The sequence below is a fragment of the Chelonia mydas genome, chromosome 7 (genome assembly GCF_015237465.2).
Source record: "Chelonia mydas isolate rCheMyd1 chromosome 7, rCheMyd1.pri.v2, whole genome shotgun sequence".
In the NCBI taxonomy this organism is placed as follows: domain Eukaryota; kingdom Metazoa; phylum Chordata; order Testudines; family Cheloniidae; genus Chelonia; species Chelonia mydas.
Window position 1 is genome coordinate 64205642 of NC_057853.1, and position 144179 is coordinate 64349820.

General features: G+C 42.4%; 2 protein-coding genes across 4 annotated transcripts; one reads left to right on the plus strand and one right to left on the minus strand.

Annotated features, from left to right (window-relative positions):
- Nucleotides 1-680: 680 nt before the first annotated feature.
- POLR3A (RNA polymerase III subunit A) lies at nucleotides 681-51609 on the minus strand. 2 transcript variants are annotated; one of them, XM_007067264.4, is made up of 31 exons: nucleotides 51402-51609; nucleotides 49654-49789; nucleotides 48591-48728; nucleotides 45806-45977; nucleotides 43163-43317; nucleotides 41684-41923; nucleotides 40025-40187; nucleotides 39643-39779; nucleotides 36994-37097; nucleotides 36175-36316; nucleotides 35465-35605; nucleotides 33702-33771; nucleotides 32957-33084; nucleotides 30922-31060; nucleotides 28209-28373; nucleotides 27740-27912; nucleotides 26229-26340; nucleotides 24954-25072; nucleotides 23281-23418; nucleotides 20331-20501; nucleotides 19553-19666; nucleotides 14790-14876; nucleotides 14613-14695; nucleotides 12336-12506; nucleotides 11586-11679; nucleotides 11360-11452; nucleotides 9490-9654; nucleotides 8588-8752; nucleotides 8072-8203; nucleotides 6500-6632; nucleotides 681-3961 (listed from the first exon to the last, which is right to left on the minus strand). In XM_007067264.4, exons 1-31 carry the CDS (start codon nucleotides 51443-51445, stop codon nucleotides 3816-3818), a joined length of 4170 nt encoding a protein of 1389 aa, XP_007067326.1. In that variant the 5' UTR covers nucleotides 51446-51609; the 3' UTR covers nucleotides 681-3815. The 2 variants fall into 2 exon arrangements, with proteins under 2 accessions (XP_007067326.1, XP_037759873.1); XM_037903945.2 differs by lacking the exon at nucleotides 19553-19666 and having other exon boundaries at nucleotides 51402-51576.
- A 1395-nt stretch (nucleotides 51610-53004) lies between these two features.
- On the plus strand, nucleotides 53005-63261 carry RPS24 (ribosomal protein S24). 2 transcript variants are annotated; one of them, XM_037904316.2, is made up of 7 exons: nucleotides 53005-53098; nucleotides 54174-54239; nucleotides 54904-55113; nucleotides 55645-55755; nucleotides 57009-57026; nucleotides 62050-62073; nucleotides 63109-63261. In XM_037904316.2, the coding sequence occupies exons 1-5, from the start codon at nucleotides 53096-53098 to the stop codon at nucleotides 57012-57014; spliced, it is 396 nt and encodes a 131-aa protein (XP_037760244.1). In that variant the 5' UTR covers nucleotides 53005-53095; the 3' UTR covers nucleotides 57015-57026; nucleotides 62050-62073; nucleotides 63109-63261. The 2 variants fall into 2 exon arrangements, with proteins under 2 accessions (XP_037760244.1, XP_007067325.2); XM_007067263.4 differs by lacking the exon at nucleotides 57009-57026 and having other exon boundaries at nucleotides 53006-53098.
- The last annotated feature ends 80918 nt before the right edge of the window (nucleotides 63262-144179 follow it).

A 144179-nucleotide genomic window follows, 5' to 3' on the forward strand; every position in this document is an offset into this window, starting at 1 on the left:
AGATTCTTCTCCCCATACAGCAATCAGATATAGTGTCTCCCGTTTGCTCCATGCTGGAGCTCATTTGCGACTCTGGGGGGACTGCATGGTCACCTGTGCTGCTGAGCTTGCGATGCTGACTAAACAAGAAATGAAATTCAAAAGTTCCCAGGGATTTTCCTGTGTACCTGGCTAGTGCAAAGAAAGTGCTGTCCAGAGCGGTCACATTGGAGCACTCTGGGATAGCTCCTGGAGGCCAATTCCATCAAATTGCACAATGCTGTGTCTGCACTACCCCAAATTGGACCCAGCAAGGTCGACTTTGGCACTACTCCCCTCGCCAGGGAGGAGTACAGCAGTCAATTTTAAGAGTCCTTTATGTCGACGGAACAGGGTTGGTTGTGTAGACGCACTGCTTATAAAATTGACCTAAAGCGGCTAAATTTGATCTAACCTTGTAGTGTAGACCAGGGCTAAGATGCCTGAATTACTTTAAATAAATGAAGGAGAAAGAGGCCAGGTCATCATCAGTAATTTGCTCCCAAATTCATTTGAACGTAACAACCAATGCATCAGCAAGCAGACCTAAAATTTCTACTTTTCCTTTGTTCCTTTTTCCTCTTGTCAGGATAAGCAACTAATAGATTTAATTTAGTGAAGACCATTAAAGCATGCTTAGAACAGAGCAGAACAGAGAAAAGTTTTTGTTAAATGTTTTATTATGTATATTTACAAAAAACTGAAGCAGTCACTTGCTCCAATACAAGGCCCACCAAAATTACATCTTTAGAAAAATCTTTATACATAGCAACATAGTACAGTACTAAAAGAATCTTCCATGCTACACTCAAGTATTTATCTGTAGCAAGGAGAAGTTTATTATCCCTCAATTTGTGTCTTAATCACATCCTTAAAATAATACCCCTCCCCCCGAAATAATTTGATATAGATCTACTGGTCTGCAAGAGGGCCATCCAACTGCAGTATGTAAGTTTACTCTGCAGGTTGCATTTTGCTACTGGTTCCCAAAAATATTTAAGAGTGGCTTGTAATGAGTTTAGTACCAATTTCCACACTAGTGATTTGTAGGCCTCCAAATCTGTCCTCTTTTTACCTTGCCTGAACCTACATTAGATATGTCTCAGTAGCTCACTCAAAAACCACAGATTCATATTTTAGGGTAGCAATATATAACATTTCATCTAGGTCTTCTCTTTTTTTAATACATCCTCCTCCAAATACAGAAATCACTGCTTCATCTCAGACTCTACAGACAAAAGGCCTTATCTTCTCTTAACACAGCATTGTATCTTTCTATTGGCCATGAAATGTAATAAAAATCCAAGTGCACATGCACCCCATCCCAGAGACCAAGTCACATCTGGATGCACCCAGGCACGCGGCAGGTTAGACATTGAGCTGGCTTCAGTTCATGATTGTACAATCTTAACCTTAGAAGTTAAGGAGACTGCTCTGAATGCTATCCTGTTCCTTTCCATTCTGACCCAAGTTATGAAGCTATTTGAAGCAAATTTGCTGTGCTTGCTTCCAGGCAATATTGCTTACCAAACAAACAAAAACCAAACAAAAAACAGTTCTTAAAAGTTAATTTTTCCCCTGTATCACTGGTGTACATTCAGGAATATTGTATTTATATTGAACGGTTTTCGTGTATTTTCAGACTGACGATTACTCCAATGAGTTAAAGGGAGAGTAAGGCATTGTTCTAACTAGTATTAAACAATAATATTTCAGTTTTCATTACCAAACAAGAAAGATGACTTTTCTACTTCACTCATTAAAAAAAAAGTTCAAAGAACCTTGGCTGACTTATGAGACATTTACAAAAATAAGGCTGCCACATGCTTACAATTTCAGCACTATAACACTTGCTATACCATGAAAAAAGTTAGCTGTGTATCATCCTTGTACACAAAAGCCTTCTCTCAAACTTTAATGCCAGCTTTGCTTCACATTTTGTAACCTCCATTAAATCTCACTGGAACAGAATCTTTAGGAGGAAAATACAGCACCAAATAATAATGTAGTATAAGGAGAGTTTATTGAAATGATAATACAAAAGGCACAGTTTTGCGCAGAAATCTGACAGCATTGTTTTTCTATTAACAATGGCAATATTCAGTCACTGACATTACACAAGCAAAATATAAGTGAGTTGGTCTTCTGGTATATGCCTCCCAAAGTCTGGTCCTCTTATACTTTTACTAATACGTATCCCTGCGTTTGGGTGAGGAACAAGGTGGTGTGAATTGGGCATTCAATGCAACCTTGGAGTGCTCATTCCTCATCTTTAGGAACTGCAGATGTGACTTCTGCAGCTCCCATTAAAAGGCCATTTCCACATACACCCTGCCCATCTTCAGAGATCAGTGTGTTGAACAAATTTTTGTCAAATCTGTAGAGAAAACAGCTCAGTCGTACTGATAAAAGCAAACTAAAACCTTAGACAGCACTGCGAGAACATTCAAGGTACAATAGCCTGCCACACTGCAAGAATCCGAATGGTTATTCATATACTACAAAGCATCAGATTTCTAAGATGCACACTGTATAACTTTTCTAGATCTAGTACTACAACCTCACACACAGTGCATGTTTTTTATACACCCCTCTCTCATGTTCAGCTGCCCCCACTTTCGAAAGTTTAGTGTAAATCCAGAGAAGTTATTCAGTTTATATTAATTTTTCTGACTACTCAGTGGTGTTACCAGGATTTTGCTTACAGGAAGTCTTCATGTCTACAGACCAGCAGACCATAGATATACAGCAATAATCACCCGCTCTTTGGGGGAAAAAAATCCCTGATAAAAGTAGTACCTTCTACTATCCCGCACTGCAATCAACATCTACTGACAAACCATCACATGCTACTTGACTTTTCTTTAGCCTTGTCATGAGAACACCTGAAACAAGGTTACATCTCTTGTCAAGCTCCGTAATGCAGCGATAAACCTTAAGGGAAAGAGACTGCAGAGATGATTTTCAGGCAAAAAGGCAGTATATTTCTGCCACTATTTAATAATGTCTTACTTCAGCATTTTGCCAATCTCAGTTAGTAGGTTCAGCACAAAGGACATATTGTCTCCTTGAGCAAAAAGCTCTTTTCTTGTAAATTGCTTACACTGCTTTTTCATGTTGCATGGACCAACACATCTTGTAAAACCTAATAGCAATTATATTTCTTTTGTAAAGAAATTATTAAATTGAAAGCTTGCCTTCCTCTGGTATCCTAATGCTTTAACATCTAATTCTTAGCTGTAACCGCCTTATATGCGTCTTTTGTAGTCATTTAACCAGTTCTACTAGTGACCCCTCTAGTGGTAGCAGTCCAAAAACGTCCAGTTCTGAAGGCACCAATGTCACTGCACCTGTGCTTTGTATTCAAAACACCTCAACTCCCAACACCAAGAAGTTGAGTGTATCTGTCAGAAAACAGATGTTTTTATTTGAGATGACATAGGAAATAGAAAGTCAATTCCTACTACACCGCATCCACCAAGCTTTGGGAGTATTTATTTTAAGTAATGTAACAATTCCTCCAGTTGTCTTCCAGCCAGTGTGTTGCATCTTTTCATATTTGTAGCATGGAAAATCCTTGCATATTAGCAACTAAGCATAGTCAACAGACATTCATTTTAGACCAATTTCTACTTCAATGTATAGACGAGTATCTCCTTTAAAAGTCTGTATCAACAACTAGTGAACAACTGCCCAACTCCTGTGACAATATTTCACTTACCAAGTCACAGCTCACACTTATTTTGAGATGAGTGTAGTAAAAACACTAAGCTTTATACCATTGGTGCGCCTAGCTCCTATGTGATAAGTGGAATATGAAATTCATTATCAAAAATAAGGGGCCTCCTAGGAGGGGTCGACTCCTTGTCTGCTTTGTGCAGCAGTTTGAAGAGTCCTGTTCCAATGTTCATCGGAATTCCCATGATGATACACTCAGAAACACCTAGAAGAGAAAAAAAACAGGGTTAAGTGACTAAAAGGTTTCCAAAATTACTTGTTCTGCTGATTCCCCTCTGTAGAAGTCCCCACAGCAAAACCATGTTTGAACCTTACATATAAAGCCAAACATATCAAAAGCTCTCTCCACCAGACACAGTTAAGCAAGATACTCATCACAACCAATGCATTTTTTTCCCCCTTGCTAAACACGTTTGCCAACCATCAGCAGTGAAGGAGCTTCAGTTATAAAATGGATTTATAGCTTTCTGTCTGACACTGGAATTTACAGTGGACAAGGCACTGCCTATTGTTAGGTATGAACCAAACTCTGCTGGGAATATATCCTGCATGTTGACTTGTCACAGCGGCAAGGCTTTTGTGCAGTCTGGTAAAGTTCTCTTTGGCTGACAGATTTTCAAATGAAATGAAGTCTGGAGTTTCTCACCACTTTAGCTGTTTTGATTAATTTTTTTTGCATTTTGATGACTCAGAAGTGCATGTGTTGAAAGTTATCAATCTTGCCATGGATTTAGCCCTCAAGTGAGCCCCAGTGCCTTTGATGTGTCAGTTAATATTTGGTTTGGAAGTCCATGCAATGCATGTGTACGTGCAAAAGGTTATTTCCTACCTTTTCAGCAATGTGCTGTATTACTGTGTTTTAGATATGTACTCCTAGAACACTGCTCTTCAATTACCATATGTTCAAAGATTTCAGCTACTACACATGAAAATAAAAAGTGTTTTGTCTCTACTTGGATTGTTGGCTCCTTGGAGCAGGGACTGTATTTTTGTTCTGAGTTTCTACAGCCTAACACTATGGGATCCTGGCTTATGACTGGAGACCCAACACACTACAATAATTCAAGTAAGTAATGAAGAGCAATAACGTGTGCCCTTCGAACCAAAATGACGATGTACCTATATTTCCTACTCTTATGGACATGTGATTGTGCACAGCCTGCCTGTAAGAAAAACTGACAATACTTCCTCTTTACATTTGGAAATAAGACAATTCTGTGTTTGTCCATCCCATTTCCTTATTTGAACTAAACTGTTACATGAAGAGGGTAGCGTGAAAAGGACCTTAGTACAGTCTTGATTGAGGGAGAGGGCAACCAACTCAGTCACAGAGGGGACTTGGAGCAAACATTTCCTTTTCCATATCATTCAGGACGGAGCAAGTTCATCTTAAGACCTTTGCTTTAACCACAATCACAGCAAAGAAAAACAAACATTAATAAAAGTCAATCACAAGGGAGGCACAGATGGCTAGAAAGAGACACAGATCTTAAAATATGGACTACCCATGCCAAGCTTTCCAAACGATCTCTATCTATTCACAAGCATTTCTATCCACAAAGCAGTCAATGGATTCAGCTCTATATTTTCAACACATCCCAAATGAAGCCTCTGTTATATTAGTATTTTTATATTTCAGTAGCACCCAGAAACCCCAATGAAGGATAACAGCTCCACTATGCTAGGCTCTGAACTAACATGTAGTCCAGATAACTAGAGTTGTAATGAAATCTGCCTGCCTCCCCAACTCCTCAGCTTAACTGAGTAGATAACTGTCCATTAAAAAAAATTTTTTTTTTTTTTAATATGAACTAAAATTGGATGGGGAAAACGAATGGGAATAAACAGATTTCTAATCATGTACAGAGTATGCATGAGAATTTAAAATGTAGGGATGAAAAGGATATACAATCAAATGACAAAACTCAAATATTTAACTACCAAGATACAGTTGATCTAGAGAACTGCATCAGCTTTTTTACATTTTAGTTTTAGTCAGTTTGTGCCTTTCATCTGTTCAGTGGAATAAGAGAAAGCTGCAACTGATATTAGTTCAGTAATTTATAAGCCTAGAAATATGCATGTACATTTTGAAGGTGAACTAAAAAGCTTTTATCAGTTTGAACAACAGTTCTCGCTAGAATTTTATACCTTGTTTATCCCCATGGCCTAAGAGTTCAAGCCCCTTGGCCTTCTGGGTTTTCTTGTTGCAGTTGATAAAACCCATCATAATTATTCATTATTCTAAGTACCACAGATATGTTCAGCACTTTAAAGTACAAACAAAAAGCGAGCCTAAAAAGAAAACAGGGAACTATTTCCCTTAATCTGCTTTAGGTCTTAGTAATAGTGAACAAATCTTGTAGAGTGAATACAAAAACACTGCTCTTGATAGGTAATTAAGGAGAGGGACTAATTTCCTGCTATTTCATTTAGTTAAGGGGAAAAAAATCCCAAGGGACAAATTTAATCCCCAGCAGCACAGGCAGGGCTCCAACTGATTAACACCTTTGGATGGGAACTGGATGTGGTCCCCAGGGTAGTGTCTGTCAGACTTCTGGGAACAAGTTGTTTTATCCAGCCCCATTTCTGAAGCATCTAGCATATGACCTAGATTCATTTTAGTATTTTGGGAGGCACACTGAAAGCTTTGGCAGGCGGGCAACATACACACACACACACTTTAAGGGTGTTTTGCAGATAAGTGAATACTGCATGCTTCAGTCTAACCGACAATACCTACCACACACAGAATCCTTCTGCCCAAAGTAGGCAGCATCAAACAGATGGTCTGCAGTCTTTTCAAAAGAAGCCAGCATTAACACACTTTCCTTCATTTTTGCCAGCCCAAACCTAGTAATGCCCAGGACTTCACCCTAGATCAATGCAGAAACATAAAAAGACAGTAATGGTTCCAGGGGTTCAGTTAAATTTACTGAAGAATCAAAGAAAGTGGATACGACAAAATATATAGTTTATTTTAACAGTATTGAACAAAAGTCTACAGTCTGAAGTGTAGCCTCTATTCTGCTGCTTCATGCTTAAGTCTTTTGAAGGTTAAAGCTTTGGTAGTAATGAAAGTTTAAATAAAACCAAAACACATTTATTCACACACCATAGGATCAGCTATAAATCGCCTGAAACTTTATGATGTCAACGAAACTGGAAAAGATGTGAATCAAAAAAGGCATATGGATGACAGAAAAATGTTCAACTATTAATCAACCGCTTCAAAACAAAACAAACCCCATCTTTGTGGAGGCTATTAGAAGGCTGCTATAAAGAACTTAGCGGAGACTGTCAATTATTGTTGGCCAATAAATCTGACTCCAAGTGTAAAATGACTGGATAATGCAAATCCTCCATTTTAGTCACTTTAGAAAATCCACCTGAATGTAAACATATTAGATCTAATCCTGTTTCTAACTCATGTTGCTACAGCACACCTTGATGTAATGGAGCTAGTACAGTTCTGATACATGGGACAGAAGGGTAAGGGAAAGAAGTGGATGCTGGAAACCTGACAAGCTTACCAACACTGTAGTCTGTGCCCCCTTCTCCAATGAAGTGGAAAGTGGGGCTGTGAGCTTGCTGCAGACAAAATTTTGGAAAGTTGCCACAATCAGCACAGAAGCTATTGCAGTCCCAAAGGCGCAACACTAACTGCCCTGCAGCTTCGGGAAACAAGGAAAAGCTACAATTCCTTAGCTGCTTTCCCTGAGGGCAAAGTTCCCCTGCGTTAAACTCCTGTACTCTAGCTTGACACATGTGAAAGGATTTGCTCCATTTTGTACATTAACACAAATACAGCTCGGTTATAGTCAATATACATTATCATGGAGGTGAATAGCTATTTTCCTTCCCTGAGGAGTACTGACATTGCATCAAAATGGCAAGTGCTAGAACCCTAGTCCATTATGTAATCTGCTTCCATTTGCAAGGACTCTACCCTGCCCTCTGCTATGAAGCACAGCTGCTGTGCTTTCAAATATATGAACAGATATACACAGCGGTGTACATGCTTGGGTGCCCACACGAACCCTAGGCTCTTTATTGTAAAGTGCCAATGAGTTGACCTCCAGGGTGAAATAAAGACACCCACAACCTCTAAATGAAGCTCTTCAAACATGCTGTTCTCCAATTATGGATTAAGTCACCATTTAAATTTTAGATATCAACTCAGTCATGGGGCTTAATTAGTGTGATTAGCAGTTACTTCGGTATATAGCCTATTAATACTCCTCAGCTGAAAGCTCTTCTATTGACTCTATAAAGTTAGTTTGGGTAAAGAGACCAAAAAGAACGCAGCACAAACCTTGTATGTCATCAGATCTGATAGCAGCATAACATGCCTCCTGTCAATGCTCATACCATGGTTTACCATAGTGTACTGAATCTCATTGATAATGGTTGTTCGAGCAGCTTCAATCCCTAGTGTTTTCTCTACCTAGGAGAGAGATCACGGATAAAATGAAGAGGTGAAGTGCTTGGACCGCTGAAACATTTCTTTGCTTGCACATGGGATCGAAGATTTTCTTAGTGATCTAACTAGAAAAAACTGAAGTGATTTTCCTGCGATGCACATTCTACCAACCCACCACTTTTTTTTTTTTTTTTTTTTTTTTAAAAGATCCTGAATTAATAAAAACATTTGCTCATTAAAAGTAATTGAAGTTGGCAGCTGAATTAGCCTTTTATGATAATACACACACTGACAGGTTACTTGTGAAAGTAGAAGTGATCAGTTGTAAATTGCATTAACTGTCTGTAAATGAGCATAAGTAGGAATCAAGATGGCCAGAAGTAGTGATGATACACACTTGAGCATTACCTCATAAGTGTTGTTAGAAGTGGTCTTAGTTCCTTTGACTCCATGGGTGGCCATGACAGCTCGCAGGTTATCACCTTCCACCAGAAGTTTGTATTTCTCCTTGCCACTCTGCTCATCAATGTGAATGACAGCTCGAGATACCTCTGGGATACCTTGCACTACAATCTTTTCAAAATAAGAAGTTGTATAAACTCAACTTGTCCTGTCCATGCAGCTTTAAATAGACAACGTGAGAACACTTACATCTAAGGCTTTAAATCAAGTCCTCAAAGCTATCTAAAAACTCCACTTTTATACAGTGGTCTGAACATTAAAAAATAAATATTAGTGTCTGATTTCTATTATGTGTTGAATGCTCCAGAGAGACATGTAAGAGGGGCATTCACCACATTACTGTTTTATAACTAGTCTTCTCTGCCCCCACATCTAGGGGGTCCAGAAAATCAGACGTACCACAGATCTCTGCCTCTTCCTCTATATGACACTCAGCATGCACCCTGTCAGTTACAGGTTTTTGTTCGCAACTACGTTTAAACCTAAACTAGACTTGATCCTCACACATAAGCTTGGCAATGCATTTGACAGATTTTATTATGGGCTCCTTTCAAAACCTGCCCTATTTTTAAGTGGTAGAAAATTTGGTACTCAAATAGCACTTTCCAGCTTCTAAATGTCTTATGATCAAACATACTTTGTAAGAATGTTGTAAGAAAAATATTACAATCTCCATTTTATATAGGGGGAGAGAGACAGGAAATGTTAAGCATTGCTGGCATTAAAACCGAGGAGTTCTGGACTCAGACAGCTAAATCATACTGACACTCAATACAATCTAGAACACAAGTATTTCCCTCATGCAAATTGAAGCAGTTACCAATTGCAAAAGGAAGAGATTTACTTACCTTTGGTAGCTCTTCTTTCAGGGATTGCAGGACATAATACATTGAACTCTTACTATTCTCACGAGGGGTCACACAGACAACTGCCTCTCCATGAACGGCAACATCCCCAGGCTTCACTCTTAGCTTAGAAGTGCAGATAGAATATCGCACAGTCTCTGCATTCACCTGTGGCAAAATGATTCCTTGAATATTAAAATATGTCCTTTAACTATTTTAAATCTTTCAGCCATGCAGAAATCAGATTTCTGCTCCACTAATCAACCAGGATACTATTACAGCTGCATGGGGCTAACAAACGGAATGCTTGCAGATTATCACAAAATGGCTCTCAGAGTGAAATGTGCCCCTGTGCAGATGGTCCACACAGACCCAGATGCCACTTCAGTCTCACTGAAGTGTTGTATAAGGGTGAACTTTTATTGAATATGACACAGAACTAAACTGTTTGCCGTGTTACTGCAGTTGTGTCGGTCCCAGGATATTAGATACACAAGGTGGATGAATAATAAAGATATTACTGTGATGCTGGTAAACCACCTGCCAGCTCTGGCCAAGGCTGTAGGCATTAGCTAAGAACTGACAAACTCATAGTTGGAAACCAAACCAGCTCACCTGTATGTTAGTTTTGTTCAAAACAGGTCTTAGTCTTACCAGAATATATTTAGTGTTTAGACTCTAATGCATGCAGCAACTTGCAAGCATTTCTCACTTGTAATGTCTGTACCCCATGCTGTAAAGAAATATGTACATATTGCTTTATAACTTTGAAAATGTTTGCTCTGAACTTATGAACCCACGCACGGGAATCATCTCCCACACACAGTAAGGAGGCCTATCAAGATTAAACGGGCCATTAAGAATCATCATAGTACAAAGGATTGGTCAATGGCCCTATGGCCTTGGAAATGATATGTACAAGGGGGTTTGTCTCATGGACTGGAAGGCCAAATGTAAGAGATAAAACATGGTCACATGAAAATCTGTCATCTCTTTGCTGTTTTAACCACAGGGGCAGAGACATTAAACAGAAGCAGAGATCCCCAGGGTCCACCCTGAAAGACATTTTGAAATGACAGATTATCACATCTGTATCATCTTTAGGAATCATGTTTAGGAACTCATTGTGTAGGTTTGCTTGCTTTAACTTGTACAACAACTTTTATTTCTTTTTCTAGTTAATAAACCTTTAGATAGTTTGTTACAGGACTGGCTACATATGCTGTCTTCTGTGTAAGATCTGGGGTAAGCGACTGGTCTCTTGCAATTGGAAGCAACCTGAACAGTGTGTGATTTTTGGTGTACGTGACCATTTAATCACTAAGTCCAGCTTGTAAAATCTAATTACAGAGCATACCACCAGTTTGGGTTGTCCGCCCTGTTTTCGATCGTCTGCCCTGAGATAGACTCTCACAGACAGCATGACAACTACCTCACGCACCTTGTCTCACAGAATTAAACTTGCATTCTGAAGGCCACATAGCACAACAACCATTCACCTCAGAAGATTTGTTCCTAGCGAAAAGCTCAAGAGAAAATAATTTTAGCAATGGTCTACTTACAAGATGACCACAAATCTGTGAAACTTAGTTGTTCTATTGAATAAATCCTGAAGTTAAATAGGTCAGGAAACCTCAACACTGCTTGCCTGTGCTATTCCCAGCTCTAGACAATGTTCTAGAATGTCAACTTTGAGTACTAAATGGAGTTGTAAACCTTATATGGACATCCTGTGGATGGCACTTTCCATTTGCTCTTTAACTACCTTGTTTCATTGACATCTCTGAAAAGGGCATCAACTGGTGTGGAGGAAGGGACCACTGCTTGTTCTGGTTTTCCAAGTAGTACAGTCAGCAAGATCTGAAAAACTCACCTCTAGTCTCAGCAGTCTAATCCGCTCCAGAGAGAGCTTGACCAGTATAAAGCAATCATCAGGAAGAAACACTTCTTCAATGTACTCGGAAATCTGTAAGTTACAGATCAATATGGAATAGTTAGAATCTCCCTCAGAATGGTTACTGTCCACTACAAAGAGTCTGCAAAAATACAGACTAGAGTTTTTAAATTTAATCTAATACCAACAGTGAAGATTTTCCTACCTCTCCTAATAGGGTTTTCTCAATTCTTCCCTTAACCAGACGGGCAAAATCAGAATCATCATCCTTGTCCAAGTGTGCTGTGATAATAGGTGTGCTACGCAGAATAAGACACAGCTATAAAATTTACTAGCTAGATTATAAAATAGCTTTCTGTACATCCTAGCTTCTGTGGACTGTCTCAACTACCATTCACTATAGGGACAAATAGGACAGGCTGTAAAAGACTGCTGCTTGCTAGGAAATAATAGTACCCCAAAATTGACAATCTTTAAGAAAATTATTCTTTAAATATCTCAAGCTTGAAGGAATAAGACAGTTATTGGAATTCAAACTCCAATGTACACATACTCCAAGAGGTTATAGTAAGTTTTTATGGCTTAGTTTACTGTAGCAGTGCTTAAATATGGCTCCAGTTGCACATCAGAAATATTCAAGTGCTTTAACTACTGCTTGAGCTAGACCCATCTGATGTAGACTAATCTCTTGACAGTCTGTCGTCTTTAAGTGAATGTTTCAAAGGAAATGAGCACCTAACCTTGTGTTTTGGGCACTAGAAAAGTCATTATTTGGGTGGAATGAAATATGTGATTTTCTGCCAATTAAGATATAAATTTGATGAGTAACCTAGTTCATCTTGTTTGGATATTTGACAGTGTAAGCCTCTCATATTCCTGTAAGACAGATCCTACTTTGGGCAGCAGGTTAATCACTTCTCACTAAAGCAGAGAAATAAAAAAAAGGTTTCAGTACCTGATTGCTTTGGAGGCATTAATAATTTCTTTGATTCTAGGAACACCCAGAGTGATGTTCATTGAGGCAACACCAGCGAAGTGGAAGGTTTTCAGAGTCATCTGTGTGCCAGGCTCACCAATACTCTGAGCACACAGAGCTCCTACTGCAGAGCCAGGCTCCATCTGTGCCCTGAGAAGAAAGCCAGGGGTTAAAAAAAACCAAACAAACCTCTGATCAAAAACATGTATAAAACAAATTGCTCATTAAGACACTAAATCTAGGCTGAGCAAAGTTAAGCATTATTCCAGGAGTGCTAATAAGAGTTTTTAAACTGTATTTTCTTTGCCAGCACTGGGGCTGGCAGGAAAAGAGACAAACACCAATCTCATGCAATCTGAACGACTGCCAGGGGCATAGAGAAATTCCTCTGCCCCAGGTGTAAAACATGCCACAACTGGTCAGGTCAACTAAAAAAGTTCATCTTCTTCTGAAGTATTAGGTACTGGTCATTGCTCAGAATTTGTCACCAGATGGACTATTGTGAACCAACACACTGGCAATTCTCATATTCCAAATACAAATTCTCCATTATGGAATTGTTCTTGATGGGCTGACAAAGCTAGAAGATTGGATTTCAGTACATTATAGCGGCTCTTTTTTTGGCTTTTCAAGAGAAAAAGTTCTGTATCATGGGTCACCTTAGAGAAGTCTAATTTTTGAGAGCGGGAGAGCCTCTAATGAGAATAAAATCAGATCATGTTATTGCTTTATTATAGCATCAATACATCAGCTATTCAAACAGATAACAGCAACAGCACAGGAAGTGAAGTATCCCACCATATGCAACATGAAGCTACAAAGGAGAAGAGAGGTTTTGATCAGAAGTTACATTTAAACTGCAGTTTTGTCAGGACATTGGAATTAACACTTCTATTTTTGCAAAGAGTGAAATGGGATCAGCACTCCAGGAACACATTTTCCCCTAACACCAAAGTCAAGGGAGAATGCCACCTGCTAAATCAGCAGCGCAACCTTCAGCATAACCCTGGGTTTTCCTTGGAGAACATCCTTTCCAATACAAACCAGGCCTTACAGTCGTTAGCCTGTGAGATTTAATGCAATCAACAACTAGGTTGTATGGCGGCAAACAACAGTTATTTAAATTAGGGCTGGTCTACACTCAAAACTTACATTGGTATAGCTACGTCTCTCTCTGACAGAGAGAGTACCTCAGTCTTGGTAGGAGTTCTCGGTGGTGCCACTCCTGCTCAAACTACAATGTAACTAAGCAAAGAAATGTTTCATAGCAAGTAAGTCCCTTCCAAAAATCACAAGGAGAAGATTACTACGTCAAAACCTTAATTAAAACCAGAATTTACCAGTGTATCTCGAACACCATCCAAGGCTATACAAACATGTTAACACCAAAAAGGAAGCTGTGGAACAGGTAACATATGCTTTGCACTGAAGAATATTACCCACGTGAGTGTAAGCAAAGAAAACCAACATGTCAGTTAATTTACAGCAGACTTGTTAATTATCTTCAACATAAATCTAGTGCTTTTAGAACAGTGGTTTTCAACTGGGGGTCCACAGACTATATCTAAGATTTCCAAAGAGGTCTGCACCTCCATTTGAAATTTTTTAGGGGTCAGCAAATGAAAAAAGGTTGAAAACCACTGTTCTAGAAGCATTAAGCGACAGCAGCAATAAGCTTAGCAAATAACCAAAGCAGTGAGTGCATGTAGGAGACCAGAGGATAGCTATCACCCTCATTTATATCCCAATGAACCAATCCCAAGGCATTATGAACCTTTTCTGTACATATGAATCAACTCACAATGAATAACAGAGAGAAGAGCCTCCAGACTATCAGCGTTTTCTTACAGCACAGAAGCGGTCTCCCAGAAATGAGTGTCAGACTCTGGACCAATGTTGTGCAAAACTAAAGATAATGATTGTCTACAGTCTGTTTATAGATCAAGAGTAACAGTCAAGGTTGTAATGGCCTTCAAATTGACCTAACTTGAATAGTATCCCAACACTAAGGCCATGTCTACACTAACACTTTTGTCAGTATAACTTATGTTGCTCAGAGGTTTGGAAAAAAGCCCCACACCCCAGAGCGACATAAGTCACACCAACAGAAGCGACAGAAAGCACTATTGTAGCAACAATTACATTCTCAGATTTAAGTCAATCAGTTACAAGCCCTACCCCTAGTTTGTATAATAAATGGTGAACACTAGATTGATATAAGCCAATTAGAAGAAAACAAGACCTGAATACTTGTACCTCATGTATTTGTCCCTACAGGTCTCTAGAAACTTCTCTAGCTGCGTTGGGGTAATTCGATCCAATTGGTACAAGACACGTGGCTGAAGAGACAATGAGACAGAAATGTTAGATATCCAATGGGCTATGGAGCTTTACTGTAAGTGCATTTGTTGTTACCCTTCTGAAGGCAGTTACCTCTGTTGTACCATTGTCATTAATGCCATACTTGTCCCTGGTTTTTTTGATCTTTTCAGAAACGCTTTTGATGAACTTTTTAATCTCCTGAAATTAAAAAAAAAATGTAATTATGCAATATCTGAGTCTCAGACTCCAGCCTTACTATGGTAAATGCTATTTGGTTACAGATCTGAAAGAACTTTTTTACAATACTAAATCAGAAATGCACACTATGAGAAGGAAGACAGCAAAACCTAGACACACAGTATGTGGGTACCACAAACCAAATTCACCCTTGGCGTAACTGAAAAAAACCCAACCACAGTACATCAGGAATTTGTACCAATACATATAAAGTATCCTTCCTCAGCATTCTCCTAGAAACTGACAAAAACAGTTTTGACTTTGCTGACCTAAGATTTTCCACTTTGGAGGATCCCTCTGCTTCCCACTTACCCTCTTTTTCCTGCTCCCCAGCTGTTGCGTTTTAGTTATGCAATGCCAATATTAGTGACAGGCTCGCCTGGTTATATTTTAAAAGTTAATGGTTCCTGCAGAGTTAAGTCCTCCATTTGCACACAGACAGGATCAGTATAAGCAGCAACAAAGAAACCTTCTCCAAACTCTGCTACTATGTCAATGTACCTCAACAGTGACTTGGGAGAACTATTTCTACAGCAGAGGACAATTAAGTTTTCAGAGTCCATTCAAATCCATGGCCTCTCTGCTCAGGCAGCCAATTGTTGTAGTGACTGTGTGATGTGGACACTTATCCACTAGGTACAGCACTAATCCCACCAACTCTCTGAGGTGATCAAAATCTGCAGAGCCATCCAATGTCCTCAGTAACTGGGCATTTAAAAGTTACTCCATCCACTACATAAATATCAAGATAAATAAATTCCTAGCCATTTCATAACCACAGCACTCACCATTAATAAAACACTGTCAACAGAGTATATTTGTCACAGCAGACTCTGCAGGTTGAATCCTAGATGTGGATGTTTTGCTCAACATTCAAGACATTTTTAGTTTAACAATAGTCCACTACTGTAAATCAGAATTTGCAGACAAGGTCAAAATGGAAGAGTTAGATAATAAAAGTATGCCACAGGAATTGGCGCTTCAGTTTATCCCCATTTACAAGATTACAAATGTAATAAGTTATTTCTGCCTAGTTTCACCTTGCAATATACTTTTCTCCCTTTAATCAGGTTCACTGAAAAGTATTCTTTTCACTTTTACAGATTCTTCCACCAGACCATCTCAAACCTCAAGCATATGTTACTCCTTAACAGCTAAGTATTAAATAACCACATGGTAAGTAAGCATCATCTCCCTACTACAGATGAGCAAATGGAAAAGGAGGTTAAATGATTTGGTAACGTTACACAGGAAACAGTACTTCCAACTCTAAGGTACCAAAAATCATGAGATGGTTTTTAACTATACAACTTCGTGAACTTTTTGAGCCACATTTCAATTGCTACTCTAACCAGGAGGGCTAGAAATTTACTTATTAAAAAATGAAAGCCTAGATTTTTACTTAAGCACATGCCTCCCAGAGCTGGGCTATTTGAAAATAAATCAAGCATTCTAAGACTTGCAATGAAATGGCAAGAGTTAGCAACAGTGAGAGTCTTTGACAGAGACAGGATTAGGACCCAGACAAGCAAACTCATTTACTGACAATCTGTTGGCTTTAACTGTTCCTGAATACCTAACAGCTTTCAAAACAGGAATTGGAATGCTTCTGTATACAGGCATCCGAGCTGCAAATCCTAGGTGATCCAACTGGAGAATTAGTCTGAACTCAACAAGATGAAATTCAGTCTGAGAAATGCAAAGTACTTCACTTAGGAAGGAAAAAAAATCAAATGCACAACCACAAAACTGATGAATGAATAACTGATTTGGAGGTAATAATAATACCGTAAAGGATCTGGCTGCTACAGTGGATCATCAATTGAATATGAACCAACAATGTGATGCAGTTGTGACAAATGCTAATATCACTCTGGGGTGTATTAACAGGAACATTGTATGTCAGACATGGGAGGTAACTGTTCTACTCTATTCATCACTGGGGAGGCCTCAGTTGGATACTATGTCCAGTTTTAGGTGCCACACTTTAGGACAGACATGGACAAACTGGAGAGAGAGTCCAAAGGAGAGCAACAAAAATGATAAAAGGCTTAGAAAACCCGACCTTTGAGGAAAGGTTAAAAGAACTAGGCATATGTAGTTTTGAGAAAAGACAACTGGGGAGGGGGGAAGGGGGCAAGGAAGAAGAGAAGGGGGAGGAAGAGAACCTGATAACAGTCTTCAAAAATGTTAAGTACCATTATAAAGAGGACTGTGATGAACTGTTCCCCATGTCTACTGAAGGTAGGAGAAGTAGTAATGGGCATAATCAGCAGCAAGAACAATTGGGTTAGATATTAGGATAAACTTTCTAACTAGAAGGCTAATCATGCACTGGAATAGGCTTCCGAGGGAGACTGTAAGATCCCCATCACTGCAAGTTTTTAACATGTTGGACAAATCTGACAAGAATGGTCTAGGTTTACTTGGTCTAGCCTCAGTGCAGGAAGCTAGACTTGGTGACCTCTTGAGGTCCCTTCCAGACCTACATTTCTATGATTCTCAATTAAATGCTAGTTTTAACTATCATAACAAAGAAATGATGGTACAGAATGCAAAGTGAAGCACTGGAGAGAGATTTATTCCTTTTCAAGGGTCTTCCACATGCATGAGAAGGGAAAATGACGACCAAAGTTCCCAAGACCTTTCCAAGTGTCAATGGGAAATGATGCTAAGTTACTTCCAATTGCCATATTAGTACTTCTGAAACAAGCTGGAGTTTCAAGCTATTAGACTGCGTTAATAACCTTAGTGGTTAAGATGACTGATATGAGAGAGGAGAGAAAAAAGCGGTGTGCCGAAATAAAACCTTAGGTGACTAATTCTTGGAATTTAGTTAGCAGGAACCTTCTCATCACATCTGAGCTTTGTTTTCATCCAAAAATTAAAAAAGATGCAGTGGATTAAGGCAGGAGAAATCTTAATTATAATTTGCCAGACAGTAGTATATTGTCCCATTTGTTACTGTAAGATCTTGCACAAGTATCTTAAGTTAAATAGCACTAACATTAATGCTCATACAGTGCACACGCATGCTATAATTACCTCATTATACTTTTCATAACCTGTCTCAGTTAATGCCTTCAAGGATGAATGGAGGGGAAAAAAAAGAAACGTAAAAGGACAGAAGAAAAAGTAACAATGTTTGCAATTTACTGGTCGGAAAGAAATCTTTCAAAAAATTTAATGCTAAGATGATGTAGCTATACCTATACATCTTAGTTTGACTTCTGAAAGGAGCATTAAAATTTAGCGCAGTTATAAAATAAAGAAAATTAACTTTGAACTTTATGACGCTTTCAGATCAGAATTTATTTCTGGGAGCTGTGAAGAAATTGTTTACCAGCCCATGAAGTTAAGATTTGTATACACTTCTATTTGTATCCACAGTAGTCTACTGACTCAGCACTGGCATTTGGATAGCAAGTCATGTATATAAAGAACTGTTTACAAATCTTGTCACCTTCTGCTCTGGAGCATAGTGATCCATCATAAATAGCAAAGAGCCACTAGAGCCAGTCACTGAAATTCATAGTCTCATCACTGATAACCCAGAGGCCATTTCAAGCTGTATCAGTCCAGGTTAATTCTTCATTTTCTTAGGACTCATCTATATTGCCCTGCAGTTTGGTCCAAGGGGGTGTGAACAGCAGCACGCACCAAAGTGCTGTGCTGTCACTCCCCTTTGCGAATGTCGCAGGCTTGAACTAAAAGGTCTCTCTTCAGGATTATGTTAATATGAACTAAGAACCTTTTAGTTCATGGCTGCAGCATCCACATGGGGGGAGTGACAATGCAGTACTTCGGTGTGCACTGCTATATACACCTGAATAGTCCAAACTGCAGGGAAGTGTAGACATTAGCATTTGTCACCGAAGGATAAAACTCAAATTAGGAGACAGTGTATATCTACTCATCTCTCTCAATATTCAAGTTACCTAGTACTTTTGTAAAACTTGTACATTATATTTCGTGAAATCCTATTGCAAGCAGTCACACCATTTTTTTCGGAGTGTGGATAAGCCTCAGGAAACAGGCCCCAATATAGCAAAGCATGTACTTGAAGTGCTTTGTTGGATTGGGAACCATAAGAAAATGAGTGTTTACGAAGGGAGCAGGGAAAATGATAAAAGATAGTTACACAAAAGATGCATAAAAAAGGGAAGAGCTCTTGATATTAGTACTTTCACAGTTATATGTCAAATATCACATTATTCCTTAATACTCCTCAGAGATAGCTAATTACTAGAACTATTTTGCAGATAGTAAAAATGAGGTATAGAGCAACCAAGAGATTTGATGAAGGTGTCTCAGCAGGTCAATGGTTGGCCCCTGCTCAAACCAGTAGACTTTCTTTCCTTTATAAAGTTATTGTAGCAAACACAGATTTACACAAGACAACAAAGGAAGAAATTAATTATCCATACTGAAGTGCTAGTATTACCCCATTGTGAACGCAATAATCAGAAATATCTTAAAGACAGAGTAGTACCGTAGGTGTTGCTGCTAGTAGTGGATAAAACTTTCCTTTTGAAAAGCTCTGCATCAGTTTTTAAATAAAAGCTCTCTCAATGTGTTTAATATCCTTGATTTATGAGGGACGTGATATTTCATGATTATTAAGGTTAAAAAGTTACCTGTAGGAAACTGTCTTGACAGCAAAGGAATTCAACTTTCTTCATGATGGACTCAGCAGTTAACACCAATTCATTTTTACTAAGAGCTGGTTCATTTTGACATGGGTATACCGCCTTAAGCAACAACATAAAGAGTTATACTTCTACATATATAGAGACCACAGGGCCATTACATTAAACACTTTAGAGATTAGTTCTGTGTTCCACATGGACAACAGAGACCCTTAACACTTCACTGAATAGTGTCCCAAATATATGTACTTGGAAAATCAATCCATATGTTTTTGATTACACAAATCAAATCATCAGAGCCAGTCACTTAAGTCCAAATTGCCACTTCCACAGAAAACCTTTAGTCTTAGGCAAGATAAAATATGAACATTCTGAAAAGAGATGTTCAGCATGTTTAGCATTCAAGTGTTTCACAATACCATACTAGGCTTAGAGACAGCAAACCAGGCTCTCTTCCTGAGCTGAGAAATCCAGCAGAAGAATAATTTTCAAAACATTACTGTGTGCAATAAGGGCCCAGTCAATCATCCAATTAAATCAACAGTAGTCCAGCCACTGACTTCAATGGGCTGTGGGTCAGGCACGAACATCTTAAAAAACCCCAAATGATAAACTAGTCACTCAATTTCAAATAAATCCTTACATTAGAATGATGCTCCATGTTGTATCATGACACTTTTCTTCATGTCCCAAATAGTATTTCATGCCTCTGACAACTAGAGAGCCTAATTGTATTTCAAAACAGATGATTTCAGAAAAATCTTACCCTGATGTTGTCCAGGACTCGCTTGAATTCCAAAGGTTCATCTTTCCCTTCCATCGCAGCAGGATCTAAGCCATCTCCCCCATAAATGAACTGTATAATGTCACCAGTAGAACTTCTGACAGTGAGATCATATTGAGAGCAAAGATCTTCAAGAGATTTCACCAGCCGTCTCTGAAAAAAAGGAGGGGGAAGTAAAGACAACTGGTTTTTAGGAATATCCATGCATTTGAGTTACAAAAACCTATGGAATGTGGACTGAGAAAATAAAACTTTTTTATTCATACACCATCCATAAGATTTCATTTTATATTCCCCTGAGAGGACCAAAAAAAAAAAAAAAACACCAACCTCAGCAGCAATAAAAAATTCAAAGCAACATGAAGGTCTGCAAGCTTTCCTTCCTGCACCTCACATCATTTAATTTTGACTCGCGCACACACACACACAAATTTACCACCATTAGAACCTGATACAGCCCAATTTATCTGGATTTTAAAAATACAAACATGTTTTCAAGGAAATGCCTTTTCAATCACGTGGTTTCTCTAACCAGCTTTGCTTCCTGGTATTTTTTTTAAAAAAAAGCAAGAACACAGGAGACACATTACCACGTATACTGTCTTGTAGGGAGGAGAAGAAAAGAGCAGAGACAGTTAAAAATATCACCACTGAACATCAGCCTCTCAAGCTGACCTTTTAAAAAAAAAAAATAGTTTTCTAAATTTATGAGTTAGCTTTCAAGGTGTGTGGGGCACATGTTCAACCCACATAGCTGCGATTAGGCAGGACTGGACAAACAGGTCTCAAAGGAACATGTGTTTACTTCAATTTAGAAATAGTAACAAGGTCCTTGAAAACACAAATCTGCATTTTAAGCAAACAGCAGCAGACTAGGGACCGAGTGGCTAGGCTGCAGTTCTGCAGAAAAGGACCTAGGGGTTACAGTGGACGAGAAGCTGGATATGAGTCAACAGTGTGCCCTTGTTGCCAAGAAGGCTAACGGCATTTTGGGCTGTGTAAGTAGGAGCATTGCCAGCAGATCGAGGAATGTGATCGTTCCCCTCTATTCGACATTGCTGAAGCGTCATCTGGAGTACTGTGTCCAGTTTTGGGCCCCACACCACAAGGAGGATGTGGACAAATTGGAAAGAGTCCAGTGGAGGGCAACAAAAATGATTAAGGGGCTGGAGCTAATGACTTATGAGGAGAGGCTGAGGGAACTGGGTTTATTTAGTCTGCAGAAGAGAAGAAGGAGGGGGATTTGATAGCTGCTTTCAATTACCTGAAAGGGGGTTCCAAAGAGGATGGCTCTAGACTGTTCTCAGTGGTAGCAGATGACAGGACAAGGAGTAATGGTCTCAAGTTGCAGTGGGGGAGGTTTAGGTTGGATATTAGAAATAACTTTTTCACTAGGAGGGTGGTGAAGCACTGGAATGGGTTACCTAGGGAGGTGGTGGAATTTCCTTCCTTAGAGGTTTTTAAGGTCAGGCTTGACAAAGCCCTGGCTGGGATGATTTAGTTGGGGATTGGTCCTGCTTTGAGCAGGGGGTTGGACTGGAAGGGACCTCAGGAGGTCATCTAACCCTGATATTCTATGCTTCTAAGTTTAGAAAGCATTTTATCTTTATTTCTCTTGTAACCATTTCTAAATTTAATGCCTTACATTTGTACTGACTTAATCTCTTTTTGTAGTTTTACAATCAAGTGTTGTCTTGAAACTGTGGGTAATTCCCACAGTAATGGGTAATTCCATTTATGGTAGCAAACTGTTGTATACTGAGCCCCTGGAGGGGCAATGGACCTACTGTAGCTTGATTGTCCAGGAGAGGGCTGGACAGTGCAGAACACACTTAATCTGGGACTGGAAGTGTGTTGGGAGTCACACCGCAAGTAGTTACCAAGGCTGCTGGAAGCCAGAGTGTGGCTGGTTTGCTGCCAGGCTTCTGGGGTCAGAGTTGCTGGACTTGGGCTATGGCAAGACACAGACATTCAGAGGGTAACCTGCATGCTGTTTGTGAGTGGCCTAGGTGGGAGCTACAGCAGCAAAGCATTGTGAGGCACCCAAGGTTAGAGGGCCAGTGGTGACACAGCCCCTCACTGGTCTGGACTGCACCCCAGAATGTTAAAACCTCTAAATGGGGTCAGAGATTGCACCCAAATATATTAAATAAAGCCTCTACATAAGAATATCAATATGATATTAAGTATTTAAGTATGTGAATTTCAAGAGCACTCACATTGGGACTGCCCTCTGATTAAAATCAATGGGAAAATTCCTATTTACCTAAATAGAGCAAAAAGTTAGGCCAGCCTTAAGCTACTTTTGAATAAGATCACACCACCTTAAAATACGTTTTCATTCTTGAAGAAGGGGCAAAATTCTGCTTGCCTTACTTGAGTAGTCCCACGGAAGACCCTGAGATTGCTCACACAAGTAGGGCAAGCAGGTTTGCCCCAGGACAGTCCATGCTTACATTTGGGTAATGGAGACAACGTCCCTTTTGTTTTGATGGTTCAAACCAAGTGTTTAAAGTTTCACCGGTATCGTCTTTGTTTTTTACTGGAATGAAGGCTAAGTGACCAAAGCATCATCACAGGCGTGTGATTAAAAGACACTGTCAGCCTGATCCACTCAGATGCTCCACGCCCTCAGACCTTCATTAACTTCAAGAGAAATTGAAGGCACTTGCCACATTGCAGGAGGTGCTCAGCAAATCGGGACACTTATGAACAAGGATTGGTCACTGTACTCAGAAGATACAAAGACAGTTACACTCCTGTGTCACTTAATGAAAGCCCACTTTAGAAGATGAATGATTATACTTTCCAACATCCAGCACTAGATCGATGAGGTCTAACAGCATCTCACATTAAACGATATGACTGACAACCATAACCCTCTTGCAACAGCAAGATTGTTATACATCTTTATACTCCTGTTGAGCATTACCTGCATATATCCAGTTTCGGCTGTTTTTACAGCTGTATCCACTAGACCTTCCCGACCAGCCATCGTATGGAAGAAGAACTCAGTTGGAGTCAAGCCAGAATAGAAGCTATTGGCAACAAAACCTTTTGCAGCTGGGAGCTAGAGGGAAGGAAAAAAGTTCTAAAGATATACTACACATTCTATAAGTCTGCAATAGAAAAACATTTACATATAGAAAAACATTCAGTCTATGCACACTCTCCTGAGTTGCAACCTGGTTGGAGGACAATGAATACTCATTTTTGAGTGGGGAGGAGGAAGAATGACAGAGACATTACTTCTACTAGAATCTTCCAAACCTGGGCCTATGGAACATGGAGTACAGTACATGGTTGGAGCTTCTAAGTTCTTTTGAATAGCTTGTTTTGGCCATTGATGAGTGTCTGCTCAATAGACTTTAAACAAACTGCTCAAAGCCAATTTACAAGTTTATTAAGCCAACTGAGTAACTAGAGGATTGACTGAAACCTTCTCTATACTATTCCTAATCCCGTCACTAGCATCCAACTGAAAAGTCATTCCCATGTTCGGTGAAGCAGAACAGTGGATGGAGAGGGTAAAAGGTACTGATCCTTAAAGCAGGCTACTTTGTACCATCATTTAACTAGTAACAGACAAGATGGACAAGGTTGGGGAATTAAAGTTAGGACATTTTCTCTTGGTAAAGTTCATGGAATTTATATCATCATGTGTATTTCTCCCATAAACAAAAATTACCTGGAGCATTTTCTTAATAAAAAGGGAAGTGCAGGTTCAGGCTACTGAACAGCAGCAAGCAACTTTCTCCATTAGTTCAGAAATTGCAGCGTAGTCCTGGCAGGTAGTGATTGAGAATTACCACTAGACACGTCTTCAGTGACATGAATGACATGATCTGGTGAGCTTAGGGCGGTGTTTGAGGGTGGCTGTATTGACACTTTTTTTACTAGGAAATTAATACCTTTTTTTTTTTTTAAAACAGATAGGACTGTATTAACATGGAGACAGTTCTAGTCTTTTGACCCTGGAAACTTGTCCCTGCACAACAGAATTGAGAAACATTGATATAAAGTTAGCAATACTATTTGTCATGCTGTATCTGTTCTATAGAGAATTTCAGACTCCAGAGTGACCCAACGGATATATTTTACAAGCACTAAAATTCTTGAAATCCATCATAAAAACAAAACCGGCAGCACAGCACCCATGAGACACCTTAGTGCAGTGAATGAGTATTCAAAAGAAAGGAAAAAAGGCAAAGATTAAGAGAATCTTATTGTTTGTAAGCTATATAAGAACTATGAATGTATCCTCAGTGTTATCTTAATGTTATTTCAACAAATATTAATTTAACATATTAAAGTATTGTTTAAATAAAGGAAGGGACTATTTGGCAGAAAAGGGCAACCAGAAGTTAAAAGTTTAGCTGTTAAGGTTCAGGCTAATGAAGATTCCTAAAAACAAATGAAGGCAAAGAGAATCAGCTCCTTGTCCCTACTTCCTCATTCAAAATGTTGTACTTGAACTTTATGGTGTTACCCTGATCCTTAGAGGTGGTCCTTCCATTAGTGAAGGACCTAGTAGTGACTCATCTGAACTTATTCCCAGTTCATGGATTGATTTCATTAAATCCTGTTGAGTGCAAGGCTACTGACCTTACAGTGCTTCTCGAAGTGAGGCAGAGACCTATTTTCAAATCCATCAGGCACGCGTGACCCACTGATAGCCTGCTGTCCTACACAGGCAATCATCTGGGATATGTTAATGAAGGAACCTGGAGAAACAGGAGACATTAAAATTAGTAATCCTCTGTGAAGGATGCTTGTTCAAACTGGAGATGAATGGTGCACCACTTACTAAGTCATAAAAAAATTAGTCAATTAATTAAACTCTTCAGTTATTTCTCCTATTTAGCCAAACTTACATTCACACGATACGATACGAATTAAAATTAAGTAAATCATCCCTACAAGGAACTCCCCCTCTGTCAATCAATGAATCTAGTTTTCTGTGGATCATGGATCTTTTTGACATTCTTATTTGATTACAGACCTTAAGTTAACTTGTTTGGTATTTTTATTATATTATCTACAGCACATAATCCATGTCTGTTAATGCTATTTGTTATTATTTCATTGCTCAATATCTCTTTTGCTGTTGATAGATGTAGTATCAACTGCTTTAAAAACCCATCTTGAATTTAGAATCTTTAATTTCTCTACAGACATAGCATCATTTGATTAACTCCTTCTGAAAACAAGCAGAACAACACAGACTTGCTATAGCTTTCACTTCAGGATCCCAAAGTGTTTTACAAATATTAAAAAAATCTTCACCTCTGTGAAGTATTACCCCTATCCAGTACAGATGGGGAAATGTAAGCAGAGAGTGCAATTGACTTGCCCAAGGTCACACAGGAAATTAATGGCAAAGATCAGACAACCTCCAAACAAAAAAAGAAAAACAATTATTCAGTTGATCTTGTAGAAGTAGAGACCAGGAACACAGAACATGACATGGAATGACTTGACAATGGAAGTGGAAAGCCTTCCCAATTATTACTTTTTCTGACATACTTATATTTTTGCTGGGTTATTTGACCTTGGGGTAATTAACATGTCTTTATTTGTGTATTTCTACCAGATTCCCCAGGACACCTGGAGTGCTGGATGGATGCTCTTATTGTAGAGCAATAAACAGCTAAATAAATAAAACAAAGTGTGATTATTTACAAGTTAATTTAAAAAGAAGCTTTACCCTCTCAAAAGGAATTGATAGCCATCATACATGCTATGAACCCAGTGCTTACACAACTGCATGTTTTACACAAAACAGACTACATAATGATTAGCACAAAGGCAGAACAAGTAATTAAGAGCAAATGATGTAGGCAGCAACTTCACACAATTCCAAAACTTGACTAATCTTACCTTTAGAACCACAGAGAGCCATGATAAGGGGACTGTTACTCTTATCTAGTTCTCTGAGACAGGCACTGCCAGCATGGTCTCTGATCACAGAGAGTTCTTTAAGGATTAAGGCCTAGAATCAGAGAGTTTAGATATTTAGTATTAGTAACAGATAATATGCACACAGCAATATACTAAGGCTAGCCACCAAAAACCTTCAGTAATATGAAGTCTAAAATAGCATCAGGAAGGCCAACAAGAACACAGTTAAGAGTAAAAAGAAAATCTGCTTTTTGAAATGCACGAGAATCTTCGTGAAATGAACTACAGAATGGGAGACCCACTATAGACTGGCAAATTGTCAAGACAGTAAGCAAATGTATTTAAAAGATATTGCACCACAAAATGTACTTTGTTCATGTGTCAAGTCTATTTATGTATGTTCTATAAATGTATTTGGTGCAAGCATTAGATGTAGTAACAAGAGATCTTACTACTACTCTCTACTTTGAGAAGTATGGCGAAACTACTGCTTTTTGTGACCAGCATCAGACTTGATGACTACCAAAGTGAGATCTTATTTTAGTTTTATAGATCTTAAGAAAAACAGTGATTGAGCATTTCTAGAAATATACTAGATAAGAGGATAAAGGCTTGAAACTGTTAAAGAGATGATGTCTACACGACTATCCAGGTGCTTCATGTTAGGCACATATTTAAGTACAATGATTCATTCCCCATAGTTTTCAGACACAGTCATATTTAGAATCCACTGCATATTTTACAATCTTTTAATCAAATATCACTGATAACTACCTTGTAATAGGCTAGTATTTGACTTATTTTTAGCAGTTCTGTCTGTAAGTAAGGCTGGCTTTGGCCTAGTTTGCAGCTTGCCTGACATGAGCGAAATGTTGCTTTGAATGATCTTGTCATCAAGTAAACTTGTTTCCAACAGCTATATAGGACAGAGGATGACATTTTTAAAACAGGATGTGCTTAAATTGAAGAATAATGTATCTATAAATTCTGTTGTCAAAAGCAGTTAGAAAAATGGACTGGAAGGTCGCAAAAAACCCCTATGCAGAGAAACAGGTCAAAGTGACCTGGCCAAAATGTGCACAATAGTGCACAAGCAACCAGAGAAGAGACCACCACAAAAATGACAGCAGAAAGTTACATGCCAATGAAAGTTCACACGAGTATTGTATGAGTTACATAAGATACTTAACATTCATGACACAACGGTGATTGGAAAATAAGTAATGAATATGTAATATGGATGTGTAATAAAATGTGATAGGTTGTAAAGGGCAGTCAGAGCTTCATAGAAAAAATCCACTATGACACCCTAAGCCCCAGGAGAAGGTAACTATCCATGGCATTTTTCTGTATGTCTGCTGTTTTGTACTTGAATAGTATTTGTAACAGCAAGGTATGCTTTTAGTTAAAATAAAGATTTAATTTAATAAACCTGAGTGTCTTGGCCTGAGTGCATGGCACTCATATTCAACATGTGAAGCACCGCTCACCTCTAATGTCTCTTCTGCAGTACAGCCAGGCTGCTGCTGCAGCTTACCAGTGTTCAAAGCTTCAATGTACTCATCACATTTCTTATAGCCATCATTCAGAAGTTCATATTTAGCCTTTAGCAGCCCCTGTCCAGGAGTTACATCACCAATCCCAATTGAGAACCCACGGTTAGCTACAGTAAAATAACAAAAAATATATTGACATATAAAGAAGTTCAGTTCAGTGAGTTCTATTCAGGTAACTACCACAGAATTTCTTTCCATTATATGGCATTTGCAAATGCATCTCTTAAATTCAAGACAAAGCTGTGAACAGATGCACTTTTCTCCATTTCCATCAATTTTGTATCTTATTGATTTTTCCTTGTCTAAATAGACTACATTTTTAATAGAAACATTCCTGGATTTAGGTTACATTTTTACATTAAAATATCATTCTACAACAAAAGGCACCTCCCAGGTTACTTACAGAGGTAAACAGGAGCAAGTCTGGCTAGCCGTGACATAGCATCCGCAGCCTCTACCTGCCCCCAGTCTCTCAGCAGAATGTAAAAGATATTGTTCTTGGATCCAGATCCTAAGGTTCCTTTGTCCATACTGCCACTCATCAACTGGCTATTCTGGATTGTAACATCTGGAGGCACAAACAAAAATACTGAAAGCATGATACCCGAAGAGACCAAGAGCTTAACTTAAACTCTATTAAATTACTAATAACCTAACAGTGCGGGCTGTCAAAACAAAAAAGCCCCAAAACACACACGTTATGCCTGTAGAAGCGGAACACTGAATAAAGAGGAGGCAGTGAAAGTGTCTCCAAAACAATCCTCTCCCACAACTCCATTTCCCAAACACTTTTAAGTCTATTTCCCATCCTTTCCCCAGGCAAATGCTTCAATTGCCAGATTTTCTTTTAAGAAACAGCAGTAGCCCATAACTCAAAGCAACCTTAACACTGCAAATTTTAATTTTCTAACGCCCACGGAAGAATTAAATGTGATAAAAAGCAATTTTAAGTCTTCTGAATATCTTAAATTAGTCCATTTTTGTTCACATAGTTTAAAACACAGTACGGCAAATCAGTGCAAGCAGTTTCCCAGCCAAAAGCCACACTTAACATTTTTATCAAAGTTAAGTGACTATAGTAAGCAAAGAATCATTGATGAGTTATTTTATTTAGGAACAAGTCAGTAATTGGGCATAATAGCACTAGAAAGTAAGCAACTTATTATGTGAGCACTCAAACTCCAATATGCTCCATTCAAAGAAGGCTTGGGTATATAGATGGACTTAAATCACTGCACTGTCTTTGCTCCCTAAAGGTACACCATAGTCACATGTACAGTAGGAATTGGTAAGCTGGTCTATTAAGTGCTCCTAGTGTGGACACAGTTATATCTGCAAAGCTGTGCTCTGTACTGATATAGTAACCCCCTATACTAACTGTCTTCCCCCCCGTCAAACAAGCTATACCAGTGAAAGCAGTTTTGCTGGCATAACTACATCTTTACTAGGGCTTAAGCCAGCGCAGCTCTGTGGGTCAGGTACCACACTTCTCTTTCCCCAACTGACATAGCTCTATCAGCAGACCTGACTTAATGTTTTATTTATTTTTTAAAAGGATGCAAAAACCTACTTGCTGAACAGTAGGTAATAACCATTGATATTCATTAAATGACTGAATACACTGCAAAAGCCATGTTGGGATTTCACGAGATCTTGCAGAAGACCATTTCCAGATGAGACTGTTATTGCTTCACAAAAGAGCAGGTATGCCAGAGACTGCAACACTAGTTTCAGAGAAACTCAGAGGAATTGTCACTTCTACTAAGGCTGCCGACACCGAGAAACTGGGGTTTCCACCAGCACCTTCTGAGACCTGTCACATCCCTCTGCAATGTCTTCATATTTCTTGGGTTTACACTGCTCTGCTCCCCTGCAGCTAGTTCACGCTGAAGAAAAAGGTGGCAGGGGCAAGGGATAAAAACCTCACTAAAACTGAGGAAGGATTTTTCTGGTTACAGAAATGGTTAGCTATGGACTGCTGGTTTAATAGCACCCCTCTGCAGCCAGACAGATATACTAGGTTCTGAGGAGGATAAAGAATTGATCCCCCACTCATCCGAGTCCCAGGCTTTTACAGAAGCCAAAGAGGATAAGGATGGAGAGTTTCTGTACCTAAGGACCACAGCGAGCTGATTACTCCTTCCAAAAACTCACAATGCTTATACCTAGTCACCCAGTGTTGCAATCTTGAATCTAATCTTTGACTCCTCTCTTGCCTTCTCACCACCATGATTTCATCAAGTTTTGTCAGTGTCCCTACACATCCAGTAGATCTCAGTCCCCACTGCCGAAGCCCTTTCACACCAAGATCCTCTCTTTGCCTGGGCTCCTACAGCCATCTCCTCCTTTCTAGCTTCCATGACTCTCCCTTTTGGGTAAGATGAGCAGCCAAACCCATCTTCCCTTTCTGCTAAAGCCCCTTTGCCAGCTCTGTGTGTTCCCACAGAGGTATTCAATTCCCTCTCCGCAATTTCGAGGCTCCTCAAGCCCTGCTCCTATCTCCCACCAGCCCCTTCACCTCGGAAGCCACCCACACTTGCTGTGCCTTCCACCGCAGTGCTCTCTATCAATGGACTGACACCCCAAGTGTTCGCACTGTCACTTCAAAGACCACTTTTCTCCACTGCCTTGTACCTTGATCCCAATTTTAAAAATATCAGAGAATGTGTAATATGCTCCCTGTATAGCAACTCTGTTTTTGCACCATCACCTTCCTTTGTCTAGCTTCAAGTTCTGCATTTGTCAAGTTTAAAATGCTAAGTTTTTTGGGGCAGAGACTGTTTTTTTAAAATCTCTGTAAGGTATCATGACAAGTTAAGTGTTATATAAATGTTTTACTAATAAAAATCATGATTTTTCTGTCATGTTTATGTCTGAGCAAACATCAGTTTTTGAGAAATTGCCTATTTTGTATGCGAATCAAATATTCATCACATTCTTGAATTTTTTACTCGCATTTTCATGTTTAACAATGAAAAAAGCATTTAACAGCATTTTTTTCAGTCACATTTCCCTGCTGTGAACTCAATTACGACTAGGAATAGAAACGTAGTCACTGGTGCAGATTTGTTATGAATTCATAATTGAGGAGCAGTTGAGCAGGCAAGGTCACTCACAAGAATCATTGACACACAGATCCTCTCCTCTGCCACAGTATTGTTTTCCTTTGGTTCGGAGATTGGCTTTCACAGCACAGTCATCGCTAGGTTTGAGAATGATGCTGAAGACCTGCTTTCCTGTCCACAGGGTTACAGGCTGAAGGCAACAAAGGGAAAGAATCAGAAACAGTCAGAATGTTTTCGATAGGGTTATAGTACCAAAACAGCCAACTTCAATATGCTGCTCTAAAACTGTGGTTAATATCTTGTGACAGTCAGCTTGCTGAGATGGCTGCCATTATTCACTTAAGTGAGACCAGAAACCCCATTACCCGAGGAATCGGAACTTCCATTTTTTTGGATGAAGGATAGAGGGCAGATGTCCCTCCACTCTGCTACTTTTCTCAGACACTGGTTGAAATAAAAGTAAAAAAGTTAAAATGTAGATGACTGCTATCTCCACTTCATTCCCCACATTTACAGTGCTATGAATCTAGTTTCTCTTGTTCAATATACAGTGCTTTTGTAAATAAGTGTGCATTTGGCTTAGAGATCACATTATTGTGTACTTCAGCCACATGAAAAACACAGCTAGCCAATATAAGCAGTTGACACAAACAACTAAACCTACTGTCATTTGGCAAAATGAACACTGTTATTGTCATAGACTCAGTGTCTTGTTACAAAGGAAAGTTTTGAGGTGAGGTAAAGGTTGACTGCCCATAAATGCTTTGGCCTTTGCTTTAGATGACTATTATCCTTTGATGCTCCAATTCCACTATCCTCTGAACACATTAATAATCACACTCTCCAGCACATGGATATTTATCAGTTTTAAGATCACTCTAGGTATCAGCATACATGTTCATTTGCAAGTCATTTACTTAATATTTGATTCAGCAGATAACCACAATGCATACATCAAATTCCTCTACATCACAATAAAAAGTGCACGACTATTTTCTCCGGACACATGTACACTGGTTATGTATAAACACCATGTTATAAATTTAAATTATGTCATCAGAATGAAGATTGTGTAGCAGAATATGAAATAGGACTATAGGCAGCTATGGAGCAGAGCTCTTCCCTGCTCCACTTCTTCCATCCCAGATCCTGCTCCCCAAGCTCAAGCTCCACTACCCTCAATAATCCCCCATGATCCCTAGGACATTTTCTCTATCTTAAATGCTCTAGACTCCCCATGGTACTTCTGTGTATTGTGGTGTAGGAGCTGAGGACAAGTCAGTAGAAATGTGAGAGGGAGGCAGGAGATTGAATGGGAAAGTTGAGGATAAAGTTCCTTTTCATTAAACCATCTGTGTTGAACCCACAGGACTCCTCAATGCACGGAGGTGGCAGCAACTAAAGCATCAGTACGAGATGACCCATTCAAGTTCTGATGCACCAATATGCCGCCCCCACCAACTCCGGCGTCAAATCCCATCAGGACTGGGGTCAGTGTATATTGGAAAGTACAGGCTCTGAGGCGACTATCACCTGCATTCCAACCCCTCATATCTGTGGAGAACTTCACCAGCATCTATATTCCTGGTTTAAGAAGCTTGCTCAGGTATATCAGATTAGGGTTCGCCTCTTCCAAACCACAGTAGATATGTGGAGGCAGCAGGACCATAAGGAACCTTCAACATGCCAATATGCATAGCTGACTCAGCGTAGTGGAGAGCCAAAGCACTGATGGTTTGGGGCAGATGGACTGCACACTGCGCTATGACAGGTCATCTGCAGTGCTCTAGTTACCCTCCCTAGATTCCACCACTTTTCTCTCCCCATGGCCCTGACTTATGACCCTCACACAGCACTGCTGTCTGATCCATTGGGAAGTTAAAGCACCATCAGCATCAAGCCCGGCTTCTGTCTCCATCCCCATGCATAATAGGTTTACAGCACAAGTAACCACTCTAAGAACAAATGTCGCTAAAATTCTGTCTTTTGGTGGCTATGAGAATGGGTCAAGTATGCATGACATCCAAGAGAAATCATGGCCAAAAATCTTTACAACAGTTAAAAAAACCTAAATAGGACCACACACCTTTAGGATTGCTGGGGGTGGAAGGCGAACTTTAATCTTCTCATCCTTGCCAACCAGGATAGAAGCAATAATTTGACAGGCCTTGGCTCGGTCAAAAAAGGTGTCTTTCAGTGTGAGAAGATAGGCACCTGGAATGTGAAAAAAGGTTAACTTGACAGTAAACCTGAAGTAAAATTTAAAAATGATTGCATGTTAAGTATTACTCTGAAAACATGCTATCCACTTGATAAAGATGACAGCAATGCAGATGTAATATTAGCTTTAAGTTCTTTCCCTGCACTTACGATTTTTAAATGAAGGCCTGTACCAGCAATTTATAAAAGGAGAAAAATTATTTTTTCTCCTATTAGATTTAAAGTCTAAAAGACCATCTGAGAATTGCTATCAAACATCCTCTTCCTTATGAAGTCTCTGGCCACTGATATACCCACTGAACGTTTCCTATAACATTAAATAACCTTGCAGCCACAAATGACACCATCAATTTAAAGATAATATTTTTTTAATCCTACTATTATTACAAGTAACCCCTGTAGGCCAAATCATAACTGAAAAGCACTGTGTAGCATCAATTTAATTGCTTCATATTCAGGGAATCCATTTTGATACGTATTGCAACAGAGCAAAAGAAAAACAAAACACAAAGTTCATTTATAGATTAACATGGGATATTATCGATTTTAAAAAAAAGAAACAATTTTTAAGTCACACACACACATCTCTAAAATGAGCTTTACATACAGACCTGTAAGAAAATCTTGAATAGCAGCAATTAAAGGCTCTCCATTTCTTGGTGTTACCAAGTTCGCTTTGGTCTGTAAAACGTACGAATGAAAAATGAATATTACTTGAAATATTCTGTAGAGAAGATTAACATACCTTACTATTGCAATACAATTGAAAGAACAAATCTTTTAAGACTGAGCTTGTAACACAGACATTAAGGGCCCAATCCCATAGTTTACATGTTAGGATTTACTCTCGTATGTAGGACAAATCCTGTAAACTGGAGGAAACCCTAGTTCTAGACCCTATCCTATCCCTATAGCTAATACACCTACACATCTAAGCTATGGATTAGGTAAGGAAAAGACGTGGGGAGATACGTACTCCCTTGCAAGCTGTGTGTTCAGCACCAGCCACCAGATCTGGGGAACCCGAGGGATGGCATATATACAAACAAGTTTTACTCGTAAAAGAAAAATGGCAACCAAACCTGGCACGTTTGGGAGATTATTTCCAATCATTTGTGGGACAGGGGGAAAACCAACAGATGCTGGAAAGGCAGATTCCAAAATACACAAGTAAAACCTCAGAGAGAGAGTGACATTAATAACAAACCTATATCACAAGGCTGTTTAGCAAAACTGTTGAGTCTAACTGTAATACATCTTTGGTCAGAGGGGGAGGAGGAGTTTCTACTGACGTAGTAGTTGAATTGATTGGTCAAGTTGTTAGTCATGTTACAAGTACAAGGGATAGGATTGCTGGTGGCTCTTGTGAAGTTGTGAGTTTGGTGACCAGCCATTGATCTTACTTTCATCAAGTGTTTACATTGGTTACTTCCTCACTTCTTAAATCTGATCTGGGTCCTGTCTGACTGTAGTCTTGGCAGCCTGGAGATATTGGACACCTATACCTTCAATCCCCTAGTATGAGTAACTGCTAGCCTGGAGGTGAAGTGGATGCCAGTGGTCTCCCATATATCTGGAGCCAGTATCAGGGTACAGCGTGAATCTTCCCAGTATGGTCTTATCAGATGCACTTACCACTGCTTTACATAAAACTCAATCAGCTCCTGAGGTCTGGTCTACACTCAAAATTTGGTGGAGATACCAACAGCCCTTGGGGTGAAAAATCCACACCTGAGCACCACAGCTATGCCAAGCTAATCCCCAGTGTAGACACAGATAAGTAGATGGAAGAATACATCCATCAACCTAGCTACAGTCACTCAGAGATATGGAGTTCCGAGTGACTGAAAACCCTCCCACACTGCTATAGTCTGCATCTACACTGGGGGTTACAGCAGCAAAGCTATGGTGCTGTAGGCCATGTCTACACTACGGGTGTGAAGTCCCAACTTACTTTTGAAAAGGGAACTCACTGTCCCTCTGTTGCGTTATCAGTTGGGAGGGGAGATTATGTGTGGTGGCATAAGGTAAAATGCCCTACGTACTACAGCAAAAGCCCCTCATTTCTACAGCATGTCACTACAGGAAGACATGCACCCAGAACAAACCACATTTTCAGAGAATATTAAGTAGGTATCACTGTGATGCCTCTAATTCTGTTAAAAACAAAACAAAACCTTGTTTTCTGAACATGCCATAACACTAGCACCAAACATTCAGTTGGATGCAGAATTTAGCATTGGTCTCTTGAAACAGTCAAGCGGCCTATCTGAAGGATGCAGATCTCACCAGCAACTGAAAAATACAGGGTGCTGCTCATACAGAAATGCAATATCACATTACCACAAGCCAGACAGTAAGATACTCCATTTACCCCCATGAGAACCAGTGCTTCTGCTTTGGCCTCCTCTGTTTGAGGAAGATGAAGGTTCATTTCATCTCCATCAAAATCAGCATTGTATGGTGTACAGACACATTCATTAAACCTGAAGGTCCTGTGGGGCTTTACTCTCGCCTGCAAAAAAGAGATAAGAAGTGATGCCGCAGACATAAAGAATCACATCGAATTTACGAGGTTCCAGAATCTACAAGTTTTGAGAGTGGTTTCCTTGCAAACTGTGCTTTTACATTTTTAAAAAATAAAAAGACACTTGAGACGCTACATCTAAATTACTTGTTTTAATTTACACAGAAACTGGTGGAGGCTCACCAAGTCACTCAACCAAAGTTGAGTGAATTTATTTACTAACACCTTAACCTTGCAACATTACTTGCACAGTACAAGATGCAGCATATTCTTAGGTATCAGGGTTCTGACTAACACTGCAATTTTTTTTATTTTTACATCTATCGATATGCATATATACATGCACAAATGTAAAATAGGTGGAATTTGAACAAAAGACTGCTCAGTTTCCACTTTGATTCCTACGCACAAGCGTAAAACTATTTTGTTTGGATCATTTTCATGTAGTGTTGTTTTAAGACGCAAAAAAAAATCAACACAGTGAGTGAGAGATTAACAAACAAAACTAAAGGTTAAAGTTGCATGATAGCCAGATGCTAGGCTATGTGTATACTCACTATGTGAGCCATGATGCTCAGCTTGTGCAGAGAGGGCTGTCGGTTGAACAGAACTATATCTCCATCTATGAGATGCCTCTCTACAATGTCACCATACTTGAGCTCCTGAGCCATCTTCTCACGGTTTCCATATTTCAAAAACCTTGAAATAAAACACGTCAATAGAGTCAAAATCTCATGGAAAATAAAAACAGAAAAATAGACAACTAAAGAGCATCCTCTTATTTGTACTCTGATTTCTTAAAGAGCCTCCAGTGACAGCCACTTTGAACCAGACATGCATTCTGCAAATTTATTAAATATTAACAGAGTGTCTCTGTCACTGAGTGGAACTGAGGGACAATGTTTTTCACAAAAGTTTTAGATAAGGACTGAGGTCAGTTTAATATCAAAAGATAGAGTTATGTTAACCAAACAATTAGCAAATAGCTACATCATTCTCCACAGCAAATGTAGAGCAGTCAGCAAACACCGCATATTCGTGAAAATCAAGGTTCTTAAAGAAAAATGTGAATTAGTTTTAAGTTATCAGGAAATATGGATATGTCAGCCACATGTAGCAATCCAACTGTAGCTTACTAGCAGTGACATTGCATCCATGCCTACCAAAATGTTCTAACAGAAGGATTTATCTATGTTCATGTTTGCTTGCACAAGCTACCTTTAGATCATGGAATATTGTTTTTATCCTTTATTGAAGATTACATAAAACAAAAAACCCCAGAGGAGTCCCTATGATGAATAATCTGCTGGATTTCACTTCAGCAATAAGACCAGGTAGTGGTGGTAGGTGGAAAGTGAACCTTTACAGATAAGTACCTTTTCATTTGTGTGTGCCTCTGTTGAATGAAATTGGCTCCAGGGTGAACTTCGGGACCATTCCGTACAAGTTTCCTCATAAAATTTAGGTTAGCTTTATTCACCTGCAACATGACTGTATCAGTTAGAAAAAAGCGAGACATTTTAACACCACTTGCTATTCCTTGGGTTTGTGCTTTGGGATTTTCAGGCTCAATTTCAATGGTGGTTATCCCCTCTTATTTTAAGCTGCTGGAGGAAGGGGAAGAGAAAAAAAATACAAGCCAATCTTGACCTTATGGAGGTAAGACTGTTGACAGAACTGGAATGAATAGCTTGCTGGCCAAATTCACATATAGAGGGAAGCTTGAGAAGCTCTCTAAAAATACTGGGATCCCCCATGATAAAATTAGGGCTGTCAAGCGATTAAAAAAATTAACCACGATTAATCGCGCTGTTAAACAGCAACAGAATACCATTTAATTTTTTTGGATGTTTTCTACATTTTCAAATATATTGATTTCAATTACAACAAAGGATACGAAGTGTACAGTGCTCACTTTATTTTTTTTTATTACAAATATTTGGACTGTGAAAAAAAAGTATTTTTCAATTCACCTAATAGAAGCACTGTAGTGCAATCTCTATCATGAACATTGAACTTACAAATGTAAAATTATGTACAAAAAAATAACCGCATTCAAAAATAAATGTAAAATTTTAAAGCCTACAAGTCCACTCAGTCCTACTTCTTATTCTGCCAATCATGTAAACAAATTTGTTTACATTTGCAGGAGATAATGCTGCCCGCTTCTTGTTTACAATGTCACCTGAAAGAGAGAACAGGCGTTCGCCTGTCACCTTGTACCCAGCATCGCAAGATATTTATGTGCCAGATGCACTAAAGATTCATATGTCCCTTCATGTTTCAACCACCATTCCAGAGGACAGGCGTCCACGCTGATGATCGGTTCTGCTCAATAATGATCCAAAGCAGAGCAGACTGACGCATGTTCATTTTCATCATCTGAGTCAGATGCCACCAGCAGAAGGCTGATTTTCTTTTTTGGTGGTTTGGGTTCTGTAGTTTCCACATCTGAGTGTTGCTCTTTTAAGACTTCTGAAAGCATGCTCCACCCCTTGTCCTTCTCAGATTTTGGGACAGCACTTCAGATTCTTAAACCTTGGGTCGAGCGCTGTAGCTATTTTTAGAAATGTCACATTGGTACCTTCTTTGTGTTTTGTCAAATCTTTTGTGAAAGAAAAGTTTTTATAGTGAAAGTGTTCTTAAAACGAACATGTGCTGGGTCATCCTCCGAAACTGCTATAACATGAAATATATGGCAGAATGTGGGTAAAACAGAACAAGAGACACAATTCTCCCCCAAGGGAGAATTCAGTCACAAATTTAATTAACGCACTATTTTTTTTAAGGAGCGTCATCAGCATGGAAGCATGTCCTCTGGAATGGTGGCCGAAGTATGAAGGGGCATACGAGTGTTTAGCCTATCTGGCATGTAAATACCTTGCAATGCCAGCTACAAAAGTGCCATGTGAACACTTATTCTCACTTTCAAGAGACACTGTAAATAAGAAGCAGGCAACAGTATCTCCCATAAATGTGAACAAACTTGTTTGTTTTAGCGATTGGCAGAATAAAAAGGAGGACTGAGTGGACTTGTAGGCTCTAAAGTTAGATATTGTTTTGTTTTTGAGAACAGTTATGTAACAAAAAGAATTTACATTTGTAAGTTACACTTTTACAATAAAGAGATTGCACTACAATACTTGTATGAGGTGAACTGAAAAATAGTATTTCTTGTTTATCATTTTTATAGTGAAAATATTTGTAATAAAAATATAAAGTGAGCCCCGTACACTTTGTATTCTGTGTTGTAATAGAAATCAATATATTTGAAAATGTAGGAAAACCATCCAAAATATTTAATACATTTCAATTGGTATTCTATTGTTTAACAGTGCGATTAATCGTGATTAATTTTTTAAATTGAGATTAATTCTTTTGAATTAATAGCGTGAGTTAACTGCGATTAATCAACACAGCCCTAGTTAAAACGCAGAAGTCTATGTTAAACACAAAAGTAAAGTAATAAAATTAGAATTTTGAAGAAGAAATGTGAAGATTTCTTTAGCAAAGCTGACTCAACCTCATTACACAACTGGTCTATTTTGTGGTACACAAGGAACCAGAGCAATGAGAAAAGAAAGTACAGACAGGATCACAGAAAGAGTAAGATGTGAAAGGCGTGATTTTTTAGAAATACATTATAAATCCAGTTTTCACTGCGACACACAGTAACATATATGAAATTTATGTTATTTAAAATGGGTTGGGCAAAACTAACTGTTTTTCATGATTGTCCCTTCAGGCCTCCCTCCTCACAGTCTACATCAAGCATTCCTATTGTCTTGCTCTGTGAAACAAGTCAGCTTTACAATGGACAATGAACCTATGCTACTATGACCTTCTGGTGCTGACTGAGGGCACTGAGCACCTCAAGCTGCATGCCATTCTTCCCTTGTACGTACATACATACGTACGCCCACGCGCACACACACACACCATTGACGCCCTTTTTCTCCAGTGATTTGAACACCACAATGCAGGTGAAAAATGCATGAAAAGAATTTCAGTCTTACACTACTTACTTTTTCAGGGAATGTTAATATTTTGGCAACATGAACAGGCACAGCCACTTCGTCTATTCGTAAGTTGGGATCAGGTGAAATGACTGTTCTGCCCGAGAAGTCCACTCGCTTTCCAGACAGATTGCCTCTAAACCGACCTAACAAATAAAGCAAGTTAAAACTATTTGGGAAAAGGATACCATTATACAAAATGGTACTTCAGAAAATGGTAAAGTGTTAATATAGCATAGTAGGCACATCATACAGGGAAAGCCTTACTAGCTTGATCTACAAACACTGATCTGGTCACTATGCAATGGCAAACATGTCTAAAAAAGCCAAACAAATGAAGAAAAAAAAAAAAACACTTTGGGGAGGTGGAAAAGGAAGAGTTTAGACATACCCTGCTTCCCTTTGAGTCTTTGAACAAAACCTCTGGTCCATTTCTTGGGTGCCATGTTAAGAGGAATTCCAGAGAGCTCACTGTTAATGTAGAGGGCACACTGTAGCTGTAGGAAGTCCCAGTCTTCCATAATCATCTGTGTTTTGGCTCCCGATATCCTATGCTAAACAAGACAATTACCGATTTCAGAAAACAAATGCAGTGACACAAAATTGGCACGGAGCAATTTTTTCAGAAAGCTGTGCACCACACTAAATCGCAAAGCAACAAGAGATTGGCACCTTCACCATAAGTAACAGCCATAAGGGGGGCACATTCTGTTCATGCATGAATGCTGCATGGATGTAACTGAGCAGAACCTAGCAAAACACATTTTCCTTTTGGCAAGATCAGCTTCTGATTAATGACAAACTACAGGATTTGTGCTTGTTTGATTATCTGACCATTTTAATACCTGAATGTATAATACAATGATCATGCTGTGGAGACACATTATGATTCATTAAACATGATTAATTTATCAGAGTGGTGGCATACAAAATTCCATTGTGTTTAGCCTTCTCCTGGACAAAGACCATCACTCAAGGTTTCACTCCTGCATCTCTGTGGCAGGAACTAAAACGGAACAGGTTAAGCCAAGCTGAGGATATAGTTCTGTTGCACAACATCTTGCAGAGAAGCAGGTTATAACCCAATGCTAGTTTCTCCGCTTCCCAGGAGACAGCACACACGACCTAGAGCAGCATTTCCCAATGTGGAAGAAAAATAGGAGACACAAAGGACTAGCTTTCGGGGTGGCGAACAAGCCTTCTCAATTGTTCTTCAGTTTCAGTTTTCGTTTAAAAAAAGTTTCTAGTGGTTACTGTTGCAAATACAACCTTGAAAGCATGACCTGAATGTAACTAGTGTCTGAGTTTGCAGAGAGCTGAAATAGCTCTGAGCTGGGAAGTGCCCCATTGATTTCAATGGGTGCTAACTCCCTTTATCTATGCAGTTTTCTTAACAGATATAGTTGCATTCGGTTAAATCACTTCTTCCCATTTAACTTAAACCTGTTCCTAATCAATTTAAGCTAAACCCAAGTAAATCTGGTTTAACCCAAAAAAGAATGTGCGCACACAATCTTTTGCAGCGGTTTAAAAAAAAATAAAATTGGTGAAACTCTACATGCAGACAAGCCCAATAAGCTGCTCATTTTGGGTAGGCTTTTAAGACTACATGGAAGAGTTGGAAGGGCCTCTTGGCAGAGACAGACAGAGAGATAAAATAAGAAACCAGATGGGTAAAGAGGGGTGTGTGAATTTCTGGGCCTATGAACTATTATGTTCTTGTGCTTCCATCAAGTGCAACAGTCATCCCAAAACATGCTAACTGTAGCAAAATATGAACTGAAATTGAGAAATACTTCAGGAAAAGCAATTAGTCCAGTCCACGTTTAGCAGGTCGCTAACACACTGGTGTAACACCAAGAGCCAAATAGAGAGCTCAATCCGAGTCCACCATTCCTATGCCATTTCACGTAAGGCCAAATATTGCAGCTGAATGCAACATCAGGCCTCGCAGCAACAAGTAAAACCAATTACCCCCCAAGTTTAATCCAGCCTTTTATTTATTTATTTTTAAATAGAGCAGCAGTTGCAGGCAGGCAGGCTCGCTCACCTTTTTGATTACATCATTGAGGAAAATTATCTCTGTAAGCTTCATCGTCAAGTCATCTTCGTTGGTGCCAGACTTCAAGTCGCTCACAACAGAGGGTCTGATGCACAATGGAGGTACCAGGAGTCGTGTCAGGATCAAGTCTGAAGGCTTTCCTGCTTCTGGATTCATCAGAAGCAGAGGTATATCTTCCGCTGGGATCCTTTTAAAGAGGTTCAACACCATTAAAGGAGTCAAGTTCTCCTAAAAAATTAAATGAAGAAAGTCATACTGCAACCTTCAAGGGCATAACAGCTCATTTTTGGCTACATCTTAATACTGTTTACTTCATTTGCCACCCTTCTCTGCCAATTGTTCAAGTAAAAAGTCGGATTTAAAACAAAAAAGCATATGTAGAGGAAGTTATTCTTAAGGCAAACAAAAACAAATGTGTCTTTTGGTTTATTTATTTAGAATTGCAGTCCCAGTAAACTCTGGCTCGTTGATGCTTTCCCCCAAGCTTCTCCTCTTACACTATTTTCAGTTTAGATTTCTCTTTAGATTAGCTGTTACAGTAGTCTGTTTTTTATAGCAATATGGATATTTCATAATTACTTGCTAAAGCAATATAAACAGCTTATAACGTGCTTGCAGTAAGGTATAATTACCACCAATTTCATTTACAAGAGCTCACATAGATTACAGCATTATATCCTACATAATTTCATTAGGTTTAGCAAGTTGTTTTAAAATTTAACCTTTTTTCCCTGAATGACGAATATATTGCTGACATTTCACGATTCATCAATAAACTCAAAGTTTGCAAGAAGTGCCTGTCTTTATAAAGCTGATCTAACGCAATTGAAGAGAGACACAAAATCTGCATCACAATGTTTTCTATTGCATTTTCCAAACATCTATACTAAGAACTGACTGATCTGTTAAAATCCAAGGAAAAATCTCCATACAAAACTGCAAAGCTCAGCAAAACCACGAAAACTATATATATTCTTGTACTATACTTTGGTCACTCCTTCCTGTCCAGTTCTCAGCTCTTCCAATCATAGGTGGGGTTTATGAGTATTACAAATATTCAAGACAGTGACTGAAGGTAACTGTCCCCAGAGATAGCCTCCAGTAGCCTAAATTTCTTCTCTGCTTCCTGTCACCATGATTTCACCACTAAACTTTCTTCACTGACCACCACTGATCCTATACCAGGGGTATCCCTATCCTTTGCATGCAGAAAACTGTGTGCCACAATTACTTGACTGGTTAGAGTAAAGATGCTGCTCTTTGCAGAAACCATTAACATCTCCCTCAGCCAGGTAGTATGATAATTGTTCTTCAAATTCTCCTCTCCACATATTCAAAGGCTGGACCAGCACCCATCCTTTATCCCTATACTAAATACTTCAGCTCATCATTCAGGAATTTATGCATCAAAATTAGCAGAAAATTCAAGCACTGGCAAAACAAGCACTGGTAGACACACTAATTCACCTGAGCTCTCCCCAGCAAGGATTCTACTTCTTTGTTATGTTCTATGGCAGTTTCAAAGGACTGAAGAAAACTTGATACTATTGGATCCACCACTTTCTTATTGGTCTTGTACTTCTCATGGATTATCTTCAATAAGCCACACTTCTTTACAGTACCTACAAGATGACAAATTTTGTTAAATAAACCTCAACTCTTGAGCTATTCTTCTAAATTTTTAAAAAATACTTTTTCGTGAATGTAGTATTAGGGAAAGGTGCTGGCTCTGGTCACCTTTAGATACCAGATGCCTCTATTCACAAAACAGGAGGAGCAGCAGCCACAGCAATGAAAGTTTGCCCACGTTGCCTGTTCAGTGCACCTCAGCTGTGACCTGGACTACTTCTAAGGATGAGAGGGTGGCTCACTCTACGTGTCCATTCAACCTCTTCTCAACAGTGGTACAGGATTTTCGCAATGTAGATGCTCTTGCACTAGGAACTGGACCAGAGTGCACCAACTCATTTCACTCATAAGTCATTCAGATAGTAACTTTTGATCATTACTAACCCAGAGTGGATTTTAGCCAGTGACCTAACTGTGCAGGACATTATAACCATTATTTGTCCTTGAACCAGCTAGTCCTCTCAAATTGTGTTCTACCGCGCTCATTGAAAATGTGGATAAACTGATTTAGAAAACAAAACAGAAAAATACCAAAAATAACTACCAACTCAGTTAGATGCTACATTAGTTGGAATAAGTTCAAAGAACAAGAAATCCCCCCAAAAGCCAATTTCTACTTCTGACTCATGTGAGCATTTGACCCCACAAGGGAAAAGACATCATATTAACCTATTTCCCCAACACTTCAATTAACCTCTCCAAACCTTCACAATGCAGATATAGTTTTTCTTTTCTTTTTAAAATGTTTTTGCATATCCAGCAGATTGAGATGCTCATTTGATGACCATTTCATCTTTTCAGAACCTGCTACTGTGTATGTGTTAAAGGAAATAGGTGATTCTGCAAGATGAGTAGCAATGTATTGTGTCTCTGGATGACAGAATACACAACACAAAGGAATTTAAAAGATTACCTCAAGTTTTTGAGGGTTTTTTTAGGGCCATATCTAGCTTCAAAAACTGTAACGGACTCTACATATTGACTTATATAGGAAACCCCACATATACACACCTGAAACCAGAATATGGCCTGATGTTTTTGAAATGTTGTAAAAACATTCCTTACAACACCCTTGAGGCAAATATTACCTTCTTTTTAGAGGTGGGAAAATAGACGCTCTAGAGTTTAAGTACAATTTCAGGGACTGATTTTTACTTGCACAAGGTGTGGGACTTAAATATTGCTAAAATGAAGGACAAGTAATAACATTAAGTCTGACATTGCATAAACTGCTATGGCTGAAACTGAATGCTTTATACTGCTGGAAAGCAAATATTTTGTTTTTCCAATAGCACAGGGTATTCATTTCTACCCTAGAAAGCTGAGAGACACTAGACCTTAAAGAAATAAAAATCACATTCTGATTACTACCTTGCTCCCTCCCTTCCCAAGTTATTTCCAAAACAACTTTTAAAAGCCTTGGTTTTAGCAGGTCCTCAGAGAGCTTTGTATCATCTGAAAGCTTGGCTTAGAGACATAGCTTTTAATTCATGTAAATAACTTCTAACTTTAGACAGGCATGAAATATTAGCTTCCAAAAACCATACTGGATCTGAAGTGAAATTTAAAAAAAAAAAGATAGTCACAAAAACATGATTTTAATGTCTTGTAGCTGCCACTACTGGTAACACATTCACAAACATGAATGCATTCATGACAAAAAGAATACAGAACTAAATGCATGGATTGGAGTGCTCTTATTAAATCTCTGCCTTCCTCTGCATTTGTACAGTTCCTAGTATTATCAAGCCCAGTCCTCTAAGTGAGACCTTCAGTTATTACCGCAATGCAAATAGTGAGGGTTGCTGGACACATTACATTAAAGAGAATATGTATGCTGACTATTCTAATCCAGATTGTCACTATAAAATTGCAAAGCTATAATACTATAGCAATATTAACAAAATAGTGAACAGCAATGTTAACACAAAATAACGAGTAAGAGTAAACACAATACATTTTTTTCTAAAAAAATCAAAAAGTCTATCACATAAGGTTTTCTGGCCAACAACTGACCAAACAATCAAATATCAGTATGATCCGCAATTATCGCAACTCCATCTGGAACACTTATATGCTAAGTATTACTGATTTGTCTAACTCATGACTGCAGGAAATGGTCAACAGCATATTACTCTTCACAAAGATGACTAAGCACAATTATGAACAACAGGTCTTCAGTTAGTCCCAATTTTGACCTATCAATCCTCATATTTGCAGGAAGAAGATAATCATCAGGTACATTCACGCCACTCCTTGTAACAAAGCTTTGAACAATTGTCTAGTACACTCAAGAGAGTTTTTGGTTTTTAGCCTATGTTTATGTGTCAGCTATAGGTTAAGATCTAGAAAAAACATCAATGATTGTTGAATGATGAAAAGACAACACAATATTGTGATGCTCTTCACGGGCTGGGCACTAGTGAAAAAAAAAAAAGTCATGCTAAATACCAACCACCATCTGCTAATTTCCACACTCACCATTGAAAGCACCACAATAAGGACAGGTGTTTTTCTTTCTGCATTTTTCAGAGACTTTCTTTTTCAATCCCCGTTTCTGCAGGTAGGTCAGACCAGGCCTCTTCAGATAATCCAAAAACTGTTTCCTCTCCTCTGAAGACAACAGGATACGGCAACAGGTCTTGCAGATCATCTTAAACATAAACAATTGATTGTTCTTTTGTTAATGAAAAATAAATGTCATTAGGGACAAAGTATGATGAGGGATACCACAGTTCTTCACACAGATGGAGTTTCATGGATGAAATACTACTGCCTTAGTGGGGGAACCCAATTATTACACAGCACACTGCCCAACAAATATGAGCAAGTTGGGAAACTCTGGCCAACAGGACAAATCTTTGCTCTTCTTAAGAAAAGTTCAGCAGGAAATTAAATGTCCATGCAAAGAGACAACAAAAATAATTTGCTGGGGAAGAGTCAACCTGTTTTTTCGAAAGGGAAATCAACCTCACCAATCTACTAGAATTCTTTGAGAGTGTCAACAAGCATTTGGACAACGGGGATCCAGTGGATATAGTGTACTTAGATTTTCAGAAAGCCTTTGACAAGGTCCCTCACCAAAGGCTCTTAAGCAAAGTAAGCTGCATGGGACACAAGGGAAGGTCCTCTCATGGATTGGTAACTGGTTAAAAGATAGGAAACAAAGGGTAGAAATAAATGGTCAGTTTTCAGAATGGAGAGAGGTAAATAGTGGTGTCCCCCAGGAGTCTGTACTGAGCCCAGTCCTATTCAATATATTCATAAATGATCTGGAAAATGGGATATAACAGTGAGGTGGCAAAATCTGCAGATGATACAAAACTACTCAAGATAGTTAAGCCCAAAGCAGACTGAAAACAGTTACAAAAGGATCTCTCAAAACTGGGTGACTGGGCAACAAAATAGCAGATGAAATTCAATGTTGATAATTGCAAAGTAATCCACATTGGAAAACATAATCCCAACTATACATACAAAATAATGGGGTCTAAATTAGCTGTTACCACTTAAATAAGTCTTGGAGTCACTGTGGATAGTTCTCTGAAAACATCCACTCAATGTGCAGTGGCAGTCAGAAAAGCAAACAATGTTGGGAATCATTAAGAAAGATAATAAAGTAGGGCCCTACCAAATTCACAGTCCATTTGGTCAATTTCATGGTCATGTGATTTTAAAAATCATAAATGTCATGATTTCAGCTATTTAAATCTGAAATTTCGTGGTGTTGTAATTGTAGGGGTCCTGACCCAAAAGGAGTTATGGGGGTGGGGTGGGGGGGCAAGGTTATTGTGGAGGTGGTTGCAGTACTGCAACAGGACTATACCATGGCTGTACCATATCATGGCATCTTTACTTCTCACTGCTGCTGGCGGCAGCAAAGCTTTCAGAGATGGGTGGCTGCTGGTTGGGAGCCCAGCTCTGAAGGCAGAGTTGCTGCCAGCAGGAGCGCAGAAATAAGGATGCCATGGTATGGTACTGCCACCCTTATGTCTCTGCTGCTGACAGCAGAGCTGGGTCCTCAGTCAGCAGCCACCACTCCCTGGCCACCCAGTTCTGAACACAGCAGCGCAGAAGTAAGGGTGGCATAGTATGGTATTGTCACCCTTACTTCTACACTACTGCTGGCGCGGCACTGCCTTCACAGCTGGACACCCAGCCGAAAGTTGCCACTCTCTGGCCAGCCAGCTCTGAAGGCAGTGCAGAAGTAAGGGAAGCAATACCACGAGCCCCCTAAAATAACCTTGTGACCCCCCTGCAACTCCCTTTTGGGTCAGGACCCCAATATGAGAAATGCTGGTGTCCCCCATCAACTCTATATAGTATAGTCTAAAAGCACACAAAAGACTATTTCACAGGGGGAGATGCATAGTCCGTGATGTGTTTTACATGGCCATGAATAACATATTTCCTCTGTATAAATCCACGGTGCACCCATATCTTCATTACTGCGTGCAGATGTGGTCACCCAATCTCAAAAAACATATACTGGAATTGGAAAAGATTCAGAAAAGGGAAACAAAAATTATTAGGGATATGGAATGGCTACCATATGAGGAGAGATTAATAAGACTGGGACTCTTCAGCTTGGAAAAGAGATGACTAAGGGGGGAATATGATAGAGGTCTATAAAATCATGACTGGTGTGGAGAAAGTAAATAAAGAAGGGTTATTTACTCCTTCTCATAAGGACAAGAACTAGGGGTCATCAAATGAAATTAATAGGCAGCAGGTTTCTTCACACACCACACAGCCAGTTCGTGGAACTCCTTGCCAAAGGATGTTGTGAAGGCCAAGACTATAATAGGGTTCAAAAGGAACTAGAACTATCCTCCATGAACTTATCTATCAGTGGCTATTAGCCAGGATTGGCAGGGATGGCGTCCCTAGCCTCTGTTTGCCAGAAGTTAGGAATGGGCGACAGAAAATTGATCACTTGATCATTACGTGTTCTGTTCATTCCCTCTGGGACACCTGGCATTGGCCACTGTCGGAAGACAGGATACGGAGCTAGATGGACCTTGGGTCTGACCCAGTATGGCCATTCTTATGTTTACTAACCCTTCCCCTTTGATAGAATCCTGATGTAATACATAAAGCCATACAATACAAATATAAAGTGTTCTGCATAAACCACCACCATCTCTTTCACGGCTCCCAGAGGGATAATCCAAATGAAGTGATATTTTAGCTTTTCTGACCTCTCCCCCTCCTTAGGCTGGGTATAATAATTGCTGTCTCTCGCAATTAAGGAAAATTATTTTACCTGTAAGATGCCTATGACAGCTTTAAAGTACCCAACATGGAAACACGGCAGTTCCAAGTCAATGTAGCCATAATGCCCTAAACAGTCAGCTAGATTCTTCCCACAGGTTTCACATGGACGGTCCTTTTCACTGGTACCCTTTGAAAAGGAAACAAAAACATTATAGCAACAATTACCAAATTGTGGGAAACAAAAGAAGCTACCACAGCTGCTCTTAAATTAGTCAGCATGCCTGTGGACAGTACTCTGTACACTCGCATGAAAGACCTAGATTATTTCAACTCTGAACACTTGCTCTCAGTCAGCAAGAGCTGGTAACACACTGAAAGCATCATACTCAAAACCCAGTCCACATAGAAACAGAGCATCTTGCATTGCTCCTGCTGATGCAAGTGCTGTTAACTCATTCAGCCCTATTCACCTGGAAAGACTACTATAGTGACGTGGTACTAACTGTATGTCCACACTACAGCTAATGTGATTTGCAGCTTGTGTAGCTGTACCCACACTGGCTTTACTGTAGTTAGCTCGCTAACGGCAGAGTGAGGACACACCAGCATGGGTTTCAATGCAGGTTGCACAACCCCACCTGATCCCTCTGAGTACATACTTGCAGTGACAGCACATGCTGAGACCCATGCTGCTGTCTACACAAGCAACAAATCACGCCCCCACCCCCAGATACAGGGCAGACATACCCAGCGAGGGTAGCTATTTTATGGTCATGTGAAAAGCATGAGGAGAAATGTGTGTCCAGCCTCAAAAGCGAGTCAGCCTGATCTGTCCAACAGTGTGAAATGGTTGATGGCACAAGTCATGTTCCAATTAAAGAGCTGCTTGTATCACAAGACACCATTGCAACTGGCAATTTCAGCAGAAGAGCCAAGGACACATAACTACCTTATTTCTCTTCAGCTCATGTAGTTTAAGCGAACATTCCATAGGCACACCTGTACTGTGGCTGTATAGTGGAATTCAGTTTTCATTTCAGCATTGTTCATACGCATTAAAAATATTTCCACTAAAAAAAAAAAAAAACAACAACAGGAAATAGGATCCTTACCATACGATGGTCCAGCACTCCATACTGCAGTGGAGCGTGGTGGTTGTCCTGGCTGTATAAGTTCTTACTAACCACCTGAATGTGAGCTTGCTGGCGCATCTCTTCTGGAGATTTCATGCCAAAGCAGATGTGGCTTCTAGCAAAGGGAAAAATTACAAAACTTGATTTTAAAAAAGATACACAAGAAGCTGATCTGAGTTACAATAAAGCCAAAGCAAAAATTATACTTCCATCTCTGGGAAAAAAGCATGAATCTATGTATTAGATTTTTGCATTACAGCTAATAATTATTTAAAAAAACCAAAAACAAGAAGTCCTGTGGCACCTTCAAGACTAACAGATTTATTTGGGCATAAGCTTTCGTGAGTAAAAAACCCACTTCTTCAGATGCAACTAAAGGTTATTTAAGGATCATCAGAATATAGAGCAGTGGTTCCCAAACTGTGAGGCACCCATAAGATCATTCAGGGGGTCATGATAGGGCCCAGGCCAGCTCTCACGGGGCGGGGAAGCAGCGCCAACTCAGCCCTGTTCTGCCCCCTGCTCCGCTCTGGCTCCCACTCATCCTGCCATGGCTCTGCACTGCCCCAGCTCCAGGCCCTGCTCCAACCACAGCCCCAACCCTGGACTGCAGCTCCTGTGGGGTGGGGGACAGATTCCATTACTGGTGGGGGGGACAGAAAAACTTTGGGGACCACTGCTATAGAGTTTATCACATGGATATACTCCAAATGCAGACACTAAATACTAGCCTTTTCCAGCAGTATTAGTGCAAAGGAACTACCAAGTCCATACAAGGTTAGCTTGCAGAAAACATGGGGGGGATTCTAACAGTTAGAAAAGGGAAAGGTTGATTAGATTGAGTCCATCTATTCCATTGCAAAAGCAGCTGAATTCCGCTTCCAAAGAAGGAGGTTTTACATTAAACTGATACTATAGTCAATTTTAGATAAAACCCTTAGCCTTTCTCATTAGTTAACATTATCTGTCACAGAAGGAGTGACAAAAGAAATGTTACGTCAACCAGTGTTTGGTTTCTTTTCTAACTAAACAAGACCACCTATATAAACCAGATTAAGTGCAGATACATTATATAAAATAATTTAGAAACCACCATGGCCAACAAGAACCAAAGGGTCAGGAGAGCTGATTCTAACTCTCATGAAGCTGATCTCAATGTCAGACTAGACAGGTATACCAATGTACCAACACTGTTAGGTACCTGATATGATCAACTTTTTTTAAAATACAGATTTAAAACACAAAAGTTAACGAGATTAACCAGGTCTCCATGGTGGGGGCTGGTTTGTTTCAATTATGCATTAATGTTGCTGTATTTCTTAAGCACTGTCAAATGTACTTGGAGCACAAAGACAGGTGACCTTTAGAGAGCGTCCAGACATAAATAGGTATTTGCAGGTTGTATTTGCAGGTGGGCTGACTCCCCTCCGTCACCCGGAATCGCTGGGGGGGTTGAATCCTTCCATCCCAGCGGGGTCCCCTCCCTGGGTCTGACCCACGTCCCTGGGGCTGAACCCCCTCATCCAGCCTCTCATCCAGCCTCCCCCCCAGCCCCAGGGGCACAGGGCCCCGCTCCTACCTGGGTCTAACCCCAAGGCTGGACACCGCCCCCCAATCCAGCATCCCCTCCAGGGGCACAGGCCCCCGCCACCGACTCTCCCCCTCAGGGGCACAAGGGCCCCCGCCAGCGGGGCTCTCGCCAAGGCCGCACAGCCCCCGCCACTCACATTTTCTTGGCCACGTCGGTCTCCCTGAACTGCTCCTTCACCATGATGGCGGCGGGGCCCGGGGCGCTGCCCGCACGGAGGGGAGAAGGGAGCCGGGGCCGCGCGCCCGCACCGCACTGCAGAACTCACGGCACCGGCCGCTCAGCGTCCTCGTCCTCGCCCCGCCCACCGCCAGAGCCGCGCGGGGAGCTGGGGACCGGCACATAGCGAGTCGCAGCGCTGCGGCCGCTCCCTGCAGCGACACCTGCTGGCTAAAAGGGGCAGCCCCGGCCAGGCCGCTCGGGGCTGGCTCCGATGGGGTCAACTACTGTAGACCCCCAAACAATCCCCTCACCTCACCTCACCTCAATCCCTAGTGCAGCCCAAGGAAAACCCACAGCACCCCTCGCAGTGCAGGCCCCAGAATAATCCCCAAAGGCCCCCTACTGCATTCTCCAAGATAATCCTCAACACACCCCTCCAATGTATCCGCATTCCCCAGGATAACTCCCCAAACCCTCTCTAGTGCATCTCCCAGGATAACGCCCAACATCCCCAGTGCTTCCCCCAATAACCTCCGCATCTCCCTCTAGTGCAGCCCCTAGAATGACCCACAACATTGTTGCTCAAATGAAGCACCCCAGAAAAACCCCCATCACCTACCGCCAGTGCACTCCTTCCAAATAACTTATTTACCATATCTGCTTAGTACAGTCTCTCATAATTCCTCTCTCCCCCTCCCAACTCACATACTTAGTTGCTCTGAGAAGGTCTCATCAATGGTGTTTAAAATGCCACTAATAGCCAATGGTACGCCTACATAATTATATGTAATGGTTAAAGCTAAGATTTTGTCACACGTTTTTAGTAAAAGTCATGGACAGGTCACAGGCTTTTGTGAATTTTTCTTTATTGCCCTGTCCGTGACTTTTACTAAAATATGTGTGACAAAATGAGGAGCTGTGGAGTTTCCACAGTGCCCGCAGCAGCTGCGGGGGCCTGGTTTGAAGCTCCAAGGGTCCCCACCACCCGATGGTGGAACAAGTCAGGACATATGGAACAAAACCAATACCCTAGTTTAGACAGTGCCTAACTCTTATTGAATGAAGTAATTTTTTCTACAATAATTATTATTTAACTGTGTAAAGGTTTTCAGGTTGTGCAGAAGCTGGATATGTAAACTCAGATTGTATTATCACATGTCTTTCAGAGAAAAGACAATACTGCAAGGTTCCATCACCTACCTCCCTGTACTTGACAATCTTTTGGTGTGTGTTTGTACAGTGCCCTGCACAGTGGGGTCCTGGTCCATGACTGGGGCTTGTTGGTGCTACCATAATACAATTAAATAAGAAATAACTAATACTTTAATGGGGAATGTATAATATAATGCGGGGAGGAGGGGCGCGTGGAAACTCCGAGAATTACCTGTTTATAATCACCACTGCATCCAACAAAAATGAATAAATGATTAAGTTTCTTCCCCCTCCAGCCCCCAGGTTGGCAAAGTCCGGCCAAGCAGGATGCCCCAACCGTGTATTTTCAGTCAGGCGCTGGGCAGGTCGCCTCTCTCCTGCACTTTTACTCAGGTTCTGATGAGGCGCCTTCGCGTTCTGCTCCGCCCCCTCACTAAGCCCCCGGGCGTCGGGATATGATTGGCTGCGGCGGGGTCCTTCTTCCTTTTCTCGCTCCCTTGGAAAGAGCTAACCGCCGAGATGGTGAGTGTCCGCGGAGCGACCCGTTTCTATCCGCCTTGCGCCACTGCCATCCTGCCGCCGCGGGGCTCGCGGGACCCTGTGGCCTTTCCGGGCCCATTGGCTGGGGCGCCTGCGCGGGCATTGGGGAGCCCGGGCGGGAGTCAGGGTAGAGGTGGGGCCGCTTCACCGCGCCCCCCCCACCCCAGGCCTCTGGGATGCGGCTCCCTGAGCTCCCCGGGCAGCGCTGGGCTCTGGCTCCCCGCACTGCTCGGCTCTTTCTAGCGCGGCTGCTGGCTTTCCCCAGCCTGGCCGGCGCGGCGTGTGTGTGTGCGTGGGGGGGGGGGATGTGACAAGCCGCCCGCTAGCAGCTCGGCTGGAGCCGCCCTGGGCTCTGCGCATCGCCCCTGCACGTGCATTCAGTCCCATTTCGCCTTCCGCTGCGGTTCTGCCCCAAACCCAGCGCTTCCCGGGGGCTGGAACTGGGCACAACTACAGCGGCCGGGTGTGCTCAGGTTTCCCTTTGCACCCTAGCATACGAGTTAGTAGCCAGCTTCTGCTGCCGAGGCGTGTTCGTCCACAGGCTTCACGCAAAGTGTTGCCGTGTGACTGGTGGATGCACTTTCCTTTCATATTTAGGGATTGTATTCACCTTACACACGAGGTTTAAATTAAACTTTGGTACAAAAAATTCTTGATCTACATGTGGGTCAAATCTGAACTGGTCATGTTACAAACATGACTTGCATCCTGGTTAGTGCCCCATAACCCAGGTCCAGTTTCCCATTTTGTGACAAATAATATTGCATATTGGTGGCTGCTCAGTGTTGGACAGCTTGTGGACATTGTTCTGTGGGCTGCAAACTGCATGAATTCCGTAACTATTATCATGACAGTTTTTTTTCTTCATCCTTGGAATAGTTCTCCTAGCACAGGTTGGGGTTGTATTGTAGCAGCTTCTTGCCATGAGTTTCAGACCAGGTTTTTAATCAGTTTTTGCAAACCAGCTGATGAGTTATTTGAAGTATTGTGTAGATGGTGTGAAAGATCATGGAAGAACTCAAATGCATATTAATTGGGTTTCTGAATTATCTTGTAGAATGACACAGTGACCATCAGAACCAGGAAGTTTATGACTAATAGACTGCTTCAGCGTAAGCAGATGGTAAGATATATTGGGTACTATCTTGGTTTTCTGTATCTGCTTATGTTGGGTTATGTGTTTTATGTTACTGTATTTTTAATTCTTAAAGCTTGCAACTTTTACTCTTTAGAATGACCCTAGGTAAAAGACTTCTAGATAGGGTAGACTTTTTTCAAGATACTGCTTCCTAGTGGGTAGGCTGTCTATGGTTGCCATTTAAATTAATTTGTTGTAATGATTTGCTAGACCATTAGATGTACATGAAGATTCTAGTTAGGGAATAGGACATAAGTATTCTCTATGATCATTGTTAAAACTTGAAAATACTAAACTGCCCACTAATTGCTCTGCTTTACTTTATTCTGAAGATGTAGCCAAAGCTACTGTGAGTGATATGGGGAGAATAATAGGGGCTCAGAGCTTATGAGAACTCTTCAATGGTGGTAGTTTTAACTTGATCTTTGACTCTTTGCTTCAGTCTCTGTATAGTGAGATGTACATCAAGTAGGAACTGCTGGCCTCTGTTGTTGCTGCGATGTGTGTTTAATTTAGATGCTAAGTGTGGGTAGTGATATTTTCCTTATTAGCTGTTATAAGGCTGTTTAGATATCATCGTTATGTATGGAATATCTTTATACTATTATAAAGTATGGATATTTTTAACTGGAAAAACTTGCATCTGTAGGTGATTGATGTTCTTCATCCTGGAAAGGCTACGGTTCCCAAAACTGAAATCAGGGAAAAGCTGGCAAAAATGTACAAAACAACGCCAGATGTAATTTTCGTCTTTGGCTTCAGAACCCATTTTGGTGGTGGCAAGACAACAGGCTTTGGCATGATTTATGATTCCCTGGACTATGCAAAGAAGAATGAACCAAAGCACAGACTGGCCAGGGTAAGTTTCTTGCTTGCAGTTTTTACAGTGCTAAGAAGGTTGCTGTTTGTTCTAAAAGGCATCTGGCATATAGTTAGGGTCCAAAACTTAAAACATTACAGCAAAGTTAAGCTATTGGTACAAAAATGAGATCTATAAATAGAAATCACTTCTCTATATTCATGAATTTACAGCGTGGAAACAAGCTTTTTGTTGTAATGCAGATGAAGGGGGATGAAATGATTTATGATCAGCTGTGGGTTTTAGCAGTACAATGTAATGGTTAATGGAAGGGGCACAAGATCATGGGATGAGCATGCGTAGTATATATGTTCTTAAAAATATACTCCACTTCCTCTCTACACTTTCAGCACATAAAGTTGCCTCACTTTTATATTAGCGGTTGCCTACAGAACTTTTAAATAACTTTTTAGGGCTTACATTAGTAATTATACTTTCAGTTATTAAAGCTTTTGAAATATTTAATATAGAAACACTTTATAGATATTCAGTTCACTTTAATAATTGTGGGGATAATTCTCTTACTACTAGCATGGCTTGTATGAAAAGAAGAAGACTTCGAGAAAACAGCGGAAGGAGCGTAAGAACAGAATGAAGAAAGTCAGGGGCACAGCCAAGGCAAACGTTGGTGCTGGCAAGAAGGTATGATGGAAACCTGCAAGCTAGAGCATAGATGCTGGATTTTAGTTTCTTTGCTAGACAGGTTTCTTCCTCAACAAAATAAAATTTTCTTTAATTTTTTTACCTTTCCCACTGGATAACAGAAGTTAACTTATGAGCTCCTGTGTAGTTTTAACTCAGAAGTTTACAGTAGAACCTCAGTGTTACAAACTGACCAGTCAACCACACGCATCGTTTTGAACTAGAAGTATGAAATCAGGCAGGAACAGAGACCTAAAAACCCCGACACCAAATACTGTGTTAAACATGAAGTACTTAAAAAAAGGAAAGCAGGTTTTTTTCTTCTGCATAGTAAAGTTTCAAAGCTGTATTAAATCAATGTTCAGTTACAAGCTTTTGGAAGAACAGCCCTAATGTTTTGTTTACTCTGAAATGTTCATAACTCTAATGAACAGCCTCCATTCCCGAGATGTTTGTAACTCTGAGTTTCTAATGTAGTTTTGCTCTCCTGGTTGCTGCTCAGCGGGTAGCTTAATGTGAAGATTTAAGTGATAGCATATTCTATTTCTTTTTTAAGTCTTGTAAAAACTGTATTTTGTTCCCATCAACGTAATGGATACCTCACTTGAATTACTAGACAACTCCGATGATGGACGATAAAACTTTAAGTTCTCCCCGGACTTGAGTTTTGTTCATTAGATTCCCCCCACCATGATAGAAAACTCCAGCCAGCCTAGTGGGCTGCTGGCATTGTAGTATGCTCCCTCCCACAAAGGAACTTTAGAGTTAGGAGCCATGTGTTTGAGGCAGTGCCCTCCACCTCTGCAGGCTATGGGGAGGTAGGATGTTTATCTGGCACTGCTGTTCTCTTCTGCCTAGTCAGTTACTGATGCTCAACTTCTGGTGGGAGCTGTGTCAATCCCTCAGAGGGGATGGCAAGCCAGCCTGACGTGAAGGTTGGAGGGCGTCTTGGGATGTTATCAAGCAGAATGAAAAACTGAGGTACAGTGTAGAAATGAAAGCTTAAAGACAGATCAGTGGTACTCAGGGGATTTGAGAGGTGCGAAATATACTAAGCATACTTAAAAACAGTAAAATCTGATTTTTGCACTGTTTTGGAGGTAGAGTGAAGGTGGTGGGTAATAGAAAAAGCTGATCTTTCAGGTAAATAGTTGTAGTTGCTAAAATGCTATAAATAACCAAATATCCTTTCTTGAATCTTAGTAATCTTTCTTTACTTTAACCTTTCTTACTTTCTTGGAATTCTTCAACAGAAGTGAAGTGACTAGCAGGTACTGAGTGAGCATGGATGTATGTGGTGGTGGCTGTATGAATTATGCATCACTTACATGCTTGAGACATGTTTAATAGAAACACCTTGTGTATTGCTTTGCATGCCTGTGCTCTCACTTTGAACCTGAATTCATTTCTGCCCTTCAGTAGACAGTGTTCTGCTACAGTCCAAATACTACTACAGAAACAGAGGGTGGCTAACTTAAAACTGGTGCAGAAGTGAAATCTGGTTTTCTGACACTGCTCATCCAAATATACCCAGTGGATCTTGACAAGCTCATGTGCATATTGTTATGAAATACCAATAAATGGGGTGAAAGATAATGCCTCCTCAGTATGCATTGAGGCATGAAGAGAAAAGCATTGGCCCAGTTTTTTTTAAAACTGCATACAACGAACCCTCGCTAGAACTATAGAGCGCAGATTCGCATATAATGCGGTCGTGGCCATGGATCCCCAATTTAATTATTTAAATTCATTTTAACGTGGTATTGCGCATGGATACCAAATCCCATGTTCTAGCGAGGGTCCGGTGTATTGATTAAAAAAATACAGCTGCATGTGTAACTTGTGCTTACCACAAATGCACCATACTTTTCTGGATTTAAACCATTCTTTTTGTTTAAACACTGTAATATGCTGGTAAATAAAGATGAAGCCCTGCAAATATTGAACTGCATAGTAGTAAAGATGAAGGCAATTTAACAAGAGCTCTTAGTGGTTTGTAGTTTGAAAGCATGTCTTTAACCAACAGAAGTTGGTCCAATAAGATATTACCTCACCCACTTTGTGTGCAAACTTAGTTTCAAGGGCAGAATGAATTGAATCTGCAAGCTTAATCAGTGTATTTGTTGTATACTCATTGATCAAATTTGCTGACTAAATTCATTCCCTGCAAGCTCTGTGAAATTCTCTACTTTGTCATTTACCCTCATGAGTTTCCTCAAAACCCCCAAACCTCATGATTTACACAGGGCCCTACTTATAATGCATCTCAGTCTAGGTAGGACAAGTAGAGGATAAAATAGTTTAATGCTACTCTTTTGACAGATGTGCTACCTGTCTGAATAGTTCTGTGATGTGGTGTATAATCCTTGAAATGAAGTAATTGTTCTCTTGACTTATTTTATTCTCATTTGAGGTTGACCAGTGTTAAAAATTGGCTAGGGGGCATCATTTAACAGCAGTGATCAACCTTATTCATAGAATATCAGGGTTGGAAGGGACCTCAGGAGGGCCATCTAGTCCAACCTCCTGCTCAAAGCAGGACCAATCCCCAATTTTTGCCCCAGATCCCTAAATGGCCCCCTCAAGGATTGAACTCACAACCCGGGATTTAGCAGGCCAATGCTCAAACTGCTAAGCTATACAGGAGGGCCACACAAACCTAAGCACCGCCTTGTGAGGGCCAAACAGGTTATGTACAGTATTTTCTAGTTAAAAACCAAGAGATCAGTGCATAAAATCTATGTCAGAATGGTAGAAAACGGAGGAAAAAAGTAAAGAACACATCATTAAATTAAGAATATATAAACATGATGGCAAAATGCTAATGAATCTGCCTTTAGTATATAGTGTTGAAGCAGGCCCTGGGCCTTATGGGATGCTCTAGTGGGCCGTAGGTTGGGCATCCCTGACTTAAAGGATCTAGGTCTGACTAATTTAACAGCCTAGTCCACATGGATTAGTCTTTCTAACTTATAAAACACGTGGCCAATTTTTATTACTATGGTGTGTCTAGAGGCCATGATTAAGGCCCCACAGTGGTTACGCATATACTCTACTCCAAATGTAATGACTTCTCAATTAAGGGATGGGTTTGAAGTGTACTATATTACTTAAAGTTTACATAATTTAAATAGATGGGGGCCCCATCTGGCCCTTCAGACGTTTTAAGCCGGCCCTAGAGCTCCTGCTGGGGATCAGGGTCCAAGACTTGCCCTGCTTCCACGCATGCCATGGCTCTGCATGGCTCCCGAAGAGTGGCATGTCCCACCTCCAGCTCCGACGCGTAGGGGGAGCCAGGGGGCGCTGCATGCTGCCCCTGCCCCAAGCACTCCACCCACAGCTCCCATTGGCCGGGAACTGTGGCCAATGGGAGCTGCAGGGGTGGTGCCTGAGGATGGGGCAGTGTGCAAAACAGCCTGGCTGTGCCTCCACGTAGGAGCTGGGGGAGGGGGGAACATGCCACTGCTACCGGGAGTTACTTGAGGTAAGCGCTGCCTGAAGCCTGCACTCCTGACCTCCTGTCCTAGCCCTGATCCCCCTCCTGCCCTCTGAGCTCTTCAGTCTCAGCCCAGAACACCCTCCTGCATCCCAACCCCAGAGCCCACACCCTCAGCTGGAGCCTTCAAACCCCCCTGTCCCAGTCCGGAGCCCCCTCCCACACCCTGAACTCCCAATTTCGTGAGCATTCATGGCCTGCCATACAATTTCCATACCCAGATGTGGCCCTCAGGCCAAAAAGTTTGCCCACCCCTGAAATAGACAGACATAAATCTTTTAAATTAACTCCTAGAAAAAGTGAAGTGTTGGTGATATTTCTGTATAACTTCTTTTGAGGAGGCTTATGGATGAAGGAATAACAAGAAATGAAGCATTGGGTAGAGAAGTAGATGTCCACATCTTCATTTGGCTGCAGAGTTCTTAGGAGGAACAAAGAGCAGAGTGGAGTAGTCACTGTAATTGACACATTAATTACTATAGGTGCATTGGTGACTAAAGGAAACTCTATTTCTGAGTAAGTCTCGTCACTTGTAATAGTCTTAACTTGCATGGAAATAGAGTTGTTGCTAAATCAGTTCTTTGCCTTTGTATATACTTTACATTTCCATTTTGAAAATGCATGTCTGAAGTGTGTGAAGTATATCTGAAAATGTAAATCATATACACATTGAATTACTTTCATTAGCCCTCGTTGTGAACGTAGGGTTCATACCATACCACTTTCTCTCACTTTTGGTTCTTTAAATTGGGGCGTCTGTGTTTTTTTTGGGCTATACCTTTATACATCCATTGTAAGGCCTCGTTTACACTGGGCAATAGTCTAGGTTTCAGACTTTGGTGATCGGACACTGGTGTGGCTGCATGAGGGAAAACTGCCATTTGCACATATGGAGTTTACCCCTTGAAAATGGGGTAAGCTGCATCCATTATTGTAAACTTATAGCTGATCCTGTTGGCTCTGGTGCATCTATATGTGGATGGCCACTGATGGCTGGAGTTAGGGGAAGGTTGTGCCATCTTCACTTCAGGTTTTTTAGACCATATCTATACTTACTGCTATAAGCTTGTACAGCTGTACCAATACAGCTGTGCTACTGTAAGATCGCTCGTGTAGCCGTGTTATGCCGATGGGAGAGAGCTCTCCTGTTGACTTCATAAAATCAGCTAAACAAGTGGCGGTAGCTATGTTGGTGGGAAAGCATCTCCTGCCAACATAGCACTGTGCACACAAGCAATTATGCTGCTAAAACTTACGTCGCTCGAGGGTGTGAAAAAAGTTTTGCTGACATAAGTGCTAATGTAGACATGGCCTTACTCTTGTTTCTGCGTGACTAAGGCAGAAAGCTAAGTAACTGACAACATAGCCTGCTTTCCCTTGATGGTCATTTAACTCCTCACTTTTCGTGTCTTGACAGTTGCACACACAACCTCTGAACATCTAAAATCTTAATAGCAATGTGCCTTTCCTTGCATTGTCACATGACTATTTTTACTGCTCCTTACGGCACATAAATCTACCCCATCTCTGGGTACCAAAAAGGTACCCTTATAGTTAAACTGCATTAACCACTCTCTTGTATCTGATTTGAGTGCTTTTTTTTACATTGACAGCTTTCATTATGTTTAAAGATATTAGCTTGATTTTCATAACATATGTAAATTAGCACTCGCATTCAAGCACATGAATGGCCTAACTAGCCATCTGTGTGGAAATACTCAGTTGTATAATTGTGAAAATTGGTCCCCTGATGTTTGTAACTAATAAAGTGCAGCAGACTCTTGTAAGAAGCCTTATCACCCTGCCTCATCACACCTTTGACGATTTTTTAAGGAGTTGGCATTCAGCCGTGACTCTCCTTTCCCCCTCCAAGAAATTTGTCCCACTCTTTTGCAACCACTATCCTTCTGTAAAACCCTCCAAGATCCATTTCTTCTGTTACAATTTTTAAAGAGTCTTTTATGATATTCCTTATTCTCCACCTTTTATTTCTGTTACTTGTATTCTTATTAGCTGTCCATGATAGGAGCTGCTTTTATATATGGACAGCACCTAGCATATTGTTTGCTATTGGAATAAATAAATGTTAAACGTTATTTGGGCCGTGGCAATACACAAGTCTTGTAAGTCCTTTATATGTGGCACTCTAGTTGACCGCAGTAGCTCTGAATGTGGAGGGCTTGCAGGATCATGGTTTTAAGCCTGCCGTTAACCTTATTTTGCTATACATAATCCTACCAGGTATGTAAACCCTGATGTTTGCTCTTAAGTGCAGATGCACTCAAGAAATAAAGCATGTAAAATGGATACTTTAGTCACCTCCTTTCCCCTTCGATTGTTTGTATTCAAAGTTATATCTGATTGTATCTTTGACAAGTTTGGCTTTGGTTAGCTATATGGGCTCGTCATGGCTATGGAGGAGAGTTGAATTCTTCTCTGGTTCATACACTGAATTGCCTCATTTCCATTTACAGAATATCTTGAAGGTGCAGGCATGTGTGAGTCAGAACACACTTTTGACTTTCCAGACCCCAGTGGAGCCTGCAATGCTGTTAGTTAAAGCAAGGTTCCTCCTTCCCCCTGCTCCTATATCTTACGAACAGGGTCAACTTTTTAGGAAAGTTACTGAAAATAAGCATGAAACCCAACAGTGCCATTAGCACTCTTTAGGACACACTCACACCAAACAGGTTGGATTTTCTAGGGTAACATGACTGTGTAATAATGACTGTAATTTGTGGGTGGTGTTTTTTGTTTTTTTCTTAAGCATGTACTGACTTTCTGTTTTCTTGTTTCAGTGAGCTGGCAAATGGAAATAACAGGTATAACTTCTTAAATGTTTGGCATTCTGCTATGCTGGTGATTTGTTTTTTCTCTAAGAATTAATCTTAATGAAATGACTTTAACATTTTATCGTGCTGTGGCCTTATGTTCAAAGTCAGGACAAGTAAGTTTTAACACAGGTTTTTTAATTTTAAGGGAACGCTCTGTTTTTGCATACGGTATCAACTGCCAGTTTTTGTGGGCATGTTCCCTGTGGCCTCACCCACACCTCCACTGTGTGGAAGACCCAGATAACAAGGAAATCATGTAACTTACCATAAACAAAGACTCTAATGCTTAGAGTAACACTGAAATGTAGATTTCTTTTAATCTCTCATAATAGAAAAATTGTGACTTCTCAAATTGTCCTTTACATTTCATTAATAACTAATATAATGGGATGAGTGTTTTTACTACTCCTTAAATGACAAAAATATTTATCAGAATGTATCTCAAATTACAAAGCAGTATGTTTATTTCACTGATAGAAGTTACGATTATAAAGCAGTCAATTTCTATCTTAATACCAGCAAGAAGTCTCTCAGATGGACTGATGAGACTTAACTAAAAGGCCATCAAACATACTTTAAGTCCTGCTGTTTGTTCTCATTTCAGTACCAAGGCTACTTAAATGAATGTGCTTTGTTGTGGTAGCTGGTGCAAAGCAAACCCAACCCTCTGCTATAGCTACTGGAGCAACTTTTTAAAAGCAGCCTGAGCAGTATGTATTTAAAACAAAGCAGAATTTAACTAAAACAAGACATCTGCTATCCTTGGTCTTTATATGGCTTGAATATTCTGATAATCTTACTTAGCTGGCTGACAATGCAGTTGCTTCTCATCTTATGGTTTAATAATTGTTCATAGCATTTTTAAAGAATAGTGTCTGAAGCCCTGATCTTGCTGTGGCCTTTTTCTGCACAGGACTAATTGTTACTTTTCTAAAGGCCCTTATCCTGCAATGTAAAATAAGATGACTACATTCCATTGCAAAGATATTACAGGGCTGACTTTTTTCCACCCTCCTTTTACAGAGACTAAATTATCCTGCAAAGGTAACAAGAGGAGAAGATGATGATGGTCTATCAGAAGCTTGTCAAATAAACTATATAAACTGAAATGCTTTGTTCTTTTTTTCCCCCCTCCCCCCACGGTTTAAATGTACAATAAAGATTTTATAAACTGAATTTGAAAGATCCAGAATTGTTCAGATCAGGTGCATTGTTTACACTGCATTAATAACCCTTTTGGTATAAGCATTGTTTCAGCATCTCAATATTTTTACTTCAAGACAGTCACATCCAAATATTTTATTGATTCATAAACAGTAGGAACTAGATCAACATGCTTAATGAAGTGGTCTTTTATACTTCATATGTTTTGAAAGCTGGTCTTTTGACAGCTGTGAAACTTACCAAGCTCTTTTCAGGTGTTTGATAAGTGGTAAAACTTAATTCCTGGGCTAGAACTTTGCAAGCAAGATTCATCTACTAGCCAGTTGCTGGACTTTATTAATAGGTGTTTAAGTATTTTTTGTTTATACTCAGGTCCGAGTTTAACATGTTTGCATAAATGTATAGATCACTGTATTGACAAATAATGACCTATTCTTGCCCCTCATGGAAGTCAGCCATATTTTTAGACTTACCTGTCAAGCAGACTAGAAGTGTGTGTGAGTGCGGGCTATCAATCAGGTCAGATCCAGCTTTTATCAAAACCTTATCCAGACTGTCTTGTAGCTCCTGTATTAATACATAATGGACTTTGAAAATTCAACACTTGAGTATCTATCCCAAGAAACACACAACAAAGCTGAGGAATAAACATGTTGCTGCAGAGAAGACACTTCACTATTTGGAGGGGCTTGAAGAATATTGCAGTAACCCCACTGAGCTCAGACAATATGTACATTGGAATAAAAGCATACAATTGGGTTCTGGTGTGTAGGAAGAGGTGGTTGTTAAAGGCTAAGTAAAATCTAGAAAGTAAGCAAACGTTTAGGTTAAATTTTGATACATCTCTTTTTGGTAATTGCACTTGGTCTCCTGTGCCAAGCATGTTTAGGGCTGATCAAAAGTTGGACTAGGGTTCTCCAAGGAAAACATGGATGCTAAAGTTAGTTGGAAGATGGTACACTTTTTTTTTTTTTTTTTTTTCTTCTCCCCCACCCACCAGTCCACAGAGAACAAGCCCCCTGGTTTGGGGAAATGAGTGAAAGAACACTTGGAACAAAATTTCCTACAACTTGTAGCTTGGAAAAAGGGTCTGTTTTCCTGCTCGTAAGTCTAACCCATATGTTCCCAACTTGCTCTTAAACTTCAATTGCATAGTGAAATAGTCCTACATAGGCAGAGGATGGAGAATGGGAGTAGTCTCCCCAAAGTAGCTGCATGTTAGCAAAATTTCTCTTCTGCTAGCCTGAATTCTGTCTGTAGATACAGTGAGATGTATTCATCCAGCTAGCATTCCTCTGAAGGCTTGGGGTGCGCTGTCACTGCCTTCTCATGCTCCAAAGGTAGGTGGATTTTATTGAGTACAGCAAGTTCCATGCAGTGAAGTTTAGAAGCTTTGGGTTTCCCCAGAAAAATGAAGTCTTGTTTTCAGTATATTTTGGTAATGATGAAAAATACTCTTCTGTTTAAAAATGCATCTTGACCTGGTAATACAGAATACATTGCTACACTAGCTGGCACCATTTATTTAATCTACAATCCAGGGTAACTCCTCTCTGGCTGTTCTTAAAATAGCTAAATCTATTCATTTCTGAGAACTGGTCATGAAACACTTTAAGCTGCTGCTGGTAGTACGCATCACTTTCTCCACACTGATTGGGATTGCTGTCTCAGTGTGGCCATGTCTCTTAAACAGGACTTCATGCTTTTCCGCAATAGCTCCAGCCCATGCGCTTCATTCAGAGCAAGACAAAAAAAGAGCTTTATTCTTTGAAAGGCTAGAGATGAAATTTTAAACCCATGTTCCATTCACTATAAGTGTAAGTCAAGCCTAATATTAAATAGTTGTCTTTAAAATCTCTTGCCAGTGCTTTCAAATGGAAAAGCTGATGACTTAAGTCCTACTTTACATATTGAAAACACTGCTTTCTGTTCTGTTAGTGCTGCTAATAGTCTTTAGTGTGATTTATTAAAATATTGTAGCTGGCTTTTTTTAGAAGGGTCCACTATTGCTTAAAACCTTTGAATGTGAGGGTTATGATTCATTTGGTTCCCCCCCCCCCCCCCCCGAAAAACTTGTCATTCTTCAGAAACATTGATAAATATCCCACCTATAATTATTTGAAAAACCTCTGTATGCTTGATGCAATCTGCACTGACTGCTGCTGTGTCGATTTTGAATGAGGGTGAAGGAATGTCACTAAACTAGTTTATGTATCAACAGGAGGTGGGCAGCTTCAATTAGTGGCTATGGGGTGGGTTGGTTTTTTTGGGCACTATTTTGCTGAAGTCACAGGGACCCTTTGTGCCTCAGTTTCCCCAATTATAAAATAGGGCTTATATGGGCTTTTCTTTATAAAGTACCTTATAAATGTCAGTTTTTCACTTGTAGAGTGCAAAGGAGCAGTAGTCCCATTTTAAAAAGCCATACCCACTACTGTGACTACTGGGGAAGTTTAGCTATAAATGCAAATAGAGCTGCTCTCCCTCAGTTTCCAGTGCTGTGATCTAAGATTCTAGGTCCCAATATCTTTAAAGTTTGGATCCAGATTCATTTCTAAGGGCTTGTTTCCAGATGCAATTCAAAGTGTTTTCAAGGTAATGATGTCCAAGGCTGCACCGTGATCTCTTGTATTTGTCAGCTGACCTCAAATTTGGAGGGGTCTGACAATTTGTCTGGTTTAAATTGAAGGTGACAGGAGGTGGGGCTTTCTGGGGGGAGATTGACTCCCCCTGTACCTGCATTCTAGAATAACTTGATTAACTCCAGGGGTGGATGCTTGTCACTGGAATAAGGCCCCCATTCTCCTTGCATGGAGTTAATTGTGAATAGCTATTTGGAAATAGTGCTTGCCTACAGCAGGAGTTAAGATACTCAGGTACAGGCTTTCAGACCTAATTTGAGTGCTGAGCATGTGCGCAGTACTCTGTCCAAATGGAGATGAAGGCCCTGGCCTTACAGTGTTAAAATCTTGCCGTCTACTACCTAGAATATTAGAATTCAAACACAACGCTATACCCCCGGTGCTGGGTGACCAGAGGATAGCATCATCCTCATGTTTGTTAACTTCTGAAGATTTCTCTAAACCGTCTTAACTGAACACTGCCTAATACATAAAAGTAGCATTGTGTGGTTTCCTATTCAGTGTCTCAATGACTTCCCTGTCAAATGTACTCAGTTTACACGTAAAGCGTTTTTAAAAAAAAACAAAAAACTACCAGCTCCGTAAATTAATATTGGGGTCCTTGTCAGATTTTTAGGCTCGGGTTCCCAGTTGATCTGAGTTCTTAATTTCCTTGGATTTCAGGCAAAGCTGGGTGCCTAAACACTTTTGTGGAGCTGGGCCTTGTGTTATCAGCCTCATTGGAAATAAGTAATAATGCTTCTGTAGTGTAAATTAGTTGTATTATCATTCTCTTTTATTCTCTTTGCTACCACCTGTTAAAAAGCCCTTGCCAGCAGGGATAACCGATACTAAACTATGCTGATGCAATGGTGTCTGCAGTAGAGAGAGAGTGAGTGACCCTCCCTACAGGTAGGGTGACCAGATGTCCTGATTTTATAGGGACAGTCCTGATTTTTGGGTCAGTCTTATATAGGCTCCTATTTCTTCTTCCCCCCCCCAAAATCCTGATTTTTCACGTTTGCTGTCTGGTCACCCTACCTATCAGGATAAGGTGAGTGCAAAGCAGGGAAGATTTTTTTTTTTTTTTTTAAGCTGAGTGCACACCAAAGTAAGGTGCCATTTTTACTTGGGCACCCCTGCCTAGGTAGGTACACAGAAAAGGGTGGTTTAAAAAAAAATTGTTTGCTTTAGGCTCATTTATAATATCACACACTAATATAAATGCTGTTAATAAGAAATAGTATGAAAAAAATCTATGTAATTGAAGTTAGTGGGCGTTGCCTTTAATCAATCAGTCTGGATGCCTTTTTTTCTATTTCACTGCTTGTCTAAGAATGAACTATTGAATGATGGATGCATCTCACCTGTTAAGCTATATCCCCTTGTAGGAGACCTCCTGTGTGAGTATTAAGAGTGCCCTACCTCAAGCTGTTGCAAACTTCTGTGAGAGAACCTCTGAAGGAAAGAGGAATGAGCAGGATATGAGGGAGAGGAAAGTTTCATGAGTAGCAATGAAGGAAACATGGATCCATGTGGATGTGGGAGCTACCTCTGTGCCATAAAAGGTGTGGGATTTGCTGTGGGAATGGTATTGCATATACATTTAATTCATTTCCTAGCCCTAGTGAATTTTGTAAGATGAAATAACAAGGGACTATGTTTCCTCCTTATCAAAGAGCAAAGGAATGTAAAGGAGCCTTACCCAAAGCTTGTTCCAGTCATGGAATTACACCCATTAACTTCATTGGGCTTGGATTGGCTATTATATCATGAATTGTAAAAGCTGTAAGGCTCCCTTCCTAAGCCTCCTCCCCTGGCCTCTTGTTTAGCACTATGAAGCAAAGAGGAGCCTTCCTATCAAATACATTAGAACCATCACTAGAGGGTAGTGTGAACACAGCAATACAAATACCTGAAAGGTTTCCTTAAAACAAAAACCTAAGAGAAGCTACATCTGCTGAACAGAGTGCAAACTCTTCATAGAAGCTTTATAGAAGTAAAGGAGAAGGCAGTAGTTGTGGGTGAGGGGTAATAAATCATCAATCAGCCTTAACAGTGCTTCAAGAGAAGTATATAAAAAATGAAATGTACTAAGCAGTCCAAATATTTAGACACCACTAGAGCACGGATGTAAATCTATATTGCTTATCCTGTTCTGACTCCTCCTCCTTTGTCTCCTTACTTTAGCTGTAAGGAAAAAAAAAAAAGCTTTTTGATAAAGGTGATTGTACAATTATTAACAAAAAAACAAAACCCTTTTGCAGTAGTGTGTAGCTGTCATTGTGGCAAAAATTCTCCTGTGACTTTTCTAGAAGAACAGAAGTTGCGGAAGGAATACATCTATAGTTTACAGCAGGATTAAATCCAGAGTTTTAGGATGGCATCTTTCACTGAAAGAGCAGTTTGGTAATTTTTTGTTTTTAAATTCCAGGATTTTTTATGAAATCATTTTTATGAAAAATAAAATTTCAAAGCAGGATAGCGTGTGTGTGTGTGTGTGTGTGTGTATAAAAAAAAAAAACGTGTATAAACATTGCCATTTCTTTGGCTACCGAAACCTACGGCCCTACCAAATTCACAGTCCATTTTGGTCAATTTCATGGTCTTAGGCTTTAAAAAATAATAAATTTCATGATTTCAGATATTTAAACCTGAAATTTCACTGTGTCATAACTGACCCAAAAGGAAGCTGGGGGGAGGTGCAGTATTGCCACCTTTATTTCTGCGCTGCTCCCTTCAGAGCTGGGCCCTTAGCCAGCAACTGCCACTCTCTGGCCACCAGCTCTGAAGGGAGCACAGCAGGAATAAGGGTGGCAATACTGTGACCCCTCAGAACCTTGTGACCCCCCACAACACCTTTTTGGGTCGGGACCCCCAATTTGAGAAATGCTGGTCTCCCCCGTGAAATCTGTGTAGTTAAGGGTAAAAGTACACAAAAGAGCAGATTTCACGAGGGAGATGAGATTTCATGGTCTTTGATGCATTTTTTTCACAACCATGAATTTGGTAGGGCTCTATCTGTAGCCCAGCACCATTCCTCCAGCATACCTTGTGGTATGTATCTGTGATGTGCCAGTGTGACATATTCTGAGCTGTCACTACAGAGATGAGCTGGCCAGTGAATTAAGGGGAAAATAGATTTTTTTCGTCTAAAGGTTTCGTTTATAATCATTATTTGAAAATTATCCATCGGTTTGGGACACTAAGCATTTCCCATGGGCTCACCTTTAGGGAGAATATAGCAGGTCATTTTGAAGTACAGGTAGTTTGAAATGAACTTACCATATCAGACTGATGAACTATCAGACTGTTGCTTGAGTTTATCTTCAATTCTTTAGGGCCTTTTTTGAGCTGAAAATATGTGGTCTGTGGGGATGTTCTCCGCCACCCATGGTGGAATATGGCAGGCAACTGATTTGTTAATTGAAAACTTTGCTTCTAAATTCTTCAGAAATAAGCAGCGCTCTCCCTTTTTTAAAAAATGTGATATTTTATTCTGGCAACATTTTTCCTTCCTGCATCACAATCTTAGCTAGGAGTAGCAGCTGTTCTGTAACTTGAAATTTAACGCACATGCACACACACTTTGTGCTGTGATGATACTCTAAGATAACTCCTTTTCCTATGGGAGGTAAAACAATTATATAGAAGGCATAGATGGAGAGAGGAATCTTTATGCCATGCCTGCTGTGTACTGAAGACACCTTTGTGTGTCTCCGGCTGATCTTAATGTGTCCTGTCCTCTGTAGAAGCCACAGTTTTAGCAATAGCTACCTGCTTTTGGACTCTCTTTTGCCCTGGCTTCAATATAATCTACCTAGTATTTTTTAAAGATAGGGGATTTCCTTAACAGACCATCTTCAACCATGAGTATCTTTCTTATAACCTTCATGGAGGCCAAATTAAAACCAATGAGAGATTTACGGGGTAGAGACCTCTAAATTAAACTACCAGCTGATCAATAGTCCCAGTTTAGGTAAGATCTTCATTAACCCTTCACCATCATTTCAGACCCAGGAACAGCAGGAAATATGCTTTGGGGGGCAATCCTGTATGGTTGGGAGAGGGATAACATGATGTGACATATCCCTTCTATTTCTAATTTGTAGTATTCTATTAATATACATAGAACACACTCAGATCTAGTTCAGAGCAAACAGTGAGCAGAAAAAAATCAGTCACTTCTCTAAGTAGCCTGATAGAGTAGTGTACAGCATTCTTCTTAATATAACCAGCGGCTCCTAGAAAAAAGGGTGGGATAAAGAACTTTGCACCAGAGCGGCTGTCTATGGAGGATTGATATTTGAGAAGAAGCTGATCTAAAACTCCAAATCTGAACAACTCTGAAGTTGTGTGATGAGATCCAAGTCGCAGCTTAATGTCCTTATCTTGAGGATGGATATTTTGTTGAGGGAAAAACTCCAGATATTGACAGCCCATCTTCCTTCTTCATTTTCATGAACTTCAGTCCCACATGTGAACTTTGCACTGTGGTCCCAATTATTATTTTACCTATAGTGTGAAATTCTGCCCGACTAAAAATGCAAATTAGGGGCTGTGGCTATGGTCAGTTTTAAGTAGGCTTTGACTGATGCTAGGACAGGGCATATCCTAGTACACAAAAGCTTTTGGGCTTGCGTTAAGGGCTTAACTGGGAGCACAGTCTTGCATTGGTAACGCTTGGTGAGTCCCACCCAGTGTGTGAACTCCAAAGTTGTCTTTTAAAAATAAAGCTTCAAATTCATATTCCCTGTGAAATTTTACCCTCATTTAGAATTCAGTAAGTTCCCTTTCTATTTTAGCGTTCACTCTCCAGAAGAGCTGTGGCTAATGAAACAGCTGCACAAGTGGCTAAAAGGCATTCTGAGCCCTAGAAGATAATTGTGTTTTTTCCAGGAGTTGGCCATTGGCAACAAGTACTATAATAAGAAGAAAGAACCATCTTCCTTTGCAGATATTGCTATTCATACATATAGAAATCATAAACAGGGTCAAGTAGCAAGCTTAGGCAGAAGTACATTTCTCATATCTCTGTTTTCTCTCAACAACTGTAGATGTTCTTACAATCTGCGGCAAAATGTACAAATCCATTCCTTGACTGTGGGCAGAGGAAGGTGTTCTATACTTGTGGTTTTTTGGTTAAAATGCTATCTAAGGAGGCCAGAATTTAAATTGACCCAAGTTTCAAGAACCATGCTTCATTTGGTTTCATGATGATCTGATCTGATTGTACTGCCCTGACATAATTTTCTGTCAATATTTTGCTTGCCTGGTTGTTGACGTAGGCATCATGTGCATTGATCTAATAACAGGTTTTTAATCACTGGTAATGTACCTTTTCTACAACAGTCCTGACTGTAGGTAGGTAAAAGACTAGCTCAGATACTTTCCTGCTCTAACATTTGCTCACTAGTTTAAAGGGACACAGACAACTTAAAAGTCATACTGAAAATTTATCTAATATTGTTACAAATAAAAGAAAAAAGTATTCATTTTGTGAATTGGACAGCACTTTCTGTCAGTTTCATTGTTTCCCTGGTAGTTTGTGTGGATCTTTCAACAAAAGGGAAAGAAAAGCATTTTAAAAGAGTAGGAAAGTGTCATTATTATAAAAGAAAACGAACAAAGAAAAAAAATTGGCCAATGACTCAGGGAGATGCAGTAGTTCAAACTCCTTCTGTTTTTTTGTTGGTTTTTTTTGAGTTGATTAGGTTTCAAGCTGACCATTTCCCTCTAACTAAATACTAAAGAGAGATGGTAAGTTTGATTTAGGCTCAATTTCAGTGTCTTGTAAAAGCCAGATTTTACAAAATCTGAAAGTGTACAGAAATGTTCACATGAATTCTTTGAAAAAGGAAGTTTGTCTGGCATTGAACATTCCTCTCTCCTGTTTGTATCCCAAGCCACTGAAGCAGCATATTAGTGCATGAGAAGTTGGAAAATACACTGACTATAAACAAAAGGGAAACTGATTAGTGAAATTCCATTGTTCAACCAGAGAGAAACACAAAAAGTGGACAAACAGCATGTGACTAGCTGCCACATTTCACCAACCCCACATTAACTCTCTCTCTCTTTATTAAAGATACAGAATAAATGCCGCTGGGTTTCTTAACTTAAAAAAAATGTAAACAAACAACATGTGTTTGCTAATGTAAATTCTGTGGCATGTGCTTGTATATAAGAACAACAGGAGCATGGTCCTGAAGGCACCTGCCAAATCAACACATCGCCCAGTCTCTCTGAGGTCTTTTCTTCAATTAATATGGAGTGCTAGCTGCCTTTAGAGTTATGTGAGCACTGCAGGGAGAGAACAGAGCCCAAAAAATCTCAGATGAGTGATGTTTCCCCTTCTGACTTTCAACTCTCAGACGGATCTATCTCAGCACCCTCTTTCCTTACTTTTTTGACCTCCTAAGCAACTGTCCTAGGAACTGAAACACAGCAGACTCTATAAAATACTTTCCCCAGAGCTTGTTGAGCAGCGAATATGTCTTGTACAGCCATTTATAATCTATGAGAATTTCAAAAGCAAGCAGTTCCCTTCCTGCTTTTTGGGGAAGATGCTCAAAAGAAACCAGACGGAATTTCCAAGAGCTGGTGCAAGGCAGCTGTTTAACCAGCAGAGGACTGTAGAGCCACATGGCACGCGGTTAGTGATGCAAAAAAGCTCTAATCACAAAGGAGAGTAGAGTGAATAGATTCTATAAACCACAATAAAATCCTGAAAAGTGAAAGCTGTCTTCCTTGTTTGTTCCTTATTAAAGTATTTAATTTGCCCCAGCCTCCCCTCCCAATTGAAGATTTATGGGAATTTTGTTTACATTTTGAAGAGTGTTGTCAAGAGCACTTCACACGTGAAATATACCCAGCCCTTTGGGGGCTCACCACACCGCACTGATACAGAAATAGTGCTGCAGTCCCTAAAGGAAAACATACTTCATTTGTAACAAACATTATGTCTGCAGAAACTAATGGCACAACCTCCCATTCAGTTGATGTAAAATAAAACAGGCCATATGTTGCTGCTTTTAGAGTTTGGGTGTTTAATTTAAATGTTGTTTAATGAATATTCAAGCCCATTTGCTCAAAAGTTGTGCTCAATGTGGCTCCCCCCCAAATCTTACGTAGAGTATTAAGCCATTACAACAGAGTGCTGAAAACGAGGCATCTGTCTTCTAACTGAAATGTGGATATTAAAATGCTACAGCAGATGAGAGGGTAAATAAAGATATACAGTAAGAGGATCATATTTTTTTTGTTTTGTAATTAAGACTGAGAAGGCTTGCCACCCTTTAAGAAACAGGAACATTTGCAGTGCTATTACAGTGGTACATTCACTCCTCTCCCCACTGCTTCATCATCAACACTAGTGAGGCTACCTCTGAGTGGAACAGGAGCCCCGCATTGCACACTGGATTGCTGAGTTTATTGTGAGGCTCATGTTAATTTAGCCAGTACCTGATTCAGGAAAGCACTTAAGCATATGCTTAAATCCATCCCTGTTTAGGAAAGTTTAACTTTAAGTACATGACTTAAGCATGTGCTTAAGCGATTTCCTGAACTGGGGCCGCCAGTCCAGAAATGAGGCCCCCTACCCTTTATTTTGAAATAGAATGAAAATGATCTCATTAGAAGACATCTGGCGCATAAAAGCAAATCACAATAATTTCCCTTCACATGTTTTCATAAGGGTTCTTGAGCTTGTTTTTGCTGCACAAGTGCAATAATATTGTCAAAATACAGTGAAGCCACCTTAAGTGAATAACCGATACATCAATAAAATGTTTAAAACATTCCCCAGCACTATGCCTGTTTATAAAAATCTGAGTGAGAGCTGTGACTACTGTGACAAAGTTCCTGCTCTACCTTGGTGGGTCTTGTGCTTATTGGCGGATTTGCTTGCCTTGGAGCTTCACGGCAGCCCTCAGCTTGGCCGTTTTTCTGAACCCACAGACCAGGTCGACTCCTCCTGTGTCTGACCAGGAGTTGGGAGGATTTGGGGGGAACCCAGGCCTGCCCTCTACTCTGGCGATCGAGCCTTTCCTCTGTCTCCTCCGCAGGAGGTTGACAGGGTTGGTGCTGTGGGAGCCGGAGCTGCGGCTGGTCCTGTCGGCGTACGCCGATGACATACTCCTCGTGGTCCAGGACCCGGGCGACTTGGCTCGAGTGGAGGCATGCCAGGCCATCTATTCGGCAGCCTCCTCCGCCCGAGTCAACTGGGTCAAGAGCTCTGGCTTGGCGGTGGGAGACTGGCGGCAGGTAGGCTCCCTCCCACCCGCGCTTCAGACCATCCGGTGGAGTGCGGGTCCACTGCTCTATCTCGGCGTTTACCTTTCCGCCACGCACCCTTCCCCGCCGGAGAACTAGCAAAGTTTAGAGGGCGGGGTGATAGAGCGGATCCGGAAATGGACGAGGCTACTCCAATGTCTCTCCCTCCGAGGGAGAGCACTGGTGCTTAACCAACTAGTCCTGTCCACGCTCTGGTACCGGCTCAACACCCTGGCCCAGGCCCCGGGTTTCCTGACCCACCTCCGGAGATTGATTCTAGAGTTCTTTTGGTCGGGAATGCACTGGGCCCCTGTTGGAGTTCTTCATTTACCCCTGAAGGAAGGAGGGCAGGGCCTGAAGTGTCTGTACACTCAGGTCCGCGTTTTCCTCTCCGGGCTGCCGGTCTTCTACCAGGACCTCCTCCGGACCTGGAAACTGTTTCTAACGACCAGGTCCGTGGCGGCCACCGTGGGAGCAGATCTCCTCACGGAGCCCCTGCTACACAATCTCCAACTCCGTGTGCAGGTGGCGGAGTCCCACTCGGTGCGCCAGAGGTTGGTCCTGGCGGAAGTTACGAGGGTCGGAGACCTCCTGGACTACGACCGGAGGGACTGGCTGGATCCCCTGACGCTCGCTCGGCGCATGGGGCTCCCCAGCCCTCGTACCCCCCGGCGCGTACTTCAGGAGGTGAAGGCCGCCTTGACCCCTGCTGCTCGGGCTTATGTCAACCGAGCCTTGTGCGAGGGTGCACCCCGCCCATCCTCTACCCCAGGCCCACCGGACCTTTCCATTGGGCCCCTACCCTGCCGATCCCAACAAACCCCTCACCCTTTTACTGCAAGCCGGCTGCGTGAACTGCAGCCGGTTAGTCTTCAAATCGCATCACAGAAATATTTATACACACTCACGCTTCACACCCTTCACGCCCACACCCTGGTGTCCCGCCCCGATACAAAGTGGCGGGATCTCCTGCCACCTTTGGAGGGTGAGCAACCTCGGTGGGCCAGCCTGTACTCCACCTTGGTCCCAAGGCCCGTCGGGGACATCAATTGGCGGCTCCTTCACGGAGCTGTGAGCACAGGCGTGTTTCTGACACGGTTTACCCCCATCCCGGATACTTGCCCTTTTTGTAATGTGAGGGAAACCCTGGCGCAGGTATATTTAGAGTGTGCTAGATTGCAGCCCCTTTTCCGGCTCCTGACAAATATTTTATTGCGCTTTTGCCTTCATTTCTCCCCTCACCTTTTTATCTATACACTGCCCATCCGTGGCCCCACAAAATCGCGGGATCTCCTGGTTAACCTCCTCCTAGCCTTGGCTAAAACAGCCATTTATAAAACCAGAGAGAGGAGGTTGGCCCATGAAACGTCCTGCGATTGTAGGGCCTTTTTCCGATCCTCAGTACATTCATGTATCTGGGCGGAGTTCCTCTGGGCGGCGTCCACCGACTCCCTTGACGCCTTCGAGGAGCGGTGGGCGCTGTCCGGGGTTCTCTGCTCGGTGACCCCGTCCGGTTCCCTCTGTCTGACCCTTTGATTGAGGGGAATAGCGAGAGACGCCAGCCCCAGCCGTTGCCGCTGTGGATACCATCATTACTGTCATCTAGGAGGGGTCCTATAATACATGGGTGTCTACCCCCCCCCCCAGCCCCAAACCGCCCACCCCACAGCCATGCCCATCTTGCCGGGCACTCTCAGGAGAGGGATGATCGGTGACACTGGGTGCGGCCTAGGTAACTCGAGGGGGTGGAAGACCACGAGTGTTGAGGAAGCCCCCCCCCGGCTCTAGGCCACCAGGTAACTCAGGAGGGTGGAAGACCACGAGTGTCGAGGAAGCCCCCCCGCTCTGGGCCCAGGCTAGCCTGAACACTTCTCCCTCCTGAAAGCTGCTGTGTTATACCTTCTGTTTGCGTTGTTTTGTTGCACAGTTTGTTTTGTTTCTCTGTAACTCTTTGCAAGTATTACACAATAAAATTCTTTTCTGTTTAAAAAAAAAAAAAAAAACCTTCCCTGTTACTTTACCCAGGGAAAAGGGACCTACTTAGCCTGTTCTCCTGCTGCTGCCCTCTGGCCTGGGCTTTCCTTGCTTTTTACGCTTGCTTTCAGCTTCCCCCCCGGACCGGGCCAGATGCTCTCCCCCCTTTCTTTTCCTTTTGTTGTTTTTTTTTCTTTCTCTGCTGTTGCTAGAGTGCTGGCCGGCTGCCGGCCGGCTGTTAGCCCCCCAGCCTGCCCTCGGATGCTGCTGCCGCTCCAGCTGAAACCCATCCCCTGAGAGGGGGGGCCTGCCAGCCCGCTTCCCTGGAGTGGGGGAGTGGAAGGACCTAGACCCAGCCGCTTGCTGTTTGTCTGTGGGCCCGTCTCCGGTTGAGAGGAATCTTATCACTTGCTCCGGCATTTCTGGAATGCAAAAAAGAAAACCCAGAACAGACGGAGAAACAGCCGTCTACCAGAGGAACACCGCCCAGGGAACTTACAAATCGCCGTGGAGGAGGCCCAAGACTGAGTAACTTTCGAACTGTGCTCTCGTGTGGGTAGAGGCCTTGACTGTGTCGTGACTGTGTTTGTAGGGACACAGGGGGTGTGGCACAGAGCTGCCTCCCGATCCATCTGTGTCCTCCCAACCCCCACACTACCATCCTCACAACTGCCTCCTCCACCGTCACTGCTGGCTGTTTAACATCTGCCTCTGGACTTAGCTGCTCACCCTGATTCCACCGTGTGGGCCAGAAGCACCAGCCAACCAAACAGGAGTCTCTGGACAAGCGTACAGTGGTTCATGTGCCCCCCGCCCCTGAACTGCCCATCCCACAGCCTGTCCCTTTTTACCTGACCCCAACTCCTGTTAACCACCTGCCACCGCCCCCGCTGGGGCATCGGCAATGGAGGGCACCGGGGTGACCTCCGCCGCTGCCATGCCCACCGCCTCCCCCAACTCTAGGGGAGCCCCCCCAGCTGGCGGGAAAGGCCAGGGCAAGAAGAAGGGGAAGGGCCCCGCTAAAACCACCAGCCCCTCTGTGGCAGGGGTCACCCCCACTGCTGCGGCCCCGCCACTGACCACGGCGTCCCTCCCCTTCACCAGCTCTGCGGGTGTCCCTCCCTCACCCCCCAGGATGTATGCCCGGGCGGCGGCAGTCCCCCCATCTGCCGCCTCGTCATCTCTCCCACCTACTGCCTCCGCCACCATCAACAGCGGCTGGGGCCCCTTCCCCACCATGACAAGGAAGCACGGTGTCTGATGCCTCCTGGTGCCCGCCTTGCCCCACGTGGAGACCTACATGCGGGCGTTGGTGAGGGTGCTGGGGCCCTCGGCCAATGTGGCAGCCTCCAAAATGTATGGGAAGGTCGTCTTCTTCTTAGCATCGGAGGCTGCCGCCCAGGAGGTGGTGGAGAGGGGCCTGGCGGTGGTGGAGGGTGTTTGTCCCCCTAGAGCCGCTAGAGGACCTGGGCGTCCGCCTGGTCCTGACCTCTGTCCCTCCTTTTCTCCCCAATGCTGCCCTGTTACCCTCCCTTTCCACCCTGGGGAAACCTGTTTCTGTCATCAGCCCTCTCCCGTTGGGCTGCCAGGACGCCACCCTCTGTCACATCTTTTCCTTCCGCCGGCAAGTGCAGCTTCTACTGCCGTCGGCGGCGCTTGACAGAGAGGCGCTCGAGGGGTCCTTCCTAATTCGCCACCAGGGGGCCCGTTACCGGGTGTATTTCTCCACGGGGGAAGCCCGGTGCTACCTCTGCCAGGCGTCAGGGCATGTCTGGAGGGACTGCCCCTTAGCCCGGCAAAGAGGGGCATCTGGGATCCCCGAGAGCCGGCAGGACGTCAGCCCCGTCATTGCCAACGCCTCTGGCTGCCCGATACCCGAACCCGCCCCCCCTCCTCTTCGGACCACCAGTTCTCCCGCTCAGGCCCAAGGGGCACCTCCCCTACAACGCCCAGACGAGCGGGAGAGCCCTGCCCTCGCTGCTGACAATCTGGCGGGGCCTATGGAGGAGGGTGTGGCAGAGATACCACCAGGCATGGGAGAGAGCCTGCCCCAGGGAAAATCCTCCCTCCCTTATGCCGCCCCACCGCCCCCCCCCCAAGTCCCTGAGCCATCGCCTTTACTCCCTGACATGACCCCTGCTAACCAGCCCCCAGATGATGCCATGGAGGGCTGGGCCCTAGTCCAGGGGAAGCGAGGCAAGCGGAAGGCTCAAGCTTCGCCTCATCTACCCGAGGCGGAGGCCCCCGGAAGACCAGGAAGGGGGGCACCAATGCCGAACCTTCCACTTTGCCCACGAGTGCATCCCATCCACCGGTGTCAGCCGGGAAAGACGTGGTAGCACCGGAGGGTAGTGTCTCCCCTCCACGGGAGACCCTCCCCTCCAAGACCCTCAAGGAAGCCCCTTCTGTCCTGACACTACCCGAAGCCCCCGTGAACCCCGAGGCAACCGTTGTGGCGGGTGCCAGCGGGGAGAACCCCAGGGCGACGGAAAGTGTCCTCTCCTCCATGTTCGAGGAGATTGAGGCCCTAGATCTGACCCCGGTCGCCCAGGGGGAGGACGACCTTTTGCCAGCAAACCTCGATTTGGGCGACCTCACTCCACCCCTCTTTTCCCCATGCTCCCTCCCCGTAACTGCTGCCTCCATCGCCTCCTATCGCCCCAGAGCTTGAGGCGGGCCTAGAAGCTCCAGCCCATCAGGCACCACGTCGGGGGTCCGTACCCTGCTTGTCCGTTTTAGTGGACCATGGGGCTGCACCAAGGGCCCCGCAGGGGAACAACCGGGAAACCATAACCCCACCCCCCCATGAGCTGCGAGGAGAGCTGCGGAAGTTTTTAGAGGATGTCCTTGGCTCCCACAACAAGGTACAGCTTGCTCTCCACCTATGGGATGGGTCAAGGACTGTTGCGCGGCCTGCTGGGGAATGCGAGCGTCCCTGCCAGGGAGGATCTCCCCCCGCCCCCCCCCCATGACACCTCTCACCATCGCAACGTTGAACACCCGGCGTTGTAGGATGGCTCTCTGCAGGTCCCAGGTGCTCTCCTTCCTTCGGGAGGGAGGGTACTCTGTGATTTTCCTGCAGGAGACCCATACAGATCCGACCGCCGAAGACAGTTGGCAGCTGGAGTGGGGGGACAGGGTCTACTTTAGCCATTCCACGATTCGGCAGGCTGGAGTGGCGACCCTGTTCTCCCCCAACCTACTGCCTGAGGTGCTAGGGGTCACCGAGGCCGTGCCGGGTAGCCTGCTGCATCTCCGGTCCATATAGAAGGGCTCGTGGTTAACCTCGTTAACGTCTATGCCCCAACATCGGGCCCGGAGCGGCTGCAATTTTATCAGCAGGCGTCCGTCCGCCTTCCTCGGCACCTTAGATTCTCACGAGTGCCTGGTCCTGGGAGGGGATCTTAATACCACCCTCGAGGAGCGAGACCACTTGGGGACCGAGCAGAGCCCAGCCGCCGCAGACACCCTCCGGGAGATAATTGAACATCACTCCCTAGTGGACATCTGGCGTGACCACCACCCGGATGACACTTCCACGTTCACCTTTGTCCGGGTGGAAGCCCATCAGTCGACCGCATTTATTTATCACGCTTCCATCTCTCATGAGCCTACTCCTCCAGCATTCGGCTGGCCCCATTTTCTGACCATCACCTAGCCACTGTGATAGACTCCCTCTGTGCGGAGAGGCCAGGGCCGGCCTATTGGCATTTTAACAACAGCCTGTTGGAGGATGAAGGCTTCATGACGTCCTTCTGGGAATTTTAGCTGGCCTGGCAAGGGCAGCGGTGTGCCTTTCCCTTGGCGCAGCGATGGTGGGACCTGGGGAAGGTGCGCGCCCAGCTTTTCTGCCGCGACTACACCCAGGGCAGCAGCCGACGGAGAAATGCGGCGATAGAGCAGTTGGAATGGGAGGTCTTAGAGATGGAGAGGCGTTTGGCAGCCATCCCCGAAGACCCGCTCCTCTGCGGAGCGTGCTGGGAGAAGCGGGAGGAGCTCCGGGCCCTCGAGGACCATTGGGCCCGGGGCACCTTTGTTAGATCCCGCATCCGCCTCCTTCGGGAGATGGATCGCGGCTCCTGCTTCTTCTATGCCCTGGAGAAAATGAGGGGGGCTAAGAAACATGTCACCTGCCTCCTGGCAGAAGATGGCACCCCCCTCACGGAACCGGCGGAGATGTGCGGGAGGGCCCGAGCCTTCTACGCAAGTCTTTTCTCCCCGGATCCGACCGACCCTAGCGTTTGCAGAGTGCTTTGGGAGGAGCTCCATATGGTCAGCGCGAGCGACCGAGATTGGCTAGAATTGCCTCTCACTCTGGCTGAGTTCTCAGAAGCCCTCCGTCGTATGCCCACTAAGTCTCCAGGCATGGACGGGCTGACCGTGGAGTTCTACCGCATGTTTTGGGACGTCCTCGGCCCAGACCTAGTCACCGTCTGGGCCGAGTCTCTGCAGAGAGGGGTCCTCCCTCTTTCGTGCAGGCGAGCTGTGCTCGCCTTATTGCCGAAGAAGGGGGACCTCTGCGATTTACGAAATTGGCGTCCCGTCTCGCTCCTCAGCAAGGGACTACAAAATTGTAGCAAAAGCAATCTCACTGCGGCTAGGGTCTATGCTGGCGGACGTGATCCACCTAGACCAGACCTACACTGTCCAGGACCGCAGTATCTTTGATAACCTATTTATGGTTCGGGACCTTTTGGAACTCGGGCGTAGAGACGGTCTGTCGTTCACCCTCCTGTCCTAAATCAGGAGAAGGCGTTCGATAGGGTGGACCACGGGTACCTCCTGAGCACTCTGCAGGCGTTTGGCTTTGGACCCCAGTTTGTGGGTTTTCTCCGGGTTCTGTACACTTCCGCAGAGTGTCTGGTTAAGCTCAACTGGACCCTGACCGAACCGGTCAGCTTCGGGCAAGGAGTACGGCAGGGGTGCCCCCTCTCAGGCCAACTGTACGCTCTGGCGATCGAACCCTTCCTCTGTCTCCTCCGTAGGAGGCTGACAGGGTTGGTGCTGTGGGAGCCGGAGCTGCAGCTGGTCCTATCAGGTACCTAAATCCCATTGAAATCAATGACAGTTAGGCACTTAAATACCTTTGAGGATCTAGGCCAAAGTTCTTACTGCTCTTAACTCCTGGTAGCACTGCAGAGCCAACACAGTCAATGAAAGAAAGTGAGCTATCCCTTCTTGTTCACCACCAATAGAACTCTTTACTCAGTTGAAATCCAGTGATGGCTGTGCAAGCCCATTGAAGGTATGGGACTGCACAGGTTTGACTGAGGGCAAAACTGAGCAATGGGATACTTTTTGCTGAGAAGCTGCACTTCAAGTGTGTTTATGGCATTTGTATGGGCTTTGCAACTGTGGAACCTGCCATTCTCCTTTTGTCCACATAATTGATAGAGTGGACAACTGTAAGGAAACTTCCTCAAATTGATCAGCTAATGCGGCTTAACTCTGACATTGAATGACCACCCTGGCAGGCTCTCAGTCCTTTGCCTCCCCGCTGAAACTTCCAGCGCAGTGTCCATTACTGCTAGTAGTGAGGGTGGCTTTGTGATGTGGACACTTTTCTACTAGGAACTAGATGGAGACACTAAGCAGTCATTGGATGGTAACTTCTGGCTACTAGTGCCCAGGAGGCTAGTTTTGTGTCTGTGTCTAATTCCCATTAATGTCAAAGGGAGTGCCAGAAACCCACACTTTATGGCATTATTCCTTTGGCTTGGATTAAGTCTTACTAGAGCTCTAAAGTATAGCAAACGTGTTCTTTGGCTGGGTAGTTCCACTACCTTTTCATTTAAACATTTTCCACTGTCTGGTGAGGCATACTTGGCATACCATGTTTGCAAAGTTACACAGAGGAGAAGGAGCGGACACATTTTAGGAGAATGGGAGGAACATCATGGCTGAATAATTTAAATGAAGCTTATGGAGGAACTTGTGTGGGTCATGTATGACCCCATAATAGCATTGACTATTGCATTCAGCTGGTGTTTCATCTCCGTCACCAGAATGAAAAAACACTTCATATTTGAAGTTGGAGAGGGCCATGAGGAATCTTCTTCTTAGGGAAGGTCCTATTGGGTAGACTCTGACCAATAAATGGCTATAAATCATATATATCAGGGAGGGATTTGGAAATTTCACCAGTGGCAGTGTTCAGGTTGGCATGTGTGGCTAAAATTGGAATTTTTCATGGTGCATTGGTGTTTGCTTATGCACTGCAAGATTAGCCTTGCTGGAAAGGAAGAAGTCTGGCTTCATAAAAAACCATGCTCATCTTCTCAACTAGGTTGGGAAGGCATCAGGTGCCAGTTGATTAAGTTAAACAGCTGTGGGAAAAGTTTGAGTTCATATTTCCATGCAAAACTTCGTTTTCAGAAAAGGCCTTTTCTCTTCACACAGGTTTCTACTGAAAAATTTTGACTTGCTCTACTCATGAGTCATCCCCTATTAGTGGCGATAAAACTTTGCACTACACCACTGTTATTACCTCAACTCTGGCTGATATCCTATAGCCGAAAGAGCTTGTGTCAGGGGAACTCAAAGTGGCAGCTGTGGCTATTAACTTTTTTGGTTTCCCCCTCTTTGATTACTTTTCAGGTAGAGATGGTGCTTTCTTTTGTGCTAGTAGTCCATGGCAGGTGACTGGTGAAGTGAGATTTCACTGAAATACTGTCTATGCAATAAAAAGTAAGAAAATATGTAGACAAATGGACAGGCCTGCAATATACCAGAAAGAAAATGCTTCAAAACATTGTACTATAGACAGGACAATACTGAGCCTAAAGATAGACTCACCCAGAAAGACCAGTACCAGCAAATTCAATGTATGGATCCACCTTCCAAAACTGTATTAATTTAATTTATAATTTAGAGTAAATGTGACTTAGAATCACTAGCATATGGATTTTTAAGTCTCTCTTTCCTTGGATCTATGTATGAAGGGCTTCATCCAAAGCCCACTGAGATCACTAACAGTCCTTCCAATGACTTCAGTAAGCCTTGGGTCAGCCTTAAACTCCTGAAACTTACTTGGACAAAATTCATATTGTGTTGGGACTTCAGAATTTTGGCCACATTTCTATTCAGTTTCCCTCTCTCTGTTTCTCCTCCTAACTCACTCTCCCCCTTCATTCTCCTCCACACCCAGCTGGCATCAGATCTAAATTGCAAAGGCTAAACTAATCTGTAAATGTGAGGAAAAGACCCATTTAAAAGGCTTGCTTTATTTCTCTCCTGTGCTTCTAAACACAGATATCCTTTCTTCCTTTCCTTTCTCATTTCCAAATATAACAAACAAACTGACCCTAAGGAAAAAACAAACACTTCCTCTAGTAAACAAATAATCTGTGAATTCATGACATCAGTGCTAAGAAAGAGTGTTTCAGAACCAATTTAAAATCCAGTCTCCTGCACTGGATGTCATCTCTTTCTAGCCCTCTATCCAGCCTCTTCCAGGTTATTTATATTAGCCTAGATGCTAAAATATGCTCTACACCCTCTTTCCAATAGCGTGCATGTTAAAACATTGAAAGCTTCCGTCTTCCTTAACACTGTATAGGAAAGATAAAAGGGGCTTGGAGAACAATTGCATATATGGTACCAGCCCTCAGGATGGGGATGGTGTGGATGACAACCTGTTGAAACACTGAACTTCTGTTATTGTATGGATAAAAGAGAAAATGCAAATGGGGACTAAAGCAAACCCAATGCTTTGAGGTGGGCATGGGGGATTTTCCAGCAGCAGAGTAATGAAGATCATTCAGGCCACTAGTGATTATCTGTGACTTCTACAGTATTCTGCTACTGTGGGGATCCAGCAATGCCTCTATACCATTTTCACTTCTTCCTAAAGATACTGCAGGACAATAACTCCAGGCAGATTCTGCAAGTCCCAGTAGCAAGGTTTGCTTTATGACAGCCTTGGAAAAGGCTTTTAAACCCTAGAAAATTTAATTCAGGCCTTTCATCTCCATTCCGGCCTTGTGTGCATGAAAAAAGATGCACTTAGTTAACTAAAAAGCGGTTGGGTTAGAACCAATTTAGTTGTAAAGGTGCAGCTTCCCCATGTAGACACTCTTATTTTGGTTTAAGAGAACCTTATATCAATTTAGGTAGTTAAATCAGTACAACCTGCTCATGGAGAGAAGATCTCTGATCATGGTACCTAACCTACCTTATGTGATCTACCATTGAAGGATCTACCAGCAAAATTCCCATTGATGACAGTGGGAGCAAGATAGCCTCAATTTCTAAAAAATATATCTCCATACTTCATAGCACATAAGGGGCCAATGGCATTTAATACCTAAGCCCCTTCTAAAAGGCAGCCTACAACTATTGTATGTACCAAGAAAGTCCCAGCAGGCCATTCCCAGAGCACATAAAGGTGGGGGTTGCAAGTTTTTTATCCCAGCAGTGCCATCTATTGGGCAGCTCAGTGCAAATATATTTATTCAATAGGGCAAACAACAGTGGATGGAATCAACATGAAGAGGAAGCCTGATTCTTTCCCTCTTCCAGGTAGGACATTAAAAAGAAATTGTATATGACGAACTGAGAGCAATCAGAGCAGAGCAGTCTTTCTTGATTTATTGCTTCATTCATTAATCCATACATAAAATGCAAGTTAGGATAAGGCTCAGAAATCCTCACTCTGACATGGTCTCACATATTTGATAAACGATTTCATTGGAAGAGGCTTGAAGGGCATGAATTGTACCAAGATCTACTTTTCAAAACATTTTTACACTTTCAATATCAAATTAGACGATACCCCTTAGATAAGAGTAAGTGATGGGGTTCCTATCACTTGGGTGCATGGCTCCTCATTCACAAGAATGGAAGAGTGCACATTATCAGCACCACAGGAAAGGTTTCCTGAGGGTTTTCTTTCCCCAGGCTTTTTAAGTGTTACTGAGTGGTTTGAAGATTCTGAGGAAATTATTTTCTTCTGTATTCAATTACTGCAATGCTTTTTTTCTCTGGAGTCCCAATTTGGTTATTTTGGGCAGAACATGAATTCTTATTGGGAAGGTGGGAAAGTTAAGAAGGGTAACTTTATTACAGGCAGTACAAGGTAACACACAGGGATGGGACTCAGTGGAAATTATGTGCCCCAGAGACCACTTCCCTTGGACTACAGAGGGTTAGAGGGCTGGCAGAAGGAGCTCCAGATCCCTGACCACAGTGCCAGGAGAAGCAGTCCCACCAATTCTGGAGCTCTTTCCTATCTCTCATAACTGGCTTTCATTGCCCCAGTGTAAGGCTTTTGTCAAGGTTCCTTCCCCACTCTGAACGCTAGGGTACAGATGTGGGGACCTGCATGAAAATCTAAGCTTACTTTTACCAGCTTAGGTTAAAACTTCCCCAAAGTACAAACTATTTTACCCTTTGCCCTTGGACTTTTGCTGCCACCACCAAATGTCTAACACCGGTTACTGGGAAAGAGTTCGTTTGGAAACGTCTTTCCCCCCAAATCCTCCCAAATCTTACCCCCTTTTTTCTGAGGAAGGTTTGATAAAAATCCTCACCAATTTGCATAGGTGACCACAGACCCAAACCCTTGGATCTTAAGAACAATGAAAAAAGCATTCAGTTTCTTAAAAGAAGAATTTTAATTGAAGTAAAAAGAATCACCTCTGTAAAATCAGGATGGTAAATACCTTACAGGGTAATCAGATTCAAAACATAGAGAATCCCTCTAGGCAAAACCTTAAGTTACAAAAAGACACAAAAACAGGAATCTACATTCCATTCAGCACAGCTTATTTTCTCAGCCATTTAAAGAAATCATAATCTAATGCATATCTAGCTAGATTACTTACTAAGTTCTAAGACTCCATTCCTGTTCTGTCCCCGGCAAAAGCATCACACAGACAGACCCAGACCTTTTGTTTCTCCCCCCTCCAGCTTTGAAAGTATCTTGTCTCCTCATTGGCCATTGTGGTCAGGTGCCAGCGAGGTTATCCTAGCTTCTTAACCCTTTACAGGTGAAAGGGTTTTTCCTCTGGCCAGGAGGGATTTTAAAGGTGTTTACCCTTCCCTTTATATTTATTACACGCCCGCCAAATCACAGATAAGGTGAAACGCTGGCTGGGATTTCTTCCTGTAGCTCTAGGAAAAAACAGAGTTAATAAGATACATGCACCTCTAAATATACTACCAAGTATATAAAGATTAACAATATTTTCCACATCTCAAGGATGATTTTAACCAGTTGATTCTGGGAAACTTTCATGAGAGAGTGCTTCAGCCACTTTGTTAGAAGCTCCTGAGATGTGTTGGATGTCAAATTCAAAATCTTGGAGAGCTAAACTTCACCGAAGAAGTTTTTTGTTATTTTCTTTAACGGTGTGAAGCCACTTCAGTGCAGCATGGTCGGTTTGCAGGTGGAAACGCCGTCCCCAAACATATGGGCGTAGCTTTTCCAGAGCGTAGACAATGGCGTAACATTCTTTTTCACTGACTGATCAGTTGCTTTCCCTCTCAGACAGTTTTTTTGCTGAGAAACACTACAGGGTGGAATTCTTGATCCGGTCCTTCCTGAATTAAAACTGCTCCCACACCACGCTCGGACGCATCGGTGGTTACTAGGAATGGTTTGTCAAAGTCTGGGGCCCTTAGTACAGGGTCAGACATGAGTGTCGCTTTAAGCTGGTTAAAGGCCTTCTGACACTCTTCGGTCCACTGAACTGCATTTGGCTGTTTCTTTTTGGTTAGGTCTGTCAGTGGGGCGGCGATTTGGCTGTATTGAGGTACAAATCGCCTGTAATAACCGGCCAAGCCTAAGAAGGATTGAACCTGTTTCTTTGACCTTGGGACAGGCCACTTTTGGATAGCATCCACTTTGGCCTGTAGGGGGTTGATAGTTCCTTGACCCACCTGATGTCCAAGGTAAGTCACTCTGTTTAGGCCTATTTGACACTTCTTAGCCTTAACAGTTAGTCCCGCCTCCCTTATGTGCTCGAAGATTTTTTGTAGATGTTCCAGGTGTTCTGCCCAGGAATCTGAAAATATGGCCACATCATCAAGGTAGGCGACTGCATATTCTCCTAATCCCGCTAGGAGACCATCTACAAGTCTTTGGAAGGTGGCGGGTGCATTCCACAGCCCCAAAGGGAGTACATTAAATTCATACAGCCTGACATGTGTGGTGAAGGCTGACCTTTTCTTGGCGGATTCATCTAGCAGTACCTGCCAGCACCCCTTAGTTAAGTCCAAGGTAGAGATGAACTGGGCCTGTCCCAGTTTATCTAATAGTTCATCTGTGCATGGCATTGGATAGCTGTCTGGGCGAGTTACAGCATTTAGCTTACAGTAGTCTATTCAAAAACGTATCTCCCCATCTGGTTTGGGAACTAGAACCACTGGAGATGCCTATGCACTGCCAGAGGGGCGAATTACACCCATCTGTAACATATCCTGGATCTCCCGTTCGATAGCAGTTTTAGCTTGAGGAGACACCCGGTAAGGCTGGACTTTAATTGGGTGAGCATTACCTGTGTCAATGGAATGGTATGCCCATTCAGTCAGTCCTGGGGTGGCTGAGAATGTCGGCGCGTAGCTAGTGCACAGCTCCTGGATTTGCTGTCGCTGCATACGCCCAAGGGTCATGGAGAGGTTCACCTCTTCCACGCCACCAACACTTTTCCCTCTGTAGTAGACACCTTCAGGCCACTCAGCGTCATCTCCTCCCTGGGCTGTAAACTGACAAAACTGTAATTCTCTGGAATAAAAGGGCTTTAGAGAATTAATATGGTATACCTTAGGCTTTCGGTTGGAGGTGGGGAATGCTATGAGATAATTAACAACTCCCAGGCGCTCTTGGACTGTGAATGGCCCTTCCCACGACGCTTCCATTTTATGGGCCTGGAGCGCCTTTAAGACCATGACCTGGTCTCCTACTTTGAAGGAACGCTCTCTGGCATGTTTATCATACCAGGCTTTTGCTCTTTTTGAGCATCCTTTAGGTTTTCTTTAGCAAGGGCTAGAGAGGTTCGGAGGGTGTTTTGTAGGTTGGTTACAAAGTCCAGAATGTTAGTTCCTGGAGAAGGCGTAAATCCCTCCCATTGCTGCTTCACCAACTGTAATGGCCCCTTAACCTCGCGGCCATATACAAGTTCAAATGGTGAAAACCCTAAACTAGGATGTGGTACAGCTCTGTAGGCAAAGAGCAACTGCTGCAACACTAGGTCCCAATCATTGGAGTGCTCATTTACGAATTTACGTATTATGGCCCCCAAAGTTCCATTAAACTTCTCCACCATGCCATTTATTTGATGGTGGTAAGGAGTGGCAACCAAGTGATTTACCCCATGAGCTTCCCAAAGGCTTTCCATAGTTCCTGCCAGGAAATTAGTTCCTGCATCTGTGAGGATGTTGGAGGGCCAACCTACCCTGGCAAAAATGTCTGCTCATGCCTGGCACACACTTTTAGTCCTGGTGTTGCTTAAAGCTACTGCTTTCGGCCATCGGGTGGCAAAATCCATGAAAGTCAGTATGTACTGCTTTCCTCTGGGTGTCTTTTTCGGAAAAGGACCCAGAATATCCACAGCTACTCGCTGAAATGGAACTTCAGTGATGGGGAGTGGCTGGAGAGGGGCTTTGACCTGGTCTTGAGGTTTTCCCACTTTTTGGCATACCTCACAAGACCGGACATAGGTAGAAACATCCTTGCCCATTCCCTCCCAATGGAATGACCTCCCCAACCGGTCTTTGGTCCTGTTCACCCCAGCATGGCCACTAGGATGATCGTGGGCTAAGCTCAAGAGCTTGACCCAGTACTTAGTTGGAACTACCAACTATCTCTGAGGATGCCAGTCTTTCTGGTCTCCACCAGAAAGAGTTTCCTTGTATAAAAATCCTCTTTCTACAACAAACCTGGATCAATTAGAAGAGCTGAGAGGCGGTGGGTTGCTCCGTGCCGCCGTCCAAGCTCTCTGGAGGCTTTCATCTACTTCCTGTTCGGTCTGGAACTGTTCCCTTGATGCTGGAGACATCAGTTCCTCATTGGATTGTGGATCTATGCTTGGTCCCTCGGGAAGTGATGTAGGGGATGGGGCTGTTTCTGTTGACTGTGAACCGCTCTCCGCTGGTGCACTGTGTTGGGGTTCAGGCTCCGGCTGAGCCTCTTGTGTAGGGTTATCAGCGGCTGCCGGTTCAGGTTCGGTGGGGCCCTCTGGTGTTGGGGTTGCAAGTACTGGATTCAGTGCTGGCAATGGGTCTGGTGCTAAGTGTTCCACCGGTTCTGGTTCTGTCTGGGTCTCTGGGACTGGATCCTCTACTGCTATTGCAGACATTGGCCTGGGGTCCGGGTCCATCACCTCTGACCGGGTCCTGGTAGAAGTTTCCGGAACAGAGCTAGGCGTGACGGCTTGTTTAGCCTGGCTGTGGGTGACCATTCCCACCCTCTTGGCTCGCTTCACATGATTGGCCAAGTCTTCCCGCAACAGCATGGGGATGGGATAATCATCATAGACTGCAAAAGTCCTCATTCCTGACCAGCCCTTGTACTGGACAGGCAACTTGGCTGTAGGCAAATTGAAAAAGAGTTTGACTTGAAGGGTTGAATCATCACTTGGATCTCTGGGTTGATTAAATTGGGGTCCACTAAGGAAGCATGGATAGCTGACACTTGTGCTCTGGTGTCCCTCCACGCGGTGACCTTCTTCCCACACTCACAGTTTCCCTGCGCTCCAAGGGTATCTGGGAGGTATCTGGGCCTGAGGACCTCTGGTGTGATTCCAGTGCAATGAACTGTAATCTGTTGGGGTTCTTGGGGCAGTTGGCCTTTACATGCCCTGGCTCGTTACATTTAAAACATCGTCCAGCTGACGGGTCACTGGGGCGAGGTGGGTTGCTGACGAATGGTGTGGCGGGACGATAAGGTGTCTGGAGCATTCCTTGGGGGGTAGTTGGGGCCTTGGGCAGCCCCCGATAGTAGGGGGTGGTTTGAGGTTGTTCCTTCTGGCATCCGCTCCAACCAGTTTTTTTCTTTTCTGCCACCTTCACCCATTTGGCTCCAATCTCCCCCACCTCGATTACAGTTTTGGGCTTCCCATCTAGGATGTATCTTTCTATTTCCTCAGGAACACCCTCTAAGAACTGCTCCATTTGCATTAGGAAGGGCAAATCTTCTGGAGATTTAACACTTGCTCCTGATATCCAGGCATCCCAATGTTTCACAATGTGGTAGGCGTGTCAGGTAAATGACATGTCTGGTTTCCACCTTTGGGCTCTGAACCGCCAACGGGAATGCTCGGGGGTTAGCCCCATTCTGACTCTCGCCGTGGTTTTAAACAGTTCATACTGGTTCATTTGTTCCTTAGGCATTTCAGCTGCCACCTCTGCTCAGGGTCCACTGAGCTGTGGCCTCAGCTCTACCATGTGTTGGTCTGTAGAGATGTTGTACCCAAGGCAGGCCCTTTCAAAGTTTTCTAAGAAGGCCTCGGTATCATCACCTGCCTTGTAGGTGGGGAACTTTCTGGGATGGGAAGTGGTACCTGGAGGAGGATTGCTAGGGCTTGTTGGTATATTCTGCTGAGCCTTTGCCTTCTCCATCTCCAATGCATGCTTCCTCTCTTTTTCCTTCTTCTACTCCACATGCTTCCTCTCCTTTTCCTTCTCCTCCAGTTCTTTGGCCCTTGCCTCCATTTCTTTTTCCTTTGCCTCCATTGCTCTCCTGTGGGCAGCCTCTTGGTTTTTTTCTGCCTCCATAGCTCTCCTGTGAGTAGCCTCTTGGTGTTGTTCTGCCTCTTTCGCTGCCTCCATTTCTCTCCTGTGGGCAGCTTCTAGGGCTCCAGTCTGGCTAACTCCAATTTGTGTTGTGTCTTGGTTTCTGTCATCTTTACCTCTCTGTTTTTAACTAACTTTACACCCGAGAGTTAGAAATAAAACAAACAAACAAAACAAAAAAACTTGGCTTGTAAAATTTTGCTGTGCTGTAATATGATACCTATATTCTCCGACAGTGATTGTCAGCCTACAGAAAAATCCAAAAAAAACCCCCAACAACAAAAAAACAAAAGAAACAAAACCAACCCCCCCCAAACCCCTAACACCTTTGTCTCCAGGCAAATAGGCAGAAAACCCCTCTTGTTGCTCTTCTCCCCATCCACTCTATTTCCACTTCATTGTCTTTTCTCTTCCCCACCTTCATGCAAGACTCTGTTCTCTCCCCACTATCATCTCCTTCCTTTCCCCTCTGCCCCAGTATGAGACTTTCTCTAGGCTCCACCACCAGACCTCAGGAGGAGCTACAGGCATTACCAGGGAATTTATGGGAGCAATAGCAAAGTGAGGCATTCGTTTCTACTCCAACCATCAAAGAGATGCCATTGTCAAATGGATGGATCCAGTCAACTTAATCATAGTTGTCTCCCACTTTCCAGTCTCAAGCATGGTGAAAAAAAAAGGGGTTAGTAGTGATTTCCACATTTTAAAGTGTGTCTGATGTTACAAACAACTTACATCATTTTGATGGCGATTCCCCTCCCTCCTCCACATTGACAAACCTGCCTACCTCCTGGCAATTAGTTTATGCTAACACCTTGTCTAAACAAGCAAAATTAGTGGTGCTGACAGACATCAGCAAGTGGTGCAGCTGGGCTGGTGCTGCCCAAGATTTGACTCTAAGTGCCACCAATGATACTGAGCATGGATCCCTGCAAGGACATGAGTTGCAGTCATTTGCACACTTTTTATAACCTATACTCTATGTTATTGCAAAGCAGTGAAATTCTTTCCTGAGTGCTGCTTGGCACAGCAAAGTAAGAAAAAGGGGTTCTGGAGAGACAATTATATCTCCCCAATACTGTGAGCTCATCTACAATGACCCAAGCAATAGAGCAGCCTAGGGAACAAACTCTGTGTGATACTAGTTCATCTGTAGACACTCACAGGTCATTTTGCAAGTATGTATAAGATTTTTGAGGTTCATCTCTGCAAAGAAAAAAGGCTAGAAACATTTTTTAAATGAAAGCTTAGGTCTCCAGCAGACATTTGATGCCATATTTTAAGCTCAGAGCCAGTGAGCTATTCTGATATAACTATTTAATATTTTAGCTTCTTAAAAAAAAAAAAAGAGTTGACTCAAATAATCTTGGGGCCTCTGTCTGAGTCTAGTAAGCACAGTTTTCTCTCTCTACTTCCTTGGTTTATTCTTGCTTGCTTGCTAAAAAGCGACAGGTAAGTTACGGGAATTCACTAGACTTCTAAGCCGGTCTCCTGTCTTTTTAAAGATATGACAATTCAAGAATGCTTTGTCCAATTCATTTGACTTATAGAACAAAAATTCCTCTGGGCCCCAGACATACCAGTCTAACGCAGAGACTGGTATACCTTCATTTGTGGATTCTGAGTGTTGAAAGTCACTTAAAACCTTACCCCTGAAGCAGCAACTACCAGTTTGTAATGAACATGGTATACTACAGATCTTAATCATGCATTTAAATGCTCTGTAGCTATATAGGCTATTACTACCATGCAAAGGAAACCTTTCTACCATCCTTGAGCAATATCCTTTAGCTTTATTCAGCCTGAAAATATTTATCTGAAAGTCAATACAGCTGTTTTGTTTGCACACAGCTTTAATTTTTCATATTTTAATGTTAGCACAGCATTAGCTTAATTAATCTAATGAATAGGTCCTTTAATATTAACTAGCTAATTAACTTATGGGTCTAATATGTAAGGTCAAACCGCCCCACATCACAAGCCAAAACTGTTCTAGGGAGGTGATTTTTTTTTGATCCTTTGACCTATTGTTCTCTGGAGAAAAAAGACAAACTAATTGTTGTGGATCTTCTCATCAAAGCCTCTCTAAGCAGTAGAGTTTCCTAAACAGGACACCACCCTTGCACCAACAGCCTCTTAGGCAAAGAATCTTTTTCCCAGTATAATTTGCCTAGCTCCATCCTGTGCGGGGCCTATTTCCGATCCTCTGTCCGTTCACGCCTCCGGGCAGAGTTCCTCTGGGTGGCGTCCACTGACTCCCTTGATGCCTTTGAGGAGCAGTGGGCGCTGTCCGGGGTTCTCTGCTCAGTGTCCCCATCCGGTTCCCTTCGTTTGATCCTTTGACCGCACTCCCGTCCTTGTTGTTCATTAGTTTTCCCCCATAATTATTTGGTTTCCCAGGTCCTATGGATCCCCCCCCTTAGGCTGGATCCCAATAAGGCTCCATCCTGTCGAAAAGGTGGGATGCTACTCAAGAATGGCAATTCCTACAAGGGGTGGTGATCAGTTTAATGAGAATCTCTGATGGGGCTTAAACTTTACCACCTGCAAGACCAGGGGGAAAGAACCCTAATTAGTCATGTGCTACACCTGGGCAAGTGAGTAACCAAAGGCCGTGGAGAGAGGCCTTATAAATAGACTGAGGTACCCCCAATTTGGGGGAAGATTGTAGGGCAGAGGCAGTCTTGAGGTAGGGTTTAACCAGACAAGTAACAGCAAAGAAAAAATACTACAGGAGCAGGTAGGGAAAACCTTGAGGTAGCGCTAATAAGGGAACTATAGTGAGGCCTGAAAGGGGGAATAGTTATTAGTTTGAAGATATTTGGATTTTCATTTGGACTGGTTTGCCCTATCCTGGAAGGGGTTTAGATGTTTGTGACCTGACCAGAGAGCCAAGCTATAGAAGACAGAAACTCAGAAAGACCTTTTGTTAGGTCTGAAGGAGAAATTAATAGGGAGGTGCCAGAGATGATGCCTTCAGATGGGAAAGGGTACACTAAAGATGAGGACCTCCACTTACAGACAACCAGGGGGTAACAAAGGGAAATTAAGAGGCAGCCCAACAGGAAATACACAAAAGGTTATGATCTTTGTTCTAATTAGTCACTGGCAGAACTATTGACTTTGGATCTGAAAACAAAATGACTGAATAATGAAGGAAAAGATCTACGTGAATGCCATCACTGTAGAATGAAGCAACTTGGGTGTCTAGTAAGGCACATAGAGAAATACTGATTATCTCTCTAATGTTGTTAGTGCTTGCTCCTTCCCTTCAGATCTCAGTTCTTCTTCTCCCAGGCCTCAAAGAATATTAATACTATTCTGAAGTATTTACACTGCCTTTCCAACTTGATGCTCTTCATAAACTTAAATTACTTGGTGCTCCCAACAGCCTGGGGGTAAGTAAGCAAGTATTGCTATCTCTGTTTTCAAACATAGGGGAAACTTGGCTCCAGGTCAGTTCTCAAATCCTACTTACTTCATACCTTTGTTAATTAATAATAATTGACAGTGCCTTAGGAGGCATTACTTTCTCAGGGGCTAGCCCAAGTGTGTGGAATGCAGTTTCCTGGGGGGAAGAAAGGGCCATCACAAATCTCTCTGTCTCCTGCTTTAAGTTCACACAACATTTATTTGATGTTCCCTTCTCTAACAAACATATAGCACTGTGTGTGGAAATCCAAAACAAGATGTTCCACTTCATACATGGCTTCCCCTGGAGGAGAGGGTGAAAAAACAAACATCTCACAGATGTTAGTCACATCATTTAATGTATTACTGGAAGGTTTCAGAGTAACAGCCGTGTTAGTCTGTATTCGCAAAAAGAAAAGGAGTATTTGTGGCACCTTAGAGACTAACCAATTTATTTGAGCATAAGCTTTCGTGAGCTACAGCATAAATTGGTTAGTCTCTAAGGTGCCACAAGTACTCCTTTTCTTTTTGTATTACTGGAAGATGCTCTGATATTATGGTGATGAGCCCAGTATAAGAACCTATGTAGAATACAATTAGTAACCAAAATATAGTAAGCAATTTCTAAACACAGGAAGATGTAACCCCCGTCCTGAAAAGCTTCTATGACCTGGCAGCAATTGAAAATGGAAAACCTCATTGATACATACCTTTAAATAATTTAACCTGTATGTTTCTAAAACAGCTTACTCTGCTTTCAAACACAGAAGCTAGGGTGCAGTGGAAGATTCTTGCTGGCAGAGTCTAGTCCCCACTGAGTCATGGTCTAGTTTGGTCTGCATTGGTCCTAGCAGTGAGGCTTCCCATCCTAACCCAGCTGGGGTTAGTTTATACTAATGAGGCTATCAGCCTCAAATTTATTGGGCACCAGCAATAGTAGTATATCATCATGTTATACCTTCACCCTGCAATAGATCAACACAATGTGGGGATTTTCTGCTGCCACTTGTATGTGTACCTTGCTTCACCACTGTGACAGAGTGCAGGGAGCCAACATTTTGATGCCTATTAGTTCCAGTACAGAAAGCTGACTGGGGTAATTAGAGATAATTAGATAACCAGGCTGGTAGTCTGGGTGGGATAAAGAGCCAATTAGCCCATCTGCCCAGAAGGAAAAAGAGGCACAGGAAGGAAGTGTAGGAGAGGAAGAGGAATGGTACTTTCCTTAGGAAAGGGAGACTACTGCTCTCCCTGCCCCCCAACCCCACCTGTCCCGAGGAGACTGAAAAAAGCACAGAGGTTATTGTAAATAGACCTTTGCATGGGGACTGTAGTAGTGTTGGTGGAGGGAACTCAGATAAACGATACTATGAATGCCCAACCTGTGCAGTTTCTGTGGGCTAAGAAGACCAGAGCAAAGGATCATGTCCTGATTCAACCACTGTGAGAAGTACATTGTTCTAAGAGAAAAAACATAAATCCGGAGAGGAAGTAGTGATGGGTGAGCCTCAATAGGTTCACATCAGGCTGGATGAGCAACCAGGAGCATGAGCACTTAACTGAAATGTGGGTGAATAATTTGAGAGAGTGAATTGGGGCTGGAAATCTTCAGAGAACAGACTTCCTCTAGTACTCTTGACTCAAGTAAGGACAAAAATACTAGGAAAATGTCCTTTGTAAGGGTACTGGAGCTTTGGCACTTCTGCTTTCATCCCGTGACTGGAAATATGTAGGATGAAGAGAAGGAAAATTTTACAACAATTTTATATCAATAAAATCCCATTAAAATCTGGACAATTGAGAATAATTGATAAGTTCTTCCTGGTATCAATTATGCCCTTAAATCCCCTTGCCTGTTTTTGTGGTTTATATTTTTAAAAAATAGTTTCCTCTCCCCTATTTGTATGTCAGAGATCCAGGTAAACAGAGGCAATCATGAAATTGACTGTATGCAAAGTGTGCTGCCAAATGTACAAGGAAACATACTCAGGAAAAAAATCAGAGCAATGTGTTCCTCCTCCTCAATTCACTCTGTTTTCCTTTTATATGTTACCCAGAGCTGTGTTGGTGAAACATCTTAGAAGTGTGTTTTTTTTTTAAATTGTTGTCCCTTTAAACATGCTTTATTTTTTAGATGCAAAATATTCAGTTGAGATTTGGCTCAAATTTAAAAGTATAGTTCCTTCCTAAAAAGTGCATCCTATGGCTCTGTATTCTGAATACTGATTTGCATATTCAAATCTGCAGTGTGCAAACAAATATTTTCCTACCAACCACTCCATTTCATAATCTGCAATAATAAAGATTCTGAAGGCCAAATTTTGCCTTTATTTGGTGCAACTCCATTGCCTACAGATTGTGTCCTCTGTGCAACTCACTTATGTCACTGAGGGCATAAATGAAATATGGGGCTGCACAGCTCAGGGCATAATTTGGCCTCCATAGCCTCTGTTACTGGTGGTGATGGATGGAAGATCTCAGCTTCACTTTAAGTCCAGTGTGGTTTGTGTGGCAGATTAGAAATTCTGGGGCAGTATCAGTATATGTTGAACCAGGGAGGTTTTTATTGGACTAAACATGAAAATACTATCTAGTCCCTATCTTGTCTCATTCTGACAATAAATTCAATTGATTTTACATGGCCTCCAATATTTTAATATGCCACAGATTTGTGCATGGAAAATGCATGACTACATTGTAGGAGCTGTTAGTGGCTGTTGGGGTTTTAGGTACCCAGGGAAGCATGAGGAAGAGGAGTTTCGGTTCTTGGCTTTCAGAAAGCTGTTGACCCTTTGGGCAATAGGTAGGGGGTGTATTTCCTCTTTCATCTTGAATCAGGGAGTCTTTAAATTGTTTCCTGGTGAAATTTACACTCATCATTTCCCTGCAAGCAGCTGACTCACTGCCTACCCCAGTGACTACCGGCATATATAACAATGATGAAGAACAGGCAGGGGATGCTTCTGGTAAAATCACCAGCAATGGAATGATTAACAATGTTGACATCAAAGTGTTCATTGCTAGGCATCAGGGTTAACAGACAATTATGGGAAAGAGTAGCAGTTCAAGCCTTTCTGAGAGCTCTGTTTCAGGCTGTCTATGTACCTGTTCAGGGAGACAACCCTGCCTTGATTCATCTTTAGAAGGTTAGAGTGACAACTGGATTATTCTGCAGAATTCTGTAGCAGAGGGTGGATTCTGCACCAAAGGCCAGATGATCAAAGGTATTAAGGCACCTAAAGATTCAGATAGGTGCCTGGTGGGATTTTTAAACATGTTAGGTATCTACATGCTTTTGAAAATCCCAGTAGGTGGCACATATCTGCATCTTTTGGAAACTAAATACCCTTGAAAATCTGGCCCCATGTTCTGTGGATTTGGAAATGTCAAATCCATGGGAACCTTGGCATTAGTGAAACCTAGTTCTTGTCTGAATTGCATAAAGAAGCTTATCTGAGAGGGGTCTTTGTCAACGTAAGTTAAATCCCATTCTTGTTGCTCAAGAGAGAGGTGCATGCTGTACCTACTGGCATTGCAATATACCAGAAGGCCATTCTGATCAATACTTTGGGAGATTAGGTGGATGTGAGTCCTAAAAGCACAGTCCAATCTGTACAGCTATTGGAGTTGCCTTTTTGCAATATGGAAATGTATGTTCCAAATATAGGCATTTATCCGCTTCATTGTTTCTTCTCCCCTACTGAGCTGTGTGTAATATGATTGTGCAATGCTGAAATAAGTTTGAATCCCACTTGGCAAATATTAATATGCATTAATAAATCGGTCCCAACACTTCCTGTTATCTTGGCTCTTCAAATGTTGGTAGAATAATTTCTGATCTCTTTCACTGCATCAATATACATTCACATAAATTCGTGTGGCAGTTTAGAGCCAATTAAAATTTATAAGCCACAAGTAGTGAGTGAAATTCCGAGGATTAATTTACTCACTGGAGTATTAATCTGTGTAATGTAGTAGGTTATCCTTCAGTAAACTTGGCTATATGGGGATAGGGAGATACATTTCCTTGCATGTTTTACTGTAAATGGAGTAATGAGTCCCACTGGGCCATCGAGCTTGAACGGCTGCAGCCAGCACAGCCTTGGTTTGAACTCTGGGAAAAAGAACCCAATCAGCAATTTGAACTCCAGTTGTGTTTATCTAGCAGAATCCATTTCGCCTTCCCTGCTGCGAGTGTGAGATCAGGGAAGGGGAAAAGGTTTAAAAACTACTATGATTATCAAAAGGTGGAACTCTTCTCTTCCCCTATTCGTCACTTGCCACGGGGGAGAATAAACATTAGCAAAAGGAACTTGGTAAATCAGGATTTACTAGTTAGAACCCTTCACGACTGCAATACTTAACTGATCAGCACTAATGAATCAATCCAGGTACTTAGATGGCCCTCATAAGTGTAGTGTTTGAGTGACCTCACAATCATTAATGGATTTTTATCCTCACAATGTTCCAGTGAGGTGCGGGAAGTATTATTCCCACTTCACCAAGAGGGAACAGAGAGGTTAAGACCCAGATTTAGGCATTGATGTGCTCAGTAGTGCAACACTTAAATGACAAGAAGTAATGGGCATAATCTGAAGCAAGGAAGATCTCCGTTAGATGTTAGAAATTTTTCTAACTCTAAAGGTAATTTAAGCTCTGGAATAGGCTTCCAAGGCAGGTTGTAGATTCCCCATCATGGAGGGCTTTAAGAACCATTTGGACAAACACCTGTCAGGGATGGTCCAGATTTACTTGGTCCTGCCTCAACACAGGGGGCTGGACTTGCCGACCTCTCAGTCCCTAACAGCCCTACATTTCTATGATTTAGGAGCCTAGGTCTCATTTTCCAAAGGGATTTAAGCACTTAGCAGCCCAAATCTCATTGACCTGTAAAGATCAGGGGTTAAGTGACTTGCCCAAGGTCACAGACAAAGCCCATGTCTAACCTGAAAACAGAACCCACCTCTCCCAGACCTCAAGCCAGTGCCCCATCCATGAGACTGTCCTTCCTCTATAAAAGTTCTGTCCTGCCTCAGGATTAGTAGCCATGGACCACCCCTGCAAGCACACATTTGCCTGAGTAGGCCGGTTGAATCCACTCCTGGGAGTAAGGTGAAAGGAATAAGCTCCGAGAGAGCATTAGAAAGATAATTTTTTTCAGGAAGAGTGTTGGGGAAACCGACTAAAGAAAAAGCCAATAAAAAATCTCCTGCAGAAATCCACAGCTCTGAGATCTTAGGATGAGAGAGTTGCAATACAAATTCTCATTAAAAAGAGAGGCATTAAACCTATTATTCAGCACTGGCTCTTTGTTTTCATTGAGAGCACTGTGGTCATGGGTTGGGGAGCCAGCATCTGTATTATCATCTCACATTATTGCATTTATCTATCATAGTTCCCCGTCACGGGAGGTGGCACTGGAAGGGCAGATCCTGCTGAGTTGCCTTTATTATTTGGATGACATAAGCATTATCCCTTCCGTGCCTTGCAGGGCTCCTTCTTTTGGTTTTATTTCCAGTGGACCATTCCCCTCTAAGCTCCCCCTCCCACCCCAGTTCAAAGGAGGTAGTGACCAGGCAACAAGCTGCACAAAATGCTTAGTGGTCTCCATGCTTCATGTTAGATTAAACAACTATTTAGGAAATGCAAAGGAAATCTTTCTAGGAAAGCTGGAGCTAAGGAGGAGGACCAGCAATTGAATATCTTTTATGGGGGTCAAACTCCACCACGCATTTGTAGATGTGAAAAATATTTAGCTCATTAGCACACATGAAGTTTACTAAGTTATAAAATCATCTGGGGTCTCCTGTTTCATTAACACCCTGGCTCTGATCATTCGGGCTGTTCCTGAGCAGCACAGCCTTAGACATGTGGACCCAGATGTAGGCTGGTATGTGTCTTACAGTAGTAGCTGGAGGTGCCAACCATGCTTGGGATGCCATTGGGTTAGGTACTGTACAGACATGTAATGAGCCTGTGCCTGCCCAAAGAAGCTTGTAATCAAAATGCACAAGGTAGAACTATGTGATTTGTAGACAAATGTTGAGAGGGGACACAGAGGCACATTGTGGTGAAGTGACTTGCCCTGGACACATCAGGTGAGTGGTAGAGCTGGGAATAGAATCCAGTCTCTCTCTTCTCCCAGTTTAGTGCTTTATCTAGTAGACTATGCTTCTTCCCCGAACCCACCTTTGTACCTTCTGAAGTCTGGATCCTGCCTAGGAACTATCTGGCTCCTGGCAAAATTTAGATGAGCTTTTGGGGTTGGGGGGCCTTGAGTGGTCACATCTGGGCTGCTCTGTGGGAGAGAATAACCCCTTCCACTCACTGTCATTCCCAGCCACATCCTATGCCTGGTGCTGGAACCAGACCCAGAATCAGTGCCAGAAGTCAGTTTGCAAAGCTTCCGCTGACTAGAATGACAGCGGGATTGGGCCCCACGAGTGCAACATGCTAATGTCTGTACCATGGGCCTGATTCTGTTTGCACAGATCTTGGTTTGATACAGGTGTAACTCCATTGACTGACTTACTCCTGTTTTATCCTGTGGTAAATGAAAGCAGAATCAGAACTCTTATATATTGGTTGTAGGCTTGAAAGACTTCATACAAATGAATTGCTCAGAGGAGGGGAGTGCATTTGCATTATACCCGGTTATACTTAAAATGAACTGAGAGTGGGATTAGCCCAGCCACAACCTTAACCCTAGCTCAGGGAGCCCTATTGGCACCAATCCTAATCCGAGCCCAGGGAGAACGAAGTTTACTAATCCTGGTCCTACCAGCCCTAACCCTACCCTGTTTATTGCTAGCCCAGGGAGCCCTTCTGGGCCCAACCCTAACCTTAGCTCAGGAACCCTACCCTTTGCAACACTAACCCTAACCTTAAAAGGCCCTAGCAGCCCCAACTCCAACTATAGCCCAGGCAGCATGAAGCTTGGAGCATTTCTGAACCCAGCCCTAACCCTGAACCTAGCCCTGACCCAGGGAGCCCCCTGAACCCAGCCCTAAATTTCCCCCCCAAAATTGCAGCTTTGGGGTGACCAAAACTATTCACAAATTCGGGTCAAATTTGGGGAATAGTTTTGGCCAAATAAAAAATGAGGAAGAAAGCTTTGAAAAAGCCCCAGCAGTTTGTTTTGACATTTTAAAAATGAACCATTGACCCTGAACAAAATATTTTTAGTTTTTTTGTGTTGGTGAGAAAAAACTGGGAAAAAAAATTATTTTCAGTTTGAATGGAGCCATTGAACCAGAAAATCTATTATCCTCAGTATCTCTATGTAAGTGTTCATATAATTAACAGGTTCTGAGTGCTTGACTTTGCAACCTTAATGTTCTTTTAACATATATTTATATTTGTGCAATAACTTATACAATAGAAGGGAAAGGGAGATTCTGCTTTTCAAAGAACGGTTGTTTGCCAGTTTGCTGTCAGAGTTTCCTACAGCTGACATTTTGATTATGGTATCAGAGAGGAAGGAATGTAGGTAAAATTTCTAAGAGCTCCTCAGTTGTATTTTGAAAAGCACCAAAATCCCTAAATTTCAATGACCTTTCAATAGGACTTGGTGTCAGGTTGCTGGGCAAAGGTAGGCAGGACTAGTGGCAGGAATGATAGAATCAGTATCAGAGTCAATAGTGAGGTTGCGGATCAAGCCAAAGGGCAGTGCTGGAGACAGGTCAGGACTCAGGTCAAGGGTCAATAACAGGTGTCACAGCCCAAGTGGGTGTTGTGGAGTTTGAGCAGTAGTCAAGGTCCAAGCCGAGGTCAATACTGGGAGTTCAGGAACAGAGAATGCAGAGTGGTCAGGACAGCTAGCTAGTGAGCCACTTTATTTCCTGGCCATTTCCTGCAATGCCCCTTGGGTTTATATAGGGCAGGGAGCCAATCAGGCATCATGAGGTTGCTGTCTGTTGAACGCCTTGAGGTGGGACTTCCTGTGGTCTGTGTCCACTGCGGGTAATGGGTAGGGGAGCACTGGTTGGTTGGCAGTGTACCTGTGCTCACTGCCTGGCAACTCTGCAGTCCTGGGTTTGATACCTGCTGGCCCTTACACTTGGGCTCCTAAAAGGAAGATTGTCAAAAGGAGATCAGCACGTTGGGTATACAGCTCTTCCGAAAATCTGATCTGAAGTACTGCAGTGGGAACTGCAGGATGCTGAGCACTTCTGAAAGTTTGGCCCTTCATTAGGGGTATAAATGGGGGTGGAGCTCTTTTGAAAACCTGTCCGGGGTGACTTAGGTATTTTTTGAAAACACTGCTCCCAGGATCTGGTGAGAGGAGCAGAAATCACCTCTCAGATTTACACCTTTTGACACAATGGGTAACTTTCCTCTTTAAAATTAGCAGTTCTCTGTGGGGTCAGATCCATTCTGTCCAGCAAATGAAAACCTATTTTAGATGGGTTTTAACACTACCTATGCTTGCAACATCTGGAACTCTTTCACATAGGGGACTCCAAGTTTTTTCCTCCTCTATTATTTCTAAATTTCTTACACCATTTCTGTATTTATTTATTTTTATTGCTGGGATATTTCAAGGCTTGCATACATGCCACAGACAGACTTTCCTGTGCAAAACAATTCTCAAATGTTGCGTTTATAGTGCCTATTATTTTCTTGGTGTTTTCAAATTCTTGTTTATTTTTAAGCCTTGTCACAGATAATATTACTACTAAACATTTATAAAAAGCTGCAAAAGTAGCTGGTGCTTTATAAAACATACAGCAAGATACTCTCATAAAGTTGGGAGTATGCACAGAACTGCTTTTTTTTTTTTTTTAAGTTTAAAATCTGCCTTGCCCTATTTCAATATTGCAGATGGTTTTCGGCAAATAGATGTTTCATTAGTGCAGTTTATTTTCCTGCCTAATTTTTCTTATTGCTAGTTTGGGATCTTTCTTCCCCAAAGGTCATCATCTCATGATATTCATGATTTGTTCTAACACTATTGTATCTCAGTCATTTCTTTGATTTCATTCCTTTGTGGCTCAACCTTGAAATCATTTTTGAGGACATTTTTTGAACTTAATATAAAATAAAGAGACCCTCACCTGTTGGAAATCGAACTTTGGAGACATTTTAGGGGTAGGCATTCTGGATTTTAGGTTATATTTTTACTGTTGCAATCAATGTCAGTTTGTAGTTGGACAAATCTATGTTTACCTCCATGCCCTGAATTGAATTTTCCCACTCCTTGAAGTATTCAGGATTCATTTAGTATAGACGTACCTGTCAAATAAGCAGCTGATTAAAACTCGCCTGCACCTTAAAATTTAGATCTGGATCCAAACCTTCCAAAGTTCAGGTCATTTGGGTTTTGGTTTGTCTCAAATTCAATAAGTGCTTGATGTTTGGAGCCATTTTTGACGTTCCTGGAAGTTTCAGGGGCGTGTCTGGACTCAGAGATTTGATTCAAATTCATCCCTGTCAATTTCCATTTCAGTGTTGCAAATGGTGCTTCTCGCATGAATAAAGTTATTCGAATGTGGACATGTTTGTAACACTGTGCCTAATGTGGGTAAAATAGATACGAGTTTTGTAAAGCATTTCGGACTTGATCCAAAGTCCCCTATAGTCAATGGAATGACTCCAACTAACTTCAGTGGTCTTTGGATCAGACCTTTACCAAGTCTCACCTCTTTGGAGTGAAGGGAGGAAGATTGATTATTGCTTTCTATCAATTGATATTTACTACTTATTTATTTTGCCATTGATTCCTCATTATGAAGAAGGGGAATGGCAAGTTAACAGGTGGATGAGACATTTCATTCAAGTCAGTTTGAATTGTGAGGTTATTGTAATTCATTTAGTGTCATGCTGCAATTTTGGGGCGATAGTGGTAAAATTATGCATTGAGCTATTTTCTTCTTTGTTTTGTAAGTGACCTGAATGTCAATTATAATTTTGTCTTATTTCCTGGAATGTCTTTGAAATATTTATTCTTATTAGTGTATTCACTTTTTAAAATCACCATATGACACGCTCTCTTCCATCCCAATGCTACAGACCTTTGGCCATCCCTCTGCTGCTGTATAATTTAACACAGCACAAAGTGGCCTGTTGTTTGACAGAGATGGCAGCTGAGTTTATTGATCTTCGGCTGCACCTTTATTGAATTCCTTCAATGTCTCAGGATTTTCCTCAGCTCTTTGATTTGCTCCTTTCCTCCACCCAGTGTAAACGACAGCTGTAAAACTATTCTCTGCTGATTAAAACGAAGAATGAGCAAACCGACATTGCTCTTAGCAAACATTACCCTAGCCATCGGGGCTGTGGGGAGGAAATGGAATAATCAGTTTTAATCTCTGCTAACAATACAAACGAGACATGCAAGCTGGCTGGCTCCAATCATCAAATGCCTCTGATTTACCAACTCTCACCTCTTGGAAAAAGAAGGGTTGAAGACTGATCATTGCTGTCTGTCCAGTGATGTCGCCTTCTAATTTATTTTGCCCATGACATTTATCCCACATGAGCTTTATCACATGTAACAGACACAAGTCTGTCTCTTGCGTGTCAAAGAACTGGCTTATGCAGTGTAGTTGTAGCTGTGTTAGTCCCAGGATATTAGTGAGACAAAATAGGTGACCAGGGATTATTACTGGGCTATGGAATAGGCTCCCATCAGGAAAGGCAGAAGGACCAGTGCTTTGAGTCCTCTAGAAATGGACCATACAAATCACTGGCCCATTCATAATAGGGAACACTTCCGCACTAAAAGTAGGGATCAGATGACCTGCTCCATTTCTATTATTCTGTTATCATGCTAGAACTGCTTATGTCCTGGGTTAGATCATCATCATCATTCTGTCCTGGGCTAAATATCAGCATAGTTCCATTGAGTCAAGAATGCTATGTGAGTTTACACCAGATGAGGATTTGCCCTCCTAACTGTATATTTGTTCCTGTTTATGTAGGTGGCACATTATTAAAACCACTGCTGCTGGGTCACCTGTAGAACTGCTTAGCAAATTAAATGCTAAAGTTTTGTTGACGATTCCCTCCCCCGCCCACATTTTTGACAAACTCTAGTCACTGGTCTCAGTTTTGACCTAGGTACTAGTGAAAACAAATGCAAACAAAAGGGAAAGAGCTATTTCCACAGCTTGATGATGGTGCAGATGGATTATTGGGGGAGGTGCAAAGAAGGGAAGCAGCAGGAAGTGTTTCTAAACTGTTAAAGGTACAGTTTTACGGGTGGGGGAGAGGGAGGATACGGAACAGATAGGAAAGAAGGAGAAAGTGATGAAGTGAAGGTGGCTAATATTATGGGCCATTTAGCCATATCTCAGGACATGGACTTGTTTTCTTCTTTAAAAAATATTTTGGGTGAATTATTGTTCATGAAAGTTAGGGTCTAATAGGACAGGAGTAAGCTAGACCTAGAGTGGGCAACTTTCCTCACACATCTCTACCAGGGTTCTTTTCTGTTAATCTAATCCTTGAGCATCTCACCAGGGCAGCCTGGATCTCACTGATGACATAACCCCCCCCCCCACTTTTTGTGCCTTCCTCTGGGCAGTAGGTTTAGTTAGCTGATTAGCAGCTGTATGGTAAAATTTTCAAACCTGGTAATAATGCTTGGAATTCCCCGCCCCCGATTTTATTTACTTTTAAAGAAGTTTGCTAGCTACAGGTGGCAGGTTCTGTCTCAGCCTCTAGAGGGCAACACCACACACTCACTACTCCCTCCCTCTATAGCCTTAGGTAATCTTTGTCCTGAGTGTCTGAGATTCAAATCCAGTGGTCAAACACATTTCTAGCAGCCCTCTCCCATTATATTGCAGTATGCACCAGTGATGTAGGTGAAATGTGTCCTACGGCACTTGTAAACTACCCTTTTCTTTGTGTGGTTTTCAAACATGCATAAAGGGAGCATCACATTTTTTTTCATTATACACAGGGCAAGGATATGCCACATCTAACACTCATGGCTTCATGCAAAGAATGGATGATTACATCCCAAATGGATGATTACATCCCAACCTCTTACATTTGTTGTGAATAAATGGCCCTAGTTTGCTTCTTTGCTGGAGTCGAGTCTACATGTGCTGAATGAATGAATGAATGTACTGCAGTGAGATCATCTCCAGAGTCCTAATAAAACCTTTCCTGTACTCACTGATGAGCACAACATGACCTCTTCTGCTACAAGCCCTTAGATTCAGCCCTTTCCTTAATGATTCCAATGTCTTATGGTAGTTGCCAGTTGGATGCATCTACTGGTCTTTTTATTCCCATTTTGCATGTACACTGTGCTTTGTTGCTGTTGCTAAGTGAGGGGAAAAAATGGTAGGGCTTTGTTAGAACTGGCACTTCTTAGTCTTTTGCAGGGGCTTGGGTGTAGGGTTGTTATAAGATGATTTGTGTTTTCTAGGTAAAATGTTGTGAAATTGGTCTAGTATCAGGTTATAATAAAAATAAGGGCTGGTTCCAGTGTCCTTCTATGTGGCTGCAGACCCAAGTCCACTAATTAAGAAGGCCAAGTCATCCAATTTGTGTGTGTGTATGTGAGAGAGAGAGAGAACGAGAGAGCGCACTTGCACGTATACATTAGAGCGAGATAGGCAGGAATTTGTTACTGGGAAGAATGCTCTGGGGAAAGACAGAGAGAGGATTTCAATTTCTGGGGTTGCAGGTCCTAGCTCCTTTCACCTGCACTAAATCTACTTGAGCAGTAGCAGCGTCTGTGGTTTTGAATGATTATTTACTGCGAGAGAAGGAAGTTTCTGAATTTAAGCCATCACCACTTTAACGACTTTTCGTCCTAAGTGCAGATTGGAGCCTATGGGTATCTTGGCAAGCCTCACTTTGAATATGCGCAACCTATTCCAGAAGGGACAGGGAGAGAAGATGCAGCATCCAGGCATGATCCTCACCCTTGTGCTCCTGGCACAGAATGGCCAGAGGAGTTCAGTGCCAACAGCGTCAGTGTAGTGGGGACACTTTTGTTCATGGTGTGGTCCCTAAATTCCAAGCCGTGCCTGGAAGTAGAGAATCCCACTTCCTCTCATGAGGCCCAAACTGCTTTTACAACCTTGGAGGAGGCAGGAATTAACCCCAGCACTCCGAGAACCTGCCAGATGCCACTCGCTTTACCTGGGCAGGGGCAAACCTCAATTAATGCAAGACACCATCTGGAGACCCTACAGAGGTCACACATTCACCCACCAAGATACTACAGTATGCTGAGTCCCCAGTGCTTAGTATAACTCTGCATATGTGGACCCGCAGTTGGGTAAGACCAGCCCCTGTCTCCTAGGTTACGTCTACAAAGCCCACAGAAGGGAGTCTCCAAGCCCTGGTTGACAGAATGGAAGCCCATCCTCCTCCTTAGGCTTTAGGCCCAAAGCTCCAGCCGGAGCTAGAACCCGAAAGTGCTGTCTAGACAACTATTTTTAGAACACTAGTGTAAGCCCAGCTAACCCGAGTCTGTCGACTCAGGCTGGGAGGCTTGTTTTCGTGGGCTGTGAAGACATACACCCAGTCCCCAGACTGGGTACCTCCAACCCTTTGCAGTGGTTGGTGAGGCTTCGGTGCGATGCAAGCTTGGAATGGTGAGTTCCAGTCTCTGCTGTGTTGCCTCGTGTCTGTCAGTGTGCTAGTCAGGACTCCTCTGCTGGGCCTAGGCTGGAACAGGCCCAAACACAGCCTGTGTAGTGGTATTCCCTGCCTCCCATGGGAGGCAGGCTGGCTGCAGTCCTCCAGCCAAGCAGGGCTCTAGGGCCAGCTCCCCTCTCTTCCTGCCCCCAGCCAAGGAGTGCGAACCACCACATCCTGTGATATACTGGTGTAACAGAGCAGAATCTGTCCCATTTCACTTGCTCCAGGCACTGTTCTTCTGAGAATGGCTTTTTTCTCACATCACCTGATGTGGTGCAGAGGCTTAAAGCCACACTCTTTTTCTGCCAAAGTAGCTGTACGCTCATGTGTATAGTAGCATAACTACTTCATACTGGCCTGTTCAATGAAATCCAAATTCCATCGACTCAGTAGTTTTACCCGGGGCATGCTACAGTTTGTGAGCTGACAACAGTGGGCAACCAGCAATCTATTAGAGAAACGAATCCATATGGTTTTACCCTTGATATATTAATACTGCCAAATCCCAGCATCATATTGATCTGCCTGCTTAATTATCTTTTGTAAACAGCATGCACAATACAGAATTCCAAGTCATAGACTATAGAAGGGGTTATGCACGGAAACGCATATGAATGTGCTGAAGCCTAGAGCTTAGGTTCCTTTAGGGAAACAAGGGTTGGCCAGTCTTCATCTATGTGTATATATAAAAGACACTTCCTGTAGTCCTAATTCTCAGATTTATTATTGTTTTGGCATTATTAGTTAAGAGAGAGTAATTCATTTTTTGGAACAATCAGAGAGAATGCAGTTTAAATGTTAATCGTTTTTTAACTTCACATTATGTGATCCGTTAACATGAATATTTAATTTAATGCAGTCAAAAGATTAATGCCTGTGTTTATTTCTAAAAAAGGCAAAGATGCTGCAGGGTAACATCCAGCTCTGTTGCACTTTAGAAAACAGAGCTGAGGAAAATATATTCATGCTGCAATCATACAAATATCCCTTTCTCCCCACCTCCCACTGCCATCTCTCCCATTCTTTATTCCTAAAAATAAGCCATAGGGTTCTAATGGGGACACTGATTAAATATTCTGCACTGTAATTTATGCAAAAGCAAATCCCAACAGGAATCAGGGACTCTGAAAATCTGTTGTGAAATAATTATCCTGAATGACATTGTAGAAATGGTCCACGAGGATGATGTCAATAATACATTACACAAAATCTGTTTGAAATAAACCTTGAAAATTACATGATATTCACGGGAACCTGAAAGAATTATCAGTAAACAAATTTAATCAGCTTGATGTTATGCATACCACTCAACCTTTAATTATCTGATCATCTAGGTTTTAGAAGGCTATGGGGAATTGAATGACAACACCAAGATAGAGCTGTAGAAGCTTGTGTGGTGGTTGCTGGACTACCTGATTCTCTTAATTTTTGCTCATATCTCTTCATTTGCATTCAGTTCTTGATGCCTTTGTTGTCTTCAGTGACATCTACTGATGGGGGCCTGGCTGGTTTATTGCTGCAGTCATTCCCTTAACAAGAAGGCACTTGTTAAGAAAAGTATGAACGTGCTCAACTGTGCAGTCATTCTAATTCTTACCATATAATGTGAGGTAGCCAAGCCCAGGTCTAGACATTTCTCATTGTGATATCCAAGGTGTACAGTGGAAACAGAAACCTCATCACAAAATTAAGTGTGGTAGAAAGCAGTATTAAATCATTTCTAGCTTTGTTGACGCATTTTCCTGAGACAGCGAGAGTTGTGGTGTATGCCAACTGAACTCTCAATCTATATTCAGGATTGTCACTCTGTCTGGCACTCTGATGCCTAGAATGCCAGTAGAGTCAATGTGAAGTGATGGAAAGAGCAACAATTATGGTTGAGAGCTCTATTTTGTTCAGAATATCACCAGGTTAAATCATCACTGTGATCCGCAATCTGTTACCATCCAATTGTTAAATTCTCAGCCATTTGACTTTACAAATTCCACCTGTGCTACTTTGGACTGCCCTCTAGACCACCTCAGCCACCAGGCATTGCACTCTGCTATTCAGGCTTTTAATTTATTGGTGCCTTGGCTCTTCATCTGCAAAATGTGGGTTATGAGATTTTCCTACTGCACTGTGAGGATAAGTTTATTAAATGTTTGGGAGATACTCATATAGTATGGTGATGAGGGGCCATAGAAATACCTAGATAGATCAAAAGTGTTACAGGAGTTTTTGGTTGCCTTCACTGAAGACTTTGGAAGTTTAAGGTTAAAGTATGATAAGCATTAAATCTGAATAGCAGACACCAATAATGAAAAGGGAACTCTAGAAAAGGGAATTTGACTGTGATGGCTGAGTTGTAGTTTGAGGGGTCTGTTGTCCCTCTAACCTACATAGGTTATGTCTATACTGCACACTACATCTGGGTCTGTAGGACCCAGACTTGTGGACTTGGTGTTTCCAGGCCTGTGCTTGAGCATCCACACTGCATTGTAAACCTGGGTTTACAATTGCTGGACCCAGGTAGCACAGCTCTGCTAACATGTCCATACTGCACCATGCTTACCTTCTGACTCGGGTCTGTGGCTTGACCTGTGACCGCACTGTAAAATGACAGGGCTTGGACCTGAGTCACAGTGGGACTCAGGCTCTGACCTGCCTCTCTAGTAAGGTCCAAGGACCTGGGTCCTCAGTGTTTGCTGAGCTGAGCCAGACTGATTTGTGTGTGTACAGAAGAGGGGCTTGGGTTCAAAGCGAGCCAGAGCCTGGGCTTAGTGTGCAGTGAAAACAGATAGATCACATGGGAAATCATCATCTTCATCAGACTCTGCCTAATTCCACAACATCTCTCATTTACACACACCTGGGGTTTCATGAAATTAAATAGCTAAAATCAACAATGCAGCAACAAAGGCATAAAATGCTGCATGACTTTTCAGTGCCACTGAGCTGTTGCTGAATGCTGAGAGCCAAAACTTCTATGGACGTATTAGGCAACAAAGTCAGTATTGTTACATATCGTATAGCTGTTGGGACTGACTCTGGAACAATATACTAATCACCACCTTGTTTGTCTATTGATTTTTCCACAATATTTACCTGTAACTATTTATCTGGCAGTGGTGTATAATAAGATGGCTTCAGACAATGGTTGTTCAAAGTCATGTTCTAACTGGCCTGGTGAGCTCTTATGGTGCTCTCAAAGGTATTTAGGTGTCTAACTTTCATTGATTTCAATGGGAATTGGGTGCCTAAGTACCTATGAGGATGGTGAAAAGGGATGACAATAAAATGAAGATAAAATTATTTTCTTTGGCCAAAGCTTATTGTTGTTTCTATGCCCCCATTCTTCTTATGGCCCCCAAAGTGCTGTGCTTAGCTGGAGTGGTCTAAAACTCCTCTATCCTCATGATAATGCTGATATTGGAAAAGCTAATGATATTTTATTCATTTAAAAAATACTCACCCCAGGCAGATGGGCAAGTGGAATTTTGTACGGCTGACTCTATAGCTCATGTTACAAAGGTGGGATGCACAAACTATTCCCTCTGTGGGAAGAGGAAATGAGACTAAGCAACAGGAGTCAGGAGCAGGGGGAGGGGCGACATGACAAAGGTACTCTACTATTGTGAGTGAAGCCCTGTTAAAAATTATTTGCCTTTAAATAACATACCTCTCATTAGTTTACTATGAAACTTATTCCCTTATCTCCATTCAGCACCATACTCTTGCCAAAGGACTTACTAACAAAATACTCAAAACACAGATGACCTAGAGCTAGTCTGCACAGACTGGAACTTAGCTAATTAAATGGGGGTTTTATTTCACAGATTTTAGTTATTTTGGCCCAAGTCTGTGTGCGAACATTCTTCTTCAGGAGAAAGAGTGTTTTATTGCAATTTAGCTTAAGTCAATAAAAGTACATTTCAGTTAAACTATAATAGGACATCCTTAATCCAAGATAGGGAGCCACACAGAGACGTGTTGCAAAAAAGAACTAAAGTTGTGAAATAAAACCCATTTAGTTAGACTGTAGAGTGTGACTGTCCCACATGTGTGCTTTTTGTTCTGATTTAACTTCATTTCCTGACACAAGTGAAATTACTAGAAACATTCAAGTTGATACAAGCATATCCACACTAAAGGGTTGCACTGATTAACTCAGTCACTGCATGAACTGTGCATAGACAAAGCCCTTAGTTCACCTGTCAAAATCTGCATGGCAAGGTAAACCTTCTCTAATCCCCTTTGACTCAACTCTTTTACTTACCTCTTTGGCCAAGGCCTTTGATTTCTCTGGTGCCCTGGACTTTTCCATTTTGAGCAACATTTTCAGAAGTCCCCAAGTGATTTAGGGTCCCATATGCCATGAGACTTAAGCTCCTAAGTCATGATGGCACTTCCGAATGTTTTCTCATTAGAATCAGCTTAAATGAATGATGCTCTGGGCTCTCAACACCTTTCACGATTAGACTGTCCCAAACTCTCATTGCAATATATTCGCATCGGAATAATAGGGACAGAATTCAGCTCACTGTGATTTTACTTTATATTTTTATGGAGAAGTTTATGGACTAATTGATATTCATAAATGCCCCTGCTACTTAGATATGTGAGAAATGTTCTTATCTCACCACCTTTCAGCCTTCACGGTGGCACTGAATTCTGGTGCTGCTTAATGTAAAGTAATTCCTCTGCCTTGCAAGTTAGAATATAGGACTTTAAAGGTAAATTAATGGGGTGGAAATTACCACCCAAAAGTCATGTTTCAGTTGCTACAAAGATTCCAGCTTCTGGCTATCTTCACTGAACACGTTGTAAAAACTTTGCATTGAATCACTTAGTATTTCTTTGTACCTTGCTTGACTAGTTTAGTCATGGGGCTCCACTTCGTGTTGATTTATGTATCCACATCCCAAAGTTACCAGTTCTTCACCTAGAAACTGTGATCTCCCTATATCCCTTCTGTGAGCTTGATAAACATTATTACCACCACCCCAGAAGGCTTAAGGAGAACAATGGGGGTACAAATGCCATACGGCAAAGGTCACGTGCTGTCTCACCACATGTTCTAGTCATTGGCAGCAGAAAGGCTTTACCTGGTTTTACCTCAGATATAAGCCTCTATCTATTTCTCTCTCTCTAGTCAGCTCGCATACTTTTCCATAAGGAAAATATAGAGAATACAACATTAAAAACCGGATCCTCCATTTCTTCTGCAGCCAATATTTCCATGAAGTCAATGGGAATTTAGGGGGCATAAGGAATACAGGATAGTGGCTTTAGATACTAGTGCATTACAGTAAGGTCAGTGCATGCTAATATGCGTCACCCTCTGTGACGCATGGCCAGAAAGGGTTAAACATCCTGCAAAATAAATGACTCAAATTCAACCCTTAAAGACATGTGGGGAGATAACGTTTGTGTTTTTGTGCATTTCCATCTGTAAGGGTAGTGGTCAACAATGTAATCAACAGTCCCTGTCTATGCTGTATTCTGATAATTTAAAGATCAAAAGAACATCCTAACATTTAAAAGAAGTGTAAACACAAGAGATCTCTCTATTAATCTCTCTTTGAAATGTATAGCAAATCATCGGTGAATGGTGGAGGAACAGGCGATTGTCTTATGTTAATTCGTATAGCTAAGTATTGGTGATGGACCTACTTCAAAGATGCGCTGCTTACCTATTGTTCCCTGAGAGACTCCAACTTGTCAAAGAAGACCTGAAATTGTATAAAAGATCCTTGGTCCTAATCCTTTTTATATCAGATCTGCTTAAGCTTCATCAGGGGAAGCTTAAGCCACAAGATGAAATCTCAGTTAAGCTGGTACACCCTGAATATGATATTGGACGTTGGACTATAACCTATGAACTAAAGTCTAAAGGAACTCTTTGCAACTACAAAGCTCTCCATCTCTGCTATGAATCTGAACCTCAAGAATTGAACTCATGTCTGTATGTACATGGATCTTTTAACCATACTCTCTTTTGTTTTTTAATAAATTTTAGTTTCGTTAATAAGAATTAATGTGTATTTGGGTAAGATCTGAAATATTCATTAACCTGGGAGGTAATGTGTCCAATCCTTTGGGATTGGTAGAACCTGTTCTTTTATATGATGGAATAAGATTTTAAGAAATCTTCATCATATTTGACTTGGGTACCTGGATGGAGGCCTAAGGCTGGGTTACTTTAAGGGAACTGTGTTGGTTTCTAGGCAACCAGTGAGGTAATAAAGAAGCTGTCTTATGCTATCTTGGTAAATCTAAGTACTGAAAATATCCACCAGTTTTGGAGATTATCTGCCCCATTCTTTGCAGTTCACCGTAACTGAGTGACTTCAGCTGGTCCCCTCTGGGATCCCGGTCACACCCTCCTTAGTTGCACCTGATCTCATTCCAAATAACTTTATAGCCAGCCTGCTAGTCTTTAAGGTGCCACTGGACACCTCGTTGTTTTTGTGGATACAGATTAACATGGCTACCCCTCTGATTCATAGCCATGTTGTCTGTCTTTCCCAAGCTCTCTTCATTTTGCTATATTTCGCCCCGCCATATCAGTAATATAAGCTCATAGGACCCATTTCTGCCCTGAATTACACCCAGTACAACTCTACAGAAATCAGTGGGGCTTGCGCTAGGTGTAAGTCAGGACAGAATGTTGTCCTTCATACAGGTATTTTCCTACCAATGGGATTTTGTAATGTTACATCTACCCGCCATTTTTTGTTCATCATACTGCATTTGATTCCTCAGCTAACATCTTTCTATATTTTACAAAGCATGTTCCATGTAAAATATGCTTTCAATTAGCTCTATTTAAGGGGAAGCTCAGATTGGGTATTTCCTATGGTTACACTCTTTCCTTAACTTAATGGACCAAATTCCTACCAGGTAGAACTCAGTGGAGTCCTGGATTTGACCCAATGTGTCTTGGTGCTGCCAGAGTCCCTGATCAGTCCATGCAGTTAGAGCTGGGTGTGGAAAAAGTCCCCACTCATGGAAAGTTTATGCGAAAATGATGTTTTTTTTCAGTGAAAAATTTTGATTTACTGTCCCAAAACTAACATTTTCCACTTTTTGGCAATCACAGAATTTTCAACCAACTTTTGTTTTTTGGTTTTCTGATGAAAATGTAGGGAAAGCAGATACTTCCAGAGAAAATATTTTAGATTAAAATCCAATTTCTCATTTTTTTAAAAAAAGATCCAGTCCTACCTGCAGTACTCCTTACATTTAACTTACTTGGATGAAAATAAATTCATAAATAATATCTTGTGATGGATATTTCACAGCTATTTTAGAACAATGCTATAAACTGCCCAGATAATGGGCAGAGGCGTGGGGAAAGGATTTGGATGGCTCAGGGACTGATACTGCAAAGCCTTCTGATTTTGAGCACCTTGTTGACTGTAAGGTGACTGGCCTAGCATGCTCAAAATTAGTTGGAATGCAGGTGGACAGCACATGAGCCCCTGTTCACATTGTGACTGGGAGGAGAGTGGAAGGTCCCAGAGGAGAAAGAGTGGGAAGATGAAAGAGGCAGGGAGGAATGAATTCCATCTTAGTGATCTCTGACTCCCTAGTGTTGGAAGAAGAACCTCTGGGTCAACCTGCTCCTTCTTTATTGCGATACTTGTTCCCCTTGACCCAATTGTCAAGTAAGTACTGGATTACTTACCGCACACTCTTTTTAAATCTAAATTAGTATGTAAATGCCTACATTTGCTTCAACATCTCCAAACCTCTTATTAAGTAATATGAACACCCATATTATGATTATACCCACCCCTATTTACTATTTACAGCATTACACATATTATACAGACATTTTTACCTTGAAAATACATTTTTTGCAGTAATTGTAGCCACAAATTCCCTTAATCAGCAGTCCACAGGGGAGGGAGGAAGGAAGGAACCATGACCCCGAGCTCGTCTATGTAGCTGGAAAAGGAAGGGAGGGGGAGATAATACTGCTCTACACAAAAGGTATCTTTTAGATCCCCACATTCCTTATGCAGTTGCGAGCTTATCTATCCCCAACAAGCTGAAAGGGAGGGCGAGAGATGACACTTATCTATCAAGAGAAGAAATGGTGCCTGCCTGTGACTTTACTCTCAAATACCATACCAGCGCACCAGCGGTTTCCCAGGTCTCTACTTAACCCTTACATATCCCAACACCCAGGTTAACAGTATGCATCTACCACCAATTACAAGAGGTGCTTCCCAAACCCAAACTTCTGATGCCCCACCTTAAAGATGGTTGCATGTTGGTGATGGGAAGACCTTAGTGTATGCCTTTGATCTGTGAAGAGTTTTGGTGTCCTTTTGTTTTAAGGAAAAGTGCTGTGTCAATGTAAGAACATAACACTATTAGCTTTTACAAGTGAGGTTCTCCTTTGGAAAGTGACGCTGCAAAAATTACATCTTCTTGCTCAATTGATCTCTTCCCCATGTGACTTCAGAGTCATGGTTGCTCACTATAGTGATGTGTGACTTCTTAAAAAATTCCTGCTGGTGCTGATAAACCAGCACAGTTCTAGGAGAAGGAGCTGGATTATATTCCTGCTCCTGCATAATCTCATAATTTTTAACCATGTTCTATTTATACCAGCATAGCCTTGCTGCTGCTGATAGGGTTGAACAGATGTCTTTGAGGGAAGACTATAGAGCTGCCCAGGTGGAACGGGGGCAGAATTTGCTATCAAGATCTTTATTTGGGTTTTCGATCCCAGGGTGAGATTACAGTTTGGGGGGAAAAAACCAACTATCTTTTAATTTGCAAATTGAACACATTTGATGGGGAATCAATTCTGCCCACAGAGCTAAAAGCATATTGTGAAGGCTCTCTGCAACAGAATAGATTAGAAACATGATTATCTTTAAAATTTAGATGCAACAGAAAGCAGCAACAGTCTTAGAAAGATCTTAAAATCACAGCGTGCGTTTTTTCTTGCCTACTGTTGCTGGTTTGGATGCTCTTCTCTTGTAGTGACAAGCACCCCAAATTGACAGACAAAAGCTACTGGGGCAGAGTGGGGGAAACTGGGAAAATCAAAATGCTCTAGAAATAGATTTTTGCAGCACTGATCTCCGAGATTGAAACTGAATTTTCTTTCACTTTGAAGAAAAAGATAGATACTACCAAAAAAAAAAAAAAATAAATAAAAAAGCAAGGAATACATTATCTTCCTGTTGTTGTAAATAACTTGTAGTTTGTCTTGCAAAAACAAAAATCCAAAGTGATTACAAAACTCTAGCACCTGAAATGGATAATTTATTCCACCAAGTAAAGTGTGTGTGTGTGTATGTGAATACATAGGTAGCTTTTATCTAGTCTCAAGGAGCAGCTCTTCTGTAGAGAAGCTGGCAGAAAAGAGAGTTATGCTCTGTGCCAACAGAGTTATAGAAAACAACTTGTTCAACAAGTGTCCAGTGTGTCTGCTGTAACCAGTACTGAATCTACTGTCTGGGTTTTGGTATTTAGGGCTGTAGCACTAATTAGGCTCTGGGGGGACAGCTCTGTTTCACATGTACAGGCAATCCAGTGTTTGACTGAATTTGAACTTAGGAAAACAATGCAGGTGATATTAATAGCATTTGACTGGTACTGAATTGATTTAATAAACAGATGTTAAGATTTAGCTGATAATGATGCATTACTATTCAGAACCCTCCTCACCCTGCACTCCAAACTGATAGGGTCACAGTTATTCCAAGCATTAATTAGTTTATGCTTCATCATTCATACAGAGGAGAATGTAAATGGTGCTATTAACTGTAGAGTCTTTCTGTTATAAAATTAATTTGTTCTATTAAGTAATAACCCCCCAAATCACACAGGCTAAGATAAAAAATAATTGCATTTTATATACAAGTGGAAATACAATCATTTGTGTTTTTTTTCTTCATACACTGGGAAATACTGTATTTAACATAGCACACGGTGGCTGGATATTTAAACATTTGGTCATGGGTCAGCATCTTACCTGATGCTCTCATCTAAAGATACAGTGTCTGCTGCTGGTCTCCTTTGAAACTTGTTGGATACATACTACCCTCAGCTAACTCTGACAAGGGAAAGACTGTTCCTATATATGTTGATGAACTAAAATAAATAGCTTGTCTATTTGACATTGTCCATAGCATGTTTTTCGGACTCAGGGTTCCCCCATTTATAGTTCATACAGATTTCCCCCTGCTTCCTCAGTCACAGTGATATTTAATTGAAAGTTCCTATGACAGATGTTGCACTTATGCTACCAAAAAACTGTTTTTTCTTTCAGTTTTCTCTTTTCAGTCAGCATCTGCTCAGTAGGCAGTGGGACTATAGGACTGAGTGTCAGGATTCCTGGGTTCTAATTCCAAATCTGCCAGTTGCTCATTGTATGACTGTGATTTTAGGGAAGTCGCTTACCCGCTCCGTGCCTCAGTTTACCCATCAGAATTTTGTGGCATGATACATTGCAGGGATGTCTTCATTCATGTTTATGAAGTTCCAGGAAATCCTTAGATGAGGGAAGGACATGTATATTATACACACACTGTTGATCATTACTATCATGTCAGTTTCATGCACCGTTAATCCATTTTAAAAAGGTATGAGTAAGCCTCTTCAGGTAAAATACCCAAGTACTTCAGAGAATGGGATCATTTTCACTTGGGGTCTGTATCAGCACTTCTCTGGGTGGCCCCATCAGTTTCCACAAAATTTAAACATTCATAATGCTTCCTCCAAAACTAAGTTTCCGGCCCTTAGAGTTGCAAAGAGAGCATCTTGAATGTAAAATGAAGCAGCACCATCTTACTAAGTCTGCAGATAGACTGACATAAATCAGCTTACTGTCTCTGAAACCTCCTGATGCCAGTTTAAGTGGCAACATTGTTCAATACTTCTCTGCTGACCATTTTAGCGCACACACAAAAAAATCCAGCTTCCTTGCCTGCCACTATGATCTCATCCTTCCCCTTCTTCATGTTATCCACTGACTTCTGCATCAAGTTAGACTCCTTGTACTGACTGTTAAGTCACTCCACAGTTCTGTCCTGGACTAAATCTGTAATCCTGTCTCCTATCTCACCGTCTCATTCTCCAGTGAATACTGCCTCATCTCCATGATCTACTCTTGTTTCCCAAGCTTGTTCCATGCTGTGCTTTATAGCTGAATGACCATGTTCATTCCACTGCAGCAAAACCCTCCTTAAAACTCACTGCTATGAAACAGAGCCTCTTTCTAGGTCTCAGGCCAGAGAACAAATGAGACTGACTCTATAGCCTGGTGGTTAGGGCACTCAGTTGGGACCTGGGACACCTGGGTGCCAGTCCCTACTCTGAGTATTTAATTAGTTATTCAAAGTGGAACAGCTTCCACAAAAGACGTTCCCATTCCAGACTGTCCTATAGCCCTGTGCTTAAGGCACTTATCTGCAATGTGAGCAATCCAAGTTCAAATCCCTCCTCTGAGTTGAGCAGAGAAGAGAACAGAACCTGTATCTTCTATTTCCTGGGTGAGAGCTTTAATCACAGGGCTATAGAGTACAAGGTGAGGGTGTCTGTATCCTCTTGATTTTGTGAATGGTGTGTAAGTCCCTTTGTGAATATAGCCTGAAAAAATGGGCCAAAACTATTAAGTAAATTTGTGTTGGATTGATGAATAGTTTGTCAACCTGAAACTGCATTTTTTCATGAATAAATGCTGTGTCAAAAATTTTTTGCCCAGCAAATATGCAGGGAATGCATACTATCATGCTGGAAATGAAACGCTTCCTCAGTCAGTAGGTCAGACTAGATTAACCTAATGGTCTCTCTTAGCCTTAATTGTTATGATTATATAATTTTCTGTTTCACAAACCACAAACTCTCCATTACCCCATTAAATGTTGTCAGTTTCCACACTGCCAACCAATGAACAATTAGCATTTATTATTTGTTTATTAATAATATTAATGTTTATTATTATATATGTAAGTATGTCTAGGCGGAGGACTCTGTTCTGGAACTTGTTTGTCTCCTTGGTCTGACAGACCTAGAATCCACTGGCTGCATTGGTGGTCTAGACAGAGCTAGAATCCACTGCCTTCCTTGTTGCCCCAACCTTTTGAGAAGGTGGTGGATTAGCAGGGCGGATGTGGTTTGGAGGTGCTGGCTATAGACAATCCTGCTTATAGACTGTCTTGGTTAATAGGGTAAGAGCATGCTGAGAGCTTCTGGTTGGGTTACTGTGTGTGATTTGTCATTGTTTTAGTTGTGTGCCTAAAACATGTGGTTATGTTTGTTTTACAAATTGCTAAATAAAGAAGCGAATACAAGAGATGAAGGGGTGCTGAACTCCGAGGTCTGAACCCTCTCCCCTTCGACTAGCTCCACAATGGACCAAGTTTTGTGGCTTGATCATATTCCTACAATGGGCTCAAGCTGGAACAATGAACCTAACCCACCTCCATATTCTGGGGGATGTCACATTTGAGAATCTGAATCCAAAACCATGGCTCAGATACCTCTCTAAGGGTTAAGTTCCAGTCTTTCATGCTTTATTCCACATCTCTGTAGTGCCAATCAGATTACCTCACTCCAGCAGACCAGCTATTTTTCTTCATTATTTTGTATCCTGCAGCAGCAGTGGAGCCTGATTGTAAGAACTGATTGACTTAGCTGGTGTCGTGGGATAACAAGCTAAAATTAGGGCTGGAAAAGGACAGCTGATTTGAATACACATAAAGCAGCAAAGTCTGCCCAATTTTCAGTGGCTAAATCATTTGGTCAAACAGTGACTGCATTACATCTTCTGTGATCTGTCTAATCTATCTGGCCCCATACATACTACACTAGGAGATGCCTGGGTACCGTCGTAAGCCAAATACACATCAGCTTGTCAGCCAAACATGAAATAAAGATAAAGTACAGCATAAAAATATTTCTTTTTCAAATCAAGGTATAAGACAAACCATTGTTTTTTATACCCCAAAAGGAAGCAGGGAGGGCCATGTAGACAGAGTGCACAAACACTGAATATGGCTTGCAATTGTCCCCATCATAGGGTCTGGCTTCATCATAGAATATCAGGGTTGGAAGGGACCTCAGGAGCTCATCTAGTCCAACCCCCTGCTCAAAGCAGGACCAATCCCCAATTAAATCATCCCAGCCAGGGCTTTGTCAATCCTGACCTTAAAAACTTCTAAGGAAGGAGATTCTACCACCTCCCTAGGTAACGCATTCCAGTGTTTCACCACCCACCTAGTGAAAAAGTTTTTCCTAATATCCAACCTACACCTCCCCCACTGCAATTTGAGACCATTACTCCTTGTCCTGTCATCTTCTACCACTGAGAATAGTCTAGAACCATCCTCTTTGGAACCACCTCAGATAGTTGAAAGCAGCTATCAAATCCCCCCTCATTCTTCTCTTCTGCAGACTAAACAATCCCAGTTCCCTCAGCCTCTCCTCATAAGTCATGTGTTCCAGACCCCTAATCATTTTTGTTGCCCTTCGCTGGACTCTCTCCTATTTTTCCACATCCTTCTTGTAGTGTGGGGCCCAAAACTGGACACAGTACTCCAGATGAGGCCTCACCAATGTCGAATAGAGGGGAACGATCACGTCCCTCGATCTGCTGGCTATGCTCCTACTTATACATCCCAAAATGCCATTGGCCTTCTTGGCAACAAGGGCACACTGTTGACTCATATCCAGCTTCTCGTCCACTGTCACCCCTAGGTCCTTTTCCGCAGAATTGCTGCCTAGCCATTCGGTCCCTAGTCTGTAGCGGTGCATTGGATTCTTCCGTCCTAAGTGCAGGACCCTGCACTTATCCTTGTTGAACCTCATCAGATTTCTTTTGGCCCAATCCTCCAATTTGTCTAGGTCCCTCTGTATCCTATCCCTACCTGCCACCGTATCTACCACTCCTCCTAGTTTAGTATCATCCGCAAATTTGCTGAGAGTGCAATCCACACCATCCTCCAGATCATTTATGAAGATATTGAACAAAACCGGCCCCAGGACCGACCCTTGGGGCACTCCACTTGATACCGGCTGCCATCTAGACATGGAGCCATTGATCACTACTCGTTGAGCCCGACAATCTAGCCAACTTTCTACCCACCTTATAGTGCATTCATCCAGCCCATACTTCTTTAACTTGCTGACAAGAATACTGTGGGAGACCGTGTCAAAAGCTTTGCTAAAGTCAAGAAACAATATATCTACTGCTTTTCCTTCATCCACAGAACCAGTAATCTCATCATAGAAGGCGATTAGATCCTTCTTGTAGTGTGGGACCCAAAACTGGATACAGTACTCCAGATGAGGCCTCACCAATGTCAAATAGAGGGGAATGATCACGTCCCTCGATCTGCTGGCAATGCCCCTACTTATACAGCCCAAAATGCCATTGGCCTTCTTGGCAACAAGGGCACACTGTTGACTCATATCCAGCTTCTCATCCACTGCAACCCCTTGGTCCTTTTCTGCAGAACTGCTGCCTAGCCATTCAGTCCCGAGTCTGTAGCGGTGCATGGGATTCTTCCGTCCTAAGTGCAGGACTCTGCACTTGTCCTTGTTGAACCTCATCAGATTTCTTTTGGCTCAATCCTCTAATTTGTCTAGGTCCCTCTGGATCCTATCCCTACCCTCCAGCATATCTACCACTCCTCCCAGTTTAGTGTCATCTGCAAACTTGCTGAGGGTGCAATCCACGCCATCCTCCAGATCATTAATGAAGATATTGAACAAAATGTTAACTTAAATTACCACAACAGATCAACCTCACGCTGGTTGTGTCTCTATACAGGATTGCAGCACCTGATATCCAGGTGACTCAGTAAGAGTACAATATTATGTAGGGGCTCAGAACCAGACATCCTGTTATAGTCTGTGTTAAAAAGTTTTGATAGGAACTTTTGAAAATTGCTTTTATAATAGTCAGGGAGGGTTTGGAACGTCTCCTACTCAGAAGGAAAGTGTTTTACACCCAGCTTTAAAAATAATAGTTTCCTTAACTGATTTGATTTCTTCTCTCCTTTCTAAAGCATGGAGAAGCCCCTGCCCCCAGTGCACACTTTCCCCTGTCAGCGCTTCTGCTTTGGCAGGAGACAGAGCAGGAAATCTTCGGCATCCACTTCTTCTGCTCCTCAGTTTTCATAAGCATAAATGGGCCCTCTGGCTTGGGCACTAGGAGGACTGCAAGAGTGGAGGGGGAGCCCCCCCGTCCCGCTCTGAGAGCCCCTGCCCCTCCTACCAGTTCCACCCTCCCAGAGCCTCGTTCCACCCCTCCACGCACACTTCTTACCTTACTCTCCCTGCTGACAAGCCCAAAGCTCTTGGCTTCCTGCTTTCCAGACCTGGCGGGTCCCTGACACCAAGAGGAGCCTGCGCTGCAGTTTTGGTAGCCGATAGGTATGGGCCCAGCTGCTGGCATGTGGCTCAATGCAGAGTGGAACCCGGGTGCTGGCCAACTGGGCCAGGTCACAGTGTGCTCCTTCCCAGACCAATTTTAAAGCAGGGAGGGGATGGGACAATGGCCCTTCAGGCACTGGAACCTTTGTAGAAGTAGAGGGGCCAAAGTCAAAGTGGTGGAGGAATTAATACTTAAAATATCCTGCAGAGAGCGCCTATGTTTCTTTTGTTAAAAAGTGTGTGTGTGGGGGGGAATTTTGTTAAAAAGTGTGTGTGCCATGGCTCCTGACCCCCTGGTTCCAGCCTTGGTGCCCTGTGGCATTCCCACCCACTTCTGTCACCCTCAATAGGCTGCCCCTCTGCCTCCTTCTCAATTAGACTTCTCCAGCCTTTTCCCTCTTTGTGACCTTCATCTGTCTTCCTTGGAAGGTCTCCCTTTCCATGACCCTCCCTTGTGGGTGCACTGGTGTATCTTCTGAGTGAGCAAACCACAGCTTTCCAGGGTTCATCCAACCTCCAGGAAGATCATCTGTTCCTGTCTTCGGCCTACTTTCGGCCAAGCCCTCCCGTCAGCTTAGAAAACCTTGAAGGGTATCTGTGGCTCTTCTTACCGCTGACTTCACTTATGAAAATACAGCGACCAGAGCTCATCTCAAGCTGCAAAATTTGGATTCAGATTTTGAGTGTCCCAAAGTTTGGAGGTGTTTGAATCTAGGGCTTTGATGTGTCCCATTGCAAAATTCAGCTCCGTGCTTGGATTTTAAATGACCAAAGTTAGGAGGTGGGAATTGGATCTGGCAATTTTGCTTGGATCTGGCAGGGGCTTACACCTGACCCCAGGATGGTGGATTCAATATGTGTGTGTAATTGAAACTTCTAAAATTGTACGTGAAATAGGAATTGGCTCCATGCCTAATATCCTTAGCATCTCTTTTTTCATCAGTCTGCTGGTGACAAACTGAAATATCCTGCTTTGGTCATGACAGAGCCGGAGAGATTGTTGTCCCTCTCATGTGATTTATGTTAAGGCTCATATGAAGAGTAACAGTCTGACTAGTGTAAATCTTCCATGCTGGGAAACCCAACAATGTCTAATAGTCATTGTATGGCCTTCAGTAACTCTTTCAGTCCTGGTATTCTTCTACCCCTGCTGGACTGATTGAATTAATAGAAGCACTCACACAGGAGTGGGGCCAGATTGCACCAGACAGGCGCAAGTCTGTGGTAAGAGCAGTGCAAAGTTGCAGTTTTCCAGAGACTGACAAACAAATGTATATTGACTTGCTGTGTCACCCCTTAGGAAGGGGCTCCTTGCTGTGTGTGCACCCATTCTGGTGTGGAGGAAGGGGTAGGATCATGACCTCCTTCCTGGCTCCTTTGAGTTGACTACCAGTGGAGGTAGGAAAAGACTTATGTCCCTCATTCCCATCCCTTGTAGGGACCAGATACTTCATAGTCCATCACTGGAGAATCACTGATTCTGCCTTTCTTACTGCATTAATTATGCTGGAAGTGAATCGCCTGAGATTACTCCTATGTTGTTTTATCTATAACTTGGATAACAGCAATATGCATTGACTATCTATAATTAGATTAATATTGTTGTTATACTGAAAGATGTTTATGGCTGCCATCAGGTGATGCAATCTCAGGCCTCTTTAAGGCCACTAGGTGTGTGCCAAGCACTCTTTCAGGCTAAACAGAACAAGTGAGCAGCCCCTTTATGTAAAAACAGCTGCAGAGAGTAGTGGGACTGGCTGCATGGCAAGTTAAGGCTAACCCAGTAGGGTTTTCCCTGGGGCTAGGATATTGGCTGTGTGTGTTGCATGCAGAAAGCCAGGAGAACTGGCAGAGTGTGACCCTGACAGAGACAGATTTTCTTGGATACAGATACATTCATAGAATTTAAATTGTAACAAGACGGAACTTTCCTTCCTATGACTGGAGAGGTGTTAATGGGCCACCACACCTTGAATGGTACCTTGAAATATGTGTTCACTACTTATGCTAAGCAATCTCTTCCACCTTGTATTTAGCAGTGATACTCTGAGATAGTTTCCCAGACCTGAAGAAGAGCTCAGAAGCTTGTCTCTCTCACCAACTGAAATTGGTCCAGTAAAATATATTATCTCACCCCTCTTGTCTCTCTGATATCCTGGGACTGACAAGGCTACAGGAACACTCTTTAAAATTAGTCATGTGTAATCACCAGTGAGCCTCCCATTGTGAAAGGTGTCTCACATGACAAGGCAGACAGACTCAAGATCTGCGTGCTCAGAGTCTGAAGGAGCCATCTTGTTATGTATCTAATAAAGAGAGTTGCGGTTTAAACTTTATATCCGCGGTCTCACTCTGGATTCCTGAAGTACAGAGGCTGTAGCATACTAACAATGAAGATACTCTCAGCTGCGTGACCATGCTAGGAAACATGACAATTTCTCCCTCTTTGCAATATACAGTAAGTAGCATAATGATGGCACATAGACAAAGAATAATAACTGGAGCTAGGTGCTTACTGCAAAAATAGTGTTTGTGAAAATTTCTTCAGTTTTTGAACAACTTTTTGGTTGGACTATGTTTGTGTCCTTATTAGTGAAGATTTACAAACACTTGCAAAAATGGGTTTTTGTTCAAACAAGTGTGTAGGGAATGGCGGTTCTTTGTATGAATTTCCTAATTTGTGTGCCAATAAGCATGTTTGCTATATGTTACTCACTATTCGTCATTTGTCTTAGAATCATAGAATATCAGGGTTGGAAGGGACCTCAGGAGGTCATCTAGTCCAACTCCCTGCTCAAAGTCTTGCATTCTTCTCTCTTTTTGAAAATGTCCAGTCATCTAATCAGGGAGCAAATACCAATACCATGTGACTTAGATGCCAACTGCTGCAGTTTGCAGAAATTTGTTCACATAAACTATTCAGCAAAGTCTTATAACTAATATATTTGTGGAAAGTGGGATCAGCTTGCCAATGATCCATGAACAGGACAAAGGACTTAATTTGTTGAATACTTATTCATAATGAATTAATCGACCAGTTCAAATAATAATAGTACCTAAAAATTCATTGGCAATTTTACAGTAGGCTCCTTCTTTTCCTGAACCAAATTATTTTGGAGTTGTTGTGTGGCTTTAAAAACTTGCTGTTTCCATCCCAGAGGTGACTGCATCTCAGGGGTGAGTATATGGTGTGTATGTATACGGTCATGTAAAGGCTCAAGTCCTGCAAATAAGTATTCACTTACTCATGTGCTTAATTTTATTGTTGTGAGTACTCCTTTTGAGATCATTGAAATCATACTTGCTATAGTAACGTTAAATATGTGTATGAGGGTTTGCAGGATCAGAGCCAGTTTGTAGAAAATATTTAGGGACCTTTCAAGGCTGAGTGGTGCTATACAATTTGCACATAGCAGTTAATGTAGTATTAGGTCATTAGTATAATCATCATTACATGTTCTCCTTTATAACTAATAAAGTATTTTGAGTACGTATTTCCTTTTTAAGCCTTTCTTCATATGCACATCAAGTTTTTCTAAAAAAGCACAGTATGAATAAGTAGTACAATGAAATGGAATTGATGGACTGTGAGGATGAACAGTGCCTGACACATTGGAAATGGGTTCAAATACAACACGTCTATCTGAAACCTTGGGCGCTATGCAAGTGGTTAATATAGCAAAGATTGCATATTTTATCCTTGTTTTAGCTGGTCCTTTTATAAGAACAACTGTTATTGTCAATCTAACCATTATCATATTTTAATAAGAGGAGATGTCGGAAGCACATCTGTACTGCAACTAAGTAAACAAAGAATATTTAGTACTCTCCTAATGGCAGTAACAATAACTATGTGAGAGATCTTTGGGGAGGAGGGAGGTAACTTCCCATTCAAAATTGAACGAGTGTACATAGATTTATGGTGCTTTTTTCAAATGGAAGGGGGGAAATGTTTTGCTCTGGGAGATGAGAATTTACAAGTGGATTCAAGTGTAACTTTAGAGAAATACGATAGTATTAGATGTGGCAATATCACAGTATTGTTTTTATTGGCAATTAGATTTCAAACTGGCAGGGATGTATGAAAATAAGCCTCAGTTATGGGACTGTGGAGTTTCAGTGCCATCTGTCAACAGTTTGCTCCTTATGCCACAACATGTGTACCTTTGGAGGGGAAAAAAAGATTTAATAGCAGGAGTGAAGAGGTAAAACACACCAAATTGTACTTCAGTTTTTATAACTAATGCTTTCATTTATGGGATTTGATGTGGTACAAACAAATTTACATTTACTGTGACACACAAGCTGTCAGGTCTCCTGGTTCTTGTGATATATTGTAAAGAAAAGCCATATATACTACTTGCAATCTTCTAGAAGTGCTTGCAAAATCTGATATAATACATGCATAAAAAAGGTGTCCCATAACTCCTCCCTGAATCATTGGCTGTTATAAGTAACCTGTCTTGTGAAAGAGATGAAAAAAATTAGGGCCCTGCCAACTTGTGGACATTAAAGATTTTCAAGGAACTTTTTATGAGGGTTCTGGTCAAATCCCAGCTCAGGTGACCATATTATGATTATTTACTATCATTTGATTCTGTTATTTATCAGTAGTACAAGTCATTCTAAGACACTCAGCACCAGATTGCTATTATTAGAGGCCCCAACCAACAGCAAGACCCCACTGGTCTAGTGGCTGCACGAACACACTGAGTATGTCTACAGAGCCTCTGGGAGGTGTAATTCCCAGCTTGGGTAGACGTACATGTGCCAGCCCCACTCGAGCTAGCATCTAAAAATAGCACTGTGGCTGTGGTGGCACACAGCTTTGGGCTTGCCACCCAAGACCTGGGAATTATACCTCCCAGATGCTGTGTAGATTTGCCCGTAGTAAGAGACAGTTCCTGCCCTGAACACTTTCCAGTCTAAATAGACAATATAGACAGAGAGTGGGAGAAGTGGATGCAACATACAAGAAGAAAACTAATATTTTGAGACTAAGTCTCAGATCCACAAAGGGACTTAGGCACTGCAATCCTCAGAGTTGCAATACCTTTTAGGTGCCTGGAAAATCACTGGAACAATAATGGGATCCATAAAGGCTGAGTTAGGTGCCCAGGCTTCCTACACGATGATTAATGTCTAAGTCTCTTTGTGGATCTGGCCCTAGAGGTCTTGTTCAAGGTCACAGAGGATGTCTTTAGAAGAACCAGGAAGTAAGCTCAGATTGTCTTAAGTCCCAGGCTAGTGGCTGTAAGGAGGTCATCCTTCCCCCTGGAAGTATAACCAGAGAAAAACACACTTTATTCCAGTCAAAAGAGAATCAGCATTCTCACAAAAATGGGGACTCAGTTTGGAGCAGAGTGGACATATTGGGAGAAGAAGTTGCTGAAATGACAGTGGCACAGATCGCTTAGGCTCTGATCCTGCAAAAACGAATGCATATTGTGATAAAGCAAAGAAACTGACCACCAGCACAGCAGGGATTAAAGAGAGCCCACTGCTGCAACCATTAGACTTCCCTGTTACACACATGCTTAAGTTTACTACTATGAATAGGGACTACTCACCATAGGTGTAGTTTGATTTCTATATTTGGAGAGGCAGCTTCAGTCAGGTCAATGGGGCCATGTGTGTGGACAAATTCTGTGCTGGCCTGAGGTTTGCAGTTTAAGGGTCAGTGCCCCTAAACCACACAGATGAGTAAGTGTTAGCCTGTGGCTGTAATCCTGCACTTATAGATGATGAGCAGTACTTTGAATTTCAGCCAGTGCATTCACCTGTGGCTTTGGTTAAAAAATTTGAGCTCTGTCCAATTTCTATAACAGTCAAGCTGTTCCGATGAAGTGAGCTATAGCTCACGAAAGCTTATGCTCAAATAAATTTGTTAGTCTCTAAGGTGCCACAAGTACTCCTTTTCTTTTAGTCAAGCTGGGTGGTTTCAATTTGTTTTGCAAACCCACATCAGTTCAGTCTTTAACTTTGCAAATCCAAAACCAGCCATGGTTCAGAGGCAGGTTTTACTTTATCCAAACCAATGCTGGGGGATGGTTATTATTATTAATAATAATAATAATTAATAATATGGTTTTGACTCATCTCTGTTTGGATTCTCTGCTTTTGCTCTTTCTTAATTAAAAACTAAAATCATTCGGACAAAGTATAGGTTTGCTCTTGCTCTTTGCAAATATAGTATGTAACACATTGATTACATCAGTGATTATATCAATTGCAAGAGAGGGTACTATTTCAAAGGCACTTTGATTGTGACATTTGTAACAACATGTGAGCAGGTGGCATTTCCCCATTTTAAAATGCAGTAGGCAGATGCTGTGTGTGAACTTGTCCCCTTCCTGGGGTTTGGTTTTAGAAGAAATTCACACAACATGAACTCCAGCCCAAGCCTTCTCTCTGGCCCTGCTTGCTTCCAGGCTTCCTTTTTAAGATTACTGACCCCAGAGTATAGATTTCATCCTGTGCCACTCTTACCTGCCATGTATTCCTGGTTGAGTTAATTAGCGACAGCCCCTACTCCTGCTATAGTGAATCATCAGAAATCAATTGGCATCTTCCATTGCCTGCAGGGCTAACAGAGTGGGACACCAGAAGGAACTAGGCAGCCTGTTACAACACTTGTGCAAAGGCTTCTGGATCAATCCAATCTGTCTATTCCCATGCTTACATTGAGATGCGCAATCTAAACAAAGGTGTGTGTGTGTGTGTGTGTGAGATATATATAAAAATACATTTTAGATATGAATGATTTTTAAATCAGTTTGTTAAATATTTTTAATGAAGTCTGCACAGTCATCAGTTTCTGCTTAAGGAGCCCAGACAGGGGTCAAGACTGGGAAGTGTTGATAGCTGAGCTATCAATTTGTATGGATTTTCTTTTAATTCCCAGGTTGTGGTGCTTTTTCTGGATTGCTCCAGGATTCCTACACATGAGATGTAATTTAAATTCCCCTAATGTACCTGCAGAGGAAGGGATATGTAGGAGTAGGCCCTGGTCTACACTACGGGGTTAGGTCAAATTTAGCCGTGTTAGGTCAATTTTAAAATGAATGCGTCTACACAACCAACCCCTTTCCGTCGACCTAAAGGGCTCTTAAAATCAACCTCTGTGCTCCCTGGTGAGGGGAGTAGCGCTCAATTTGACCTTGCTGGGTCGAATTTGGGGTAGTGCAGACTCAGTTAGACAGTATTGGCCTCTGGGAGCTATCCCAGAGTACTACAATGTGACCGCTCTGGACAGCACTTTGAAGTCCGATGCACTAGCCAGGTACACAGGAAAAGTCCTGGGAAATTTTGAACTTCATTTCCTGTTTTGGTCAGCGTGGCGTGCTCAGCAGTCCCCCCAGAATCACAAACGAGCTCCAGCATGGACCGAAAGGGAGACACTGGATCTGACTGATGTATGGAGAGAAGAATCTCCGATCAAAAAGAAGAAATGCTAATATATATGCCAAAATCGCACAGGGCATGGTGGAGAGAGGCTACAACAGGGACACACAGCACTGCTGCGCAAAAGTTAAGGAGCTCAGGCAAGCCTACCAAAAGACAAAGGAGGCAAACTGTTGCTTCAGGTCAGAGGCCCATACATGCTGCTTCTACGATCAGCTGCATGGCATTCTAGGGGGGGACCCTACCACTACCCCACCAGTGTCCGTGGATACCTGCAAGGGGCGAGTCTTACGTAACAGGGAGGAGGATTTTGTGGATGAGGAAGAGGAGGAGGAGGAGAATGTGTAGCAGGCAAGTGATGAATCCATTCATTCCAGCAACCAGGACCTTTTCATCACCCTGGAGCCAAAACCCTCCCAAGACGGGATCCCCATCCTGAAGCCAGAGAAGGCAGCTCTGGTGAGTGCACATTTGTAACTACAGTACAGGGGTTAAAAGCAATTGTGTTTAATGTTTGATTTGCCCTGAAGAATTGGGATGCATTCACTGCCAGTACAGCTACTGGAAAAGTCTGTTAACGTGTCTGGGGATGGAGAGGGAATCCTCCTGGGACATCCTGGGGTTGGGGGAGGTGTGTGCTGCACATCCTCCCAAAACCGCAGCCCCTCCTTTTAAATGTGAAACCCAACCAGCATTGCTTGCTATGGGAAAGGAGGGTGCTGCAGTTTGAAACAATTCCCACATGTTATGAAGGCATAAGAAACCAACTCTGCATACCCTTTGGCTTACTACGGCTCCCTGGAAACCGAATTCTGGGGCCCAGCTGTTTGTGATGTGTCACCATACCAGCAGGTGCTCAATATAAAAGGCAAAATGCGATCTTGTACCTAAAGCACATGTGCTGTCTGCTGTGAATTGCTTGATTCACTGTGAAAGAGCCTCCCTTTTGTTCTCAGAAATGTATCATCTTAAATTTTACTCTTGCTTTTTATCTCCGCCCAGGTGCAAATGTTTCTATGCTCCCTATATCATCTCCGTCCCTGAGGTTATCGCAGATTAGAAGGTGACGCCCAAGAACACAAGGGGGAGGCTCCGCGCACCCAGCCACACCACTCCAGAGGATGGCCCAAGCAACAGAAGGCTGTCATTCAAACAGTTTTGATTTGTAATGTGGCTTTGTCCTTCCCTCCTCCCGCACACCACCCCACCCCACCCGGGCTACCTTGTCAGTTATCTCACTTTTTAAAAATTAATAAAGAAAGAATGAATGGTTTCAAAATGATAGTGACTTTATTTCCTTTGCCAGCTGTGATCAAAGGTGGGAGGGTGGTTGGTTTATAGGGAATTAAAATCAACAAAGGGGGTGGGTTTGCAGCAAGGAAAAACACACACAACTGTCACATCGTAGCCTGGCCAGTCATGAAACTGGTTTTCAAAGCCTCTCTGATGCGCAGCATGCCTAGCTGTGATCTTCTAATCGCCCTGGTGTCTGGCTGCTCAAAATCGGCCGCCAGGCAATTTGCCTCAATCTCCCCCTTACTCTCACAGATATTATGGAGCACACAGCAAGCAGCAATAACAATGAGAATGTTGGTTGTGCTGAGGTCTAACCTAGTCAGCAAACAGCGCCAGCGAGCTTTTAAACTTCCAAAGGCACATTCTACCACCATTCTGCACTTGCCCAGCCCATAGCTGAACTGCTCCTTACTACTGTCCAGGTTGCCTGTGTACGGCTTCATGAGCCATGGGAACAAGGGGTAGGCTGGGTCCCCAAGGATAACTAGTGGCATTTCAACATCCGCAACAGTAATTTTCTGGTCTGGGAAGTAAGTCCCTTCTTGCAACTGCTCGAACAGCCCAGAGTTCCTAAAGATGCGAGCGTCATGCACCTTTCACAGCCATCCCACGTTGATGTCAGTGAAACGTCCCTTGTGATCCACCAGTGTTTGCAGCACCATTGAGAAGTACCCCTGGCAGTTTGTGTACTGGTTGACAACGTGGTCCTGTGCCAAGATAGAGATATGCATTCCGTCTATTGCCCCACCACAGTTAGGGAACCCCATTTCAACAAAGCCATCCACTATAACTTGTACATTTCCCAGAGTCACTACCCCAGATAGCAGAACATCAGTGATTGCATTGGCTACTGGGATCACAGCAGTCCCAGCAGTAGATTTGCCCACTCCAAATTGGTTCCCGACTGACTGGTAGCAGTCAGGCATTGCAAGCTTTCACAGGGCTTTCGCCACTCGCTTCTCAACTGTCAGAGCAGCTCTCATCTTGGTATTCCTGCGCTTCAGGGTGGGGGAAAGCAACTCACAAAGTTCAAGGAAAGTGGCTTACACATGCAAAAGTTTCACAGCCACGGTGACTCTTCCCATACCTGCAACACTATGCAGTCCTACCAGTCTGTGCTTGTTTGCCGGGCCCAGAATCGGCGTTCCACTGTATCAACCAGCCCCACTGCTACCATAATGTCCCAACTGGCACAGCAACGGTGAGCTGAGCGGGCTCCATGCTTGCCGTGGTATGGCGTCTGCACGGGTAACCCAGGAAAAAAGGTGCGAAACGATTGTCTGCCATTGCTTTCACGGAGGTAGGGCGGGAGGGGCGACTGATGATGTACTCAAAACCACCCTCTACAATGTTTTTACCCCATCAGGCATTGGGCGCTTAACCCAGAATTCCAGTGGGCAACAGAGACTGCGGGAACTATGGGATAGCTACCCACAGTGCACCGCTATGTAAGTCAATGTTAGCCATGGTATTGAGGACACGCTCCCCTGACTTAATGCGCTTAGTGGGGACATACACAACTGACTGTATAAAATCGATTTCTAAAAATCGACTTCTATAAAATCGACCTAATTTCGTAGTGTAGACATACCCCTATTTTTCTCTTACACTAGACTAAATGAGGAGTAACTCCACAGAGTTCAAAGGAATTACACGAGTGTAAAACCAATGCGTGGGTGAGAAGAAAATTAGATTCCTTGTATTCAGTGCTTAGCTGCTTGTACATGAACAAAAAGAAAAGGAGTACTTGTGGCACCTTAGAGACTAACTAACTAAGGTGCCACAAGTACTCCTTTTCTTTTTGCGAATACAGACTAACACGGCTGCTACTCTGAAACCTGTACATGAACACTGATCATTACTGATTTAGGTGGCTTCCTTTTCTCTTCTCGCAGGTAGCACCATGGAATGCTTTCCCTGCTCTTTGAGGAGTCTGGGGAGAGGAAAGAAGCAGTAAAGAGTTGGCAACAGCAGTAGCTTCAGGCACAAGCCTTGCAAAAAGAGAGTCCCTGCATAGCATGTGCAGGCTGAGATGAATGGCAGGAGTGGGGGCAGTATTAAGGTCCACATCTGGAGACAAGAATCTGGATGTGAAGGATAAATGGTGAGTAAACAGATAAAGAAATAAACTGAGCTAAAGTAAAAATATGGAAAGAGGCCAGAACAGCAGGAGCCAGAACAAAAAAGAAGGGCAAGAGACAAGAGAGAATTACAGGAGAAGGGATGAGAAAAAGATGGTGTTCAGCAAAAAGAAGCAGGTACACAAAAGTAGGTATTTGAAAAATTATTCAAGATAAGTATAAAAGAAGAAAGAGGAAGGAAAAAAGACTTACGAAGAGGTGACCCGATTTCTTGTAAATAAGAGTAGAGTTTGGCCAGTGTTATCAGTCCAGTTGCTTAATCACTTCTAGTGTAGTTTCTGACACATGATTTTATTTTATGTACATTGACAATCGGTGTCAAACATTTTAGACACTTTCCCACATTGTGTTATGTCCCAGCTGGTTCAGATGCTGAGAGCAGCTTTGGTTGAAATTATATAAAAATGTCCCCACTTCTTGACCAACTAGAAGAGTGGGTGTCCCCTTTTTTTAATAGTGAAAAGAACTTTGAAGTGTGTGTTCTGAAATTTTCTAAAATAATATTAAAAGGAAAATGCGTAAACTTTTTTTTCTGTGCAATCTCCCCCCCCTCCACCCCATTTTTGACCTGCTCTAGTTAATAGGGATATGGATCCTAGACCTGCCAGGAGAAGCTCTTACAGATATGCATGGTTCTAGCAATACTTTCAGTCCCTCATTTAGACCCAATTTAGCATGTAGTTAGCTCTGAGCACCTGAATGATTCCACTGAAGTCCATGAGACTCTTGAGGTGCTTAAAGTTATGCATGTGTTTAAGTACCTTGCTGAACTTGGATAAACTAAAATCTACCCACAGGTTATTTAAAAAAACAACAAAAATCCATACTTGAGTTAAATGGAATGTTTGTAATAAGAAAAGATATTGCCATCTAGTGGTGAGTTACAACATAGCTAGTTTTGATATATACCTGTTCCTTTTGTTAATAAATCTTTTATTGCTCACTGAGAGTAAAAAGCTAGACGTCTCTGTTTTTCCCCTGAGTGCTAGCTATTCTAACTTGCTCAGTTTTTACTCCACAAAAGATGAAAGCTCATGAGCCTCACAAAAGTGCAGTGAAAGTCAATGAAGAAACAAATGTGGGAGACTATTGAGGTAACCCTTCTGCCAAAATTAGGAGAGAACCCATGCCAGAACCCATGGCACAGAGCCCTTGAATCCTGCAACTCCATGCAGAGCAGGGTGGTGGTGGTACTAGGTGCCTGAAAACCCCCCACCCCTTCCATGCTGGATGCTCATGGAGCCCCGGCAGTGGGTGGTTCTCGCTCCGGAGAAGACATAGCCAAAGAAATTTGTCTTCTAGGGCCAGAGAGATGTCTGTACATAGAGTATAGTCAGAAGACCATGCTCCCTTGAGATTGGTGGCACTGGCCAGAAAGGCAGCTAGGATCGTCCTCCCCCCCAACAGCCTTGTGTAAGTAGTCTCCTTCAATGGAAGTTGCACCTTCTTACACCCCTGCCAAAACTAGGACTGAATATAGCCCTTAAACACTAAACAATAGATCATGCTGTGCTGCTTGCATGGGGCTGGGCAAGGTGGCACAGTGGAGGGCAGGATCTAACACTTATTGGGCTGATAAACTTTTAAAAAAATGTATTTATACTAAGCACCTAGCAACCTCAGACACCAGAGTTCCTAGCTCCGTGCTGCAGGAAAAGCACATACTCTGAGGACTGCCCTTAGATTGAATTTAAATATCCAGAGAAAGCAGGGAAGTGCCAGAACCATAGGGTTAGGAGGGACGGCAAGGGTCATCTAGTCTAACCCCCTGCCAAGATGCAGAATTTGTGGTGTCTAAACCATCCAAGTCAGATGGCTATCCAGCCTCACCTCCTGTTCCTCAAAGGAGTCCTCCTGGTGGTGGGGGGAGACTGATGTGGAAGATCTGGAGAAGTAGACAGTTACTGTGGGCTTATAGCTAGGATCAATAGAACCAAACAATGGACAACAGGTTGAACGACCAGGCAAAATAGGTTGACTAGCTCCAACACTGGACTCATTATTGCCTATAATAATAATGCTCCTGGAGGAAAAAAAAGCTCCTATGAAAAGAACAGAGAATTGAATTGCCAATAGACCACAGCACCACAATACCTGAGAACGTGATGATTAAAGATATGAATACAGTGGTATCTCTATGAAGCATAATGACTGAGGTTCCCTCTTGCCCCTTCAAGATCAGGTTTGATTCACCCAGGTGGAATACTCAGTGTTGTGTGTTACAACTTTATCATGAGTCTTCCGATATCTGAAGTTTGTCTTAAAAACCTGATTCCAGGAGCTAGGACTCCTGCCTAAGAATCTCAGCTTTCCATCTAAAATATTTTTTTCTCGCCCCAATGGTGTGGAGAAAAGCTTGAAAACGGGAAGCCTAAGGCCTGGTCTACGCTAGAAAATTAAGTCAGTTTAACTACGTTGGTCAAGGGTGTGAAAAATCCCCACCCCTGAGCAGCGTAGTGAAGCTGAACTAAATCCCCATGCTAGGTTGATGGAAGAATTCTTCTGTCAACCTAGTTACCACTACTCAGGGAGGTGGATTACCTGTGCCGACAGGAGAACTCTCCCACTGGTCTACACTGAAGCGCTATAGCAGCTCAGCTGTGTTGCTGTAGCGTTTCAAGTGTAAGTAAGCCCTAAGTGCTCCAGCACTAGAAGGTGAATAAAAAGGTGAAATGTATTATTTAACTCAATCTGTTGATTCTGGGGCCTGACTCCTGAGGTCTGAACTCTGAGACCTGACAATACGGGGTTCTGTGGTTTGGAATCCTGTTGACCGCATGGCCCTTGCTACTGACAACAAACAGAACATATGGGTCATTCTTTGGGGCTGTCGATCAAACAAAATGAAATCACAAGAGAGAAACTAAACACAGAAAGCATTCATGATTAGAGTAATCCTCCCCCATCACCACTTAATACCTACATGCCACATGCCATAGCAAGTGCTGTAATAGTCATATGTATTTACACTGGTCTGGAATAATTATTGTGAAAATAGACCCAACCAAAAACTACTCTTCTGCCATAATGACCTTTGTGTAATGTAATTTTTTCCTGCAACTTAAAGAATTACTTGTTCTTAAGTGAACATATGAGTAAAGCTTTGAAGGCCAATGTCTATGCACTTACTATAGTTTGTGATATGTGTGTACTTGTCTGTAGGTACCACTTTACATCCTGTGTTTGGAAGAGTCTGATTCTGAACCTTCAAAGTAGAGATTACTTTTGTCAGTGGGAGCAGGATTGAAACCCAAATATTAAGGTAACTCATTAATACAAATTTTTGTATGAAACAATGTCTTCTAAGTCCCCTGTCACCAACACAAATTTTCAGGATGAATTTCAAGTTAATATTGCTGTTTTGTGGCTCACAAGGCAACCTTCCCTGGAAATCTGACATGGTGAAAGTGCTGCGAGTCTGCTGACAGATAGTGTGTGGGATTTCTTTAAACAAAAACATATAGACTGGATTCAGAACAATCCCAGGTGACCACCTCTTTTTGCAGAAGTTCCACTTCTCAGGTGGTCTGTTTGCCATTCTCAAGCAGTCAGATAGGGAGGGATCAGTAATTTCATTGCCAACCCAATCTGGGCCTTGTGGGCAAACATAGGCCTGGGTGTCTGGAGTCAGCAGGCACATCTCCAGAGGCTTGTTTGCCAGAGTAAGCATTTCAAGAAAGTAGCACAAATCACTAATATAGAAGCTGACGTTGAACAATGGAGACTGAAGGGCCTGATCTGATTCCTGATGAAGTCAATGAGAGTGTTTTCACTGCCTTCAGTGGGAGGTGGATCAAGCCCTAAAATAAAATGTCACTTTAAGCAAACCCAATCCACAATTCTGTTAGGTCCAGAGGGTTTTACCTACTGATGTTTCCCACAAGCAAGGTAAGGATTGTGGGGAGGGGAACAAGAAGAAAAGAGAGAAAAAATGAAAGAAAGAAAAAGCTCCAAGTGGCTCCTGACAGATGGTGCTAGAAAATGAGTATCTCTTTGGCACTGTGAATGCTCCCTCCGGGGTTCCTCATTCTCCGATATTCTCTCTCTCTCTTTCTTATTTTCCCTTCACTTGCTCCCTGACACTTGCCTTCATTTGCTGTAATTTAAATGAGAGCGCAGAAAAGGGATATTCAATTTTAATCTGTAAAGAGCTACTCCTGGGTTTGAAGCAGTCATTTAACATGCAGGATGAGTGAAAAGAGGAATGAGACCGGGGCTGCTGGCTGTCAGTTTCTGCCAGAGCAGTTGCTGCCATTCCTTGGCTGCTATCAAAGATTCATCAGGGGGAAGTCACTGCTTTGCAGACAAAAATAACAGATGGTCGTTCATGTTTGCCTTACTCCAGGGGCCTTGCCACAGTGAGCAAGGTCCAAGAGAATCTGAATAACTGGGGGTGTTCTTTTGTGTGTGCGTTCATGCATATTTGAGATGTATTTTTTTGTTTTTGTCTTTGGATTTTTATAAACTTGCTATCGAATTTAATGATGAACCTATAGATTTCCTGAGATGCTTGCAGGACGCGTTTGTTTTGAAGTGAGTTTTAATTAAATTTTCCAGCTCTCATCCAGCATTTAGGACTGTTCTGTCGCAAAACAAGCAGCTTACCGCAGGTGGCAGGGCATTGATGTAGCTTTAAAAACATCTTTTCCTGCTGCCAACCTAAATAAACACAGGTCTCTCTGGAAAAATACCCATAATGTTATCCCCACCGCCCCTTCAGCAAACTAAATACCATGTAAGCAAAATAAATACGTGTGTCAATCACAGAGAGTTTGAGCAGAATAAAATAATCAGTTTCAACATTTCTCTGTATTTTTAGTTCATTTGAGTTATACCTCCTGCAACTCGGATAGTTTTTAGACTAGCTGATTCATCTTTACAGTTACCTAAAACTCATCAGAGTCTGTCTGATTTCAGACATCTATTAACTATCAGATGTAACAAAAGAGGGACCTTTTTTTGCCTGCCTTGCCTTTTTTTAATGCTCTATTGCTAACAAATGCCTAGACTGTTATTCATACATTGTGCAGCTGAAACTCATTGCCAGCTAGTGAAGAAGGTACATAAGAAGAAATTAGGTTGCAATGAAGCAAAGTTACGTATGATTTTCCCTCTGCTTTTTCCTTTGTGTTCACAATTTTTCCTTCCTCTAAGTGGCCACCATTTCCCAAAACTTCAAACAGGGCTGAAGCTACCCTATGGGATTGAGGCTTCTCATGCTTTCAGTAAAGATGGCTACTATTTCACAGGGAGTGCAGACAAAGGCTAGGAAGTATGTTTTGAATGGGGGGGTAAGGTCCACTGCAGCAGCCACTCTGGTCCCGCTGGGTCCCACTCTTGCCTCCATCCTCCAGTGCATGCGTGCAAGGGAGAGGGAGTGACACGCAGGGGCAGAAACATAGATCAGCCCCCACAGTATTTCCCTTGTGGGGATGCCAGCTTCCATTGCTCCTGTGTGCAGGGGGCTGCCCCTAGTAAAGAAGTTTCCCATTGTTTTCAGTGGAAGAAAAGCCCCAGGTTGCTCTCAGAGGAGACAGATGCCATGTCACAACAGCCATTGAGTTTCTCAGTCTCCAGACCTGCCTGTGTGTGACACAAGCAATCAAAATGTATGAAATGTGGAACACTGGGGTTTTGTTGCCTGTTGCACCCTGAGTGACAGATTATAATGGGTTTTAAGTATAACACCCATTTAAGGCTATTTTCTCATTATATGAATGAAATAAGAGGTTCTTAAAAAGAAAAATGGAAAAATAAATTGTGGCATGTGTGACCATAAGGATTCTCCATGCAAGCTGTCAGCAGGCTTTGGACCCTAGATATTCAGTTCCACAGCCCAGACCTCCACCATTTGAGCTAAAGGTTATCCTTTATGTGGAGTAGATATTAGAGGGGGTTGCAACACACTCTTGACCAAAGGATTACACCACTACTGGCTAGACAGCCATAGAAAGTTGGGGATCAGGACTCCTGGGTCCTCTTCCTGGCTCTGTGTAGGAAATGTGGTCTGATGACTACGGCAGTGGTTACAGACAGGATAGCCAAGCCCAGAGATTTGTCATACACTGTCCTGTTCTCCATTCCGTCACAAGTGACCCCATGCAACCTCTTACTTGTTTGTAAGATGGGGAAATGTAACTTGCCTGGCTCCAGGTCAGGGTATGATGCCTTGCTCAGTAGGGAGGTATTAAGTGAACAGAAATGTAAACAGCAAGTGGGTGGAAGAGGTGAGATTTAAACTAACTCTCCTGACTCCCAGCTAAGTGCACCGTCCCCAGCCTAAAGATAGTTTGGTGTGAATGCTTTCACTCTGCCCAGCCATGCAATGGTAGTGAGCAACGTCTAGTAGCGGCTGGCACTTTTGAAGCATGGACCTTTCCCACCCAGACTGTGATCCTGAAATCAGGGCAGAGGCGCACAGTGCAGTCCTCTGGTGGATTCAGTGTGGATGTGATGAGGCATCCTTTTCAGACAGGGGGAAAAAAGGAGAAGCAGCAGGCACTGGGACTGGGGCCTTGGCAGCTGTAGCATTTGGAGGCTGTGGGTTGTGAGTGCTGGTGCAGGAGGAACTGAAATAACTATTGTAGAGTCAAAACGTTACACATGTCTTTCACAGTTGGACACACAACCTTAATTATGACTTCAAACGTATGCCATGCACATAACCTCTGCACAAGTGTCAATGCTGAATGTTTGCTGAGGTGGTGATTAGATTGTTTGTTACACTGTGAGGGAAATTAGTGTTTGTTTCCTGATCTGTTGGAGGCCAAAAGAAGTTCCTTGTGAAGATGAAGAGTCTGTTATCTTTGGTGAAAAATGTGTCATGTGGGCATTGGGGAACCTATTAAGAGTTGTCCCTTAACTTATTTCCATGTTTTTAGGGGGAATGTGACACTTACCCAATTGTAATCCTTTTAAAAAACGTTTTTGGCTTTGGAATGCAATATATTATAACCTCTACCCCAGGGGTGGGCAAATGTTTTGGCCCGAGGGCCTCATCGGGGTGCGAAACTGTATGGAGGGCCGGGTAGGGAAGGCTGTGCCTCCCCAAACAGCCTGGCCCCCGTCCCCTCCCCCTATTTTCCCCCTCCCACTTCCCGCCCCCTGACTGTCCCCCTCAGAGCCCCCGACTCAGCCAACCCCCCTGCTCCTTGTCCCCTGACCGCCCCCTCCTGGGACCGCCCCCCCCCCCCCAGGATCCTACCCCCTATCCAACCTCCCCCTGTCCCCTGACTGCCCCCCCCGGGAACCTCTACCCAATCCTCTCACCGCTGTGTGTGCTGCCGCCGCTGCCCACTTACCATGCTGCTCAGAGCGGCAGGAGCTCGCAGCTCCACTGCCCGTGCAGCGGCGTAACTGCATGGGATGGGGAACAGCAGGGGAGGGGCCGGGGATTAGCCTCCCAGGCCAGGAGCTCAGGGTCCGGGCAGGACGGTCCCGTGGGCTGGATGTGGGCCATGGGCTGTAGTTTGCCCACCTCTGCTCTACCCTGATGTGGCTGGGATCGTGACAGGAGGCAAAGCCCAAACCCAGTGTATTCTCTGCTACAGGGATAATTCTGCTCAGGGTGGGATTTCACAGGTAGCCCCAGTGCACAGAGCCATGAGATGGGACGTGCTTTCCCACTGAGCAGAACCAACACACACACCCACCGTCCATTTGCCAACGCTTGCTGCTTTCGGCAGCAAGTGTGTTAGTGGTTTAGGAGACTGAACCATGCCCCAATCCACAGATCATACCCCTTATGGGTGTGGTCCGTGGGATGGTGGTTTAGGTAGGCATGTCCCCTGATACAGTCCTGTGCCCTGCAGAGTCCTTCTGCACCATTGTTTTAGCTCAGTGGGGAGTTCTGTGTAAAGCTTGATGGTGGGTTATGTCCCAGAATAAGGTCCACAGTGCTGAGAATTCATAGTGCAAAGAATTGTGGGGAAGGGTTTTGTGACTGAGTTCTCTCTCTCACTTACTTTCTCAGGACTCTAAACCGCAAGGTATTCATGGAAGGTGTGCATCTTAGCTTGGTTGCTTTTAGAGAACTTATTTACATTTCAGAACCCTTCTGTTGCAGCATTCTTTCATCTTCTGATCTCAAAGCACTTCCGTTAAGTCTCACAACACCCCTCTGAGGAAGGGAAGTTACTATCATCCCCATTTTACAGATAAGGAAACTGAAGCACAGAGACGTGTAATGACTCATCCAAGTCATTGCTGCAAGTCAGTGGAAGAGACCTGACAAATGCTCCAACCACCATATACTCTTGCTTGCTTGACAAATAGGGCTTGGCAAACTGGGCAAGAAAAAGGGAACCAAGCTGAATTTCCACCCAAAATTCACACTGAAATTGATCTGAGCCTCCTTGAGGTCCAGAAGGTATGTGAATAGTATAAAATTACTGTTCATAGTTTAATCTGCTTCTGTCTTTCCATTTCTAGCTCATACCCCAAATCCTGTGAGAAACTCTGTTTTCTTGGTATTTCTAGCTCAGCCAGAAGTAGGAAGTACCAAAACTCTCTCAGGATGGTAGAGCGCTAGATGGAAAACTTCAAAGTTTTGATGCAGAATGGAAACAAGATTTTCTTGATATTTTTGATGGTAAATGCTCTCCCTCTTTCACCAAGCTTTCCTACATAGCCTATTCTTGAGAGATTTCCAGTACAATACTGCACACTCAAGTGGTTTAGAGACTCTAAACTTTAGATACTGGACTTGCAGGAATACAATACAATTGAGCTCGATACAGGAGTAATTGGATGAAATTCTATGCCCTGTGATGTACAGGACATCACACTAAAAGATCTTCTGGCGTTAAAGTCTATGAAGAAGCACCCACATTTTTATTCAAACATACAAACAGTTTCAAAATTTGCTCATAATTAGCTCTGAATCTTTTAAAAATAGGTCTTAGCCCAGCATTATTGACAGACTTATAAGTACATCAGCATTGTTAGGTTTAGCTATCAATTCCTCACCGCGAGAACAGTCTCCATATAATACATTATTTAATGTCATCAGCTAATTTATCTGTTTACTGAGTCCAAACAGCCTGACTAATGTAGTGAAATGTGTTTCACTAGTTGACCATACTTCTGTGTATCTAAAAATAAAGCCTAATGGGTTTTGCTGATAGATGATCTTGGACTTCATTATAATGATTGCCGTGGAGCTACAGTAGCTTTCTCCTTCTGATAGTAAAAAGTTTACTGAGCTGAAAATTACTGTAACAATTTTCGCTTACTATGTATATGTCAAAACACAAGTCTTTGCTTTGTTGTACTTTACGATACAAGAACCAGATCATACAGTCTTTAGTTTAGCAAAATCACACTGAAGTCAAAAGGAAAAGGAGTACTTGTGGCACCTTAGAGACTAACCAATTTTTTGAGCATAAGCTTTCGTGAGCTACAGCTCACTTCATCGGATGCATACTGTGGAAAGTGTAGAAGATCTTTTATACACACAAAGCATGAAAAAATACCTCCCCCCACCCCACTCTCCTGCTGGCAATAGCTTATCTAAAGTGATCACTCTCCTTACAATGTGTATGATAATCAAGTTGGGCTATTTCCAGCACAAATCCAGGTTTTCTCACACACCCCCCCCCCCACAAACAAACCCACTCTCCTGCTGGTAATAGCTTATCTAAAGTGACCACTCTCCTTACAATGTGTATGATAATCAAGGTGGGCCATTTCCAGCACAAATCCAGGGTTTAACAAGAACGTCTGGGGGGGGGGGGGGCGGGTTAGGAAAAAACAAGGGGAAATAGGTTACCTTGCATAATGACTTAGCCACTCCCAGTCTCTATTCAAGCCTAAGTTAATTGTATCTAATTTGCAAATGAATTCCAATTCAACAGTTTCTCGCTGGAGTTGGATTTGAAGGTTTTTTGTTGAAGAATTGCAACTTTCATGTCTGTAATCACGTGACCAGAGAGATTGAAGTGTTCTCCGACTGGTTTATGAATGTTATAATTCTTGACATCTGATTTGTGTCCATTTATTCTTTTACGTAGAGACTGTCCAGTTTGACCAATGTACATGGCAGAGGGGCATTGCTGGCACATGATGGCATATATCACATTGG

Excerpts from the sequence above, each read along its gene's own strand:
- RPS24 (XM_037904316.2), top strand. Across the intron at positions 54,240-54,903 it reads TGCTTCAGCGTAAGCAGATG|GTGATTGATGTTCTTCATCC; the intron begins GTAAGATATATT and ends TTGCATCTGTAG. Across the intron at positions 55,114-55,644 it reads CAAAGCACAGACTGGCCAGG|CATGGCTTGTATGAAAAGAA; the intron begins GTAAGTTTCTTG and ends TCTTACTACTAG.
- POLR3A (XM_007067264.4), bottom strand. The coding sequence starts at position 51,445 with ATGGTGAAGGAGCAGTTCAGGGAGACCGACGTGGCCAAGAAAAT. Across the intron at positions 43,318-45,805 it reads TTATTGTGGTGCTTTCAATG|GTACTGTAAAGAAGTGTGGC; the intron begins GTGAGTGTGGAA and ends GTCATCTTGTAG. Across the intron at positions 25,073-26,228 it reads GGCTCTCTGTGGTTCTAAAG|GTTCCTTCATTAACATATCC; the intron begins GTAAGATTAGTC and ends CTGTTTCTCCAG.